This window comes from Lathyrus oleraceus, chromosome 6 (assembly GCF_024323335.1).
Source record: "Lathyrus oleraceus cultivar Zhongwan6 chromosome 6, CAAS_Psat_ZW6_1.0, whole genome shotgun sequence".
In the NCBI taxonomy this organism is placed as follows: domain Eukaryota; kingdom Viridiplantae; phylum Streptophyta; class Magnoliopsida; order Fabales; family Fabaceae; genus Lathyrus; species Lathyrus oleraceus.
Window position 1 is genome coordinate 25,013,552 of NC_066584.1, and position 121,481 is coordinate 25,135,032.

At 38.0% G+C, this 121,481-nt stretch overlaps 5 protein-coding genes and 1 non-coding gene across 6 annotated transcripts; 5 read left to right on the forward strand and 1 right to left on the reverse strand.

Moving 5' to 3' along the window:
* Positions 1–65,354: 65,354 nt before the first annotated feature.
* LOC127096939 (protein ENHANCED DISEASE RESISTANCE 2-like) lies at positions 65,355–66,681 on the forward strand. Its single transcript, XM_051035465.1, has one exon. It carries the CDS (start codon positions 65,468–65,470, stop codon positions 66,407–66,409), a length of 942 nt encoding a protein of 313 aa, XP_050891422.1. The 5' UTR covers positions 65,355–65,467; the 3' UTR covers positions 66,410–66,681.
* Positions 66,682–68,482: 1,801 nt separating this feature from the next.
* LOC127097061 (uncharacterized) lies at positions 68,483–71,251 on the forward strand. The gene is made up of 5 exons (XM_051035573.1): positions 68,483–68,696; positions 68,771–68,866; positions 69,086–69,208; positions 70,346–70,385; positions 70,948–71,251. The coding sequence occupies exons 1-5, from the start codon at positions 68,574–68,576 to the stop codon at positions 71,019–71,021; spliced, it is 456 nt and encodes a 151-aa protein (XP_050891530.1). The 5' UTR covers positions 68,483–68,573; the 3' UTR covers positions 71,022–71,251.
* Positions 71,252–77,108: 5,857 nt separating this feature from the next.
* Positions 77,109–78,242, forward strand: LOC127093781 (receptor-like protein 55). Its single transcript, XM_051032683.1, has 2 exons — positions 77,109–77,449; positions 78,209–78,242. Exons 1-2 carry the CDS (start codon positions 77,109–77,111, stop codon positions 78,240–78,242), a joined length of 375 nt encoding a protein of 124 aa, XP_050888640.1.
* An 8,483-nt stretch (positions 78,243–86,725) lies between these two features.
* LOC127093782 (receptor-like protein 55) lies at positions 86,726–87,859 on the forward strand. Its single transcript, XM_051032684.1, has 2 exons — positions 86,726–87,066; positions 87,826–87,859. The coding sequence occupies exons 1-2, from the start codon at positions 86,726–86,728 to the stop codon at positions 87,857–87,859; spliced, it is 375 nt and encodes a 124-aa protein (XP_050888641.1).
* A 12,448-nt stretch (positions 87,860–100,307) lies between these two features.
* Positions 100,308–106,671, forward strand: LOC127092901 (probable monogalactosyldiacylglycerol synthase, chloroplastic). The gene is made up of 8 exons (XM_051031791.1): positions 100,308–101,070; positions 102,118–102,290; positions 103,221–103,382; positions 103,473–103,614; positions 105,489–105,707; positions 105,849–105,911; positions 106,000–106,074; positions 106,236–106,671. The coding sequence occupies exons 1-8, from the start codon at positions 100,540–100,542 to the stop codon at positions 106,470–106,472; spliced, it is 1,602 nt and encodes a 533-aa protein (XP_050887748.1). The 5' UTR covers positions 100,308–100,539; the 3' UTR covers positions 106,473–106,671.
* A 6,322-nt stretch (positions 106,672–112,993) lies between these two features.
* Positions 112,994–113,066, reverse strand: TRNAR-ACG (transfer RNA arginine (anticodon ACG)). The gene has a single exon. It is a non-coding gene; the product is annotated as a tRNA-Arg (tRNA).
* Positions 113,067–121,481: the final 8,415 nt, after the last annotated feature.

Below are 121,481 nucleotides of genomic sequence, written 5' to 3' on the forward strand. Positions count from 1 at the left end.
GAGAATTCCTAAAAGTTATGAATGTCCATGCTTTTGAAGACGTTTTAGCATTGATAATCTATGGTTTGGTGCTATTCCCTAATCCGGACCAATTCATAGATGTGAATGCTATTAAGATATTCCTCACTCATAACCCTGTGCCTACTGTAACACCCCAATTAAAATAAGCTAATTATTTAATTTAAATTAATATTTTATTTATTAATTTAATTGAATAATTAGAAGTTTGGATTAATAATATTATTATTTTGGAATAATAATTATTGGGATTATTATTATTGGATTATTATTTTTATTATTGGAATAAAGTGGAAATCAGTAAAAAGGTCCCATTTAGTAAAAAGGTTATTGTTTTCACGTGAAAAGGAAAAAGAGACAGAACGTGGAAAAGGGCAAAAAGAGAACCAGAGAACAAGGGATTGAAGGGAGGAAAAGCTTGAAGCTGCAGAATTTGCCGGATTAACTCAGGTAAGGGGGGTTTATCGTTGATTAACGGGTATTGTATGATAATATGTCATGGGTAGTGATAGACCTTTAATTTACCTTTGAATTGGATGATTATGATGAATTTGTGGAAATAATTGATGAACGAAATTGGGTGATAACCGAAAGAAATTCGTAGGAAATTGCATGTGATAATGTCAGGAGTTGTGAAATCGAATAGGGAATGATTCGGGTTAGATGATATGAGTGATTTCTGTGTAAATTTGGACTGTGGAAGGTGAGATCGAATAGAACTCGTAGCAGGAAAAACCATAGCAGATCTGGAAATCTGGTTTCTGGTCATACGCGTATGGCACTAGGCAATACGCGTATGGGATGGCTGGTACGCGTATGGCGCTAGGCAATACGCGTATGGATGAGGAAGATGAAATTTTGAACGTAAAATGGTCTCTGGTGGTACGCGTATGGGGAAGTGATACGCGTAGCATACGCGTATGGAATTGGGCAATACGCGTATGGCTTGGTCAGGATTTAGGCAATACGCGTATGGCATGGGCAATACGCGTATGGGCAGGATTGTGATTTCCTGTGCTGTTGTTGTGCAGTTTTTGACTGGTTAGGCTGAGTAGTGAGACTTAGCTGAGGTATGATGTAATAGGGATCATTTCCCGTTGTTTTGAGTAGTATAGGTATTAGTAGAGTGTGCTAATACTGTGTTTGATTTTATGGCATGTTGTGATATGCTTTTGTGATAAATGTATTGACAATATGTTGAGGATAGGTGTTGATATGCAGGATGCTGTGAATGTATCAGTTATGTATGCATTTGTGAATAGACTGTTTTGTGGCTTAGAGTGTGAGCATATGTCTATTTTGAGTTGTTGTTGTTGTTGTATTGCTAGGTAATTAGCATGCATGATTAGCCTGTGGGGCTGTAGCTAATTCCCATGGTGAGGAATTAGTGAGTGAATTCTTGTGGAATTGTTGCTGATGTTGGCATACTAGATGAGTAGTGTGCATAGTCTAGCCTTTGGGGCTGTAGCTAATTCCCATGGTGAGGAATTAGTGAGTGAGTCATTAGATCTCAATGAGTGGGACTAGTGAGCTCAGTAGCCGTATCCAGAGGGATCGGTGAGCTTGGACTATATGTTCAAGAAGAGTCGGTACCGCATTTCATGGAGTCTCATTACATAATGAATGCATGGCATAGCCTGTGGGGCTGTAGCTAATTCCCATTGTGAGGAATTAGTGAGTAAATCGTTGTGTTGTGTTGTTGGTGTTGAGCATGTTTTGAGATTTTACCTATGCTATTTGTTATTGTTGAGTATGAGGTTGCGTTGATACTGCTGTTATGGAGTGGGTAGTCCGGTTAGGGTGATTTGATGCGTTATTTACTTAACATTACATGTTGTTGTATAATGCTTGTTATATTGATTGAGGAACTCACCCTTACAACTATTTTTCAGGTAACGAGCAGTGAGTTGAGTAGAAGATAATGTTGGAGTCTAGTGTAGTCTCCTAGTGGGTCATGCTCTGGTAGATGTAACATCGGGATGGGATGTTTGAATATTTTATTGATTGGTTGTGAATCATTTTGCATGTAATATGTTACATGTTTGGAATAATTGAATTGATTTCTATCCGCTGCGTATTATGCAGATACTTTATATTTTGAATTGGATAAATGAGCATGACAGGACACTTTGATGATTAGTGTGTGATGTTTGTGTGACACCCTTCGGGGCATAATTACTCTGATTAATATGTTATTATTTTTTTATTTAAATAATTTGGGGTATTTTAGAAGGGTGTTACATTAGTGGTATCAGAGCATAGTCGGTCGTGTCGAGTCGTAGTTATTCTGTTTCCCCTGTACGGGATAGGTGTTGTGTAACCCTATCAGTACTTACTATTTTAGCTTGTTGGGTTTTCAGAATAGAGATGGCTGGAAGAGGTAGAGATGATGCTGCGATTGCTGAGGCTCTGGGTATGCTAGCTGGAGTACTTGGAGGAAATCCGAATGTGGTGGGAATGGGAGCTGCTCGTCAGTTGAGTGAGTTCCAAAAGAACAATCCTCCAATGTTCAAGGGAGCATACGATCCAGATGGTGCTCAGAAGTGGTTGAAGGAGATTGAGAGAATCTTCAGAGTAACTGAGTGTGCTGATAATCAGAAGGTCAGGTTCGGTACGCATATGCTGTCAGAAGAAGCTGACGATTGGTGGGTTGCTACCCGCACTGAGTTGGAAACTGCTGGAGATGCTGAGATTTCTTGGGCTGTGTTCAGAGAGAGATTTCTGAGGAAGTACTTTCCCGAGGATGTCAGAGGAAAGAAAGAAATTGAGTTCTTGGAATTGAAGCAGGGTAACAGGTCCGTTACGGAGTATGCTGCCAAGTTCACAGAGCTGTCGAAGTATTACACTCCCTATGCTGAGGCTGCTGGGGAATTTTCCAAGTGTGTGAAGTTTGAGAACGGGTTGCGTCCCGAGATCAAGCAAGCGATTGGATATCAGAGGATTAGAGTGTTTTCTGATCTGGTTGACTGTTGCAGGATTTTTGAACAGGATTCCAAGGCCAGAGCTGAGAGCTATCAGCAGAGGGTTGATAGGAAAGGCAAGAATCAGATTGATCGTGGAAAACCGTATACAGCTGGCAAAGGTTTTCAGAGGCAGAGTGGGATGAAAAGGCCTAGTGGGGGAGACTCTAGTGCTCCTGTTAAGTGTTACCGATGTGGTCGGGCTGGACATCGTGTTCATGAGTGTACCAGTGCTGAGATGAAGTGTTTCAAGTGTGGAAAAGGTGGTCATTTGGCTGCAGAGTGCCGGTTGAAGACTGTGACTTGTTTCAACTGTGGAGAGTTGGGTCATATCAGTCCACAGTGTCCAAAGCCAAAGAAAGAGAATCAGTCAGGAGGCAAGGTTTTTGCTTTATCGGGTTCTGAGACTTCTGCAGATGATCGTTTGATCCGAGGTACGTGTTATATTAATGGCTTTCCTCTTGTAGCTATTATTGACACAGGTGCGACTCATTCTTTTATATCTTTGGATTGTGCTGTGAAACTTAAGTTAGAGATATCTGAGATGCGTGGTAGTATGGTGATTGATACTCCTGCGAAGGGTTCAGTGACTACTACTTCTGTTTGTTTAAGTTGCCCTTTGAGTATTTTTGGTAGAGCCTTTGGGATAGATCTTGTGTGTCTTCCATTAGTGCAGATTGACGTTATTCTGGGTATGAACTGGTTGGTGTTCAACCGAGTTTCTATCAACTGTTTTGATAAGACTGTGATATTTCCTGAGATTGAAGAAGGAAAGAGTTTGTTTCTATCAGCCAGGCAGGTGAATGAGGAAGTGGCAGATGGGGCAGAGTTGTTTATGCTGTTAGCGACTTTGGAAGCTAAAGATAAACTGGTGATTGGCGATCTAGCTGTAGTGTGTGATTTTCCTGAGGTGTTTCCGGAAGAAGTGAATGAATTGCCACCAGAACGTGAAGTTGAGTTCTCGATTGATTTGGTACCTGGTACTAGACCAATATCGATGGCTCCGTACCGTATGTCTGCTGTTGAGTTAGCTGAATTGAAGAGTCAATTGGAAGATCTGTTGGATAAGAAATTTATTCGTCCGAGTGTGTCACCGTGGGGTGCACCAGTGTTGTTGGTTAAGAAGAAAGAAGGTACTATGAGGTTGTGTGTGGACTACAGGCAATTGAATAAAGTGACGATCAAGAATCGGTATCCTTTACCGAGGATTGATGATTTGATGGATCAATTGGTTGGTGCTAGTGTGTTCAGCAAGATAGACTTGAGATCTGGGTATCATCAGATACGTGTGAAAACTGAAGATATTCAGAAGACTGCTTTCAGAACGAGGTATGGACATTATGAGTATTCTGTAATGCCTTTTGGTGTGACTAATGCGCCGGGAGTATTCATGGAGTACATGAATAGAATTTTCCATCCGTATCTAGATCAGTTCGTTGTGGTATTTATTGATGACATTTTGGTGTATTCGAAATCTGAAGAAGAGCATGCTGAGCATTTGAGAGTGGTTTTAGGAGTGCTGCGAGAAAAGCAGTTATTTGCTAAACTCTCAAAGTGTGAATTTTGGTTAGAAGAGGTTAGTTTTCTTGGTCATGTGATTTCAAGAGGTGGTGTTGCTGTTGATCCTTCTAAGATAGAAGCGGTATCTAAGTGGGAAGCTCCGAAGTCAGTTTCTGAGATAAGAAGTTTTCTTGGACTTGCAGGTTACTATAGGAAGTTTATTGAGGGATTCTCTAAGTTGGCATTACCGTTGACAATGTTGACCAGAAAGGGGCAAGCGTTTGTTTGGGACTCAAAATGTGAAGAAGGTTTCCAAGAGTTAAAGAGAAGGTTGACTACTGCTCCTATTCTGATATTACCGAGTTCGTCGGAACCATTTGAGGTTTACTGTGATGCTTCATTGTTGGGTTTAGGTGGTGTGTTGATGCAGAATAAGCAGGTTATAGCTTATGCTTCGAGACAACTGAGGGTTCATGAGAGGAACTATCCGACACATGATTTAGAGTTGGCAGCTGTGGTATTTGTTCTGAAGTTATGGAGGCATTATTTGTACGGGTCAAGATTTGAAGTTTTCAGTGACCATAAGAGTTTAAAGTATTTGTTCGATCAGAAAGAGCTGAATATGAGACAGAGGAGATGGTTAGAATTTCTGAAGGATTATGATTTTGGTTTGAATTACCATCCGGGTAAAGCAAACGTTGTGGCTGACGCATTGAGTCGGAAATCATTGCATATGTCTATGCTAATGGCTAAAGAGTTGGATTTAATTGAGCAGTTTAGAGATTTGAGTTTGGTGTGTGAGAGTACTCACAATAGTGTTAAATTGGGAATGTTGAAATTAACAAGTGGTATTCTGAACGAGATCAGAGAGGGTCAGAAATCCGATATGCTTTTGGTTGATAAGTTGACGTTAGTGAATCAAGGTCAAGGTGGTGAATTCAGAGTTGATGAGAATGGTGTTTTGAGATTTGGCGATCGGGTGTGTATTCTGAATGTTATTGAGCTTAAGAAGAGTATTCTTGAGGAGGGACATCGTAGTGGCTTAAGTATTCATCCTGGAGCTACGAAGATGTATCATGATTTGAAAAGGTTATTTTGGTGGCCGGGAATGAAAAGAGAAATTGCGAGTTTTGTTTATTCCTGTTTGACTTGTCAGAAGTCAAAGATTGAGCATCAGAAGCCGTCTGGGCTAATGTAACCGTTGGCTATTCCAGAGTGGAAGTGGGATAGTATCAGTATGGATTTTGTTGCTGGTTTGCCGAGGACAAATAAGAATTTTGAGGCTATTTGGGTGATTGTTGATAGATTGACGAAGTCGGCTCATTTCATTCCGATCAGAATGGATTATCCGTTAGAGAGGTTGGCTGAGTTGTATATTGAGAAGATTGTAAGTTTGCATGGTATTCCGTCGAGTATTGTTTCGGACAGAGATCCTAGATTTACATCAAAGTTTTGGGATGGGTTGCAGAGAGCTTTGGGAACTAAGCTGAGATTGAGTTCTGCATATCACCCGCAGACTGATGGTCAGACTGAGAGGACGATTCAGTCATTAGAAGATCTTTTGAGAGCTTGTGTTTTGGAAAAAGGAGGTGCTTGGGATTGTTATTTGCCTTTGATTGAATTTACCTACAACAATAGTTTTCATTCGAGCATTGGTATGGCACCGTTTGAAGCTTTGTATGGTAGGAGATGTCGGACACCTTTGTGTTGGTATGAGTCCGGTGAGAGTGCTGTGGTTGGACCGGAGATTGTTCAACAAACTACGGAAAAGATTAAGATGATTCAGGAGAAGATGAGAATTGCTCAGAGTCGTCAGAAGAGTTATCATGATAAGAGGAGGAAGTCACTTGAATTCCAAGAGGGAGATCACGTGTTTCTTCGTGTTACTCCGATAACTGGTGTTGGTCGAGCTTTGAAGTCGAAGAAGTTGACACCTCGATTTATTGGTCCTTATCAGATTTTGGAGAGGATAGGAGAGGTAGCCTATCGTATCGCCTTACCACCGTCGCTTGCGAATTTGCATGATGTTTTTCATGTGTCTCAGTTGAGGAGATACATTCATGATCCGTCGCATGTAGTCCAAATAGATGATGTACAGGTGAGAGATAACCTGACTGTTGAAACATCACCTATGAGGATCGAGGATCGAGAGTTGAAGCAGTTGCGGGGTAAAGAGATTGCCTTGGTGAAGGTAGCTTGGGGAGGACCAGCAGGTGGCAATGTGACTTGGGAACTTGAGAGTCAGATGAAGGAGTCTTATCCGGAGTTGTTCGCTTGAGGTATGTTTTCGAGGACGAAAACTCTTTTAGTGGGGGAGAGTTGTAACACCCCAATTAAAATAAGCTAATTATTTAATTTAAATTAATATTTTATTTATTAATTTAATTGAATAATTAGAAGTTTGGATTAATAATATTATTATTTTGGAATAATAATTATTGGGATTATTATTATTGGATTATTATTTTTATTATTGGAATAAAGTGGAAATCAGTAAAAAGGTCCCATTTAGTAAAAAGGTTATTGTTTTCACGTGAAAAGGAAAAAGAGACAGAACGTGGAAAAGGGCAAAAAGAGAACCAGAGAACAAGGGATTGAAGGGAGGAAAAGCTTGAAGCTGCAGAATTTGCCGGATTAACTCAGGTAAGGGGGGTTTATCGTTGATTAACGGGTATTGTATGATAATATGTCATGGGTAGTGATAGACCTTTAATTTACCTTTGAATTGGATGATTATGATGAATTTGTGGAAATAATTGATGAACGAAATTGGGTGATAACCGAAAGAAATTCGTAGGAAATTGCATGTGATAATGTCAGGAGTTGTGAAATCGAATAGGGAATGATTCGGGTTAGATGATATGAGTGATTTCTGTGTAAATTTGGACTGTGGAAGGTGAGATCGAATAGAACTCGTAGCAGGAAAAACCATAGCAGATCTGGAAATCTGGTTTCTGGTCATACGCGTATGGCACTAGGCAATACGCGTATGGGATGGCTGGTACGCGTATGGCGCTAGGCAATACGCGTATGGATGAGGAAGATGAAATTTTGAACGTAAAATGGTCTCTGGTGGTACGCGTATGGGGAAGTGATACGCGTAGCATACGCGTATGGAATTGGGCAATACGCGTATGGCTTGGTCAGGATTTAGGCAATACGCGTATGGCATGGGCAATACGCGTATGGGCAGGATTGTGATTTCCTGTGCTGTTGTTGTGCAGTTTTTGACTGGTTAGGCTGAGTAGTGAGACTTAGCTGAGGTATGATGTAATAGGGATCATTTCCCGTTGTTTTGAGTAGTATAGGTATTAGTAGAGTGTGCTAATACTGTGTTTGATTTTATGGCATGTTGTGATATGCTTTTGTGATAAATGTATTGACAATATGTTGAGGATAGGTGTTGATATGCAGGATGCTGTGAATGTATCAGTTATGTATGCATTTGTGAATAGACTGTTTTGTGGCTTAGAGTGTGAGCATATGTCTATTTTGAGTTGTTGTTGTTGTTGTATTGCTAGGTAATTAGCATGCATGATTAGCCTGTGGGGCTGTAGCTAATTCCCATGGTGAGGAATTAGTGAGTGAATTCTTGTGGAATTGTTGCTGATGTTGGCATACTAGATGAGTAGTGTGCATAGTCTAGCCTTTGGGGCTGTAGCTAATTCCCATGGTGAGGAATTAGTGAGTGAGTCATTAGATCTCAATGAGTGGGACTAGTGAGCTCAGTAGCCGTATCCAGAGGGATCGGTGAGCTTGGACTATATGTTCAAGAAGAGTCGGTACCGCATTTCATGGAGTCTCATTACATAATGAATGCATGGCATAGCCTGTGGGGCTGTAGCTAATTCCCATTGTGAGGAATTAGTGAGTAAATCGTTGTGTTGTGTTGTTGGTGTTGAGCATGTTTTGAGATTTTACCTATGCTATTTGTTATTGTTGAGTATGAGGTTGCGTTGATACTGCTGTTATGGAGTGGGTAGTCCGGTTAGGGTGATTTGATGCGTTATTTACTTAACATTACATGTTGTTGTATAATGCTTGTTATATTGATTGAGGAACTCACCCTTACAACTATTTTTCAGGTAACGAGCAGTGAGTTGAGTAGAAGATAATGTTGGAGTCTAGTGTAGTCTCCTAGTGGGTCATGCTCTGGTAGATGTAACATCGGGATGGGATGTTTGAATATTTTATTGATTGGTTGTGAATCATTTTGCATGTAATATGTTACATGTTTGGAATAATTGAATTGATTTCTATCCGCTGCGTATTATGCAGATACTTTATATTTTGAATTGGATAAATGAGCATGACAGGACACTTTGATGATTAGTGTGTGATGTTTGTGTGACACCCTTCGGGGCATAATTACTCTGATTAATATGTTATTATTTTTTTTATTTAAATAATTTGGGGTATTTTAGAAGGGTGTTACACCTACCTTGCTTGGAGATGTCTTGCATTCCCTTCACACTCGTACTATGAAGAAGCAAGGGACTCTCATGTGCTACGTACCTTTGTTGTCTAGGTGGTTTATTTCGCACCTCCCTCAATCAGTCTTGAAGAATGATCAAAATCTGAAATGGTCCCAAAGGATAATGGCACTCTCCCATTTAGACATCCGTTGGTGTTCTAACCTCAGAGAAAATGTTATCATCATCGACCGTTGTGGAGAATTCCCTAATGTACCCCTCATGGGGATAAGAGGAGGTATTACTTATAATCCTGCCTTAGCCCTACGTCAGTTTGGGTATGCTCGAAGAGACGGTCCACATGAAATGATCATCGAAGGCATTGTGTTCGACTATGACAACGATTCTCAAGGTCTCCGTCAAAGGTTTGTACGAGCTTGGGGCATGGTGAAAAGAAGCAATTTAGGCAAGAAAAATTCTATTCCTATGGAGCCTTATCTCAGATGGGTACGCGCCAGAGCTCGTGAACTTGTCATGCCATATCTTGCAGTCGGACCATGGATTGTTGAATCAGAGGTCGAAGGAGGTACTTCCCAGATCATTTCTTACCCAGATATGCCTACTGATGCTGAGGAATTGAAAAGATCCTGGACCCAGTTGAGAGAGGAGAGAGATACTTTCGAAGCTCAGTTCAATGCAGAAAGGAAGAAAGTATTAGAGCTCACCAGTCAGCTTAATGAGGAACGAAGACTCAATGCATATCTTCGCCCGAAAAGAAGTCGTCCCTGGGAGACTTGAGCTTTCATTGTATTTTTACTATTATTCCTTTTGTAATGAACATTGATCAAAGAAAAAAAGTAGCAATAAACATTTCTCTCTTGTTGGTGATTTATGCAAAGTTAAATTCCAAAAGTCCTTGAAAACATTTCATGCATTGCATCACATAACATAACATTGCATAACAGGTGTTCTAAAGGATCATATTCTCACGGTCTGCCTCTTAAACAGAAAAATGGATCTCGAACAAACTGTCAAAGATCTCCAGACTCAGAATGCTCAGTTCAAGGAGATGATGCTAAGCTTATCCAAGGGGCAGGAGGAACTGAAGGCTCTTTTGGTTGAAAAGAAGAAAGACAAGAAAGCTGTGAGTTTCATTAACCCGGGAAGAAGGCGTAAAGGACAGGCTACGGGAATCAAATTTGGAATCTCGAATGGCCCAGAAGAGGGGGCGGAAAATGATTCAGAGGAGGAGAATGCTGATTTCTCTAACCCGGAGGATGAGGATGAAGAGTATGAAAATGAACAGTACTCTCCAAGAGATGATAAGTATAAACTGCTGGAAGAACGCATGCTAGCCATGGAGGGTCAGAAGACACCTGGTCTGGATTTCGAAAGTTTGGGTCTGGTCTCCGATGTGACCATTCCTCGCAAATTCAAAATCCCCACTTTCACTAAGTACGACGGTGCATCCTGTCCTCAGATGCATTTAAGGGCTTATGTGAGAAAGATTCAGCCGCATACCACTGATAAGAAACTGTGGATCCATTTCTTTCAAGAAAGTCTGTCTGGCACCCAGTTGGAATGGTATTATCAGCTCGAGAGCTCTGACATCCGCACCTGGACTGATTTAGCAACAGCTTTCTATAAGCAGTACCAGTACAATTCTGAATTAGCGCCTACTCGGCTACAGTTGCAGAATATGGCTATGGGATCTAAAGAAAGCTTCAAAGAGTATGCTCAGAAATGGAGAGATTTGGCAGGCAGGGTCAAACCCCCTATGACTGACCGAGAATTAGTAGACCTGTTCATGGGTACCCTGACTGGCCCATTCTACAGCCATCTACTGGGAAGCTCTTCATCTGGTTTCACTGAACTTATACTGACAGGTGAACGGGTAGAGAGCGGCATTCGAAGTGGAAAGTTACAGGCAGCTACTTCTACGGGCAGTAAAAAGTCCTACCATGGGAAGAATGAATCGAATGCTGTGTATGGTCAGAAGAATCATAATAAGAAAAATGGTGACCACGCCGTTGGAGCAGTGACAATCGCAGCCCCGCCAGCTCAAAACTTCCAGCAAAGACAAGACAGACCAAGAAGGCAGTTTACCAAGCTCAATATGACTTTAGCACAAGCACTGCAAAGCATGCTGAAGGTAAATTTAATCACTCTCAGAGGTCCTCCTGCAAATGTCAACACTGCGTCGCCTCGTTATAATCCCAATGCCAGGTGTGCATATCACTCCGATAGCCCCGGGCATGATACAAACGATTGTTGGCTGTTAAAGAATAAGATTCAGGACATGATCGATGCTGGGGAAATTGAGTTCGAGCCTCCGGAGACTCCTAATGTCATCACTGCTCCTATGCCTAATCATGACAAGGCTGTTAATGCTCTCGATGACAATCCTCTCATCACTACTGTAGCGGACTTAACATCTCCTCTCCCGATCATAAAGAGGAATTTATTGCAAGCTGGTTTATTTCCGGGTTGTACTGAAGATTGCAATCTCTGCATACTCCGGCCCGAAGACTGTTTGAAATTGAAGAATGGTATCCAACGACTGATGGACGATCGTACAATCCTCTTTGAAAGGGTTTCTAAGGCGGAAAACCCTATTGAAGAAGTATCTGTGATTGCAAGGTCCAAAGGTCCAGTAAAGATTACTGCTCCCAGAGTACCTGTGAAGATCATTGCTGAGCCCAGAGTAGCCCCCCTGATCATTACTACACCTGGCCCAGTACCATATTCCTCGAGCAAAGCCATTCCGTGGAATTATGGAGGTGATGTTTACATCCATGGTGTAAAGCAAGTTGGCAATTCTGCTGATCCTAATGACATTGTTGGGACTAGTAAAGTTACTCGAAGCGGAAGGATCTTCTCTCCAGAAATCTCACCTCCGGTCCCCGAAAACCGAGGAAAGGAACCAGTCAACCCTTCTCAGTCAGAGATACCGATCAAAGCTACTATTGAAGATGTCGCCCAACGAGAAATGGAAGAAATGCTGAAAATCATCCGCAAGAGTGATTTCGATGTGGTAGAACAGTTGGGGCATACTCCTTCCAAAATCTCGATGTTGTCCTTGTTGTTATCCTCTGAATCTCATGCCCATGCCTTGATAAAATTCCTGAAGACTGCCCATGTACCTCAGGAGACCTCCGTCGATCAGTTCGAAAACTATGTTGCTAACCTGACTGTTGACGACGGCCTAGGCTTTTCCAATGCTGACCTGACACCAGCAGGAAAAGATCACAATAAGGCCCTGCATATTTCTATTGAGTGTAAGGGAATCACTTTGGCTCATGTGTTGATTGATAATGGCTCTTCCTTGAATGTGCTACCGAAAGTCGTGCTCGATAAACTTGACTGTAAAGGCATTGAATTGAAGCCTAGTGACATTGTGGTGCGTGCTTACGATGGTGCAAAGAGTGTTGTCCACGGTGAAGTTGTTCTCCCTATCAAGATAGGACCTCAAGTCTTCAACACTACCTTTCATGTAATGAACATTCGCCCCGCCTATTCCTGCTTGCTGGGACGCCCCTGGATTCATGGGGCAGGTGCTGTAGCTTCGTCTCTCCATCAAAAGCTGAGATATCCAGTAGAGGGAAAGATTGTCACTGTGTGTGGGGAAGAAGAATACATTGTCAGTAGTGTGCATACCTTCAGATATGCCGAGATGGATGGTGAATTCTTCGAGACTCCGTCTCAGTCATTTGAAGTGGTTTCTCCGCCCGATCCTGTCCTTAAGCCAACTCCCTGTGTGCCCAAGGTTACTCGTGCTCCTCCTGCTATGATTTCTCTGAAAGATGCTCAAGCTGTGGTCGAAGATGGTGGCTGTACTGGCTGGGGTCAACTGATCAACATACCCTACAAGTTTGATAAATCTGGTCTGGGATTTAGCTCTGAAAAGATGGTCAAAGATCAAATCAATGCTGTAGAAGATGCTGACAGTGATTGCGACCTGGATAGCTGGATCTACCCAACAATTGGCGACGGACTCGATAATTGGAAGGCTGAAGACACTATCCCGATCTCCTTTAGTCAGGAGTAATTGTTATTGTCCATTTAGTATTGCAAATCTTTATTTTTTCAATTGAACTTCTTAAAGCATTGTGTCTATACCCGGGGCACAATAGCTAATTTGTTAAGGGTTTTGTCATTTCATAAGCATATTCATATTCAATAAATCAATGGACGTTTTGCATTCAAATATTGCGCTCTTTATCTTTCCTGCCATCTTTCGAACAAGCTATGCATTCTTACACACACTCACGTAACAAATTGCAGATCCGTATCCACTCTGGATCCTGTTGATAATAATTCCGCTACTGTTCATTATGACTTTGAAAATCCAATCTACCAAGCCGAAGATGGAAGTGAGGAAGATTGTGAAGTCCCTGGAGAGCTTGCCAGACTATTACTGCAAGAGGAAAAGACTATACAGCCACATGAAGAGTCCCTCGAAATTGTAAATCTGGGTACTGAGGTAGACAGAAAAGAAGTCAAAATAGGAGCAGGATTGGAAAGCAGTGTGAAAGTAAGGTTGATCCAGATGTTGCACGACTATGTAGAGGTTTTTGCTTGGTCTTATGAAGACATGCCCGGGTTGGATACTGATATAGTGGTGCATCGGCTGCCTACGAAGGAAGACTGCCGTCCTGTCAAGCAAAAGGTTCGCCGCATGCGTCCCGAAATGTCTGAGAAAATCAAAGCCGAGGTTATGAAACAATTCAATGCCGGTTTCCTAGCCGTTACTTCTTATCCTCAATGGGTTGCTAATGTGGTGCCTGTGCCAAAAAAGGATGGTAAGGTGCGAATGTGCGTAGATTACCGAGACCTGAATAAAGCAAGTCCCAAAGACGACTTTCCACTCCCGCACATTGATGTTCTGGTAGATAACACCGCTCAACACAAAGTATTCTCATTCATGGATGGATTCTCGGGTTATAATCAGATTAAGATGGCACCTGAGGACATGGAGAAAACTACGTTTGTGACGCAATGGGGCACTTTCTGTTACAGAGTAATGCCGTTCGGTCTAAAGAACGCCGGGGCAACATACCAGCGTGCTATGGTGGTTTTGTTCCATGACATGATTCATCATGAGATAGAAGTATATGTGGATGACATGATAGCTAGATCCCATACTGAAGAAGAGCACCTCGATCATTTATACAAACTGTTCGAGAGGTTGAAGAAATACAAGTTGAGGTTGAACCCGAACAAATGCACTTTTGGAGTAAGATCCGGTAAGCTCTTGGGCTTTATTGTCAGTGGTAAAGGAATTGAGGTTGACCCGGCTAAAGTGAGAGCTATTCAAGAAATGCCAGTTCCTCATACGGAGAAAGAAGTCAGAGGTTTCTTGGGACGTCTGAACTACATTGCCCGATTTATCTCCCACTTGACCGCTACCTGCAAACCCATCTTCAAATTACTGAGGAAAAATCAAGAGATGATATGGAATGACGAATGCCAAGAAGCTTTTGACAAAATCAAGAACTATCTCCAGGAACCTCCGATTCTGATACCACCAGTTGAAGGAAGACCTCTAATCATGTATTTGACCGTGTTAGAAAATTCAATGGGGTGCGTATTGGGGCAACATGACGAGTCTGGTCGAAAAGAGCACGCCATATACTACCTGAGCAAAAAGTTTACCGACTGTGAAACAAGATACTCACTGCTCGAGAGAACTTTCTGTGCTTTGGCCTGGGCTGCTCGCCGACTAAGACAGTATATGTTGAATCATACCACTTTGTTGATTTCTAAGATGGATCCCATCAAATACATATTCGAGAAACCTGCCCTCTCCGGAAGAATAGCGAGATGGCAAATGATCTTAACAGAGTACGATATCCAGTATACTACCCAGAAAGCAATCAAAGGAAGCGTGCTAGCTGATCATCTGGCTCATCAAGCGGTGGACGATTACCAATCTATGAATTTCGAGTTTCCAGATGAGGATGTCATGCTTGTTACTGATAATGGAAAACCTAAACCAGATGAAGGACCCGAATGGGGATCCCGATGGACTATGGTCTTTGATGGATCTTCTAATGCATTGGGCCATGGTGTTGGGGTTGTACTCATTTCTCCCGAGGGTTACCATACGCCTTTCACGGCTAGACTATGTTTTCATTGTACCAATAATATGGCTGAGTATGAAGCATGTATTTTTGGACTCAAAGCTGCTATAGATTGGCGAATCAAGTTTTTGAGCGTATACGGAGATTCGGCCTTGGTAATCAGTCAGATCAAAGGAGAATGGGATACTAAACATCCAAATCTCATCCCTTATCGAGAGCAGGTGATAACATTAATCCCATACTTTGAAGAGATCACATTCGAACATATCCCGCGAGAAGAGAACCAGTTGGCAGACGCATTAGCTACCATGTCATCTATGTTCAGGGTCAGATGGGGCAATGAAGCTCCCAGGATTACCATTGGACGGTTAGATGAACCAGCATACTGTTATGAACTTAACACTGAGAAGGTACCGGAGAAACCTTGGTTCCACGACGTAAGAAGATATTTGGAAGCTCAGGAATACCCTGAAGGGGCATCCATCAATGACAGGAAATTCCTGAGGAAGTTCTCCGCTAAATTCTTTCTGAGTAACAGAGTATTATACAAACGTAATCATGATTCGACTCTGCTTCGCTGTGTGGATAAAAAGGAAGCAGAAAGGATTATGGAAGACATGCATGACGGTATTTTTGGGACTCATTCTAATGGACATACAATGGCCAAGAAGATTCTGAGATCAGGGTATTATTGGTCTACCATGGAAGCGGATTGCCACCATCACTCCAGAACCTGTCACAAGTGTCAGATCTATGCGGACAAAGTACATGTGCCTCCTGCTCCATTGAACGTGTTGACAGCTCCTTGGCCCTTTGCAATGTGGGGCATTGATATGATTGGGGAGATTAAACCTACTGCTTCTAATGGACATCGCTTCATCCTTGTCGCTATTGATTACTTCACAAAGTGGGTAGAGGCAGCCTCATTCGCTTCTGTCACCAAGAATGTGGTGGCACGGTTCATCAAGAATAGTCTTATTTGTCGATATGGCATCCCTGAAAGGATTATCACCGACAATGGTACTAATTTGAACAACAAGATGATTACTGAACTCTGCACGCAGTTCAACGTAAAGCACCACAACTCCTCTCCGTACCGGCCAAAGATGAATGGCGCCGTAGAGGCTGCTAATAAGAACATCAAGAAGATCATACAAAAGATGACAGTAACGTACAAAGACTGGCATGAGATGTTACCGTTTGCTCTTCACGGTTATCGCACTTCAGTACGCACTTCGACAGGGGCAACTCCTTTCTCTTTAGTCTATGGAACGGAAGCCGTTTTACCAGTGGAAGTCCAGATTCCCTCTCTAAGAATCATGAAAGAGGCGGGCTTAGATGAAGATGAATGGATTCAGACACGACTCGATCAGATAAATTTGATTGATGAAAAGAGACTTGCGGCTGTTTGTCATGGACAGATATATCAGAAGCGCATGACCCAGGCATTTAACAAAAAGGTCAAGAGACAGGTGTATCAAATTGGCGACTTAGTGATCAAGCGTATCATTCTACCCCAAGGTGATCCCAGAGGCAAATGGACTCCCACATACGAAGGGCCATTTGTAGTTAAGAAGGTATTCTCTGGTGGAGCCATGATACTTGCTACAATGGATGGCGAAGACTTCCCGCATCCTGTGAACGCGGACATAGTTAAAAAATACTACGCATAAAAGAGACCCGCTAGGGCGACGTACCTAGGCAAAAGTAAGGGCATCCCGGCGAACCAAAAAGGTTCGGGCAAAAGTTAGGGACATATATAAAAAAAACGTACACCCGGCAAGTCGAAAACCTGAAAAGGCGGCTTGGGCAAAAAAGGGTATCCCGGTGGACTGAAAACCTGAAAAGGCGGTCCAGGCAAAAGTTAGGGATTAAAGCATATGACTATGTCCCGTTCTCGCTCCGCTTCATCCAAGTTCAAGGGACTGAACAAGCCAATCACTTCTATCCGACAGCAGGGGATGAGATGCTTGAAGACATAATGACAGTAGTGGAATTAAAATCAATAGGACTTCTTCTGCATAGCTTTCTCTTTTTCTTGACAATTTCCTCTTACTAGGATTTCTGTCTCCTTGTACTCAAATTGCCTATTTATAGGCCTTCTTTCAAAATCAATGCAATTTCATTTCCAAAAAGGTGCTTTTGTCTTACTTTCTCTGTTTTGTTTGCGTAAACGTCCATTGATTTAACTTGAATTGACTTATGCACTTGAGTATGACCAATGTTTACAAAGATGCATGCCTAAAATAGCAATAGCAATTACTACACGACTTCAGGATTGAGGAGAAGGTCTAACCACGCTTTCCAAGGAGGCTGTTACTAATTCGATTCCCCGGCAACGCCAATTATTCCCCAGAAGAGGTCGGCACCGCCCTACCGAAAGGTCATCCCTTCTATCCCCAGCCAGGCCCCGTTGGACAGAACTCAAATCCCCAGCTAAGGAAGGGCCATCAATACCAATGTCTCCGACCAGCAGACTGAGATCTATCTCCCCAGTAGTGTCCCCTGGAAGAATGTTTCAGACGCCTAATGCATTCATTACATCATTTCACATCACATACCTATATACAATTTTCATTCTGCATCATATACATTACATCATTTCATAGGCATTACATCATACAATGCTCTCATTTATTCCAGACGCATAATTCACTCATTACATCATTTCACAGCACCCGCATACATACAACATTTGCATCTCATGCATCATGACATAGCATGAAGCTAACCTTATTTTTCAGGTCAATTATCCTCTTGATACGGTCAAAACAAAGGTCCATTCAGACGGACAGCTTTGTCAATTACAATCAGAGGTCAACTACATCTCTCAGATAAACTCCATGTCAACATTCATTCTGACAACACTTCGATATCCTCCTAGCGATGGCATCTTTAAGCCCATCCCAGACATTTATTGCAAGTACAACGTATACAGATACAGCCTAACATACGGTTCATTCTGATTCAGCTCAACATATGACTCCTTCAACTCAGATACGATCTAGCGTACGATCCATTCTGACCTTCTTCAACTCAGATACGATCTAACGGACGATCCATTCTGACCCTCAACAACTCAGATACGATCTAGCGTACGATCCATTCTGACCTTCTTCAACTCAAGTACAGTCTAATGTACGACCAAGTTAGACCTTCAAGTCAGATTCTGCTCAGTGACAGTCTAATGTACGACCAAGTTAGACCGTCAAGTCCTCGGATTCTGCCCAGATACAATCTAGTGTACGACCAAGCTAGACCAGACGCTGCTCAAATACGGTTTAATGTACGACCAAGTTAAACCTTCATCTCCTCAGGTGCTACCTTCGGACAGGTACATTCCTGAATGGTAGTCTAGTATACGGCTACTCCCTTTCTCAGGTGCTACCTTCGGACAGGTACATTCCTGAATGGTAGTCTAGTATACGACTACTCCCTTTCTCAGGTGCTACCTTCGGACAGGTACATTCCTGAATGGTAGTCTAGTATACGGCTACTCCCTTTCTCAGGTGCTACCTTCGGACAGGTACATTCCTGAATGGTAGTCTAGTATACGACTACTCCCTTTCTCAGGTGCTACCTTCGGACAGGTACATTCCTGAATGGTAGTCTAGTATACGGCTACTCCCTTTCTCAGGTGCTACCTTCGGACAGGTACATTCCTGAATGGTAGTCGAGTATACGGCTACTCCCTTTCTCAGGTGCTACCTTCGGACAGGTACATTCCTGAATGGTAGTCTAGTATACGACTACTCCCTTTCTCAGGTGCTACCTTCGGACAGGTACATTCTTGAATAGTAGTCTAGTATACGACTACTCCCTTTCTCAGGTGCTACCTTCGGACAGGTACATTCCTGAATGGTAGTCTGGTATATGGCTACTCCCTTTCTCAGGTGCTACCTTCGGACAGGTACATTCCTGAATGGTAGTCTAGTATACGACTACTCCCTTTTCAGCAGCTTCAGCCTAACGTACGGCTCATTCTGCAACTCAGATACGATCTAGCGTACGATCCATTCTGATCTTTCATCCCCAGCAAAGTCATCCGCCTAATGAACAACTCACTCTGGTATTCAGACACGGTCTAACGTATGATCCATTCTGATCCCTTATCCCCAGCAGTATAGCATACTCTGACTCCCCAACGAAGTCAACAGCATAATGGATGGTTCACTATACGGTCTGATGTATGACCCGGTGTGACACCCATGTCTCTAGATATCGTCTAACGTACGACACAATCTGGAAATCTCCTCAGCAAGTTTCTTGGGTGGCATCTTTAAGCCCATCTCCGTCAAGACAAATGAACAAGTGCAAATTTTTGGGGCATTCTAGTGTTCAATAATCTTTCACCTCCAGACCACGAACGGCACCTACCATTCTACTCTCTCGGTTCAAGAATATTGAACAGGGGCAGCTGTCATACCCCAAAATTTGCCCGTTGGTATTACAAAGCATTCCTCAAGACCCTCCGACTTATTCTGCAAGGCACCGACATCAAGTGAACAAAAGCCCAGCTCACAACAGGCTCAATCCAAAAGGGGCCCAAAATAGCTTGCTCGCTAGGCGAGCAATCCCTTCGCCTAGCGAATGCTTCGTCATGACACTCGCCCAGCGACGCATCAGATCCAGAAAAAAGGCCCAGAATGGCTTGCTCGCTAGGCGAGCAATTCCCTCGCCTAGCGAAGCTGGCAGAAATCTGAAATTTTGGACCTCATTTTAAGCCCATTAGGTCACCACCACTACTACTATAAGTACCAGCTCTTCAGCAACGAAAACTACACACGAAAACGGAGAAACAACACGGAAAAGCAGAGGAAGACGGACGGAAACCCTAGCACGGGAACTTTGACGGCCACGTATCCGCACCGGAGTTACCGCTGCCCAACTCAACCCGACGCCAACAGGGATCCGTCAATTCAGCATTATCACTAGATTGCAAACAGGTTTGTGTATCATTACCGTTTTATGTTTCCATTCCATAAGCTCTAAATGCATAACACCGCATGATATATTGAATTTTTGGATATGAGATCATACTTTGCATGCAAGCTCAAATGTGCCTGAACATCATGAATATTGGACCATGTTATTTCGGTAATTGAATGTGATAAGATACGTAACATGCTGGAGTCATACTGTTCTGAAATTCCAAACCCGTGGTCGCTCGCTAGCTCATCGCTAGGCGAGCCTGCAGCGAGCCTTCGCTGAGCCTTCGCTAGGCGAGGCAGCAGCGAACGGGACAGTGGCTGCTTTGTCCCTTTGCTGTTCCATTTTATGTGTATTTCATCATTGTTGCATCATTTGGCCTGAACTCTAACTGTTATGTGCATTTTATGGCATTTTATGGTATTAATCAAATCACATTTTATCCTTATGCTCTAACCCGTGCGTTGAATGATGTAAAAGCTTCCATATCCTCAATGAAGTGGCCGGCTAGGGACCCTTACGTGTGAGAGACTTTCGTGGAGATGGATTCCAAATTACTTCACTTTAATGTGAAGACTCATATTGATTACTAATTAATTTTAATGTGTCGATTTTTAATGTATTGATTGATTTTAATGTGTTGATTTTGATGCATCGATTTAATGTGGTATCACCATAATTACCTAATGAACTTAAAATATGGACTTTAAATAAATGATATTGGACCTCTCTTTATTACCCCACGATTACAATATTACGGTCATGTCCCGCGAACATGGGGATACCTTTAGCAAAGACCCTTTGATTAAATCATCATAAAATAAATCATAGTCCCTCGGATGTTGCCTTCGGAAATACGATTTTGTCCCTCGATGACCCTTCGGTGTAGCCTACGGTTAAATGATGATAGTCCCTTCGAATGCTAAGGTATCCTCACAACTGTTGCCTTCAATGACCAGCCGATGACCCTACGATGACCCTTCTACATCCCCAGGATAAAACTACTTACTTCTCAATAGTAAGGACAGTTTTACCCTCATAAGGATGGGAAATGCCCAGAAAGACCTCGGACAGGTATAACCTTAATTGCTCATTCATAACAGAAAAATGCTTTTCACCCCCACACCTTTCAAACATCTTTTGGAAAATCACCACTTAGCATACATCCGTACTAGGATCATTGCCGAGTTATATTTTTCTAAACTATTTTCTAAATTAAACGAGATAACCACTTTGTATACATTCATGCAAGAATCATTACAAAGTTAAATTCTCATTTTCAAAACATTTTTCACACAGTTCTCAACCACCCTTTTCAAACTAGAAAACATAAATGATTGAGCAATTAAGAGCCCATGGATAACCATGGATACAAAGGGTGCTAATACCTTCCCTTTGTATAAAGTACCTCCCGAACCTAAGAATTTAAAATTAAGGTCTTTCCTGTTCTTTTCCACCTTTCCTTAAGGGATAAAAGAAAAGTCGGTGGCGACTCTTGCTAACCGCGACATTGCGATTACAAATCCAATAAAGTCCAGTTCACCGTATGACAGAACTGGCGACTCTGCTGGGGAATTACAAAGAGAGGTCCATCTTAAAAAAAAATATATCATTTATGTTTTCCTTCTTTTAAGGGGGGCTTTGAGTGAAAGATCCTACACCCGGATCTAGTGTACCTTAGGTAAGTAGCAATAGATCATCGCGACTATCCGGCGTATACTGGAATGGTTAAAATGATAGCTACGGTTAATGCGACACTTTGGTTGTCCTGATGTTCCTCATGTTACTTGAGGAAAAATTTGGCTTCCGCGTGGTGTCATCAAAGCATTAACCAGACCTTTAGAACCCTAATTGACTCATCCTAGCCATTAGAAAGTAGTGAGATAACTGACTTCGGTTCCGACTGAGATTGGTTGATACTCGATACTACACTCTTTGAGATTGGACTTTAGGAAAGCTTCGGTCAACCACTTGGTGTTGCACTGAAGTGGACCTAAAGAAAGGTCAATGATCTGAGATCCTTCTAGAACCCGGTTACTATTCTAGGACAGGTTGAACCAACCAAACTTCAGTGGGGAGGGTACTTACCTATGGAACTCATGCAAGCCTTAAAACCTAGGAATAATTGTTGTGTGACATGCTTGTGCTTGCATAACATCATAACATCATAACATCATAACATCATCATACTAACCATTTCAAGGACTTAGGAATTTAGCTTTGCTCTGTTGAACAGGTTATGGCTTCCAGGAAGACTATCCGGATCAATCTTGTAGCAATCTCTCCTCAACTCAAAGATTTGGTGTCAGAACTCCCCGATCATGCTCAGTTCAACAAGAAACATGGTCATCTCCTCAATTTGGTTACCACTGGTTTCAAAGAAGATATGATGAGAGTCCTATTCCAGTTCTTCGATCCTAAGCATCATTGCTTCACTTTCCCAGATTATCAGTTGGTACCCACATTAGAAGAATTCTCCCAGCTGCTTGGGATACCTATCCTTGATCAAATACCTTTCAGTGGTTTAGAAAAGATGCCAAAGGCCGAAGAGGTTGCCGCAGCTTTACACATGACAAAGTCCGACATTGAAACTAATTGGGTAACAAGAAGTGGAATTAAAGGTTTACTTGCCAAATTTCTGATAAGTAAGGCCCGAGAATTCCTAAAAGTTATGAATGTCCATGCTTTTGAAGACGTTTTAGCATTGATAATCTATGGTTTGGTGCTATTCCCTAATCCGGACCAATTCATAGATGTGAATGCTATTAAGATATTCCTCACTCATAACCCTGTGCCTACCTTGCTTGGAGATGTCTTGCATTCCCTTCACACTCGTACTATGAAGAAGCAAGGGACTCTCATGTGCTGCGTACCTTTGTTGTCTAGGTGGTTTATTTCGCACCTCCCTCAATCAGTCTTGAAGAATGATCAAAATCTGAAATGGTCCCAAAGGATAATGGCACTCTCCCATTTAGACATCCGTTGGTGTTCTAACCTCAGAGAAAATGTTATCATCATCGACCGTTGTGGAGAATTCCCTAATGTACCCCTCATGGGGATAAGAGGAGGTATTACTTATAATCCTGCCTTAGCCCTACGTCAGTTTGGGTATGCTCGAAGAGACGGTCCACATGAAATGATCGAAGAGGAGGTATTACTTATAATCCTGCCTTCTCCCAATAGGTATACGTTCTATTCTTCCAGAAAAAGTAAGAAGCTCTTGTAACACCTCAAAATTTGCCCTCCTCTCTTGGGACTAGCTTAATATATTACATATCATTTTTAGGACATTAGGCATGGCATATTGCATATCATGTGGTTACATTGTGCAAGCCATCCTCCCAAGTCTTGTTCAGAAGATGAGGAAGTCAAAGTGCAAGCTAGGGTTTTATTGACTGATCATTGGCCATCTGAGGATTGGGCTATGAATTAGGGTTTTATGATTCTCAAAGGATATTGGTCTTCATCTTGATTACAATGATACATCATCATCATCATGGTTTGATTTCATCAAGTGTTGGAGCACATTCCTTGAGATTAGGGTTTTGACCACTGGTCAACCCTAATCAGTGGCATTGGGCCAATCAGGGCATAATCAGGAGATGGGGTTTATGATGGATATGGGGATCATTATATGGTTGTATTGAGCTAATTGAGGCTAGGGTTTCACCTTTGAGCCATTTCATCAGAAGATTGGAGCTCAGATGGATCAATGCATTGCCAAATTCATCTATCAGCTGAAAAGTCAACTGTGGTCAACTGTACATGATTTGATGGATTTGGAGGTGGAAATGAGTTGGATACACTTCATTTATGTTGGAACAAGTGTTATTTGACATTGCAAAGCTTAAGAATGGAGGAAATCAAGTCAGAACAAAAACTGCCAAAAATAGAAAGTGACTTGTAATTGAAGTTTCCAAAAATGGAAAGTTTTTGACCTCAAAGCCACGTGTCCAAGGAAGCTTCAAATGGAAATTTGTTCAACAGGAAAGTTGTATATCTTGTTCTCACCTTTCCAAAAAGTCCAAGAACTTGAAATTCCCATGTATGGTTGGAAAATTATGGCTCAGTGAATTTCAAAAATGACCCATAATCAGGAGGGCATAACTTCCACATGGATTGTCCAAATTGGAAGTTCTTTATATGCACAAACTCCATTTGACATGTACTTTCATGGTGCATAATTGGATTTCTTCAAAAATGGTCAATGCAAAAAGTCAAATTTCAACTGTACAGTTAAAAGTCCGGGGGCAAAATTGTCCAACTTGTGAAATAATTGGAATTTTTGAGTGGGGATTTTTGCAACACTTCATAAATGGCATTTGAAACTTGTTGGAATATTCATAACATGGCTAGGCTTTATGGTTTGGAAATTGGCTTTTGAAATGGACTTGAAAATGAACACATAAGCCATCACATAGTGAAAATGAGAAATATGCATCCAATCAACATAAGCCAAGTTGCAACAGCTCACACATGTCATTTTGAGAGTGTGTGAGCTGTCCATGAGCTGGCAATGAGCTGGCATATGAAGTTACATTTTTGCCCTTGGTGTGAAAATGACAATTATGCAAAACACATTCCAATTGATTAATTAGTGTGATTAAGCATGGATTAAGCTGGCATATATATTCCTAATCACAACTAAATCATAACAGAAATCACAATTCCCCAAAATCAATCTCAAATTCTTCAAATTCTCTCAAATTCTTCAAGAACACATAAAAGCCAAATTCACCAAATCTCTCTCAATTCTTGATCAAATTCGAAGATTCTTTTTGTGTTGATCTCCATTCATCATCATCTTCAACTGTTTTTGGTATTCAACATCAAATGCACACCAAAGCTCGACTGTTCAAGTTTGCTCCATCAATGGTGAATCGAAGTTTCGTGCACTAGGAGCAAAATCGACCGAACCTGAGCCTTGCATTCAACTTCTTGGAGCCTATGCTGCATCTGTTTTGGATCCAAACGACTTGAAAGCTCCAATTTCGACACTGCCTTCGAATTAAGGTCAGAATTCGAGTTTCATGATTTTTCAATTGGTCATATGCGTTGTGTAGCTTGTTTATCATAGATCATCGTGACGCTTTTGGTTTGTGAAATAGCGAACTGTAGCTCGAGTAATCTCGATTCAAAGTTATGTTGCCAAACCTTAATTCCTTCGATCCGTGAGATTTAGAGACAATTAGGTGAAATCATGATGATATTTGGACTCTACGTGATGAGACCGTTCCAACGAGTATTAGTTTGTAGATTTTGGTTGAGGTTTGAGCGTGACCGAGTTTGGACATGGAGGTTGAACGCGTGAGGAAGAGAGAGATTTTCTGGAAAAAGCTATGTTTGATCCATATTTTCGTTTGAAAGTTTGAACTGGAGGTTTACCGCGCCACTGTTTCACTAATTACAAGAATGCCATTAACGAACTTAATTAATTATAATATATTCAAATAATTATTTAAAAAAATTCCACAAACCTTAAAAAATTCATAAAAAAATGTTTTAATGATCAGAAAAATGTGAGGATTTTTTCTATGGTTTCCAAATTCCCTGTAGAATTTTATGGACATATTTTTAGAAGTTGTGCTTGGGGAAAGATAGGTTTGACTTAGGGTTATTTGGCATGTGTGCAATTTTGATACCTTTGGCCATTTTGATTATGAAATCCTCATGCTTATAAAGAAATGTTTGAAAATTTTTGTGGTAATTGTAGACTGGTTGATGGTTATTTACATGTACATTTTATGAATTTTGGATACCTGGTGTTTGAGTTAGGAATTTTTGAATCTAGGTGTGACAATTTGTGTCACACCTAGTTAGGTCAACTTGCTGGATTTATTTTCATGACCTAGGCTTGGTAGAATGGGATGAAATTTTGCATGATGGATCATTGACATGTTAAGATGCTATGTGAATTTTGTTGGATTTTTATGTTGCATTTTCAAATTGATTGGTATTTTTCATCTCTGTTGGTCAAATGTGCAAGCTTGTGTGACATAGGTTGGGAATATCCTTGTGAAATGCTCATATGGTATTGGATGATCATGAAATTTAGTATGAAGGTGGTAGACACATTGTAGGACATCCCTGTTTTGGTCCCATTCATTTCTTTATTGTTTTCATGGACTTATGAATTTTTGAAGTGAATGCATGTGTTGATATTGTGATTTGGCTCATATAATTGTGTCTGTTTTTGTTGATTTTCATTGACATGGTTCCCTTTGCCCAATTGAGCTAAAATTTGACATGCCATACCTTGAATATGCCCTGTTTAGGTGTAAATTATTTGAGGATTTTTGGAATTGTTTTGATATGGAATTGAATGCAATAGTTCTGTTTGGATGTTTGGTGTTCCATTTGACCTAGTTTGATTTGTTTTGTGCATAAAATGGATATGGTGAATGATATAAACATGGGATTAATTGTGTTGGCTTTTGTTTGACATTAATTTGACTTTGGTTAGAGATCCCTTGCTGTTTAGACATTTTTGTCACCTTTGGACCCTAGGCTTGGCCTAGTGGTCTAGTTTCTAACATTTGATTGATTTTTCAGGATGAAAAGGTGCAATGTGTATGGAGATTGAATCAAGTTAATTCAAATGAGTTTGGTTGATGTTTGTACACTAACATGACTTGGTTTTGTAGGTTATGAATGTAACACCCTTCTACCCAAACGACATATTTAAATAGATTATCAGAGTACAACATGTAGAAGAGTTTACATTTCTTACAACATAACACTTATCGCATCACAACATAAAACATATTATTTATTAAAATTAAAACTTCGCAGCGGACAACAACATAATTATTATCATTCATCATATAACAATTCATAATAATATTTCGACATTATTTCAACAAAGCATCTCAACTATTAGTCATCATAAACAACGTAAGTAATAACCAATTATCTATCGAATCCCATAATCCCGGTGTCACATGACCAGAGCATTTGACTCGACTCTGTAGAATAACTCTACACTTATTCTTCAAACCTCAACAATAGCTACTCCTCTTTATCTGCACATTGCTCATCATGGATGAACATAAACACATGCAGAAGGGGTGAGAATTACATTATTAAATAATAATATAACGACAGAAATATAAACATAAATATATTTCACATATACCAACACAGCTCATCATAATCATCATAATCAACATACTCATGAACATCAACAAAACAACATATCAAATGCAATGCACACACCCATGCATGACTCAACACGACTCGGTATACCCATTTTGTGACCAACTACAGGATCACCACTCCCAGATTCATCACCATAGAATCCGAGTTCCCCACAAGGAACCAAGCCTCTTAACAAGCCCGGAGTCAACAACATCATTGGAACTCAGTCCGTTCATCACTAGGCATCGGCCTTTCAGGAATGCATGCACACCAAACATGCATCATAATCAACATAACAACAACAGCACCATATAGTCATGTTATCATCATCATTAATACATTTTATCGCAAGAGCATATCACATCATGCCACATAATCAAACACAGTATTAGCACACTCTACTAATATCTATACTATTCAAAACAACGGGAAATGAACCCTCGTATATCTTGCATCAGCTAGGTTACCTCGCTCAGCCTAAACAATTAACAACTGCACAACAACAGTCCAGGAAAACCACAAGTCTGCCCATACGCGTATTGCCTATGCCTATACGCGTATTGCCCGCACCTGCCCAAATCCATACGCGTATTGCCCATACCCATACGCGTATGCTACGCGTATCACATTCCCATACGCGTACCAACAGAGACTAAAACACGTTCAAAACATCATCTTCCTCATCCATACGCGTATTGCCTAGCGCCATACGCGTACCAGCCATTTCATACGCGTATTGACTAGTGCCATACGCGTATGACCAGGAACCAGATTCCCAGATCTGCAATGGCTTCCTCTGCTACGAGATCTATCCAAATTCCTCCTTCCACAGTCCCAATTTCACACAAATCACTCATATCATCTAACACGAATCATCCCCTATTCGATTTCACAAATCCTAACATCATTACATATACTTTCTATGAATTCCTTCGATTAAAATCCCAATTTTGTTCATCCAATATGTCACCATTTTCAGCATATTATCGTTTAATAAGGTTCAGACCCCTTACCTCTTTGGATTGAAGGAAGTTCTGAGCAGACTTTTGCCTTTTCCTCTTCCTTCTCTTTCTCTTCAGCGTTTCTCCCCTTTCTCTGACTCTGAGGCAACAACACGTGAAAAAAAACTCTGAGTTCTCCCTTTGGCCTCTTTTATCCAATTCCAATTTTACCCTTCCACTTTTCATATTCCATTTATTTTATTTATTTAATTATTATTAAAATAAATAACATCTCTAATAATGATAATAATTCCCAATATTATTTAATAATTCACTTTATCTTCAAATAATCATATTAAAATAATATTTAAATTATTCTAACGATAATCGGGGTGTTACAACTCTCCCCCACTTTAGAAGTTTTCGTCCTCGAAAACATACCTCAAGCAAATAGAGCCGGATACGACTCCTTCATCTGATCTTCACGCTCCCAAGTCAAGCTCTCCCCAGCTGGACCTCCCCAAACAACTTTCACTAGAGCAATCTTCTTACCTCTCAGGGTCTTCTCTTCTCGGTCATCTATCCGAATTGGCAACACCTCAACGGTCAAATTATCCCTCACCTGGATATCATCCAACTGAACAACATGCAAAGGATCCGTAATATATTTTCTCAACTGAGATACATGAAACACATCATGCAGATTAGAAAGCGACGGCGGTAAAGCTATCCGATACGCCACTTCCCCAACTCTCTTCAAAATCTGATACGGACCCACAAACCTCGGAGTAAGCTTTTTAGACTTTAAAGCTCTACCCACACCTGTCGTCGGAGTAACTCTCAAGAACACATGATCTCCCTCTTGGAACTCAAGTGCCTTTCTCCTCTTATCATGATAACTCTTCTGACGACTCTGAGAAATCTTCATTTTCTCCTGAATCATCTTAACCCTTTCAGTCGTCTGCTGCACAATCTCAGGTCCGAGTACAACACTCTCACCTGATTCATACCAACACAATGGAGTTCTACACCTCCTACCATACAATGCTTCATATGGAGCCATACCGATACTAGCATGAAAACTATTATTATAAGTAAACTCCACCAACGGCAAATAACTATCCCAAGAACCACTCTGCTCCAACACACAAGCCCTCAACAAATCCTCCAAGGATTGGATAGTTCTTTCAGTCTGACCATCAGTCTGAGGATGATAAGCTGAACTCAACCTCAACTTAGTCCCCAACGCTTTCTGCAAACTTTCCCAAAATCTAGAAGTAAATCTGGGATCTCTATCAGACACAATACTGGATGGAATACCATGCAGCCTCACTATCTCCTCAATATACAGCTCTGCCAACTTCTCTAAAGAGTGATTAATCTTCATCGGCAAGAAATGCGCCGACTTAGTCAATCGATCCACAATCACCCAAATAGAATCACTACCTTTCATCGTCCTCGGCAATCCCGTCACAAAATCCATGGAAATGCTATCCCACTTCCATTCAGGAATCTTCAAAGGTTGCATCATACCTGCCGGTTTCTGATGTTCAATCTTTGACTTCTGACAAGTCAAACAGGCATACACAAACTTAGCAACATCTCTTTTCATACCAGCCCACCAAAACAACTTCTTCAAATCTTGATACATTTTAGTTGCACCTGGATGGATACTCAATCCACTCCTATGGCCCTCTTCAAGAATACTCTTTTTCAATTCAGACACCTCAGGAACACAAACTCTACCTTTAAATCGCAGGATGCCATTCTCATCAATCTCAAAATTACCACCATTACCCTGGTTAACCATAGTAATATGATCAACTAGAGCGACATCAACTTGCTGACCATTCCGAATATCTTCCAGAATTCCACTAGTCAACTTCAGCATACCCAACTTTACACTATCAGCGGAAACTTCACAACCCAAACTCATATCACGGAACTGTTCAATTAACTCAAGTTCCCGAACCATCATCATAGACATATGTAGAGACTTCCTACTCAACGCATCTGCAACTACATTAGCCTTACCGGGATGATAACTCAATTCGAAGTCAAAATCCTTCAGTAATTCTAACCACCTTCTCTGCCTCATATTTAACTCTTTCTGATCAAACAGATACTTCAGACTCTTGTGATCACTGAACACTTCGAATCTGGAACCATACAGATAATGCCTCCACATTTTCAACACAAATACAACAGCTGCAAGTTCTAGATCATGCGTAGGATAATTCCTCTCATGAACTTTCAACTGTCTAGAAGCATAAGCTACAACTTTACCATTCTGCATCAAAACACCACCAAGACCCATCAAAGAGGCATCACAATAAACAACGAAGGACTCACCAGGATTAGGCAAGATCAACACTGGAGCACTGGTCAACCGCCTCTTCAACTCAACAAAACTCGCTTCACAAGCTGCATCCCACACATACACTTGACCCTTCTTAGTCAACTGCGTCAACGGCAATGCCAACTTAGAGAAGCCCTCAATAAATCTGCGATAATAACCAGCTAACCCCAGAAAACTGCGTATCTCAGTAGCAGACTTCGGAGTCTCCCACTGTAATACAGCATCAACTTTGGCAGGATCAACAGAAATCCCACCACTCGAAATCACATGGCCAAGGAAACTCACTTCCTTTAACCAGAACTCACATTTAGATAACTTTGCATATAATTTCTTTTCTCTTAACACCTGCAAAACAATTCTCAGATGTCCTGCATGCTCTTCTTCCGTCTTAGAATATATCAATATATCATCTATGAACACCACAACAAAATTATCAAGGTACGGATGAAATATACGATTCATATATTCCATAAACACACCTGGAGCATTAGACACACCGAACGACATCACAGTGTATTCATAATGACCATACCTCGTACGGAAAGCAGTCTTCGCAATATCATCTGACTTCACTCGGATCTGATGATAACCCGACCGCAAATCAATCTTACTGAAAACATGAGCTCCAACCAACTGGTCCATCAAATCATCAATCCTCGGCAATGGATACCGATTCTTGATAGTCACCTTATTCAACTGCCGATAATCGACACACAACCTCATCGTACCTTCTTTCTTCTTCACTAACAATACTGGTGCACCCCAAGGAGAAACACTTGGACGCACAAACTTCTTCTCAAGCAATTCCTCCAGTTGCTTCTTCAATTCAACTAATTCCGCTGCCGACATTCTATAAGGAGACATCGACACTGGACTCGTACCTGGTACTAAGTCAATGGCAAATTCGACTTCACGTTCTGGAGGTAAATCACTTACATCCTCCGGAAACACATCCTGAAATTCACAGACAACAGGCAAATCTACACTCACCACTTTCTTATCCGCTTGCAGAGACGCAAATAAAGCGAATATCTGAGCTTCATCTTTCACAAAATCCCCCACCTGCCTAGGAGATAGAAATCTTGCCTCGTCATTCTCACCAACTTCAGAAAACCGCACCGTCTTCCTATAGCAGTTGATAAACACGCCATAGAATTCTAGCCAATTCATTCCCAGAATAATATCAATTTGGTGCAAGGGTAAGCACACCAAATCAACCACGAACTCTCTCTCAAAGATCGTCAAATGACAACCTCGACAGACAACCGAAGTTTTCACAGAACCATTAGCAGGAGTATCTATCACCATACTTCCGCCTAGGGACGACATAATCACACCAATCCTGGTCGCACACTCATACGAAATAAACGAATGAGTAGCACCAGTGTCAACAATAGCAAGCAATTCAACATTATTAATCAAGCAAGTACCTTTAATCAGATTATCTTCTTTAGGAGCTTCAGTCCCACTCAGAGCAAACACCCTACCAGTAGTATGAGCTGCAGTAGCCGCCTTCTTCGGTTTCGAGCACTGCGAACTGATATGGCCTTTCTCGCCACAATTAAAACATGTCGGACCAGCATCCTTACATTCCGTAACTCTATGACCAGCCTGACCGCATCGGAAACATCTCAGCACTTTCTTGGTACAGCTATCAGCACGGTGGCCTGGCTCGCCACACTTGAAACATTTACCAGCTATGGGAGATCCTCCCCCACTTGGCTTCTTCTCATCTACCACTTTCTGCTTACCTTTACCATTCGGAGATGCATAAGGACTACCACGATCCTTATTCTTCTTCTCACTAAGACTCTTGTAATGAGCAGTTCTAGCCTTGCTATCTTCATCAAATATCCTGCACTTATTAACCAGTGTAGGAAACCTACGAATCTCCTGGTAACCAATGCCTTGTTTGATCTCGGGACGCAACCCGTTCTCAAACTTGACACACTTGGATTCCTCAGCATCAGCACCATTATAATGAGGACAATACTGCACCAGCTCTTCAAACTTCGAAGCGTAATCAGCAACAGACATGTTACCCTGCTTCAGTTCTAGAAATTCCATCTCCTTCTTACATCGCACATCAGCAGGAAAATATTTCTCCAGAAAGACCGTCTTGAACCTTTCCCAAGTCATCTCAGCACCTGGTACTTCAATTCTCTGACGAGTGTTATCCCACCAGTTTTCAGCCTCTTCAGATAACATATGCGTACCAAACTGCACCTTCTGTGCTTCAGTACACGTCATCACCCGGAAAATCTTCTCAATTTCCTTCAGCCAAATCTGAGCACCATCTGGATCATAGCGCCCTTTGAATGTAGGAGGGTTATTCTTCAGAAACCTTCCCAAATTCCTAAACTCGTCGACCGGCGGATTCTGCTGCGCCTGCATAGCATGCGCCATAGCAGCCAAAGCCTCAGCAATCGCACGGTCATTTTCTCCAGCCATACTCTGCACAACACAACCACAACCGTTAAATATCGACAGTGTCATTTACACTAATCGACCAACAGGGAAAACCTCACATTATGACTCGACTGGACTGACTATGCTCTGATACCACTAATGTAACACCCTTCTACCCAAACGACATATTTAAATAGATTATCAGAGTACAACATGTAGAAGAGTTTACATTTCTTACAACATAACACTTATCGCATCACAACATAAAACATATTATTTATTAAAATTAAAACTTCGCAGCGGACAACAACATAATTATTATCATTCATCATATAACAATTCATAATAATATTTCGACATTATTTCAACAAAGCATCTCAACTATTAGTCATCATAAACAACGTAAGTAATAACCAATTATCTATCGAATCCCATAATCCCGGTGTCACATGACCAGAGCATTTGACTCGACTCTGTAGAATAACTCTACACTTATTCTTCAAACCTCAACAATAGCTACTCCTCTTTATCTGCACATTGCTCATCATGGATGAACATAAACACATGCAGAAGGGGTGAGAATTACATTATTAAATAATAATATAACGACAGAAATATAAACATAAATATATTTCACATATACCAACACAGCTCATCATAATCATCATAATCAACATACTCATGAACATCAACAAAACAACATATCAAATGCAATGCACACACCCATGCATGACTCAACACGACTCGGTATACCCATTTTGTGACCAACTACAGGATCACCACTCCCAGATTCATCACCATAGAATCCGAGTTCCCCACAAGGAACCAAGCCTCTTAACAAGCCCGGAGTCAACAACATCATTGGAACTCAGTCCGTTCATCACTAGGCATCGGCCTTTCAGGAATGCATGCACACCAAACATGCATCATAATCAACATAACAACAACAGCACCATATAGTCATGTTATCATCATCATTAATACATTTTATCGCAAGAGCATATCACATCATGCCACATAATCAAACACAGTATTAGCACACTCTACTAATATCTATACTATTCAAAACAACGGGAAATGAACCCTCGTATATCTTGCATCAGCTAGGTTACCTCGCTCAGCCTAAACAATTAACAACTGCACAACAACAGTCCAGGAAAACCACATGTCTGCCCATACGCGTATTGCCTATGCCTATACGCGTATTGCCCGCGCCTGCCCAAATCCATACGCGTATTGCCCATACCCATACGCGTATGCTACGCGTATCACATTCCCACACGCGTACCAACAGAGACTAAAACACGTTCAAAACATCATCTTCCTCATCCATACGCGTATTGCCTAGCGCCATACGCGTACCAGCCATTTCATACGCGTATTGCCTAGTGCCATACGCGTATGACCAGGAACCAGATTCCCAGATCTGCAATGGCTTCCTCTGCTACGAGATCTATCCAAATTCGTCCTTCCACAGTCCCAATTTCACACAAATCACTCATATCATCTAACACGAATCATCCCCTATTCGATTTCACAAATCCTAACATCATTACATATACTTTCTATGAATTCCTTCGATTAAAATCCCAATTTTGTTCATCCAATATGTCACCATTTTCAGCATATTATCGTTTAATAAGGTTCAGACCCCTTACCTCTTTGGATTGAAGGAAGTTCTGAGCAGACTTTTGCCTTTTCCTCTTCCTTCTCTTTCTCTTCAGCGTTTCTCCCCTTTCTCTAACTCTCACTAATGTAACACCCTTCTACCCAAACGACATATTTAAATAGATTATCAGAGTACAACATGTAGAAGAGTTTACATTTCTTACAACATAACACTTATCGCATCACAACATAAAACATATTATTTATTAAAATTAAAACTTCGCAGCGGACAACAACATAATTATTATCATTCATCATATAACAATTCATAATAATATTTCGACATTATTTCAACAAAGCATCTCAACTATTAGTCATCATAAACAACGTAAGTAATAACCAATTATCTATCGAATCCCATAATCCCGGTGTCACATGACCAGAGCATTTGACTCGACTCTGTAGAATAACTCTACACTTATTCTTCAAACCTCAACAATAGCTACTCCTCTTTATCTGCACATTGCTCATCATGGATGAACATAAACACATGCAGAAGGGGTGAGAATTACATTATTAAATAATAATATAACGACAGAAATATAAACATAAATATATTTCACATATACCAACACAGCTCATCATAATCATCATAATCAACATACTCATGAACATCAACAAAACAACATATCAAATGCAATGCACACACCCATGCATGACTCAACACGACTCGGTATACCCATTTTGTGACCAACTACAGGATCACCACTCCCAGATTCATCACCATAGAATCCGAGTTCCCCACAAGGAACCAAGCCTCTTAACAAGCCCGGAGTCAACAACATCATTGGAACTCAGTCCGTTCATCACTAGGCATCGGCCTTTCAGGAATGCATGCACACCAAACATGCATCATAATCAACATAACAACAACAGCACCATATAGTCATGTTATCATCATCATTAATACATTTTATCGCAAGAGCATATCACATCATGCCACATAATCAAACACAGTATTAACACACTCTACTAATATCTATACTATTCAAAACAACGGGAAATGAACCCTCGTATATCTTGCATCAGCTAGGTTACCTCGCTCAGCCTAAACAATTAACAACTGCACAACAACAGTCCAGGAAAACCACAAGTCTGCCCATACGCGTATTGCCTATGCCTATACGCGTATTGCCCGCGCCTGCCCAAATCCATACGTGTATTGCCCATACCCATACGCGTATGCTACGCGTATCACATTCTCATACGCGTACCAACAGAGACTAAAACACGTTCAAAACATCATCTTCCTCATCCATACGCGTATTGCCTAGCGCCATACGCGTACCAGCCATTTCATACGCGTATTGCCTAGTGCCATACGCGTATGACCAGGAACCAGATTCCCAGATCTGCAATGGCTTCCTCTGCTACGAGATCTATCCAAATTCGTCCTTCCACAGTCCCAATTTCACACAAATCACTCATATCATCTAACACGAATCATCCCCTATTCGATTTCACAAATCCTAACATCATTACATATACTTTCTATGAATTCCTTCGATTAAAATCCCAATTTTGTTCATCCAATATGTCACCATTTTCAGCATATTATCGTTTAATAAGGTTCAGACCCCTTACCTCTTTGGATTGAAGGAAGTTCTGAGCAGACTTTTGCCTTTTCCTCTTCCTTCTCTTTCTCTTCAGCGTTTCTCCCCTTTCTCTGACTCTGAGGCAACAACACGTGAAAAAAAACTCTGAGTTCTCCCTTTGGCCTCTTTTATCCAATTCCAATTTTACCCTTCCACTTTTCATATTCCATTTATTTTATTTATTTAATTATTATTAAAATAAATAACATCTCTAATAATGATAATAATTCCCAATATTATTTAATAATTCACTTTATCTTCAAATAATCATATTAAAATAATATTTAAATTATTCTAACGATAATCGGGGTGTTACAATGAAGCTTGAGCTTGAGCTTTGAGCTTGCTTTGTTGTGCATTAGTTTGTATAGTCTAACTGATTAACATTTGCTGTTTATGTTTGTCTGTCTGAGTACTGATGATACTTGATTGTTTTCAGGTACATTTAGTTGCTTATAGTTCATATTGAACTTGCTTGCTGCTGCTTGGTTGTGAAAACCACTTGAGGTAGGACTTCTATTCTTCATGTAGTCTAGAGACCCGGTCTGTTATTTGACCGGGCAAACTGTCTGAAGTCCTCCTTAAGAGGCGATGTTTGTGGTTGTTTACATTTGTGCCCAAGCAGGTGAAAGACCTCTATGAGGCAATTGGTGGATCAAAGGGATATGCAATCTATCCCCCACTATTCTGTGAGTCGTCCCTCTGCTCACACGGCTGTGTGTTGATGCATTGGGGCACAAACTCAAGATCCTGTGCGGTTGCACAATCGAGTCAGAGTCTTTGAGCGTAGAAGGGTCCCTCCATTCTGGACCCACGCTCCTTTGTCTAAAAGCTCTCCCTGGTTAGGGATAAGAGCTGTGAGGTCTCATCCTCACTTCACCTTTTCATCTGCTTCACCTTAGCCTCGTAATGGCAAGGTTAAGAGCGAATACTACACATGTACAGATGACTTGCTTCGGCAGTCAAACCCATTGTGTGAGCCTCACTTGATTGGTTATAGTGTGTGCTATGTGAATATTTGTTTGAAATGCTTGGGTTGTTCTGTTTGTATGCTTGTGTGCTTGCTTTCTTCCTGGATAGGATTAGATTGCAGTTGTGCAAGTAGGTAGAAACCTCAACGTAGGGTAATGATGCATGACAACACTAGGCTCGAGTCCAGCTCCCTGGTAGTGTGTCTTCCCTCGGTTTTTGGCTAGATTTTCTTTCCCTTGAGGGGGAACTACATCGCCCTGATCCTTGTTCCAGACGAGGTATGTAGGCAGGTGGTCGTGCGAGACCGCTCCGGGCAACCTTTTTCTTTTTTGTGTGTGTTTACTTGCTATCTGATTGTGTTTGATTGCGTTTGTTGTGTGCTTGGAAGCCGGTGTAAGTCCTTCGAGTGGCATCCGGGTTCCAGTGTGCGTGTGTTTGGTTCGGATGTTGACGTAAGTCCAGTGATTGGCTGTCGGGCTCCACGTTTGCCCTTTTGTGTGTGTTTTGGTTCGGATGCTGACGTAATTCCATCGAGTGGTTGTCGGGCTCCACGTTTGCCATCTGTTTGTTTGTTTGCTTGTTTGGCGTGCGTAAGCCGAACTACAGTGGCTCTGATTCTCGTTCCAGACGAGATATGTAGGCATAGGATGCGATGTCCTATCGAGCTCCCTTCTCTTAACCCCACCTGCGTTCCCTGTGTGTGTGTGATGTTTTAGCAACCTTTTCTTTTTTAGAACGTGGATCCCGTCGAGTACGACGGACGTGAGGGGTGCTAATACCTTCCCCTTGCGTAACTGACTCCCTTACCCTTTCTCTTTGGTCGCGAGACCATTTCCTTTCCAGGTTTCTCTGAGCGTTTCCTTTCCCTATCTTGGGATAAATAACGCGCAGTGGCGGCTCTGTGTTGTGTTTTTATTTCAGCTCGCCGGTTGTTTTTCGCGGATGCGACAGCTCTATAACTAAGTTGTGTTCTTTCTTCAAGTCAATTTGCAGTAAGGTGATCAATCCTGCGATCTTACCAATGTTGCAAAAAGAAATCGTTATTACTTTGTGTGAGCTTGAAATGTTTTTTCCTCCATCATTTTTTGACATAATGGTACATCTAGTTGTTCATCTTGTGAAAGAGACACAATTGTGTGGACCAGCTTATATGAGATGGATGTACCCTGTTGAACGTTATATGAAAATATTAAAAGGGTACGTGAAGAACCGAAGTCGACCAGAAGGTTGTATGGTTGAAAGATACATTGTTGAAGAAGCGATTGAGTTTTGTACTGAATATTTGTCTAATGTTCAGTCAATCGGACTCCCCAAGTCTCAGCTTGTCGAAAAGAAAGAAGGAAAAAATCTAATTGGAAATAAAATCGTGGCAGTATCAAGGGTCGAACGGGATCAAGTGCATTTGTATGTTCTGCACAATGAGAATGAGGTTGAGCCGTATGTTGAAATTCACAAGGATGTTCTCCGAGGTTTAAATCCCAATAGAAATGAAAATTGGATAGTACGAGAGCACAATCGATGTTTTATACCTTGGTTTAAGGATCATATTTATTCAAAGTATTATTCAGATCCCGCTTCAATAATAGAAAGGTTGAGATGCTTAGCATATGGTCCAAGTTTCCATGTTTTTTCTTATAGCGCATACGCGATTAATGGATACACATTTTATACCAAAGAACAAGATGATAAAAGTACTATGCAGAATAGTGGTGTCACCGTGGTAGCTGAAGCAATGCACATATCAAGTGTGAAGGACTTAAACCCCAAATTTGCAAATCTGTCGTATTTTGGTGTTATCGAGCGCATTTGGGTGTTTGATTATGAGAAGTTTCAGATTCCTATATTTGGTTGCAAGTGGGTTGAAAATAATAACGGCATTCGAATGGATAAGTCAGGATTTTTGCAAGTGGATCTTAATAGGGTGGGATACAAAGATGAGTCTTTTATTCTAGCCTCTCAAGCTAGACAAGTGTTCTATGTCAATGATCCGAAAAGTACGAAATGGTCTATAGTTCTTTTTTCCAACAAAGTAATTGATGAAAACACTGGAGATCAAGGTGATATTGATGTTGAGATTGAATCGTTTACCAGAAATGATCAAGATGAGAATAATATATCAAATGATTCATATATTAGAAATGATCATAATGAGGGTATTTGGATCAATCCAACCGTCCGTGTTGTTAAGAGACATGTAGAACATATTCCAACCAAGAAAAGAAAGAGAACTTAGTGAAAAAGGTACAGGTCAAATGATTTTAATTGTTTTCTTTATTACAGGTAAAATGACTTTTATGATTTTAATTGTTTTTACATTTGTCATCTGATTTTAATTGTTTTCTTTTTTACAGGTAAAATGGCTATTATGAAGTCAATCATTCGTGCAAGGGGCAAGGGATGCTCGAAAGTATCAATTGATATTTGTTTAGATGGAGATGCTCTATTATCGTCAAGCCTCGTTCGCGTAGATGATGATGCTGGATATTTGAAAGTATCCCTCTACGACAATGGAACATGTCCATCTAAACATATATCAATTCTATCTTCAAAAGATAAGGGTTCAATGTTGGCAAGTTACATTGGTTTCCTTGTTCGACAACATATTCCGATTACATGTGATAATTGGAGAAGTCCGGACTTGAAGGTTGGCAAAGAAAAAATATGGTCGGAGATACAGGTACTTACCATATATTGTTATATGTTTTTTGTTGCATCAACTTTGCAGCCCTGTATTGTAGGCAGAATTTAGGACTTCTCAAAGTTGATTTCTTGATACTTTGTCGTTCATAAAATACACCACTAAATTCTCTGCGTTTAATTTTTAATTTTTTTTCATCAGGCTTGTGTCTCAATAGAGGATGGGTATCTACCTAAAGTTACTTTTGTAGTGGTCCAAAAGAGACATCACACCCGTCTCTTTCCTGTCAACCCCAAAGAGACCGATAGAAGTGGAAAAATTATGCCAGGTTTTTTCAATATATTTCTCAACGCAGCTGGTATATATTATCATTTGAATTTATCACTTTTTGCTGATTTTGTTGTTCTAAATTGTCAAAGGAACCGTGGTAGACACCGGCATTTGTCACCCTAGGGAATTTGATTTTTACCTTAACAGCCATGCAGGAATTCAGGTAATATTAGCTATGTCATTTAACTTTATGCCATTGTTTACTATTTGTTGCTCAATCGCCTTTTGACAGTTCTGTGTTATTTGCATTTGGACGTGTTCTTTTTGCAGGGGACTACTTATGCTGCCATCTGTTGTTTTGGTTGAGCCTTATTTTGTATGGATGTGCGATAGAACTACTAGACAGCTTTTGGATATACAAAACATGTTTGCCACCATGGGTGGATGGGCGTTTTTGTTTAGTATTGGTTAGAACTACTAGACAGCTTTTGGATACAGTGGTCACTGGGTGTTGGTTGCTATGTTTTATTCTCTTAATTGTAGTACTTTGAGAATATGTTGTTGTATATTGTTGATCAAAGAATCATATATTAATGTTGTATATATGGAGGATTAATGTTGTATATAAATGGATTCATGTTGTATATATCAATGGATTAATGGTGTATAACATTGGATTAAAGGATGAAATCAATATGAATTTTACACTTTTGCAGCATGCGAACAGGTTACCAATTAAATATATATCCACTGTTTTTCAAACAAATTTTTTTAAAATAACTAACACTTTAGAGAGCGCTTTGTCCAGAAAGCGCCCTCTAAACACTTTACATTGACAACTTTAGAGGGCGCTTTTTCCTGAAAGCGCCCTCTAAACACTTTACATTGACAACTTTAGAGGGCGCTTTTTCCTGAAAGCGCCCTCTAAACACTTTACAATGACAACTTTAGAACTTTAAAGGACGCTTTTTCCTGAAAGCGCCCTCTAAACACTTTACAATGACAACTTTAGAGGGCGCTTTTTCCTGAAAGCGCCCTCTAAACACTTTACACTGACAACTTTAGAGGGCGCTTTTACCAGAAAGCGCCCTCTAAGGTGTCCCTGTATGGACCACTCCAGAGGGCGCTTTTTTCTTAAAGCGCGCTATAATGTGGCCACTTTAGACAGCGCTTTCTCCAGGAGAACAAAGCGCTGTCTTTACCTATGCCAGCGCCAGATTAGAGGGCGCTTAGAAGCGCTGTTGTCATACCCCAAAATTTGCCCGTTGGCATTACCAAACATTTTCCAAGACCCTCTGACTTGTTCTGCAAGGCACTGGTATCAAATGGACAAAAGCCCACTCACAACAGGCCCAATCCACAGGCGGCCCAAAACAGCTGGCTCGCTAGGCGAGCAGCTCCTTCGCCTAGCGAACATTTCATCATGCCCCTCGCCCAGCGAAGCATTGGATCCAGGAAAAAGCCCAGACCTAGTTTGCTCGCTAGGCGAGCAATTCCTTCGCCTAGCGAAGCTTGCGAGAATTTGAGGTTTTGGACCTCATTTTAAGCCCATTAGGTCACCACTACCTCTACTATAAATACCTGCTCCTCTGCCACGAAAAAGAACACACAGAGACGGACTCACTCACCCGGAGACACTCACACAGAGATCCAGAGGAAACCCTAGCACCGAAACCCTGCTGATCCAAAGAATTCAGAAGGCGGAAACCCTTAAGGCCGCTTACCCGCTCCGAAGCTACCGCCGCCCAATTCAATCCGGCTCGCCAATTCAAGGTTGCCACCCGATTTGCAAACAGGTTTGCCTCACTATTATCGCTTTAGTTTCTTAATTGGCATATGATATCATTTTAGGGTCTTAATCTACATATGATTATCATTTTGTGTCCTTATTTTGCATGTGGTATTACTTTAGTATCTTAATTTGCATGTGATATCGTTTTGTACTCTCACTTGGCATATGGTACCACTTCATGTTCTTAATTTGTGGATTATATTTGAATTCATAAACATTTTGAAGTCTTGCATGAGAATTTAAATGTGTTTGCCTATTGTGAAGCTGAACCATATAATTGTATGTTGGATGCCATAAGCCATGCTGCAGGTTGAGGTCATAATGTTCTCAAATTTCAAACCCGTGGCCGCTCGCTAGCTCATCGCTAGGCGAGCCCGCAGCGAGCCTTCGCTGAGCCTTCGCTAGGCGAAGCAGAGGCGACCGGGCCAGGGGCTGCTTTGCTTTTTGCTGCCTATTTCATGTTTACCTGATGATGATTTTGCATTATTTGGCCTAAATTCCTGGCTGTTATATTTATCTTATGGTGCAATTTCCAATTGTATTTTATGCTTTAATCCGTGTGTTCATGGTGTAAAGGCTAGCATACTTCCGAAGAAATAGCCGGCTAGGTACTCCGCTTTACGCATGGGAAGCCTTCATGGAGAGGGATTCTAAATTATTTCACTTTAATGTGAAGATCCATATTGATTTCCTAATTAATTTTAATGTAGTGATCCTTAATGTGTTGATTTTAATGTATCGATTTAATGTGGTATCACCATAATTACCTAACGAACTTAAAACATGGACTTTAAATAAATGATATCGGACCTCTCTTTATTACCCCACGATTACAATATTACGGTCATGTCCCGCGAATATGGGGATATCCTTAGCAAAGACCCTTCGGTAAAATCATCATAGTCCCTCGGACGTTGCCTTCGAAAATACGATTTTGTCCCTCGATGACCCTTCGGTGTAGCCTACGGTTAAATGATGATAGTCCCTTCGAATGCTAAGGTATCCTCACAACTGTTGCCTTCAATGACCAGCCGATGACCCTACGATGACCCTTCTACATCCCCAGGATAAAACTACTTACTCCTCAATAGTAAGGACAGTTTTACCCTCATAAGGGTAGGAAATGACGGTAAAGACCTCGGACAAGTATAACCTTAATTGCTCATTCATAACAAAAAAATGCTTTTCACACCTCACACCTTTCAAACATCTTTTTTGGAAAATCACCACTTAGCATACATCCGCACTAGGATCATTGCCGAGTTATATTTTTCTAAACTATTTTCAAAAAAAACCAAACGAGATAACCACTTTGTATACATTCATGCAAGAATCATTACAAAGTTAAATTCTCATTTTCAAAACATTTTTCACACAGTCCTCAACCACCCTTTTCAAACTAGAAAACATAAATGATTGAGCAATTAAGAGCCCATGGATAACCATGGATACAAAGGGTGCTAACCCCTTCCCTTTGTATAAAGTACCTCCCGAACCTAAGAATTTAAAATTAAGGTCTTTCCTGTTCTTTTCCACCTTTCCTTAAGGGATAAAAGAAAAGTCGGTGGCGACTCTTGCTAACCGCGACATTGCGATTACAAATCCAAATAAAGTCCAGTTCACCGTATGACAGAACTGGCGACTCTGCTGGGGACTAAAAAGAGAGGTCCATCTTAAAAAAAAAAAAAAAAAAATATCATTTATGTTTTCCTTCTTTTAAAGGGGGGCTTTGAGTGAAAGATCCTACACCCGGATCTAGTGTACCTTAGGTAAGTAGCAATAGATCATCGCGACTATCCGGCGTATACTGGAATGGTTAAAATGATAGCTACGGTTAATGCGACACTTTGGTTGTCCTGATGGTCCTCATGTTACTTGAGAAAAAATTTGGCTTCCGCGTGGTGTCATCAAAGCATTAACCAGACCTTTAGAACCCTAATTGACTCATCCTAGCCATTAGAAAGTAGTGAGATAACTGACTCCGGTTCCGACTGAGGTTGGTTGATACTCGATACTACACTCTTTGAGATTGGACTTTAGGAAAGCTTCGGTCAACCACTTGGTGTTGCACTGAAGTGGGCCTAAAGAAAGGTCGATGATCTGAGATCCTTCTAGAACCCGGTTACTATTCTAGGACAGGTTGAACCAACCAAACTTCAGTGGGGAGGGTACTTACCTATGGAACTCATGCAAGCCTTAAAACCTAGGGATGATTGTTGTGTGACTTGTTTATGCTTGTTACTCATTTAACATCATAACATCATAACATCATAACATTGTACTAACCATTTCAAGGACTTAGGAATTTAGCTTTGCTCTGTTAAACAGGTTATGGCCTCCAGGAAGACTATCCGGATCAATCTTGTAGCAATCTCTCCTCAACTCAAGGATTTGGTGTCAGAACTCCCCGATCATGCTCAGTTCAACAAGAAACATGGTCATCTTCTCAACTTAGTTACCACTGGTTTCAAGGAAGATATGATGAGAGTCCTATTCCAGTTTTTCGATCCTAAACATCATTGCTTCACTTTCCCAGATTATCAGTTGGTACCCACATTAGAAGAATTCTCCCAGCTGCTTGGGATACCTATCCTTGATCAAATACCTTTCAGTGGTTTAGAAAAGGTTCCAAAGTCTGAAGAAGTTGCCGCAGCTTTACACATGACGAAGTTCGACATTGAAGCTAATTGGGTAACAAGGAGTGGAGTTAAGGGTTTACTTGCCAAATTCCTGACAAATAAGGCCCGAGAATTCTTAAAAGTTATGAATGTCCGTGCTTTCGAAGACATCCTGGCATTGCTAATCTATGGCTTGGTGTTATTCCCTAATCCAGACCAATTCATAGACATGAATGCTATTAAGATATTTCTCACTCATAACCCTGTGCCTACCTTGCTTGGAGATGTCTTGCATTCCCTTCACACTCGTACTATGAAGAGGCAAGGGACTCTCATGTGCTGCGTGCCGTTGTTGTCTAGGTGGTTTATTTCGCACCTTCCTCAATCAATCTTGAAGAATGATCAAAATCTGAAATGGTCCCAAAGGATAATGGCACTCTCCCATTTAGACATCCGTTGGTGTTCTAACCTCAGAGAAAATGTTATCATCATCGACCGTTGTGGAGAATTCCCTAATGTACCACTCCTGGGGATAAGGGGAGGTATTACTTATAATCCTGCCTTAGCCCTACGTCAGTTCGGGCATGCTCGAAGAGACGGTCCACATGAAATGATTATCCAAGGTATAGTGTTTGACTATGACAATGACTCTCAAGGGCTCCGCCAAAGGTTTGTACGAGCTTGGGGCATGGTGAAAAGAAGCAATTTAGGCAAGAAAAATTCTATTCCTATGGAGCCTTATCTCAGATGGGTACGCGCCAGAGCTCGCGAACTTGTCATGCCATATCTTGCAGTCGGACCATTGATTGTTGAATCAGAGGTCGAAGGAGGTACTTCCCTGATCATTCCTTACCCAGATATGCCTACTGATGTTGAGGAATTGAAAAGATCCTGGACCCAGTTGAGAGAGGAGAGGGATACTTTTGAAGCTCAGTTCAATGCAGAAAGGAAGAAAGTACTAGAGCTCACCAGTCAGCTTAACGAGGAACGAAGACTCAATGCATATCTTCGCCCAAAAAGAAGTCGCCCCTGGGAGACTTGAGCTTTCATTGTATTTTACTATTATTCCTTTTGTAATGAACATTGGAAAAAAAGTTTAGCAATAAACGTTTCTCCCTTGTTGGTGATTTACGCAAAGTTAAATTCCAAAAGTCCTTGAAAACATTTCATACATTGCATCGCATAACATAACAGTGCATAACAGGTATTCCAAAGAACCATGTTCTCACGGTCTGCCTCTTAAACAGAAAAATGGATCTCGAACAAACTGTCAAAGATCTCCAGACTCAGAATGCTCAGTTCAAGGAGATGATGCTAAGCTTATCCAAGGGGCAGGAGGAACTGAAGGCTCTTTTGGCCGAAAAGAAGAAGGACAAGAAAGCTGTGAGCTTCATTAACCCGGGCAGAAGGCGTAAAGGACAGGCTACGGGAATCAAATTTGGAATCCCGAATGGTACAGAAGAGGGGGCGGAAAATGATTCAGAGGAGGAGAATGCTGATTTCTCTAACCCTGAGGATGACGATGAAGAGTATGGAAATGAACAGTACTCTCCAAGGGAAGATAAGTATAAATTGCTGGAGGAACGCATGCTAGCCATGGAGGGTCAGAAGACACCTGGTCTGGATTTCGAAAGTCTGGGTCTGGTCTCCGATGTGACCATTCCCCGCAAATTCAAAATCCCCACTTTCACTAAGTATGATGGTGCGTCTTGTCCTCAGATGCATCTAAGGGCTTATGTGAGAAAGATTCAGCCGCATACCACTGATAAGAAACTGTGGATCCATTTCTTCCAAGAAAGTCTGTCTGGCACCCAGTTGGAATGGTATTATCAGCTCGAGAGCTCTGACATCCGCACCTGGACTGATTTAGCAACAGCTTTCTATAAGCAGTACCAGTACAATTCTGAATTAGCGCCTACTCGGCTACAGTTGCAGAATATGGCTATGGGATCTAAAGAAAGCTTCAAAGAGTATGCTCAGAAATGGAGAGATTTGGCTGGCAGAGTCAAACCCCCTATGACTGACCGAGAATTAGTAGACCTGTTCATGGGTACCCTGACTGGCCCATTCTACAGCCACCTACTGGGGAGTTCTTCATCAGGTTTCACTGAACTTATACTGACAGGTGAACGGGTGGAGAGCGGCATTCGAAGTGGAAAGTTACAGGCGGCTACTTCTACAAGCAGCAAAAAGTCCTACCATGGGAAGAATGAATTGAATGTTGTGTATGGTCAAAAGAATCATAGTAAGAAAAATGGTGACCATGCCGTTGGAGCAGTGACAATCGCAGCCCCGCCAGCTCAAAACTTCCAGCAAAGACAAGACAGACCAAGAAGGCAGTTCACCAGGATCAATATGACCTTGGCACAGGCACTGCAGGGAATGCTGAAGGCAAATTTGATCACCCTCAGAGATCCTCCTACAAATCCCAACACTTCCTCTTCTCGTTATAATCCCAATGCCAGGTGTGCATATCACTCCGATAGCCCCGGGCACGATACAAACGATTGCTGGCCATTGAAGAATAAGATTCAGGATATGATCGAAGCTGGAGAAATTGAGTTTGAGCCTCCGGAGACTCCTAATGTCATCACTGCTCCTATGCCTAACCATGACAAGGCTGTTAATGCTCTCGATGACAATCCTCTCATCACTACTGTAGCGGACTTAACATCTCCTCTCCCGATCATAAAGAGGAATTTATTGCAAGTTGGTTTATTTCCAGGTTGTATTGAAGATTGCAATCTCTGCATGCTCCGGCCCGAAGACTGTTTGAAATTGAAGAATGGTATCCAACGACTGATGGACGATCGTACAATCCTCTTTGAAAGGGTTTCTAAGGCGGAAAACCCTATTGAAGAAGTATCTGTGATTGCAAGGTCCAAAGGTCCAGTAAAGATTACTGCTCCCAGAGTACCTGTGAAGATCATTGCTGAGCCCAAGGTAGCCCCCCTGATCATTACTACACCTGGCCCAGTACCATATTCCTCGAGCAAAGCCATTCCGTGGAATTATGGAGGTGATGTTTACATCCATGGTGTAAAGCAAGTTGGCAATTCTGCTAATCCTAATGATATTGTTGGGACTAGTAAAGTTACTCGAAGCGGAAGGATCTTCTCTCCAGAGATCTCACCTCCGGTTCCCGAAAACCGGGGAAAGGAACCAGTCAACCCTTCTCAGTCAGAGACACCGATCGAAGCTACTACTGAAGACGTTGCCAAACGAGAAATGGAAGAAGTGCTGAAAATCATCCGCAAGAGTGATTTTGATGTGGTAGAACAGTTGGGGCATACCCCGTCTAAAATCTCGATGTTGTCCTTGTTGTTATCTTCTGAATCTCATGCCAATGCCTTGATAAAATTCCTGAAGACTGCCCATGTACCTCAGGAGACCTCCGTCGATCAGTTCGAAAACTATGTTGCTAATCTGACTGTCGACGGTGGCCTAGGTTTTTCCAATACTGACCTGACACCAGCGGGAAAGAATCATAATAAGGCCCTGCATATTTCCATCGAGTGTAAGGGAATCACTTTGGCTCATGTGTTGATAGATAATGGCTCTTCATTGAATGTGTTGCCGACAGATGTGCTGGATAAGCTGGATTGTAAAAGCATTGAACTGAAACCTAGTGATATTGTGGTACGTGCTTACGATGGTGCGAAGAGTGTTGTCCATGGCGAAGTAGTCCTCCCTATCAAGATAGGACCTCAAGTCTTCAAGACTACCTTCCATGTAATGAACATTCGTCCTGCCTATTCCTGCTTACTGGGACGCCCTTGGATTCATGGGGCAGGTGCTGTAGCTTCGTCTCTCCATCAAAAGTTGAGATATCCGATAGAGGGTAAGATTGTCACCGTGTGTGGAGAAGAAGAGTACATTGTCAGTAGTGTGCATACCTTCAGATACGTCGAGATGGATGGTGAATTCATTGAGACTCCTTGTCAGTCATTTGAAGTAGTTCCTCCGACCGTTCCTGTCCTTAAGCCAACTACCTGTATACCCAAGGTTATTCGTGCTCCCCCTGCTATGATTTCTCTGAAGGACGCTCAAGCCATGGTTGAGGATGGTGGTCGTACTGGCTGGGGTCAATTGATCGAAGTACCATACAAGTCTGACAAATTTGGCCTGGGGTTCAGCCCTGACAAGAGTCAAATTAATGCTGTAGGAGATGCTGACAGTGATTGTGACCTGGATAGCTGGATCTACCCAACAATTGGCGACGGACTCAATAATTGGAAGGCTGAAGACACTATCCCGATCTCCTTTAGTCAGGAGTAATTGTTATTGTCCATTTAGTATTGCAAATCTTTAATTTTTCAATTGAACTTCTTAAAGCATTGTGTCTACGCCCGGGGCACAATAGCTAATTTGTTAAGGGTTTTGTCATTTCATAAGCATATTCATATTCAATAAATCAGTGGACTTTTTCGCATTCAAATATTGCGCTCTTTATTTTTCCTGTCGTCTTTCGAACAAGCTATGCTTTCTTACACACACTCACGTAACAAATTGCAGATCCGTATCCACTCTGGATCCTATTGATAATAATTCCGCTACTGTTCATTATGAATTTGAAAATCCGATCTACCAAGCCGAAGATGGAAGTGAGGAAGATTGTGAAGTCCCTGGAGAGCTTGCCAGACTATTACTGCAAGAGGAAAAGACTATACAGCCACATGAAGAGTCCCTCGAAATTGTAAATCTGGGTACTGAGGTAGACAGAAAAGAAGTCAAAATAGGAGCAGGATTGGAAAGCAGTGTCAAGGAAAGATTGATTCGGATGTTACATGACTATGTAGAGGTTTTCGCTTGGTCTTATGAAGACATGCCCGGGTTGGATACTGATATAGTGGTGCATCGACTGCCAACGAGGGAAGAATGTCGTCCTGTTAAGCAAAAGGTTCGTCGCATGCGTCCTGAAATGTCCGAGAAAATCAAAGCCGAGGTTATGAAACAGTTCAATGCCGGTTTCCTAGCCGTTACTTCTTATCCTCAATGGGTTGCTAATGTGGTGCCAGTGCCCAAGAAGGATGGTAAGGTACGAATGTGCGTAGATTACAGAGATTTGAATAAAGCAAGTCCCAAGGATGACTTTCCACTCCCGCACATTGATGTTCTAGTAGATAACACCGCTCAACACAAGGTGTTCTCATTCATGGATGGATTCTCAGGTTACAACCAGATTAAGATGGCGCCTGAGGACATGGAGAAAACTACGTTTGTGACACACTGGGGCACGTTCTGTTATAAAGTAATGCCATTTGGTTTAAAGAATGCAGGGGCAACGTACCAGCGTGCTATGGTGGTTTTGTTCCATGATATGATCCATCATGAGATAGAAGTATATGTGGATGACATGATAGCTAGATCTCATACTGAAGAAGAGCATCTCGATCATTTATACAAACTGTTCGAGAGGTTGAAGAAGTACAAGTTGAGATTGAATCCGAACAAATGCACCTTTGGAGTAAGATCCGGTAAACTCTTGGGCTTTATTGTCAGTGGTAAAGGAATTGAGGTTGACCCGGCTAAAGTGAGAGCTATTCAAGAAATGCCAGTTCCTCATACGGAGAAAGAAGTCAGAGGTTTCTTGGGACGTTTGAACTACATTGCTCGATTTATCTCCCACTTGACCGCTACCTGCAAACCCATCTTCAAATTGCTGAGGAAGAATCAAGAGATGATATGGAATGACGAATGCCAAGAAGCTTTTGACAAAATCAAGAACTACCTCCAGGAACCTCCGATTCTGATACCACCAGTTGAAGGAAGACCTCTAATCATGTATTTGACCGTGTTAGAAAATTCAATGGGGTGCGTATTGGGGCAACATGACGAGTCTGGTCGAAAAGAGCATGCCATATACTACCTGAGCAAAAAGTTTACCGACTGTGAAACAAGATACTCACTGCTCGAGAGAACTTGCTGTGCTTTGGCCTGGGCTGCTCGCCGACTAAGACAGTATATGTTGAATCATACCACTTTGTTGATTTCTAGGATGGATCCCATCAAATACATGTTCGAGAAGCCTGCCCTCTCCGGAAGAATAGCGAGATGGCAGATGATCTTAACAGAGTATGATATCCAGTACACTACTCAGAAAGCAATCAAAGGAAGCGTGCTGGCTGATCATTTGGCTCATCAAGCGGTGGATGATTACCAATCTATGAATTTTGAGTTCCCAGATGAGGATGTCATGTTTGTTACTGATAATGAAAAACCTAAACCAGATGAAGGACCCGAGTGGGGATCCCGATGGACTATGGTCTTTGATGGATCTTCTAATGCATTGGGCCATGGTGTTGGGGTTGTACTCATTTCTCCCGGAGGTTACCATACACCTCTCACTGCTAGATTATGTTTTCATTGTACCAACAATATGGCTGAGTATGAAGCGTGTATTTTTGGACTCAAAGCTGCTATAGATTGGCGAATCAAGTTTTTGAGTGTGTACGGAGATTCGGCCTTGGTAATCAGTCAGATCAAAGGGGAATGGGATACTAAACATCCAAATCTCATCCCTTATCGAGAGCAGGTGATGACATTAATCCCATACTTTGAAGAAATAGCATTTGAACATATTCCACGAGAGGAGAATCAGTTGGCAGACGCATTAGCTACCATGTCATCTATGTTCAGAGTCAGATGGGACGGTGAAGCTCCCATGATTACCATTGGACGATTAGATGAACCAGCATACTGTTATGGACTTAACACTGAGGAGGTACAGGAGAAACCTTGGTTCCACGACGTAAGAAGATATTTAGAAGCTCAGGAATACCCTGAAGGGGCATCCATTAAGGACAGGAAATTCCTGAGGAAGTTCTCCGCTAAATTCTTTCTGAGTAATGGAGTATTATACAAACGTAATCATGATTCGACTCTGCTTCGCTGTGTGGATAAAAAGGAAGCAGAAAGGATTATGGAAGACATGCATGACGGTATTTTTGGGACTCATTCTAATGGACATACAATGGCCAAGAAGATTCTGAGATCAGGGTATTATTGGTCTACCATGGAAGCGGATTGCCACCATCACTCCAGAACCTGTCACAAGTGTCAGATCTATGCGGACAAAGTACATGTGCCCCCTGCTCCATTGAACGTGTTGACAGCTCCTTGGCCCTTTGCAATGTGGGGCATCGATATGATCGGAGAGATCAAACCTACGGCTTCTAATGGACATCGCTTCATTCTCGTCGCTATTGATTACTTCACAAAGTGGGTAGAGGCAGCCTCATTCGCTTCTGTCACCAAGAATGTGGTGGCACGGTTCATCAAGAATAGTCTTATTTGTCGATATGGCATCCCTGAAAGAATTATCACTGATAATGGTACTAATTTGAACAACAAGATGATTACTGAACTCTGCACGCAGTTCAAAATTAAGCACCATAACTCCTCTCCGTACCGGCCAAAGATGAATGGCGCCGTAGAGGCTGCTAATAAGAACATCAAGAAGATCATACAAAAGATGACAGTAACGTACAAAGACTGGCATGAGATGTTACCGTTTGCTCTTCACGGTTATCGCACTTCAGTACGCACTTCGACAGGGGCAACTCCTTTCTCTTTAGTCTATGGAACGGAAGCCGTTTTACCAGTGGAAGTCCAGATTCCCTCTCTAAGAGTCATGAAAGAGGCGGGCTTAGATGAAGATGAATGGATTCAGACACGACTCGATCAGATAAATTTGATTGATGAAAAGAGACTTGCGGTCATGGGCAGATATATCAGAAACGCATGACCCAGGCGTTTAACAAAAGAGTCAAGAGACAGGTGTATCAAATTGGTGACTTGGTGATCAAGCGTATCATTCTACCCCAAGGTGATCCCAGAGGCAAATGGACTCCCACATACGAAGGGCCATTTGTAGTTAAGAAGGTATTCTCTGGTGGAGCCATGATACTTGCTACAATGGATGGCGAAGACTTCCCGCATCCCGTGAACGCGGACATAGTTAAAAAATACTACGCATAAAAGAGACCCGCTAGGTCGACGTACCTAGGCAAAAGCAAGGGCATCCCGGCGAACCAAAAGGGTTCGGGCAAAAATTAGGGATAAACATATAAAAATGTACACCCGGCAAGTCGAAAACCTGAAAAGGCGGCTTGGGCAAAAAAGGGTATCCCGGTGGACTGAAAACCTGAAAAGGCGGTCCAGGCAAAAATTAGGGATTAAAGCGTATGACTATATCCCGTTCTCAGTCAACTTTCATCCAAGTTCAAGGGACTGACCAAGCCAATCACTTCTATCCGCCAGCAGGAGATGAGATGCTCGAAGACAAGATGACAGTAGTGGAATTAAAATCAATAGGACTTTCTCTGCATAGCTTTCTCTTTGTGTTCTTGACAATTTCCTCTTACTAGGATTTTTGTCTTCTTGTACACAGATTGCCTGTTCATAGGCCCTCTTTCAAAAATCAATGCAATTTTATTTCACTTTTACTCTTCTGTTTTGTTTGCATAAATGTCCATTGATTTGATTTGAATTAATATATGCATTTGAATATGATCAATGTTTATCAAAATACATGCATGGAATGGCAATAGCAATTACTACCCGAATTCAGGATCAAGGAGAAGGTCTAACCATGCTTCCAATGAATCCGCTACCAATCTTATTCTCCCCAGCAAGCTTGTTTTTCCTCAGGAGAAATTGACATTATTCCTCGAGCAAAGCCAGCTATTTCCCAGAAGAAGTCGATATCATCAGACAGATTGATCCTCTCTTCCATCCCCAGCCAGGCTCTGTTGAATATTTCCACCATCAGACCAAATCAACAACCCCCTGCCGAGAAAGGGTCATCATTACAAGTATCTCTAATCAGTAGATGGGGATTTATTTTCCCCAGTAGGGTCTCCAAGCAGAACTTCTCATACGCATAACTCATTCCTTACATCATTTCACATCATACGCATGCATACAACATTCGCATTTATTTCTTGGCATAACACGAAACATCTCATGCATCATGACATAGCATGAAGCTAACTTTATTTTTCAGGTTAATCATCCTCCTGACACAGTCAAAACAAAGGTCCATTCAGACGGACATCTTTATCAATTACACTCAAGATTTAACTATATCCCTCAGATTCTACCTAGTGTACGGTACATTTCTGAAGTGTAGTCTAGTGTACGACTACCCCCTTGTTATCATCAGATTCAGCCTAATGGACGGCTCAGTCTGCTCAGATACGGTCTAATGTACGACCTAATCTGACCTTCGTCTCCTCAGATTCTACCTAGTGTACGGTACATTTCTGAAGTGTAGTCTAGTGTACGACTACCCCCTTTTTATCATCAGATTCAGCCTAATGGACGGCTCAGTCTGCTCAGATACGGTCTAATGTACGACCCAATTTGACCTTCGTCTCCTCAGATTCTACCTAGTGTACGGTACATTTCTGAAGTGTAGTCTAGTGTACGACTACCCCCTTTTTATCATCAGATTCAGCCTAATGGACGGCTCAGTCTGCTCAGATACGGTCTAATGTACGACCCAATTAGACCTTCGTCTCCTCAGATGCTACCTAGTGTACGGTACATTTCTGAAGTGTAGTCTAGTGTACGACTACCCCCTTTTATCATCAGATTCAGCCTAATGGACGGCTCAGTCTGCTCAGATACGGTCTAATGTACGACCCAATTTGACCTTCGTCTCCTCAGATGCTACCTAGTGTACGGTACATTTCTGAAGTGTAGTCTAGTGTATGACTACCCCCTTTTATCATCAGATTCAGCCTAATGGACGGCTCATCCTGCAACTCCAATACAGTCTATCATAAGACCCATTTGGATCTTCAACTCAGATACGATCTAGCGTACGATCCATTCTGATTTTTCATCCTCGGCAAAGTCATCTGCCTAATGAACAGCTCACTCTGGTATTCAGACACGATCTAACGTATGATCCATTCTGATCCCTTATCCCCAGCAGTATAGCATACTCTGACTCCCCAACGAAGTCAACAGCATAATGGAGGGTTCACTATACGGTCTGATGTATGACCCGGTGTGACACCCATGTCTCTAGATATCGTCTAACGTACGACACAATCTGGAAATCTCCTCAGCAAGTTTCTTGGATGGCATCTTTAAGCCCATCTCCGTCAAGACAAATGAACAAGTGCAAATTTTTGGGGCATGCTAAGTGTTCAATAATCTTTCACCTCCAGACCACGAACGGCACATGCCATTCTACTCTCTCGGTTCGAGAATATTGAACAGGGGCAGCTGTCATACCCCAAAATTTGCCCGTTGGCATTACCAAACATTTTCCAAGACCCTCTGACTTGTTCTGCAAGGCACTGGTATCAAATGGACAAAAGCCCACTCACAACAGGCCCAATCCACAGGCGGCCCAAAACAGCTGGCTCGCTAGGCGAGCAGCTCCTTCGCCTAGCGAACATTTCATCATGCCCCTCGCCCAGCGAAGCATTGGATCCAGGAAAAAGCCCAGACCTAGTTTGCTCGCTAGGCGAGCAATTCCTTCGCCTAGCGAAGCTTGCGAGAATTTGAGGTTTTGGACCTCATTTTAAGCCCATTAGGTCACCACTACCTCTACTATAAATACCTGCTCCTCTGCCACGAAAAAGAACACACAGAGACGGACGAAGACGGACGGAAACACGCATCCAGAGGGAGAAACACAGAAACCCTGCTGATCCAAAGAGTTCAGAAGGCGGAAACCCTGAAGGCCGCTTACCCGCTCCGAAGCTACCGTCGCCCAACTCAATTCGGCTCGCCAATTCAAGGTTGCAACTCGATTTGCAAACAGGTTTGCCTCACTATTATCGCTTTAGTTTCTTAATTGGCATATGATATCACTTTAGGGTCTTAATCTACATATGATTATCACTTTGTGTCCTTATTTTGCATGTGGTACCACTTTAGTATTTTAATTTGCATGTGATATCGTTTTGTACTCTCACTTGGCATATGGTACCACTTCATGTTCTTAATTTGTGGATTATAATTGAATTCATCAACATTTTGAAGTCTTGCATGAGAATTTAAATGTGTTCGCCTATTGTGAAACTGAACCATATAATTATATGTTGGATGCCATAAGCCATGCTGCAGGTTGAAGTCATAATGTTCTCAAATTTCAAACCCGTGGCCGCTCGCTAGCTCATCGCTAGGCGAGCCCGCAGCGAGCTTTCGCTGAGCCTTCGCTAGGCGAAGCAGAGGCGACCGGGCCAGGGGCTGCTTTGCCTTTTTGCTGCCCATTTCATGTTTACCTAATAATGATTCTGAGTTCTTTGGCTTAAATTTCTGGCTGTGATGTTTATTTTATGATGCAATTTCCAATTGTACTTTACCTCGATGCTTTAATCCGTGTGTTCATGGTGTAAAGGCTAGCATACTTCCGAAGAAATAGCCGGCTAGGTACTCCGCTTTATGCATGGGAAGCCTTCATGGAGAGGGATTCTAAATTATTTCACTTTAATGTGAAGATTCATATTGATTGCCTAATTAATTTTACTATATTAATTTTTAATGTAATGTTGATTTTAATGTATCGAGTTAATGCGGTATCACCATAATTACTTAATGAACTTAAAACATGGACTTTAAATAAATGATATCGGACCTCTCTTTATTACCCCACAATTATGTAATACGGTCATGTCCCGCGAATATGGGGATATCCTTAGCAAAGACCCTTCGGTAAAATCATCATAGTCCCTCGGACGTTGCCTTCGAAAATACCATTTTGTCCCTCGATGACCCTTCGGTGTAGCCTACGGTTAAATGATGATAGTCCCTTCGAATGCTAAGGTATCCTCACAACTGTTGCCTTCAATGACCAGCCGATGACCCTACGATGACCCTTCTACATCCCAAGGATAAACTACTTACTTCTCAATAGTAAGGACAGTTTTACCCTCACAAGGATAGGAAATGACGGTAAAGACCTCGGACAGGTATAACCTTAATTGCTCATTCATAACAAAAAAATGCTTTTCACACCCCACATCTTTCAAACATCTTTTGGAAAATCACCACTTAGCATACATCCGTACTAGGATCATTGCCAAGTTATATTTTTCTAAACTACTTTCAAAAAAAACTAAACGAGATAACCACTTTGTATACATTCATGCAAGAATCATTACAAAGTTAAATTCTCCTTTTCAAAACATTTCCTACACATTTCTCAACCACCTTTTTTCAAACAAAGAAAACATAAATGATTGAGCAATTAAGAGCCCATGGATAACCATGGATACAAAGGGTGCTAATACCTTCCCTTTGTATAAAGTACCTCCCGAACCTAAGAATTTAAAATTAAGGTCTTTCCTGTTCTTTTCCACCTTTCCTTAAGGGATAAAAGAAAAGTCGGTGGCGACTCTTGCTAACCGCGACATTGCGATTACAAATCCAAATAAAGTCTAGTTCACCGTATGACAGCTGTTATAGGCCAAAATAAGCGCCCTCTTTTCCCTTATTTGGCGTAGTGCTATATTGGTAAGGTGCGATGGGATAATTGTAATATCCAACTGCTAAAACGATGGGTCAAACTTAATTATAGTAATATTAAATATGTTTAGAAGCAAGAGTTGGGAATGATCCATATGATGGATTGAATAAGGAGTTATTCACCCAACTAAAAATTTCTAGAGTTGTATGAGATACAATTGGAAGGAGTTCCTACCTAAATAACCTAGTTTTGTGTAATCCGCCTACGCAGACTTAGAACGAAGTGAAATATGGATCTCGACCCACTAGAAAATCTTCCAACGGGATTTTCCGAATCAAATGATGAGGGTCATTTGTTTTAAGTAAAATAGTGGGAGCATATTTAATTAAAGGCCTAATTAAATATGCCAATGATACTTATATTTTCATTAATCCTTATGTAGATTACCATGACAACAAACACCTCTAACAACATCTTGCAATCAATCCTTGAGAAGGAAAAATTGTCTGGGATAAATTTTCTGGATTGGTACCGAAACATGAGGATTGTCCTCAAACATGATAAAAGGAAAGGCAAGGAAGTTGTCAAACCCAAACCCACTATTGCTGCTTTGAAGCCTAGTGGAGGCATAGCAAAAGAAGGCATCTTCTTCCATTGCGGTAAGACCGGACACTGGAAGAGGAACTACCCAAAGTACCTGGAAGATAGGAAGAATGGAGTAGAGACTTCAACTTCAGGTATTTTTGTTATTGAAATTAATTTATCTACTTCTGCATCATGGGTATTTGATACTGGATGCAGTTCTCACATTTGTACAAATGTGCATGGACTAAAAGGGAGTAGAGATTTGGCAAAAGGTGAAGTCGACCTATGAGTTGGCAATGGAGCAAAGGTTGCTGCTTTAGCCGTAGGAACTTATGTATTGACTTTACCTAGTGGTTTAATAATTCAGTTAGAGAACTGTTATTATGTACCTGCAATTAGCAGGAATATTATTTCCGTTTCTTGTTTGGACAAGTTTGGTTTTTCATTCATAATAAAGAACAATTGTTGTTCAATTTATTTGAATGATATATTCTATGCTACTGCACAAATGAACAATGGACTATATGTCCTTGGTCTTGAAATGCCTATTTATAACATTAATACTAAAAGGATGAAACCTAATGAGTTAAATCCAACTTACCTTTGGCATTGTCGATTAGGCCACATAAATGAGAAACGCATTTCCAAACTCCATAAAGATGGACTCTTGGACTCTTTTGATTATGAATCATATGAGACATGCAGATCTTGTTTAATTGGAAAGATGACAAAGTCTCCATTCACAGGAAAAGGTGAAAGAGCTAATGATCTTTTGGCCCTCATACATATTGATGTATGTGGTCCAGTGAACATACCAGCCAGAGGAGGTTTTCAGTACTTCATCACATTTACTGATGATTTCAGTAGATATGGTTATGTGTATTTAATGAAACACAAATCAGAATCCTTTGAAAAGTTCAAGGAATTCAAGAATGAAGTACAAAACCAACTAGGTAAGAATATTAAAACTCTTCGATCAGATCGAGGTGGTGAGTACTTAAGCCTAGCGTTTGATGACCATCTGAAAGAGTGTGGAATCCTATCCCAACTTACTCCTCCTGGAACACCCCAATGGAATGGTGTATCTGAGAGAAGAAATCGAACCCTGTTAGACATGGTCCGATCCATGATGAGTCACGCCGATCTTCCAAACTCCTTTTGGGGACATGCACTGTTGACAGCAGCTTACACACTTAACTGTGTTCCATCCAAAAAGGTTGAAAAGACACCATATGAGATATGGAGTGGTAAGAAACCACATATGTCTTACATGAAGATTTGGGGTTGCGAAGTTTATGTGAAACGACAAATTTCAACTAAGCTTGAGCCCAAATCTGACAAATGCTTATTTGTGGGGTATCCTAAAGAAACAAGAGGGTATTACTTCTACAATCCTTCTGAGGGCAAAGTGTTTGTCGCTCGAACTGGAGTTTTTCTGGAAAAGGATTTTATTTCCAAAGGAATCAGTGGGAGGAAAGTAGAGCTTGAAGAAATTCAAGAATCACAAAGCATCGATACACCTATGGAGGAATTAGAGCAGGAAACACAAGTGGTTGTGGAAGAGGAACCTGCTCAAGTAGAACAAGACCAGCGTAGGTCAAGCAGGATACGTCACCTACCTGAGAGATATGGATATCTCATAACAGATTAAGGTGATGTATTACTCATGGATCAAGATGAGCCTGTGACCTACCAAGAGGCCATAACTGGTCCCGAGCCTGAGGAGTGGCTAGAAGCCATGAAATATGAAATGGATTCCATGTACACAAACCAAGTTTGGACCTTGGTAGAGCCTCCTGTAGGAGTTAACCATATAGGATGTAAGTGGGTCTTCAAAAAGAAGATTGACATGGATGGTAAGGTACATACCTATAAGGCAAGACTAGTTGCAAAAGGATATAAACAAATTCATGGGGTTGACTATGATGAAACCTTTTCACCAGTTGCGTTGCTTAAATCTGTTCGGATTTTACTTGCTATCGCTGCATATCATGATTATGAGATATGGCAGATGGATGTCAAAACTGCTTTCCTTAATGGGAATCTTCTTGAGGATGTGTACATGACACAACATGAAGGATTTGACATACCGGAACAAGCCCAAAAGATATGTAAGCTACAAAGATCAATCTATGGATTGAAGCAAGCTTCTAGAAGCTGGAATCTTCGTTTTGATGAAACTGTAAAACAATATGGATTCATCAAGAACGAAGATGAGCCTTGTGTCTACAAGAAGGTTAGTGGGAGCATGATCGTTTTCCTGGTATTATATGTAGATGACATATTACTCATTGGAAACGATGTCCCTACCCTACAACAAGTAAAGTCTTGGTTGAGGAAATACTTTTCTATGAAGGACCTAGGTGAAGCAGCCTATATATTAGGAATCAGAATCTATAGAGATAGATCACAAAAACTGCTTGGCCTAAGTCAGAGTACATACATAGACAAAGTGCTGAGACGCTTTAATATGCATGATTCCAAGAAAGGATTCATCCCTATGCAACATGGCCTGTGTCTATCAAAAACACAATCCCCTTCAACTAAGGAAGAAAGGGATCGCATGAATAAGATTCCATATGCATATGCAATAGGATCTATCATGTATGCCATGTTATGTACTCGACCAGATGTCTCGTATGCTTTTAGTGCAACGAGTAGGTACCAATCTGATCCTGGTGATCCCATTGGGTAGCTGTCAAGAATATCCTTAAGTACTTGAGAAGGACTAAGGGCTCATTCTTGATATATGGAGGTCAGGAAGAGTTGGCTGTAATTGGATACACCGACGCTAGCTTCCAGACAGATAAGGATGACTTTAGATCGCAATCTGGTTATGTGTTTTGCTTAAACGGTGGCGCTGTGAGCTGGAAAAGTTCAAAGCAAGATGCAGTTGCTGATTCTACAACCGAGGCCGAGTATATTGCTGCCTCAAGTGCAGCAAAGGAAGCTGTTTGGATCAAAAAGTTCATTAGTGAACTTGGCATAGTCCATAGCATTGTGGATCCCATTGATCTCTATTGTGATAACAATGGTGCTATCGCACAAGCTAAGAAGCCTAGATCTCACCAACGATCCAAACACATACTCAGGCGTTATCACCTCATTCGAGAGATAATAGATAGAGGAGATGTGAAAATATGTAGAGTACCTACACTTGACAATATTGCTGACCCACTGACAAAGCCTCTTGCGCGACAGAAGCATGATGGCCATACTAGATCTATGGGCATTAGGGGTATGTCTTATTGGCTCTAGCGCTAGTGGGAGATTGTTGGTGTAAGCCCTAGATGCCAATACTTTTGGTACTTGTATCGAATTATTTATTAATAATAAAAGGCTTTTTCTTTATTATGTTTGTTTAATAAAGTCCCTGGAATAGATAGTCAGTTTGATGTATCAAGTATGACTTAATCATGAGATCACATTAAACATAAGGACACTATTCTTAAAGTATCTGTAGTCGAGCTTTATTGTGAAGTGGGATAACATTAAAGCATTAAGACTATTATGTTTGTAGACTGATGATCACATCTCATGGATCATGGATAAAGAGTTATCAAGTCTTAAACATAGGTATGAATATTAAGAGTAATATTTATACTGGATTGACCCGCTATGAGAATACTACATAGAATGTTATGCAAAGTGTCATAAGTTATTCTCATGGCGATAATGGTGTATACCACTCTTCGACCTGAAACCACTATGGACCCTAGATGTAGAGTCGAGTGCTTTATTGCTGATCCAACATTGTCCGTAACTGGATAACCATAAAGACAGTTGATGGGTACTCCACAAAGCATGCTGAGGGACATGAGTGTCCTAGATGGAATTTGCCCATCCTGCGTAACAGGATAAATGTCTATGGGCCCACTATTGAACTGGACAAGGATGACACGGTCTATGCCTTGTGTTAAATATAGACATAAGGGCAAAGGGGTAATTATACACATAATTATTATCACAGAAGGATTTGTCAGATCACATGACATTTTCGTGACTTGGGTAGCAGTGATGTGTTGCTAGATACCGCTCACTGTTTATTATGTTAAATGCGTGATTTAATATAATTGTCAACGTCGCAAAAACCTACAGGGTCACACACAAAGGACGGATTGATGAGAGATAGAGTAACTAAGGAACATCGTAAGGTACGGTGTACTTAAGTAGAATACGAAATATGGTAAGGTACCACACGCTTAAGTGATTTTGGCATATTATGAGATATGGGCCAAAATACACTTAAGTGGGCTTTTTAGCTTGAAGCCCACACAAGTGGTTCTATAAATAGAACCCTTGGGTAAAAGCATTGTAACTCTAATTGGAATTTCGTTTCTCTCTCTCTCTCACTCAAAGCCTTCATTCATAGCAGCTAGCACTGAGATTGAAGGAATCCGTTCGTGTGGACTGAGTAGAGGCGTTGTCATCGTTCAACGTTCGTGATCGCCACAAGAGGTAACAATTCTATCACTGATCATGGCCATTTGTAAGGATCACTAAATGGAGAAAATTTTAAATTCCGCTGCGCCTTGGATGGCAATTCTCTTTCACATTACTTATACACCCTACTAACCATAGACAATATGAATCAACCACCAACAAACAATAGTAGACACAGACATGCTCCTACTCACCTAGAGGACTATGTGTGCAATTCATCAAACAGTTTGGCTGCATCATCAGCTTCAGGTATTTCATAACCTATTACTTCTTTCCATTCATTTGAGTCTTTATCTTATGATCATAAGTCATTCAGCATGTCTGTCACCCAAGATTATGAACCTAAAACTTATGAGGAAGCATGTGCAAAGATGAGAATTAGAAGCTAGCTATCAATTCTGAACTAGAAGCTCTTACTGCAAATAGTACTTGGGTATTGGTGGATATGTCATCCAATGTTAAACCTATAGGAGCATATGGGTTTACAAAATCAAGCACAAAGCAGATGGATCAATAGAAAGATACAAATCCAGATTAGTTGCAAAGGGATATACCCAAGTCGAGGGCTTAATTTTTTTTTACACTTTTTCACGAGTGGAAAAACTATCTACTATCAGAATTCTACTTGAAATAGCATTCATCAACCATTGGAACTTACATTAACTTCTATATAAAGGAGACCTGGAAGAATGAACAAGCTGCTAATTTACGTTACTACACACAACGCTTTTGCTGAATTGAATATTATTCTTGTGTATAGAGAAAAGAAAACACACATAGAGCTTTTGTTCATTTTTGTATGATAAATTCATTGTACTGAAATTTGTGTAATATGCTTTCTTAGAAGTAATCTTGTAAACATATTTCTTGTAATCTCATTGATTGGGTTTGTATTCCTTGAGTGACTAGGGTATAGTCACTCAAGAAGACATTGACAATTAGTTTTTGTGTTTCTGTAATCAGTTTGGTTATAGTGGATTAAGTCCTTGTTTATAAGGCGAAATCACCTTGCCGAGTGGACTGGAGGTAACTTAGTTAACATCGGACCAGAATAAAAATAATTGTTTCATTATTTTTATTATTTGTATTACTGTTAGTTGTGTTAAGTTAAAAAAATCATTTTTAGAAACCAAATTCAAACCGCTAATTTCTTATTTTTCTTGCCATCTTCATTAAGGAGTCAATGATCGTTGGGGTTTCTCAAGCGATCGGGTAGGTCAGGCTCTTGGGAAATCAATGACAGGTTGCCATTGCTTTATAATCATGATTTGATAATTGGATTAAGTCTTTGGATAAGGCAAATCGCCTTATGGATGGATTGGAGGTAACCTAGTTAATGGTGAACCGGGATAAAATGCTTGTGTCTTTTATCATTGTTCTTATTACTTTGTTTTGTTATTCTTGATGTTGTTCTTATTATTTTTATTGTTGTTGTCATTCTTCTTCTTCTTCTTGTTTTTGTTGTTCTTATTGTTCTCGTTATTCTTGTTGTTGTTCTTATTGTTGTTGTTGTTGTTGTTATTGTTCTTGATGTTCTTTTTATTGATGTTGTTCTTCTTGTGGTTCTTGTTATTCTTGTTATTGTTATTATTATTGTTGTTGTTCTTATTGTTCTTGTTATTATTCTTGTTGTTCTTTTTGTTATTGTTCTTGTGTTAAAAATATTTATTATTATATATTGTGATGAAAGTTATCAATGTAGTCGGGCAAAACTTGTGAAAAAAATAAAAAATGATGATAAACCTCTCACCACGGGTATTTTAAACAACTATGGTTATAGGTAGCACGCTTTCCAGTTTTCTACCATGGGCATTGAACCATGGTTGTAAACAGCCCACATACAATCACTCCTACCTAACAATGATTGTTCAACCGTTATAATAGGTCATTCGTAATCTCAATTATAGGTGTTTTTCGTAGTAGTTATAGAATATCCTCATATCAATAACCAAGCTAAGTTAGCAAACAAAGACTTATTATGGGGTCTAAGACAGAGACAAGACAATGCCAAAGGTAATTTGGCATAAGAACTTCCATGCGTTCTCTAGGCATATAGGACCACCCTTCATTATTCCATTATAGAAATTCGTTTTCAGCTTACTTACAGTTTTGAAGTGGTAATGTTTGTCAAAATAGGAGAATCAAGTTGGAGAACTTTGCACCAATTATCGAAGAAAGATAACGAAGAAAGGTGTGAGGAAGAGCTAGATCTCCTGAAAGAATGTCAAGATTGTGTTGTAATGAGTGAGGTTAAGTTATCTTGTTTTGAATTTTTTTAGATAATATGAACAATAAGTTATAGGAAAATGAACCTAAGCTAAAGGGTTATTTATGAAACCTAGTGATTCCTTACCACTCTACTATTTACTATATATAGAGAGGTTATCTCGCGTCTATTTATAATGTTAGTCAAGAACTCTTAAAAATCTTTTTTATACAAGATACTAAGGCCCTAACCGAACCAGAAATACACTATAAGTTAGGCCACACGTCTTTAGGCTTTGGATCACCAATATAGTGGCCAAGGTGAGCCATCCCTTTTAATGTAGGAGATGTGACTAACTTATGCGACCATAAATACTTATGTTATTCACCGAGAGACTCGGGTTAGACTTACTTTAAACGTGGGTCGACACGTTCTCTTAAGAGATAGTGCATCATAGAGGGTGTGAAGAGATCTTGATCACATGTTCGTCATGTGATCTTGCCCCCGTCCTATTCAAACATTCTTTGTGTCATTTACGACTTGGAGACTTGATAGGTCGAGTTCTTTGGCCTTCAATGGGCTCGTTTTATGGTAGTTAGGCCTAGCCCAAGATATTATAGTCTAATGCACATGCACAAAAAATCGAATGTTTTAGAAACTTTAATCTCAAACTTTTATTTAACTTCTAATTCGCTTAAAGCAAAATCTAAACCAAAATCCTTTAAATATGTTGATTTTAAAATTTTTAAATATAGGTTTTTTAGATTTAAATTTGATTTCACAAACAACAACTATTGAATTTAAATTGCATAAAAGTGGAATAAATCTTGTATTTTTGTCCAAAAATTGATTTCACAAGCAAGAAAAAAAATTCTAATGATAATAGAATCATCACATACAACATAAGTCGATTTTTGTAGATAAGAGAATTGATTTTTTGTGAGAAAATCAATTTATGTTTGTAAAAGAAAATTTTAACAATTATATAATTATGTTTAAGCATTCAAACACCTTAATATTAGCACAATTGACTTAAAAATAATAAAAATGTTGGTGTTACACATAACCTCTCAACTATAAGGTTTAGAAGATTGGAATGCTTAAATGATTTAAAAATTATAAAAATGTTGGTGTTACACACAACCTCTCAACTATAAGGTCTAGGAGATTGGAACGCTTAAATGCATGATCGTTATTGATTTCACAGTCTAAAATAAATTTACATTTTTCAATAATTAATTTAAAAAATATTTATTTTAATTTCTTTTTTTACTCACTTACACGTATGTTTATGATTAGTTAACAATGTAAATTTTAAATTAAACTAAAGAAAATTTGCTTTATGTATAGTCGAGCATTAGCTGGCTTTGCCTTGTCAGTATAAAAGACGGGCTCGACTATGGTTTCTCGAAACAGTGTAGTACATTTTCAAATCATTCTTTTTCAGTTTCTGCACCCCCTTTCTTTTACTCTTACTTACACACACCCTCCCCACCAGATAGATGGAATTCAGTTCTGCACAATGTGCACCCTCCCGCAGACAAAGAATGCACCCCACGACGACCACTCGCCGCAGCTCCGGCGACAACGCCGCCGAAATCAAACACGACTGGATCTCCGAAGCAGTAAACGGTGGTTCTCTTGGCCACGTGGACCTTAACACCGGAACCAACGGCTGGACCTCCCCTCCAGGCAACCTCTTCGCCCTCCGCTCCAACAATTACTTCACAAAACGACAAAAATCTCCCGCCGGCGAATATCTCCTTTCCCCCGCCGGCATGGACTGGCTCAAATCCACCACTAAACTCGATAATATACTCGCACGCGCCGATAACCGTATAACAAACGCGCTAAGAAAATCACAAGCTCAAAACCACTCGCTTAAGAGTTTCATCTTCGCCGTAAACCTTCAGATTCCCGGCGGCAAGGAACATCACAGTGCAGTGTTCTACTTTGCCACAAACGAACCGATCCAAACCGGTTCACTCCTTTACAGATTCATAAACGGCGACGACTCGTTCAGAAACCAACGGTTCAAGCTAGTGAACCGGATCGTGAAAGGACCGTGGATCGTGAAGAAAGCGGTTGGTAACCATAGCGCGTGTTTGTTAGGGAAAGCATTAACTTGCAATTACCATAGAGGATCGAATTACTTAGAAATTGACGTTGATATTGGAAGCAGTGCAATCGCAAACGCGATTCTTCACCTCGCGTTGGGTTATGTAACTTCTGTTACCATTGACATGGGTTTTGTTGTTGAAGCGCAGACGGAGGATGAGTTGCCGGAGCGTTTGATCGGTGCTGTTAGGGTTTGTCAGATGGAAATGTCGTCAGCTACCGTTGTTGTAGATTCATCACACGCGCCAATGTCAGTGCCGCGTGGGATTGGGTTGGCCAAGGTTAATCACCATAAGTCTGAAGACGAGGAAGAATCTAATTTTTAGTTATTATGATTGTTTATTTACTTGCACATAAACTATTTTCTTAAGTTTAAATTCTTCTGCAAATAATTATTATTCTTGGATTATTGCTCAATTTAAAACTGGTGTAAGATCTTAATTTGCACATTTACCATTAAATTAGAAATTCAGTGCGATTAAGTTAGAGTTAATTTAGAGGAAATTTTATGTGACGGGGAAGGGAAGAGAAAGATAACTAACTGTAAAGTGAAGTTTGGGATTGAGATGGTATGTGGAATGTTTAGTTTGTTTTTTCTTTTTGGTCTTATAACCGAACAAAACTATGCAAAGAGATGTGCCTATTTGGCCGTTATCTTTTAGGGCCATAGCAAAGTCGATGAAATCACGAAGATAACAGAAGTCACTGTCTCATTACTCATTTTTTTTCCTATGTGTTTTTAAAAAGAAGTCCATGCAGTGCTAGATTCCAAACTGGCTAAGCTGGGATTTTTAGTTAAAAATAAAATAAAGCTGCCAGATATATTGATATAATTCTTTTGGTGTATAACATAGCTAAGACTTCTTCTGTCGCAAAAAGAAGCATATTGCTACCGCTAGTTGAAGATAAAGCTAAACATCAATGATGATCGGTTGATATTTTTTTATGTTGGAATCTTGTTTTCTTAATAATGGCTGAATGACAACCAGGTTCAGGTTGTTTCACCACAAAATAAATAAAGTTGATGGGATCATGTTATAAATAAGCATAAACAATACTCCCACTCATCACTATTATAATTAACGCACTTTGAATTGGATAATTTTGGTTGAGGTTCAAAAGAGACTAATCCAAGTCACACCAAACTCAAAGATGTTATGAAAGGGTGTAGGGTGAATAAAAGCACCTCTAGAATGCAGATAATCCTATCCAATCTGACCTAACACAAGGTAATTTGTGGACGTGTCAAGCCATTTATTACTTGTCTCAAGGGTCGGGTATATAAACTATAACCTAATAGTTAGAATTTTAAATCATTTACTTTTTAGAGATTTAACATCCTAAAATTCTCTTAGTCTTTCATATGTAAGTAGAGTTCACATCATTAAATTTATTGTTGCACAAGTGACTTTAAATACAAGAGAAGAGAGAAGGTAAATTGTAATATTCCACATTCGAAACAATTTATTAAAACTTTTATTTTGAAAACTTGTATGTTAGTATAAACAAACAGACAGATAATAGCAAACAAAGGAAAAGAATAGAGAAATTCAATGAAAAAAATAAAATATTGAAAGTAAATGGGATAAGAAATATAAAGATTGTACTAGAGAAGTATATTGATTCGATTTAACTATTTAGCCAACTTCACTCCCCAAAGTTTTTCTTTGAGATTCCTAAACTCAGCTTTTAACTTTTACGGAATCAGAATCAGTTCAATTAACATTCAACTCAACTTGAACTTTTACATGATCAATCCACAAATCTTATAATAATAATCCAATTTTTTTCACTAAAAACTTTCGTTCATATTCTTCTTAGGTATAACTTGCAACCTTCAAATATTTTACAAAAATATTAAACAAGAGAATCACACTCTTGAATAAAATAAATTTTAATATAACATCAGTACGAGACAAACCTCTTAATAAATATTTCATTCTTTTACCACTAAGACAACTTTAATGAAAAAAAATTAGAATAAAAAATAATATATAAAGAATAATAGAGAGATTTTAAAAAAAAAACATATGTAGTTTAAAATGAGAAAAGCCTTTTTTTATATAAAAAAAATATGATTTAAAATGGAAACAGTCAATGTGTCTTATTTATAATTTAATGAATTAATCTTATGTATTAATCAATAATCGAGTCAATATAAGAAAGTTTGAGTTTCAACATTACGATTAAAAACTGATTTAATCAATTAAGAAACGTTATGTCTACCAAATTCTTAAATGTGTAGGAGGGATAAAAATCATAGAGGAAAAAGTTGAAAAAAAATAATAAAATCTTAAAATAAATTTCTTTAATGGTTAAAAATTTTAAATAAATAAATCTGCCTCCAAAAAGAAAACTTTATTTTGGAAAACTTGATTTTTTTTTCTTGGCTCCTATAATTAAAGTATACTAACAATTTGAAATTGCACATTCACGCGCTATTCACACACTGCGCTTAGAGCACTTTGAAGTTTGAAGCGATCCAAGAAAATGGAGAATGAGTACAATGAATCAACCGAAGGACTTGTGAAACTATTCAGAAACGCAAATCAAGAACTTGATATACTTCACAAGCGTCTCCAAAAAGAGTTTCAACACCTTTACCCTGACAACGTAAGTATCAACCCTAATCACATCTTCATCCATTTTTTCGTTTCTGCTTATAATTGAATTAGGGTTTTCTGTAGGCAAATCCTATGAAGCTTGCGTCTAGGATAAAAAAGGTACAGGAAGACGTTTCATCTTTGAAGGAAGAATGCCCCAAGCTTCTTGCTGCTAAGCAGGTGATTGTTTCAATTGGATTTGAGTTGGATTTTGATTTAAAATATTTCATCAAATGTTTGATGTATGGCGTATGTTTATGTTTAATTGCTTTCGTTTTCTCAAATTATTACACGTGTCAGTGTCCGTATCATGTTTTTATGAATTTTAGCGGGGTAATGTAGACCTAAGCATGTGAGATGGGAGGTTTTGAAGTAGTGTTTGGTTGTTGATTTGTGCAGGATTTGATTGATAAAGCTCAGAGAGGTCTGGTTGAGAGTAGAAATTTATTGAAGTGTATGCAATCATCTGTTGGCATCCCCTTTACCGGTGAAGATGAGGATGCATTCGCTAACTTCAAACAGGTTATTGCATGTGTGTGTGTGTTTGTTTTTTATTTTTCAGAGGTTTGTGCTTCAATGTCTTGAAACAGATTGAATGATAATTTCCTATAACTGAAGTGTGTTCTTTCACGGTGTGTTTTTTGTGGCATTGCAGTGCTTTTGCTCATAGATGTAGGCATAATAATTGATGTTGATTATGTCAAAATATTATTTTAATACTTTAAACAAATAAAACTCCTCTTCGTAATTTATGTATTAGTTATTTGTATGTTCGGAGAAAGATTCTGAGTGAGCTCTATAAGACCTTTATAAGATGTGTCTAATTTATAAGTTATTTGGGGAGCTTATGCGAATAAGTTGAAAATTCATATGTTGCAAAAAGGTGAGGTGAGACATGTCTTATGGTTAGCTCAATAGCTGTTGTTTGGCCTTTGTAGTTATTGCAAAATATTTTATCTCTCAAGGAGGTGTTGCTGACTGCGCTGCAGTCATAAATCAGGTTAAAATGTTGTTATGGAGATGGTTCATATTGCTTTGCCTACATAGGAAAGAGACCTGTTGAGAATCCAACATTTGATGATATATAAACTTATAATATATTTATAACTAGGAGACACTCCTCACTTTAGAAGCCGGTTTGTAGGTTTGAGTTAAACCAAACTTAAATTTTAAGATAATGGTAGAGCCTATCTAAGAATAGATCCGTTGGACAACCCACTATCCAACTAGTCGGGTTACACTTAAAATCTTCAATTCTGAGCATTAGGGGGGGGGGGGGGGGGGGTGTTGTGAATTCCTCATTGGTGACATATGACCTAAAGATATGTTTATAAGTAGGGAAGTATCCCTCACCTTACAAGCCTCCGATTTTGTAGGGTTGAGTTAAATTCAACCCAAATTTTAGGAGATCCTATTGGCTTTTCTTTGGCAGAAAGTGGGAAGAGAGAGGTAGAATACATAGGATGCATTATAATATTATCAACTAAGGGAATGGCTCAAAGTGGAAAATAATATATTTTGTTTTTCATAATCTCATAATTCTGTTATACCAAACATGTATGCAAAGGGATTTTCATCCCAAATTTTGAATCTCTCACTTTTTACATAGTCAACTAAGTAATTGTAATGACTTCGACACAATTTTAACTGATTGTGCAGGTGATTGATGAATGGACAGATCAAACAAGATCAAAAACAGGTGAGCAGTTTAAAGGACTTTTTGCTCTGCCAATTTTCCATTCACATGTAGTACATTTGACAACCTTATTTAATTGATACTAGCATGTAAATCATCATTCCTGGATTAGCAAAATATTTCTGTCATGTTTAGTACAAAGTGTTGTCAAATAGGGCTATTGCTCTGGAGCATAATAGAATTTGAACAAATCGCTTTTTCCATAATACATTATTTGACACAAATTGTTGTCAAATATCTGCTATAGCAGTACAATTTAAACAAGCAACTATTTTCTGCTATCCGGGATTAACAACACTGGTACACTATAGATTAAAGCTAGCTACTAGGCAATGATGCTAACCATGCTGTCTTAGTCATTTCCCACCATGGTGTCTGTCTCTCATCATTTCTCCTTCTATAGCTGCTGGATTTGCATCGAAAAGAAGGGCTTTCTTAGAATGAGGATTAAGGAGCAACTTGCAACCATTCTAATTTATCGAAATATGATCTTAAATAATTACCCTATATAGCATTTCTAGATTTCAGAAAACAACTAACTGTCTCTGAATGTGTTTTGATGCAGGAAATGAACCTCATGATTCAGATTCTGGTGATCTCAACAGACTACTCTTCTCCGCCATAGTTCACAGTGATTGAACTGCTATACCAGACAACCAAAAAATCATGTATGTTGTCATTTAAATTCAGTTCCTCGGTCAACATATAGACACTGTATACTTTTAATTTAATACAACAACAAGTAAGCCTTATCCTATTAGGTGGGGTCGGCTGGATAGATCAAGTTTTGTCATAATGTCCTGTCAAGAACCATGTTTCTATCCAAATCATTATTTTCGAGATCTCTTTTAATAACTTCTCTTATAATCTTTCTAACTCTTCCTCTTTCTCGAATTATTTGCCTTCTCTTCATCCGGTCTACTCTCTTCACTATAGAATCTACCGATCTTTTCTCTACATGTCCAAACCACTTAAATCTATTTTCCACCATCTTCTAATTCTAATGTAATACATTTTAATGTAATACAAATAGAACTTTTCTGCCTATTTGTTATTCTTATAAGATGCAGTGAGTGTCTGGATAGAGCTGGAAAGGAAACAAACACGCAATACTATTGAAGCTACACATTGTAACTTTCAAGGTGAAAAACAATTGAGCGTGGTTTCTAAGGTTTCAAACATGCTAGTAGCTGTTTTGGGTTCTCTAACTTCTGCTTCTTTGGTGAAATGACTAGCAGAAAACAAAATTGATTTTACTTTAAATGTAAGGAAATGAAATTGTGTAAACAGATAAACAACATGGTAGAAACAAAAATAGCAACAACCAGTGTGGTGAGCAAGATGGAACATTCACAATCTGTGTAAGAACTAGACATTTGCACTGTAACAAAATATGCTTTTTGAAATTTTTTAACTCTGCTACATGTTACATTTTATGAAATAATGACACAAGTACAAGTAAAATATACGTTAGTGTTCTATTTTCAAAATTAGTTTTGATCAACGAACTTTTGCTAACTGATTATTATTTTAATATGTATAAGGGAGAAACTTACCTCACCACTTAAATAACTTTGAGGTCGAAATCGGAAGAGGACAAAATATAAATTTTAGGGAATCGCTAATCTCACTCTAAGAAGTAGAAAAATATCAAAGAAAATTCAAAAATTCTCATTTAATTCTGGAGATGTATCTCCAGACGCATTCCGATTCTCACTTAAACACGTCTCAGTTGAGGTTCATCCCATATTTTTTTCCCATAAATTTGATTCGGAGATGTATTTTTGAACTCATTCTATTAATTTATTCCTAATTTAACAACTCAGTGGCTTTTTTGGAAGTTCATTTCTAAATTTGTGAATCGGAATTTTGAAAACCTGCCACTTTTGCATGTCAGTCAATTTTGGAATTGCTTTTTTGAAACAATCAAATATCAATTTTAATAAAACAGAACCATCCATGGTTAAACACCATAACTATTTTTTCTCAAAACCCTTACAAAAAATTCTTCTATTCTCAATCAAGATTTGTACTCCAAAACTTTATTCTTGTATTTCATCACATCAAAAAGAGCAAATGAAGTTGAAATTCAAGGTAAAGATAATTTATTTCATTCCCCATTATTTATATTAAACTTGTTTTGTAGCTGAAAAAGTAACGTTGCATCCGGTGAATTTTCAAATTCTATATGAGCTCTTATGCAAGCGAATTTTCGAAATCGTTATGTTTTCATTTCAATCTGTTTTTGAATATTTTATGTTATTCTTTGCATTAGATATGGTGCACCTTGATGTTTCACCCAAATCTATTGTGCGTACGAATGCTAAACGTAGTGATGTGAATGAGGTAGATATTGACAACCAATTTACAAATGGACAAGAGTTTGAATTTTATGATCATATGCTTCAACGGATTCACACTGAGGCATCCAAATTGGGTTTTGGTGTTGTAATTGGAAGGTCCGATAATGGTTCATATAGAAGAGTTGCATTTGTGACAATGAGATGCGAAAGAAGTGAGAATTATAGAACTCATATCTGAAAATCCAAATGAGATGACATCGATTCGAGAAAATGTGAGTGTCACTTTAAATTGTGTGGTTATCTTTTGTCAAATAACAAATGGAGATTTAATGTGATGTGTAGTGTGCATAACCAGACATGTGCGACAAGTTAGTCGGGCATCAAATTGCATGTCGCCTTATGCCGAAAGAGAAGAAAATTGTTTCGAACATAACATTGAATATGGTGTATCCTAAAAACATACTTGCAACTTTTATATGTAAAAGACTCGGAGATATCTCAAATATAAAGCAAGTTTACAATACTTGTGTACTTAACAACAAGGCGTTAAGGGGGATATGAAGTTACATGTCTCTAATATATTAAGGGGAATAATTCCAATAGGATTTTGTTGTTTTTCTCTTAAGCTTTCGTTTCGTTATTATTGTTTATTGAGTCTCCTCTTCAATTGTACATATTTGGATTAAGTTTTGAATCCACGCATTTTAGCATGCATAATTTAAGTGTTTGAATTTGAGTATGATCGTTATATTCTAAGTTAACTGTTGAGTTAATGGAACATGAAACATATTTGATGTTGGTTCGAGTTATGTGGTAAGTGGAATCTCAAATTATTTTGAAAAATTTGAAAAATGAAGATTTCATGTGTGTGACTGAAATCACTCACAAACCATGATTCAAATCAAATCAAACAGAGGAAAACATGAATAATTTTTGTATTTGTGACTCAAATCACAACTTTCATTTGATTCGAATCATGCAACAATGTGACTCGAATCACAAGTTACAAATGATTTAAATCATACAAGTTCCCGTTAGCCTCTGTCCAGTTTGATTTGAATTACCACCTACCCATGACTCGAATCAAACAATTTCTCACATTTTCCTATTTGACTCTGTCCGAATTGATTCGAATAACAATTTATACATGACTCAAATCATGACCTTTCATGACTCAATTCACTATTATACCTTGACTCGAATCCCACAAAAAATGGCACACTTCTTTTATATTGATCTTGTTTCATTCTACTTGCTTACTTAACTCAAATCATCAAATGCACTTGACTTTTCATGTCCGATAACTCCACAATAAAATGGTTTTGCTAAGCGTAAAAGTCGAGTTTTAGAAGAATTGGCTCAGACCATGATAAGTGAAATAAGTTTGCCTAAGTACTTTTGGGCGGATGCTGTTAATACTGCATGTCATGTCTTAAACAGGATGGTCATTCGACCAATCCTATAGAAGACACCATATAAGTTACCCTTAAAATAATATTATATGATTATATGTTGTTAGGACGTGGTAGTAATAGTAGAGTGTGGTGAGAAGGTAGAATAAATTAAAAAATAATTATAATAATTGAAATTTTAATTATTATTAGAAATAAAATAAGAAAAATGGTGAAATAGGAGATTTGGGCAATTTATGTGGATTGAGGAAAATATGTGACAAAGGAAGAGAACCTAGTAATAAGTTGGGCAAAATTATAATTTTGAGAAATATTAAGAACCATATAAATTCTAAAAGTTGGGGGAAAACTAGGTTTTTAGAGAACTTTAACGGTACGTAAAAATAGTAAGGCTTTTGGGAATGAGCGATAGGGTTGAGAAGTGAATCCATAAGAGTTATTAGATTCTTCATTGTTGCTGGAAATCTAAGGTAAGGGGTGAGAAAAGGCTATCAATATGTGCGTAATTGTATGATGGGGTAGAGAAGAGAAGTATTTACTCTCTTTAAGTTTCCTAGGTTTTCTTTTGATGAATTGTTATATGATGAAAATCTGGAAATTTATTGATGAATTATGTGTTCTATAGGATTTTATGTCTAAATCACATGATTATGTGTTTGTATTTTTTGCCATTGATGAATGCTCGAGTGTTGAGTTGTATCCATGAATAATGATGAAATTGTTTGTTGAATTACTGATGAAGTTTCTATAGATTGTGATGAAATAGATGTTGTATATGTTGATGATTATGATAATATGATTCACTGTTAAAAACCATATTTTTTGTCTGTTAAAATTGTATGAATTGATTGAAGTGATGAATAGAAGTTAGGAGTTGAAGAAAATACTATAGGTACGTGAACAATTAGGTTTCTTGGAAAAATTGGCTTAGACTAATCGATTGACCCTAGGGGAACAATGATTGGTTCACTATAATAACACAAACGTGTTTGGCAGAAAGTATAGACCAGTCGATTGGCGTCCTTAAGTAATCAATTTGTTCCCTCGAAAATTTGAAAAAATAAAGGAACAAACGATTGGTCATAATGTGTAATCGATTGGTTCAGTCAACATTCGGAAAAAAATTAAGTCAGTAGGTTTGGGACAATTGATTGGTCACCTGGGTCAATTTATTGGTCCCTGTTTTGGTTGTTTGATCCAATTGTCAATTTTGGCCATAACTTTCAGTCCATAAGTCTAAATGAGACATCGTTTGAACCATTGGAAAGTTAATGCGCAGAGTTACCTACCTCATGGCAGTGCTTGGTGAATTGTTTGAGTTATAGTCATGTGTCTACTATAGGGATGTTTTTGATGACTTGTATGATCGATTAGTGAAACGTTGTATTTATCTAATGATGTGTTGATGTTATGATGAAATAATATGATTGAAGCTTTATGAATATGCATTTATCTAGTTGTTGCTATTGGTTGTTGTTTGTTGAATGTTGTGACATTGACTACTTGTTGCGTAACATGAATGATGTTGTGCATAATGGTGATATATGCATGATGATTCTTTTGGTGATTCTTTTAGTGATAATGCATGTTGTTGAGAGTCATGCATCATGGTGTACGGACTTTGGTCCAGTTTTGATGCGCTCCGGTCTTATGGTGGGGGGTTCTAGAGCGAGTAGCTAGTTTCATATGAGAATCAGTGAAGCGTTATTGTCATACCCCAATTTTGACCCTGAATCGCTGATTCAACACATTAATCATAGCTATTACATGTCTACATATCATACCATGCATTCCATACCGCATAGTGCCTAAAATATCAGTCGGAATAATTTTTTTTGGAAATTACAGACAAACCGATTGAATTAATCAACGGATGTGCGTCAAATCAGTGAATGAAAAATTTTAAAATCAAGCTTCTAGACATCAATTTTGTTAATCTACGTTTCACGTATTTTAATCCAGTATGCTCGATTTATTTTTCAGCTAATTTTTTTGGCCACCTTTTTGATCAGCTCAAGCCTATTTAATCGGTCAAAATTCATTTCAAAATTAAAAGAAATGCTGTATTTTTTCCAATAAATTTATTTCACACTTATTATTTTGGTGCATTCATTTTAATTTTTTGAGCATTCTTTGCGTCCAAATTTTTATTTATTTTAAAACCCATTTTTTATCCTTTTGTTAAAAGATTCAGAAAAGTTAAATAGGATTGTTCATGTCTTTTTATTTTATTATGGTTATTTTTAAAGGTATGATTTTTTCTTTATTTCCTTTGATTAATTTAATTTGTTTTTAAATTAGAGCATCTAGAAGGGGTATTTTTATTATTTAAATTAGTTGTGTTTCTTTGCTTTCATATTGACCATTAGATTCAATTGATCAATGGTTCATGCTTGCAATCCATGTAATTTTTATTTCAACCAATCAAAAAATATAAGAATAAGTTAAAAATAAAAAATAAAAATCTCTCCTTCCAAAAAAGGGACTCTCAACGTCTCTCTTGAGGATCTCATTAAGAGATCCCTCTCTCTGAAAGCAAAAGGACAAAAGAATAAAAAATAAATAAATATGAGAAACAACAGTTCCTCTTCTTCACAAAAACCCTAGCCGTCACGCCCTTCACCTTCATTTTCCTCAGCTTCTTCAACCTTAAACCCACTACGCGACCTCCATCATCGCTTCCAAACATCACCTTCACAAAACCCCTAAACCGTAACCCTTACTCCGCCGTCAACCATCTTCGACCCTTAAATCACCCTCCATCCGCCGTCAAAATCGCGACCCACCTTCAACCTCAAAAACCCAACCGTAACCCTTTTCCGCCGTTACACCACCACTCCTTCCATCCAAAAGCTGCGCCGAAACAACCAAGTTTGAAACTATCCACCTAACTCAACGATTTCCCTCATGCGAGTGGAACCGAAGCTCATCGCTTACCGCTTACAAACCACCTCATATACCGTCTTCAGTTACCATGCTTGGTAGTCTTCAAAGTTTGAATCTTTCCTCTAATGAACTCCGATTCATTTTCTGCTCTTCCTGGTTCGATTCATCTGGATCTTAGTTCAAACCAACTCAACGGGTCTATCTCGAAATTCATTTCTGAAATGCAGAGTATCAAGTACTTGAATCTAGCTAACAATACCCTCCACGGCGTTGTTCCTTTTAACCTCACTTTCGTTAAGGGGTTTGGAAGTATTCAAACTTGGCTGAATCGCTCCGCCGGTTTTTGCTCTCGAAACGGACATCCCGAAACCATCTCTGCACAACCGTTAGTTGCTTCTGGCTCAGAGGAGAGTTTGGAGAAGAAGCTCAAGAATGGTCCTAAACGGTGCTCCAACTGCAATAAGCGGTTTGGTTTGACACGATTTATTTGTCTATGTGTTAACTTGTGTTATTTTTTTTTCCTGTGCTTTACATCGCTACTCAGACAAACATGGCTGTCCATTTGACTACCACACTGCTGGACGGGATGCAATAGCCAAAGCAAACCTGGTTGCCATAGCTACTTCGCCATCGGTATCGAGCAGTGAAATCCCAACAACAGCAATAACAGTTTCATCTTCGCCAAGCAGAATAAACAGCAAACTCAAGCCGCACCCTCTATAAAATAACAATCGGTAGTATTGCAGTTTTGTTTGTATACTGTTGTAGTATTTCGGTTTTTTTATTTGTGTTTCGGTTGGATATACTGCTGTGTTGTGAATATTGGAAGTGTTGTTGTTAGACCTTTTTTTGGCATATTCGCTTACAGCTGTATGAACTTAGGAGTTGTGTTTGATTCTGTTATCTCACAGTTATGATTTTTGTTCATATCATATTACACTTCTGAGTTCACGTATTAAGGAAAAGTCATATTGGGTGTTGGTTTAAATGTCAATGTAGAGCTATTATGTCGACGTTTTGTTTAATTGTGACAAACTTCTAAAACTCTGTTAATAGCATTCGTAAGACAGGTTTTGAAATTCTGCTCAGCATGATGAGTGAATAGAAAGTGAAGAGGAAATGGGATTCGAGTTTTCTTGCATCCTAGGGTGAGTGAAGATCTACTTATATAACCTCTCTTCTCAATTCTGTTATGAGATGTTCTCAATTCTGTTATGAGATGCAGGTTAAATTACCTTGAAATGTTGGAATTTAGTTAGAAATGAAGGTGAATTTCAGTGGGAAGAAGTTATCCTGTTCTGTTAGCATTAATTGAGTTAAGTTGGTTGCTGTTAGAAAAGTCGGTTGGGCCTTAGTGTTTCTAAGGTTTGTTGTCATCTTAAAATGTGGTTTGCTTCAGTTCTTTTTGTGCTATCACTTTTAATCACTGTCGTATCATTTCACTTTTAAAAGCTATCTATTCATTAAGTAAAAAATTATATATAAATGGTTACCTATTTTCATTTCTAAGTAAATAACATAATTATTATAAATGACATCCATTTTCTTGATTTTAGATCTTTATTATTTAATTGATTTATATCTTGATAAATGATTTCTTTTTAGTTGATCATTATTTTTATTAATAAATTATTTTTCTAATTATTGAGTGGATTATTTAAATTATTTTTTAATCAATCTAATATGGTTAATTATTTATTCAGATGATTCATGTTTGAATTTTCATATGTAAATAATCATACTCAAATTTTATTCGATTTCAAAATCAATTTCAATTTTCTCAAATTCAAAATACATTCCAAAAATAAATGAGAATCATTTCAAGATCATTTCACAAATCAACATAATATTTAAACCTCAAATCATTTTCTTAATAAAACGTGAAGAAAAAGGTTACCTGGATGGAATGTCCAGTCGTAATCCCGAATATTAGGCTCAAGCTGTAAGAGCTTGCAAGCCATAAATATTCGTCTTCTCTTTAACACTCCAATATTCAAAATCATTTTCTTAATAAAGTTGGAAGAAAAAGGTTACCTGGATGGAATGTTCAGTCGTAATCCCGAATATTAGGCTCAAGCTGTAAGAGCTTGCAAGCCATAAATATTCGTCTTCTCTCCAAAACACCTGTAAATATCTCAAACCATCTTCTTAATAAAGTTGGAAGAAAAAGATTACCTGGAGGGAATATCCAGTCGTAATCCCGAATATTAGGCTCAAGCTGTAAGAGCTTGCAAGCCATAAATATTTGTCTTCCCTCCAAAACATTCGTAAATATCCAAATCATTTTCTTAACAAATATTGGAAAGAAACAGACTGCCTGGGTGGAATGTCCAGACGTAGTCCCGAGTATTAGACCCAAGCTGTAAGAGCTTGTAGGTCATAAGTACTCGTCTTTCAAACTTCAAAATACCTAATTCCTACCTTAATACTTTTTCAATAAAGATGGAAATGGAACATGGTGTATACCATGCACTCCTGAGGCTAGGATTCGAGATGTATATCTCGCTCATCCAAGTTCTCGCCATCACTCAAAATACATCCAACCAATCAAATTCTTTTCTCGCCGCCGTGCGACTAATCAAAAACCTTTTTCATAAATGAAAGATATATTGTCTTAACTGATACAAAACAATGTTTCGGCCACGATTGTTGAGTAGAGATAAATGACGCTTTTCCGAATGTAGATCTATAAATCCGTTCGATGTGTGGTACGCGTCCACTCCTCATCTGTTTTGGGTAAAACGATGTTTTTGTCGATTAATACAATATAGCTTTCGCTAAAATCGACCAACAAACAAACATTTTTCTACCCAGAACTACGTAAGCCTTGATTTCTCTTTTGAGATACGTAGGAGCAGGATTTTTAAATCTTGTCAGGCCCACTAATAAAAAACTTAGGTTTAGTCCTTCGTTAAAAATCCAAAAATATTTTCCTCTCTTTTATTCTTTCTTTCCCACCTAATAAATCGAAAAGCCTAATATTTCAACTAACACTAACGCACACAACTGACCTAATGGTTCCCGTTGAGTACAACGGACGTGAGGGGTGCTAATACCTTCCCCTTGCGTAATCGACTCCCGAACCCTGATATTGGTTGCGATGACCATATCTTATCCTTTCTTTTGTCTTGGGTTTTATCGATATTTCCCCTTTCCTTTTTAGGAATAAATAAAGTTCGGTGGCGACTCTGTTCAGTCCATCATTGCGAGCGTGCGATCGCGCTTCGCTTTGAAGTCGTATCCCCATATTTTTCGAGGTGCGACAGATGGCGACTCTGCTGGGGAGAACAGTCAATCCCTAAGCGAGTCAAGCCTAGTTAGGACGTTTGTGTGCCTTTGTTTGTTTAATTATGTGGCTTTTCCTTATTTATTGCTTTTATTTATCTTTATTATTATATTGATATATCTGTTGTATATTGGTTCTATTGTGATTGTTGGTACTTGGGTATTTGATTGCGAACCATGTGGGAAAGACTCTACACCCGAGTCTAGAGTGAAAAAAAAACATAAGATAGGACGAGGTTGAGTAGTGCGGGTCCGCGAGATGTATTTCTCGTTGGGTCGGTACGAGAACCTTACTTAGAATAGATTCTTGAGAGGATGTTGTCGCTCGGCAAGTAAGTTGCCGTAAGCTTCGATATTTTCTTTGGGATCCATGACTCTGAGAACCATTTGTAGAACCTTAGTTCTTTGCCCAACTAGGAAAGATGGTTGCGTAGTGTGGGTCTGCGAGATGTATTTCTCGTTGGATCGATGCGAGAACCTCACTTAGAGTAGATTCTTTAGATGGAGTTGATGCCCGGCAAGTAAGTTGCCGCAGGTAGCAAACAGTCTAATGGATCCATGACTCTAGGAACTTTTTCAAAGAACCTAGATCATACCCGGTGAGAACCTATTCTTGGAAAACAATCAGATTCATCAGTACCTCAGACTTTTGAACCCGTGTATGAAAAGAAAAAACAAATGTGCATGGCTTGCATTGCATTCATTCGCATTCCATTGCATTTGCATCGCATCATAATGCATGTCATTCTCTAGACAAAATACCAAAAAAAAACTCATCCATCTTTTGTCCGTGAAGCAAAGTGATTCTCAACACGCGTTAGAACAAAGAACCATGTCTCAGGAGATGATGGAAGAGCTAAGAAATGGCCAAGAAGCACTGAAGGGGGAACTTAATCTTTTGAAGAGCCAAATGAGATGGGTCTTGGAAACCCTGCAAGTCTTGTTGAGAAAAGAGGGTCACCCAATATACATTGCTGCAACAAAGAGAGCTACTACCCCGCATCCATCTAGCGTTACCTAAAGTCCAGGGAAATTCCATGTGGAAGCTCCTCATCTACCGGCATATGGCCCTCCCTTAAGACGTCATCATCAACATCCTCTGGCTATTCCTCCTCAAAATCACCGAAGCCAGGTTCAGAACAAAAATCAGAATCAGAACAAGAGGAACAAGGATCACAATGACTCGATTCCGGTGCCGTATAGCAAGCTCTACCCGCAACTGATCCAAAATGTTGTGGTGACCCCTCGAGCTCTCACACCTGTGTCACCAGACCTGCCATGGTACAATCCAAATGCAACATGTGAATTCCATAAAGGGGCAGTGGGACATGACCTAGATTCTTGCTTAGCGCTGAAAGCCTTGGTACGAGAGCTGATTAACAAAAAGAGCTTAATCTTTGAAGAAGATCACCCGAAGGTCAAGTACGAATACCATACTGGAACAATGGGGCACTCCATCGAGGAATGCAAGAGTTTTAAGTTCAAGCTGCAAAGATTGATTGACATAAGGTCACCAACACTCAAGGAGGAAGGCTCAGGTGCATATACCTTGATCTCTGGGCCAGGTAATGAGAAAGGGAAAGGACCCTTGAAACCCCTCAAGGTTTTGTACCACAAGGAAGATGTCAGGGATGTGGCCAATGAGCTATCATTGTTTCCTGGTAAGAGCATTGAGATACCGTCTTGGATTTCCAATGTCACGACCCATACCAATGAAAGAAAAGGAGAAGTGAGTAGTGGATTCAAGAAGGTTGCGTTCAACGATGAGATTGAAGGAAAAGAATTTGAAGATCATCATGCCAATGTCAAAAAGCTTGTTGATCCCAACCTTCAAGTTTGAAGAAGTCAATTCCCTAAAGTTGGCAATCATTGGGCTGTCTCAGCATTTCTTTGTAGTTTCCTTGCATGTTGATTGTTAATTGCTTTTAAGCATTGTTGTTTTATTTGAATTGGTAAGATTAATGAAAGGTTTATGCATCTTTTGAATTAATCCATTCGTATTCACTCGTTTTTCATTTATGTTAAGAAACAAAAAAAAAATACTCCTCTCATTCACTTTTGTTTATCAAACTGTTGTGTTAACAAAGATTGGAGGGAGGATGATGAAAATAAAACACCTGAAATTGTTGTGGTATGCTTTTGAGTAAAACTTTGTCGATGATGTAAGGCATTGTTTCAAATCCCCAAACACTGGAGTGATAAGGAGTTAATCCCTAGACAACCACTTTGAGCCTAGAAGTTGGTGTTTATTTCGGATCTAAAACCCTTAATCTTAACCTGGGGCAGGGTAGTTATGTTCAGATAGTTTGATCATGCATTTGATCTTTCAAAAAAAATCATCCATATGTACACCCTCCAATTAGGTTCAACCACATGTTATCCTTCCCGCACATGTTGAAGTGTCGAAGAAGCTAAGAAAAGCTAAAATTAGTGTTGGTTGATCCTTATCCACCAATAATGTGGCAGTCAATACCTTTAAAAAATAAAAAAGGGGCTCGCTAAGTCAAAAACCACAAAAATGACTTAGGCAAAAGTCAGGGCATCCCGATGGATCGAAAGCTTCAAAGAAGCGGTCCAAGAAAAATCAGGGATAAAATAAATCAATCAAAAGAGGTCATTAAATCCTCAATAAAAACAAAATATGGTGACTGCCATTTCAAGAAAATTCGTCTTGAATCCTCATCACACCTTCGAACCCTCTTGGAAGTCGAATGCGTGTATTGAATTAACTGAACGTAGGAACTGGAGATCATCAAGAAGAAGGGGTGGGCAAAAATAAATTTTGAGCCTTATATCCTTTTGTTTCAAAAAACCGTGAACCAGACCACGTTACAACCCTTAAAAGACCTAATTGAGGCAGGGTTTATTTTGAAAGCATATTATAACAAGGTTGTGTTAACTTGACTCCAAACGATTTTTGTTAATCATTTGATAGAACCAATTTGTATACTGTGAATGACTTGATCACCATTGTGTTCTTATCAACAACTCGTTCACTGTATCTTACCCGTTCATATCAATAAATTTTGATTTCAAATTTTTGCATAAGCATTGAATTAAAATTACCATTTTTGAATGAACAATCTTATTTGCGAGTCAACACTTAGCATCAAAGAAATTCCAAATACAGTTGAGAAAACTTGATGAAGTGAAAGAAGTCTAGTCAGGGGCAAATCACTTTAAGCATCAGTTAATTCGAGCTAATCACCCTAAGGGTCATCTAGCCAAGAGTAATCTGCTTCAAGAATCAGACCGGGGCAAGCCACCTCGGAGCTCAGTAAGTCCAATCACTCCATGGTTCAGTTAGCCAAGAGTAATTTGCTTCAAGACTTAGACTGGGGCAAGCCACCTCAGAGCTCAATGAGTCCAACTATCCAAAAGACAGTCAACCAAGAGTCTGTCATTCCAACATTTGGTTAGTCAAGTTCGGACCATTGCAAGTTTCAAGCACTTAGGGCAAGCCCTCTCGAGGTAGTCTCATGGAAAGTTGTCTCCAAACCCACTTTCAAGGTGAACATTTCCAAAGACCCAACAAACTGGGGCAAGATGAGCCACAGAGGGGCAGAACCTCTTTCTTCGTGCTTTCAAATTGCTCAAACAAATTCTGCCATACGTCGACAACTATTGAGTTTAAGACGAGTGCCCGAAAACTATGCTAGCACGATTCGTTGATCCTTAAAAAGGATCTCATTGGCTAAGTTGTGGCTATCAAGCTGGATAGAATTCTCCTTTGACAACATCTATCACAAATATTTGGTTGAGTTCTCGGTGTTGAGGAATCATGAGCTTCCATAAAAAGCCTTTACAAACTCCCAGTCTGCCCAGTGTCAGCATTCTCATAATCATGATCATTCAAATCATGCATAACCGAAAGGTATTTCGTGCTCATTGTGCATTAACCCAGGTCTTGTTGTCGACCTCATGTCCTTGGACCTCTAATTCCAGTTTGTCTTTGGTATCCTTAAACCAACATCTGGTTTTCGCAGTCATTTTCAAGTCCAATTGTTGTTGGCAAAATCCGTTAAAAGCTGGTTGTAGTCCATTGCTTACGGTCAAAGTCCAATTGTTGTTATTCCGGTGTCAGGTCATACTTGAACCTGCTCTGAAGATTCTTTGTTCAATCCTATTCAGGTCATGTATGAACCTGTTGTTGAACCTTTTTATTCCGGGGTCCGGTCATACTTGAACCTGCTATGAAGATTCTTTGTTCAATCCTATTCAGGTCATGTATGAACCTGTTGTTGAACCTTTTTATTCCGGGGTCCGGTCATACTTGAACCTGCTCTGAAGATTCTTTGTTCAATCCCATTCAGGTCATGTATGAACCTGTTGTTGAACCCTTTTATTCCGGGGTCAGGTCATACTTGAACCTGCTCTGAAGATTCTTTGTTCAATCCTATTCAGGTCATGTATGAACCTGTTGTTGAACCTTATTCCGGTGTCAGGTCATACTTGAACCTGCTCTGAAGATTCTTTGTTCAATACCATTCAGGTCATGTTTGAACTTGTTGTTGAACCCTTATTCCGGTGTCAGGTCATACTTGAACCTGCTCTGAAGATTTTTCTCTGTTTGTTCAATACCATTCAGGTCATGTATGAACCTGTTGTTAAACCCTTATTCCGGTGTCAGGTCATACATGAACCTGTTCTGAAGAGTTTTTCTCCATGATTATTCCCCAGCGTTGTCAGGTCATGTGTGAACTGGTTGTAGCATCTTTTCCTTGATTCGGGTTAGTAAGTCATATGTGAACTTACTACCGAAACCTCTGTATCCCAAGTATCGATTATCAAATCTCATTTGGATTACTCCCCAGTGTGTGTCTGATTCTCCAGCAGGATTGTCTCCCCAGCAAGTTGTTTCTTACCATTTGTCTGTCTCCCTGTGGATCATCAGCTTTCCCCACAGTTTGGTCTGTCTAAGTAGCATCTCCTGTCAAGAGTCCACCATATCCCTAGCAGATAAAAATTATAAAAAAAAAAAAAAAAATCATCCATGCATATCATATCATATCATATCATATCATATCACCTCATGTCATAGGGATTCAGGATCAAAATCCGGGTCTTCTTAGTATTTAACTATCTCCCACTATGATCATATGAAGAGTGTCCTGCTTCATATTCTCTAGTTGAAGATACTTAAATAGGGGCAACTGTCATACCCCAATTTTGACCCTGAATCGCTGATTCAACACATTAATCATAGCTATTACATGTCTACATATCATACCATGCATTCCATACCGCATAGTGCCTAAAATATCAGTCGGAATAATTTTTTTTGGAAATTACAGACAAACCGATTGAATTAATCAACGGATGTGCGTCAAATCAGTGAATGAAAAATTTTAAAATCAAGCTTCTAGACATCAATTTTGTTAATCTACGTTTCACGTATTTTAATCCAGTATGCTCGATTTATTTTTCAGCTAATTTTTTTGGCCACCTTTTTGATCAGCTCAAGCCTATTTAATCGGTCAAAATTCATTTCAAAATTAAAAGAAATGCTGTATTTTTTCCAATAAATTTATTTCACACTTATTATTTTGGTGCATTCATTTTAATTTTTTGAGCATTCTTTGCGTCCAAATTTTTATTTATTTTAAAACCCATTTTTTATCCTTTTGTTAAAAGATTCAGAAAAGTTAAATAGGATTGTTCATGTCTTTTTATTTTATTATGGTTATTTTTAAAGGTATGATTTTTTCTTTATTTCCTTTGATTAATTTAATTTGTTTTTAAATTAGAGCATCTAGAAGGGGTATTTTTATTATTTAAATTAGTTGTGTTTCTTTGCTTTCATATTGACCATTAGATTCAATTGATCAATGGTTCATGCTTGCAATCCATGTAATTTTTATTTCAACCAATCAAAAAATATAGGAATAAGTTAAAAATAAAAAATAAAAATCTCTCCTTCCAAAAGAGGGACTCTCAACGTCTCTCTTGAGGATCTCATTAAGAGATCCCTCTCTCTGAAAGCAAAAGGACAAAAGAATAAAAAATAAATAAATATGAGAAACAACAGTTCCTCTTCTTCACAAAAACCCTAGCCGTCACGCCCTTCACCTTCATTTTCCTCAGCTTCTTCAACCTTAAACCCACTACGCGACCTCCATCATCGCTTCCAAACATCACCTTCACAAAACCCCTAAATCGTAACCCTTACTCCGCCGTCAACCATCTTCGACCCTTAAATCACCCTCCATCCGCCGTCAAAATCGCGACCCACCTTCAACCTCAAAAACCCAACCGTAACCCTTTTCCGCCGTTACACCACCACTCCTTCCATCCAAAAGCTGCGCCGAAACAACCAAGTTTGAAACTATCCACCTAACTCAACGATTTCCCTCATGCGAGTGGAACCGAAGCTCATCGCTTACCGCTTACAAACCACCTCATATACCGTCTTCAGTTACCATGCTTGGTAGTCTTCAAAGTTTGAATCTTTCCTCTAATGAACTCCGATTCATTTTCTGCTCTTCCTGGTTCGATTCATCTGGATCTTAGTTCAAACCAACTCAACGGGTCTATCTCGAAATTCATTTCTGAAATGCAGAGTATCAAGTACTTGAATCTAGCTAACAATACCCTCCACGGCGTTGTTCCTTTTAACCTCACTTTCGTTAAGGGGTTTGGAAGTATTCAAACTTGGCTGAATCGCTCCGCCGGTTTTTGCTCTCGAAACGGACATCCCGAAACCATCTCTGCACAACCGTTAGTTGCTTCTGGCTCAGAGGAGAGTTTGGAGAAGAAGCTCAAGAATGGTCCTAAACGGTGCTCCAACTGCAATAAGCGGTTTGGTTTGACACGATTTATTTGTCTATGTGTTAACTTGTGTTATTTTTTTTTCCTGTGCTTTACATCGCTACTCAGACAAACATGGCTGTCCATTTGACTACCACACTGCTGGACGGGATGCAATAGCCAAAGCAAACCTGGTTGCCATAGCTACTTCGCCATCGGTATCGAGCAGTGAAATCCCAACAACAGCAATAACAGTTTCATCTTCGCCAAGCAGAATAAACAGCAAACTCAAGCCGCACCCTCTATAAAATAACAATCGGTAGTATTGCAGTTTTGTTTGTATACTGTTGTAGTATTTCGGTTTTTTTATTTGTGTTTCGGTTGGATATACTGCTGTGTTGTGAATATTGGAAGTGTTGTTGTTAGACCTTTTTTTGGCATATTCGCTTACAGCTGTATGAACTTAGGAGTTGTGTTTGATTCTGTTATCTCACAGTTATGATTTTTGTTCATATCATATTACACTTCTGAGTTCACGTATTAAGGAAAAGTCATATTGGGTGTTGGTTTAAATGTCAATGTAGAGCTATTATGTCGACGTTTTGTTTAATTGTGACAAACTTCTAAAACTCTGTTAATAGCATTCGTAAGACATGTTTTGAAATTCTGCTCAGCATGATGAGTGAATAGAAAGTGAAGAGGAAATGGGATTCGAGTTTTCTTGCATCCTAGGGTGAGTGAAGATCTACTTATATAACCTCTCTTCTCAATTCTGTTATGAGATGTTCTCAATTCTGTTATGAGATGCAGGTTAAATTACCTTGAAATGTTGGAATTTAGTTAGAAATGAAGGTGAATTTCAGTGGGAAGAAGTTATCCTGTTCTGTTAGCATTAATTGAGTTAAGTTGGTTGCTGTTAGAAAAGTCGGTTGGGCCTTAGTGTTTCTAAGGTTTGTTGTCATCTTAAAATGTGGTTTGCTTCAGTTCTTTTTGTGCTATCACTTTTAATCACTGTCGTATCATTTCACTTTTAAAAGCTATCTATTCATTAAGTAAAAAATTATATATAAATGGTTACCTATTTTCATTTCTAAGTAAATAACATAATTATTATAAATGACATCCATTTTTCTTGATTTTAGATCTTTATTATTTAATTGATTTATATCTTGATAAATGATTTCTTTTTAGTTGATCATTATTTTTAATTAATAAATTATTTTTCTAATTATTGAGTGGATTATTTAAATTATTTTTTAATCAATCTAATATGGTTAATTATTTATTCAGATGATTCATGTTTGAATTTTCATATGTAAATAATCATACTCAAATTTTATTCGATTTCAAAATCAATTTCAATTTTTCTCAAATTCAAAATACATTCCAAAAATAAATGAGAATCATTTCAAGATCATTTCACAAATCAACATAATATTTAAACCTCAAATCATTTTCTTAATAAAACGTGAAGAAAAAGGTTACCTGGATGGAATGTCCAGTCGTAATCCCGAATATTAGGCTCAAGCTGTAAGAGCTTGCAAGCCATAAATATTCGTCTTCTCTTTAACACTCCAATATTCAAAATCATTTTCTTAATAAAGTTGGAAGAAAAAGGTTACCTGGATGGAATGTTCAGTCGTAATCCCGAATATTAGGCTCAAGCTGTAAGAGCTTGCAAGCCATAAATATTCGTCTTCTCTCCAAAACACCTGTAAATATCTCAAACCATCTTCTTAATAAAGTTGGAAGAAAAAGATTACCTGGAGGGAATATCCAGTCGTAATCCCGAATATTAGGCTCAAGCTGTAAGAGCTTGCAAGCCATAAATATTTGTCTTCCCTCCAAAACATTCGTAAATATCCAAATCATTTTCTTAACAAATATTGGAAAGAAACAGACTGCCTGGGTGGAATGTCCAGACGTAGTCCCGAGTATTAGACCCAAGCTGTAAGAGCTTGTAGGTCATAAGTACTCGTCTTTCAAACTTCAAAATACCTAATTCCTACCTTAATACTTTTTCAATAAAGATGGAAATGGAACATGGTGTATACCATGCACTCCTGAGGCTAGGATTCGAGATGTATATCTCGCTCATCCAAGTTCTCGCCATCACTCAAAATACATCCAACCAATCAAATTCTTTTCTCGCCGCCGTGCGACTAATCAAAAACCTTTTTCATAAATGAAAGATATATTGTCTTAACTGATACAAAACAATGTTTCGGCCACGATTGTTGAGTAGAGATAAATGACGCTTTTCCGAATGTAGATCTATAAATCCGTTCGATGTGTGGTACGCGTCCACTCCTCATCTGTTTTGGGTAAAACGATGTTTTTGTCGATTAATACAATATAGCTTTCGCTAAAATCGACCAACAAACAAACATTTTTCTACCCAAAACTACGTAAGCCTTGATTTCTCTTTTGAGATACGTAGGAGCAGGATTTTTAAATCTTGTCAGGCCCACTAATAAAAAACTTAGGTTTAGTCCTTCGTTAAAAATCCAAAAATATTTTCCTCTCTTTTATTCTTTCTTTCCCACCTAATAAATCGAAAAGCCTAATATTTCAACTAACACTAACGCACACAACTGACCTAATGGTTCCCGTTGAGTACAACGGACGTGAGGGGTGCTAATACCTTCCCCTTGCGTAATCGACTCCCGAACCCTGATATTGGTTGCGATGACCATATCTTATCCTTTCTTTTGTCTTGGGTTTTATCGATATTTCCCCTTTCCTTTTTAGGAATAAATAAAGTTCGGTGGCGACTCTGTTCAGTCCATCATTGCGAGCGTGCGATCGCGCTTCGCTTTGAAGTCGTATCCCCATATTTTTCGAGGTGCGACAGTTATCTATGGTGATGGTAATGATTTTGGAGTGCCCTGGTCTTTTGGTGGGAATTGATGAATGAGATGAACTTGAGTGTTCATGAATGGTACCACATGCATAATGAGTATGTTGTGGAGTACATTGCATACATATTTGTACATGTAGTTGATTGTTCATGATGTTATTGTCTGACTGCGAATATGTGTCCGTTGTTATGAATGGGTGCGAGACTATGATGTTGTTGATTGTGTAATGATGTTGTATGTTATTGTCTCCAATGACCATACAACTCAGGATCCGACTTGTCTCATGTGTAGTAACCTGGTACTCGTTACTTTCTGTAAATACCCAACATACCAACTTCCAATGCCCAACCCCAGTGACATATATATATATATATATATATATATATATATATATATATATATATATATATATATATATATATATATATATATATATATATATATATAAAAGGATCGATATAAAGATGAAAAAAGCTTAGAGTAAAATGGAGAGGTTGAAGATAAATGATTTGCAAATACAAATGAAGGATCCTAGATATCTACAGACTCATGATTTTTTGTGGGATATGATTATAGGAAAATATGGACTTAATTGATTTGATTATATGTGTTGGATTTTTTTTTAAGTATTATTATAGTTTAGTGTATCATTATTTGTATATATTCAAACAAGATGTTATTCATGTAGGTGCACAGAGATGAAAATGAAGATGAAGCTGGAAGAAGAGAGAGAAAGAGAAGAGAGAGAAAACAGTTATAACAAACTTTGAAGGAGAAAGAAACTCTATTTTTTCATTATGAAAAACTAGTTACATGTTTGTTTAAATACACAAATCAAAATGACACGTAGGCATAACAAACTAATGCTAAAATCAAAATCCAAGCACCGCTTGTGGAACAACAACCTCCTAAGCTTTTGCTTCTGAATCAGAACACCACTTTTGAATATGAATTATATCCAACATCACCCCTTAATTCATATTCATATAACTAAACTCTACAACACCACTTTCATCCATCAGATGGATAAATTTTTCAGTCTTCACAACTTGAGTTTGAACATCTGCAAGTTGCTTCTGGGTGCTACAGTGTACAACTTCTAGCTCTACATCTAAACCTAATTCCTCAGAAAATGAAACTTTGTGTCAATATGCTTTCTGATTTCATGCAACATTAGATTCTGGGCAAGGCTTATTGATAATTTATCGTCAATCATCAGCTTCACATGCTTGTTCACTTTGATATTCAAATCCTGCAACAAATTCATAAACCAAATAGCTTGACACGTAGACAAATCACCTGCAATATACTCAGTTTCACATTTTAATAAAGCAACAATAAGTTGATTCTTGGAACACCAAGAAATAAGACCTCCTAGATAATTAAAGAAATATCCAGAAGTACTTCTTATGTCAACTTTGTCTCTACACCAATCAAAATCTGAATAATACATAAGTTATATTCAAACTTAACACCAGAAGGGAATAACACTCCATACCTCAGAGTCCCCTTAATATACCTCAGAATCATGACAGCAGCTTGGTAATGTGACCACTTTGGTTTGTTCATAAACCTACTCATTATTCCAACTACATAACATATGTCAGGTCTAGTGTTGCAGAGATATCTCAATGAGCCAACCAACTATTTAAAAATTGTAGCATTTACATCATCACCCTCAACATTAGAATCCAACTTGTGATTCACTTCAGCAGGTGTGATTGCAGATTTGTAATTTACCAGCTCAAATCTCTTCAGAAGCTCAAGTTCATACTTCAGCTAATGAAAAATGATACTCTTATCACAGTATAAAATCTTCATCCCTAGAAAATACACCATATTTCCCAGATCAGTCATCTCAAACTCACTCACCAACGCCTTCTTGAACTTAGTTATCTCTTCCGAACATCTTCCTATTAGCAATATGTCATCAACATAAAGACACACCAGAAATATATTGCCTTCAGAAGTATGTTGGACATAAACGTCATACTCCACCTCACATTTTATGAATTCTTACAGCTTGAAAAATGAATCAATCTTCATATTCCAAGCTCTAGGAGTTTTACTCACCTCTACCATCGGTTCTGAGAATTTTCAGCTTTTGACCACTCTGTTTTTTAGCCTTCACCTTGAACTTCTGAAACATAGTAAACACCTCATTCTTAAACTTGATGAGTGCTACCCCTGTCACTCATATGAAATCATTCATAAAAGACACAAAATAATTATTTCCTCCAAGTGAAGGTACTCCAAATGATCCACAAACATTAAAATGTACTACTCCCAAAGCATGCTTTTCTCTTGGGGCTACTTCTATTATAAATGGAAATATATATTGCTTACATTTCATGCATATCTCACATGACTTCTTATACTTCACAATCTTCGTAATTCCATATACCAACTTTATAGAATTCAAATGCCCTAAGCTTCTGAAATAAAGATGCTCCAATCTCTTGTGCCATAAATCATTCTCACCTTCAGCGCCTTCTACACTGAGGCATTTAGTTTCAGATGTCTCCATATTCACCTTGAATGTTTTGTTGCTTCTCTGCTCAGATTGCATAATCAGCTTCTGATCAAAATTATGAAACTTCTAGAGATTGTTCTTTATAGTAATTGAGAAACCTTTCTCAATGAGCTGACCTACACTCATCAGATTTTCTTCATGCCAGAAACATACCAAACATCCTTATTCATAACAGTTTTTCCATTCTTCACCTTGACTTTGACATTTCCCATACTTTCAGCATTAAGGTATTTATCATCAGCAGCTATGATCTTTGTCCTCCTTCTAGAGTCAAAATCTATCAACCATTATTTGTTTCCAATTAGGTGATTTGATCAGCCAATATCCATATACCACCAGGCTACTAAATATCCATCTTCATACTCAAACCATCGATAGAACATGTTCATCATCAGAATCTCCTTTGGCTAAGTTTTCTTCTTCTGATTTCCTTTTCTTGTTTGACCAACAATCAACAACAAAGTGGTCAAACTTCTTACAACAGTAGCATTGGGCATTTTTCTTGTCAAACTTCATCTTTCCCTTCTAAAGTTTCTTCTCATCGGAATTGGGGGCTTATGACTTTTGAAAACCACCACCATGTCTCTTCTTGGCTTCTGACTAAGACTGCTTATGACTCTTCTTCCCAGAAGACGCCTTCGGAGCCTACTCTACCTCTCATTTAGAGGTTCTCTCATTTAGACACAACTTTTGTGCCTCTACACTACTTTGCAACTCTTCAATTATCATGGTGCTCAGGTCTTTAGAATGTTCAATTGCTATAACAATGTAGTCAAATTGAGGAGTAAGAGATCTCAATACCTTCTCAATGATGACTTGTTTTGACAAAGTTTCTCTGCAAGATTTCATCTCATTGGCAATCAGAATCACAGAGATGTAGTTTGGTACTTGCTTATTATTCTTCATGTTGAGATTCTCATACTGATTACATAGAGACTGAAGCTTCACCTTTTGACTGACGCATCACCTCCATAGCATCGTGTCAGTGTATCCCACGCAACCTTCACCGTCGTTGAATCAACGATTTTCTCAAACACATCCACATCTACACACTGATGGATGTAGAACAACACTTTATGATCTTTATTCCTTGTATCTCTTTGTGTGTTTTTATGTTCCTATGTCGCATCCACTACAACCAGAACGTAACCATCGATAACAAGTCAACAACATCTTGAGCAACGAACAACACACGCATTTGAATCATCCACCGATTCCAATTCTTTCCATCAAACACCATAAGCTTAGTATCCAAACTGTTTCCGCCGTTCATCTTTGTTTTTGTGCACTGAAACTCAAACAGATCTCAAATCTCACCAAAACACTCATGTTTCTCGATCCTGAGAAATCAAGAAATGCAATTCTGTTACGATTCTGATTGTGAATTCAACGCGAATTCAAGAAAAAACAAAATCAATCATACACGCCTCATTGTACACTTGTATTTCCTTGGGAATCAAACCGTAACTCTATATATCAATTTTTCGTGCACACAAATGAAGATGGAAGAAGAGAGAAAGATAAGAGAGAGAAAACAATTATAATAAACTTTGAAGGAGAAATAATCTTTATTTTTTCGTTATGAAAAACTAGTTTCAGGTTTGTTTAAATACACAAATCAAAATGTCATATAGGCGTAACAAACTAATGCTAAAATCAGAAGTTAAGCACCGCTTCTGGAACAACAACCTCAGAAGTTTTTTCTTATGAGTCAGAACACCACTTTTGAATTTGAATTATATATAACAATTCAAACTAGTCGTTACTCAAAATAGTTATTACAGATAGCCTTATAAATACTACTAACGTGCAAAATAAAGTTCACAATTCTTTCCAACTTCTTCCAATTACCCTAATTTTTTATTATCTTTTATTAAATATCAAATTTATTTTTACATGGATTCTTCTAATCCTTTTCATATTACAAAAGTATTCATAAATTATATGAATGATGACATAGATGAAAAACTCGTGAAACTTTTCTTTTGAAAGTCAATGACAAAAAGAAGTTTCAAGTTATAATAGGAATAAGCTTCAAAGAAGGAAGATATATAGAAATCTTGAAGAGGGACGCGAGCGATTATTCAATGATTCTTTTTAAAGAAGTTCTAGGTTTCATAGATGATCAGTTTCAACAAATTAAACATGTGTTCCTTTGAATTGTTGAAGATATTGGTCAACATGTTGAGTATTTTTGATTGAGCATTTATGCATCTGGTAGATCAAGTCTTTCATCGTTACAAAAATGAATTAGTATGCTAAGCTAATCCAATGCGGCCCACGATGTTCTACAAAAGAACTCTCAATATTGATTATACAATCAATCATATAAAGTACAATAATAGTTAATATCTATCCGATGACATATATTCTGAATGAACAACATTTGTGAAAAATATATCAGTGCCACAAAGAGAAAAAAGTTGTTTTCAACATCAAGAATGCGCAAGAAAGGATATTGGAGATGAGTTTGAAGCTCTCTAATCTCAATTTTGCGACATACACAATCCGACTCAATCTTGACACTTGGTTGCTTTCAAACGTATAATGGATACATATATGATATTGCACAACATATGGTGGAAATTTTGATTATTCATATAATCATCATGCCAATGACCATATAACAATATCATATGATTCTATTATTGATTTTCATGAGTTTTCAGATAGAAGATTTGAAATTTGTGATAAATAAATTTATTGACAACATCAACAAGACTTGATGGGATATACATAAAAATATTTTGGTAGGAAGAAAAATCACAATTTAAGGTTATTTTAAATTTATATTTTTCACTTATTTAGTTTTAATAATTTATTTTATTGTTTATGACTTTTTATTATAATGTACTTGTGTCATGTGTTCTTTTATTTTTATCTTTTAAATTTACTTTGATTTATTTTAAATATATGTTATTTTTTAAAAAACTATTTTAATATTTTTAAATTATTTTATTTCAACTACATATTAGCTTAATATCTTTTTTGTCCCGTATGTTAACTTCAGATTAATTTTGGTTCTTTAACTTTAAAAAAGTTTATATTTGTCTCTTAATTCTTTAAGGTTTATCATGTTAATCATTTTTCTCTAACAACTCATAAAACAATCACTAAATTTGTGGCTAACTATTCGAAACAAACTAACATGATAAGTTTTGAAAAATTAAATGATTAATATTAAAAAAATTTAAATTATAAGATTAAAATGAACCTCGAGATTAATATACGAGACAAAATTTTTTATATATATTAATTTAAAATATAAATGTCCAGTTGGAATTCACTTTTAATATTTTTTATATAAATATTTTAAAAAACAAACAACTTATTAAAACAATTAAAAAGTATAAAATAATATAATTTTTTTAGTATACGTCATTTATAAAATCAAAATAAGTTTGTTGAAGATGGAAGCTCTTATTTTGATTATCTCCATTTCTCCATTACTATATATTTGCTGGCATAATAATACACATTTCTAATATATATATATATATATATATATATATACCATCAGAAGGTTTAATATTAAAGATCAAAACACTGAATCATACGTTGAACAAAAAGGTGGGTGATCTCAACCCTTATATCATCTCACACCGTTTAGAACATCAGACGGTCATCCGCATAATACCCCGTCAATTCTGTGAGCAGTTATAGCCTCCTTACTATATAAAGAGGAAATTGCATCATGTCAAGGGTAATTCAAATTCAAATCTCATTCCCTTCATATAATCTCTCATGCAAACTTTGGCGTTAAAGTGCTGACGTTGTAGGTCAGTCCATCCTCCACTGTATCGGAAGCTCGAATCCACTATTGCAATCCACATCCATCGTTCATTGATAAACTCTGGTTCACCATGGAACAATGGTGTCATTTGTGGGAATTGACATCTTGTTCGGACATTTTTCACATTCAATTATTCATCCCTCAATTAAATGAATAAAAGCTACTCCGGCCTAGATATTCAAATCTCTTAAGATCCAATTTGATTGAAGATTAATATCGTTTCTTAGATCTCCCTCTAGATCCATCAGTGATGATAAGTTCCAAAACTACTCACTCAAGTGCACACGGTGAAGCAACCACAACCACAATCGTTCAACCTACCAGGGGTCCATTGTCTCTCCCTCAAAGCGGTGGAGATCAAGTCCTCGTGGATTTTCCATCCGCACAATCACCTCAAGATCATGTCCAACCTAGGACATCACAATGGGCCTTTCTACCTCTCTAGTTCTTAGTATCCACTTTGCAGTTTCAGCCAGGTAAACTACCACTCAGGCCTCTAGAGCCACCAACAATACCTACACCAAAAACACTATTTGCTTTCCAGCTATTGCAAGCTAACCTCGACGTACAAGGTGCTAACGAATTTATGAATAATCTTTATATAATACAACAACATAACTCTCATACCTTATCATAAATATTACTTTGGATTGAAGAAATCCTACACCACACTAATCCAAGGAACAACAATGTACACAAAGTGTTTTCACGTAGAAATCAAGCCGTCGTCCAAGAGCCGATAAATATTCCAATGAAAACTCACCAATAGGGAGTTTAAAAGTATCCAAGCTACCAAAGACATTAAAGACACCAACTCCATCCCTAGATTTGTAAAGGGGAGGATGAACTCACTCCTTCTGAAATCCGCCTCCCTCGAAAGAAGAAAGAATATGAAGAAAATGTTTTAAGTAGAAAGAGAAAGAAAAAAACCCATATTTGGTCGGCCACCAAGGAGAGATATTGGTCGAAAGAAATAATAAAGTGAACATGGACCCCTCTCTAAATTTGATGCCTATACTCCGCTCATGGGAGAAAGTATAAAAAGAATGTGCAAATATAGAGTTAAAGGAAGTTAGGATAAAAAACCTATGTCGTTTTCATAAAAGTCACGACTATAACACATATGATTACATATAGATAAATGAAGCAATTGAAGGGTTTATTAAGAAAGGACTGTTGGTCGAGTACATCAAGGACAACAAGAGGGTTCATGAAGATTACCCAAAGAAAAAGCAATCCTTAAACAAAATGGTTGAAACAATTATTTAGGCAAGGACGCCAGTAGTAAGGAAAATCCTTACTGCCCTTAGAGGTTATTACATTGATGGACTTCCACTGAAATATGTTTTCCTCCCTTAGAGGTAATTACATTATCTCCCTACCACCATTAAAGGTAATTACATTGCTGAAATTTCACTAGAAGATCCTTTTAGCCCTTATAGGTGATTACCTTGTCGAACTTCTACTAGAAGATTTTTGTCTCTCTTAGAGGTGATTACCTTATTGGACTTCCACCAGAAGACCTTTTCCGCCCTTAGAGGTGATTACACTACTAAACTTTCAGTTCCTTGCCGCCCTTAGAGACGATTACACTATTGGATTTCCACTAGAAGATCCTTGTCTCCCTTAAAGATGATTACATATATGGAGTTCCAATAGAAGATCCTTGGCACCCTTAGAGGTGATTACATTGTCAGAGTTCCATTCGAATATCCTTGCATCCCTTGGAGGTGATCACACTGCAAGACTTCCACTTGAAGAGAACGATTCCAGGTGGTGAATTTACGGTCATCCAACTCGTCGACAATCCTGCCTAGTCATTGAAAACACAAGTCGGTCTCCCAACCAGAGTAAGGGAAACATTGGTTGAATTTCTAAGAGCTAGTTCATATCCCATTTGCCACCCTGTTTCTGATATGTCCGATCATAGCCTACCACCAGTTGAACGTCAATCTTGATGTCTGATACATATCCCAACAGAGAAGAAGACAGTACCGATGAAGGCCTAAGATACTACTAGGATATTTCGAGGTCTTTTGGATGCCAATGTTATCGCTGGAGCAAGATATACTGAATGACTTTCCAATGTTGTGCTAGTCAAGAAAGCCTATAGGAAATGGAGAATGTGCATGGGTTACACATATCTTAACCGAGCATGTCCAAAGATTCATATCCATTATCGAAAATATATAAATTGGTGAGCAATTTGGTTGAGTGCAAACTTTTATCGACCAAAAAACTTTGAGCTAAACCTTGTAAAGTAAAGTCATCTCAAAGAACAACATACTTAGGATCTAACGCAAATACCTAATTAGGTAAGAATGACATCCATATGTTGAATTCACATGTTTATATATGCAAGTTGTGGTGTTCACACACGCTCCCAAAATATTGAGAAATGAGGTTTTTATAACTACTTCCAACACAAAGAACCGTACGGTGTATTATGATAAATAATAGAAGAAAACAGTACTGGCGATCTTGATCCCCTAAGAGATACTCAAGTGGCCTAGCTCTTAAAAGCCATCATTGCTAAGCAAGTGAGAGGACACATGTTACGAGTTCCTCAGCGAAAAGGCACCTAATGCGTGAAATGCATTTAAGGCATCCCAATAAAAATGATGTCACATCACGATCTTTCATTTAGCCTAAACAATGATCTGTTAAGAAATGAGCACGATGAAGCCCCCCGTCTTACTAAGTAGCGACATGGGTTTGAGGGAAATTGTTATGGATCACCCATAAGGCATAATAATGAAAACCCAAAAGTGAACGACACAATCATATGGTGGAGATGAATGATCTCAACCCTTAGATCATCTCACACCGTTCATATCAATCATACAATTTTTTGCATAATACACAGTCAATTCCGCAAGCACTTATAACCACCCTACTATATTAAAAGGAAACTTGCCATTTTACAGTCATTTTTATTTGTAATTCAAATTCAAATCTCGTTCCTTTCATCTCACTCTTATACCGACTTAAACGTTGAAGTGTTAATTTTGCAGATTACCCCTTCCTCCACTTTATTAAAAACTCAGATCTACTGTTGTGATCCACATCCATAATTCATTTATTAGTTCAGATTTCACCATGAAATAATATTAAATATTAAAATAATTTTATATAATAAAATTATAATATTAAAATTTTCCATTTCTTGAAAAGAAACATATTCATATTTAGTGTAACGACAATATATAATTTTTATGATTCTAATTACATCTAGTTGTAGAAGGCAATGGAAATCAATTTATGTTATATTTGAAGAATTACTGCTAGAATTATATTGGACGGTAGTACAAACCCGTGGAGTGGAATGGACTAGTGCTGCTGCAAATCAAGAAGCCACGGCACAACTTGGGAATATCCTTATATGCTTTACAATTTTCTCTTTCGTAAAGTGAGATTATAGGCTGTGGTGTGAACTTGCATAATAATTGGGTGTACTGTTTCAACTTCCAATTCCAACATGAAAATTAAGTTCTTTTTTGGCCGGCAATTTCAACAATTATGAAATTATGTTTATTTCTCGGTGCTATAACATGCACTCAAAATACACAACATGCAAATCACATGGAGGTGCCTATTACCAGATTAAATTATCTTTTTCTTTCTAAGTGTATTAATAGAATTTAGAACGCGCTTAGTTGGACATTGGACGGAACATGGAAAAACATAACCAACAATAACATATTCATATTAATCAAATCCTTATAGTAAACAAATAATTTATGTTGCATAATTATAAGGTCGACTTCTTAAATCCAGTCTAAGAAATTACTAATTGACTTTATATCATAGTGAGGATTTTAATTTTATTTTTTAGTTTTCCTTCAATAAATAAAACAAATATATCACCAAAAAAAAACCTCGTACTTAGCCTTGTTCAAGAATTTACTACTAGTATTCAAACTTGAAAACTTAAATCAACTGAAAAGCCTTGAAGTCGTTCATTCCAATTTTCATTATTTTCACGCGCATGACGTGGCAAGAATTCATTCGTAGAGTCAATCTGAACCGGGTCGGTAGAGGGACCCACCCCTTGGCCGGTAATGAAGTCAAGTTATTCATGACTCAAAAAAACCCAATTCACTTAAAACCCAACCCAACAAACACAACAACACTTCAATTTCCTTCTACTCTATTCTCCTCGTCGCTTCAACTTCTGTAACAAACAAAAACACAACAACCTCTTTTTCTCCGATGAACTCACTTCACTTCCACAACCCAAAACCTTAATCTCTCCTACTTCATTATACTACTAGTTAGTTACAAACAAATTATTTATCTATATTTCATTTACATTTAATAAAAATTGAGTTATCATTATGTATAACTCAACCACGCGTGTTACCAAAGAGCCCTTAGGTTCACAAATTGGGCGTTTCACATTCGATACGTCGTCGTTTCTCAACTTAAGCTCCGAAGCTTGTTCTCCATCACTCATCTCAAATTTCTTGTACTTCAACAACGTAGCGCGTGGAGCAAAACGCACCGTTTCGTTGAGCTCAAAGCTTGGTGGTGGTGGATATAGGTTCCGGGACATTCTTTACGATTTTAACAGAGCTGTTAGGTTTCATTGTGAGAGAATTCCGCTCGGGTTTGCTTCGTTGCAAGTAGGTGACGGTAACGGTGACGGGAATAATGGTGGTTACGGTAACGGTGAGGGTGATGGGAATGGTGTTGGAAGAATTGGGAATGGGACTGTTGTGGAAGATGATGGATTGGAATTGAAGGGCTCTGGTTGTGGGAAACCTAAAAAGGTTTTGATTTTGATGAGTGATACTGGTGGTGGTCATCGAGCTTCTGCTGAAGCTATTAAAGCTGCTTTTTATCAAGAATATGGCGATGATTACCAGGTTCTTTTTGTTTATTGAGTTAATTAGTTTTTTTTGGTGTAATTAGAAGAAAAACTGTGGGACTTTTAGTTAGAAGCAAGGAAATTTTTAGGTAAACTACTTAAGGTGATGTTAAATGAAGAGTTTATGATATAAGCTTTTATGCATTGAGCAATATGGTTAAATTGTTTCTATATAAGGTCTAAGTTGTTTTTGTTAGCTATCTTGGAGAGTTTAGTTGAATAAGCTAGAAAGTAAAAATAGCTTATGGCGTGTTAAGTGATAAGATAGTTCAAACTGAACTGTTAATAAACTCTTTCAAATGTACTTCTAGTATTTAGTAAGCTGCTTCTAAGTACACACTTAGAGAAGAGAAGTACTTGCACTATGTAAACTGCTTTTACTGCGAAGATGGTTAACTCTGCATACGATAATAGAATATGATAATAAGCTATCTTAAGTAAATTATCCCATGTGTAGGCAAATTAGTTTTGATTATTATTTGATATTTTAGAGTATGTTTGGATTGATGGAATGTGACGGAATGGAGCGGAATGGAATGATAAATAGTGAGATTCCATTGTTTGGATTTGTTAATAATGGATGGAATGGAATGGAATGGAACATGATGGAATTCATTCCATCCCATCTCCCATTTTTTGTTCTATCCGATTTGGGATGTATGCAATGGAATGAGATATTTTTATTGAAATAGCCAAACAATGGAGTGAGATCTATATTTCATTCCGCTCCCACTCCATCCCATTCCGTTATGCCTCATTCCTCTCCTCTCCGCTATGTTCCATCAATCCAAACATAGTCTTGGCTAGGTATTTCATTTGTAAAACTTCTATCCAGAAGGGACTAACTTGGTACTAGTTTTGTAGATTTGATGATTAATTTATGCATGGGAATAAATTCAGGATTAATTTGAAAGAAAATGGTAATTTTAGGACTGTGGTGTTCGAATGTTACTGTGTAGGAAATAAGCTTGCGTGTGTGTGAGTGAACATATGTGTATTTTTTTTTGTTGGGTTTTGTTTACAGTTTGGAATTCATGATATGCAGGTGTTTGTTACCGATTTGTGGTCTGAGCACACACCTTGGCCGTTCAACCAACTGCCCAAGAGCTATAGCTTTTTGGTGAAACATGGTCCATTGTGGAAGATGACCTACTATGGAACTGCCCCACGTCTAGTTCATCAGTCCAATTTTGCCGCAACTTCAACATTCATAGCTCGGTGAGATTTTGGTTTCTCCTTTTCACATACCAGTTAGTTAGTACTGTTTTTTCCTTATCAAATAACTTCAATGAGAAAATAAAAATAAATGAGTTAATATATGCTGTGGCCAATAACTATTACGATTATACATGATAGTCAGGGCATTAACTGGCCTGTCTAGTATTCACTCGGTTATTTAAGTTTTTTAGTTACCTTTGTATCGTTCAAACAATATAAAATGTTAGTATATTAGAATAGTTTCATTGTCTTTATGAACTGGATTTCTAGTGGTGGAGATAAGTTATTATCATTTATCCGATACATCAATATCATACATGCATTTTTTGTTCAATACATGGTTCTTCAATACAATAAAAATGACAGCATGGCAGTTTGGCAATATTTCAGCACGGTTCTGATTTGATATCTGACCACTACCAATATAAAGAGCACGGCATTCTCAAACAATTCCCCTTCTGATCGACAACATTGGGTGGAAGTCATTCCTTATTTTTCAAGCTGGGTTTGTAGGGATAAGTTAGGCCAAACTCATTCTAAGATTGTATTAGATCCTATCCAAAATCTATTGGCTCGCAATCTATGGGGTCTCCCGCTTATGGGCCACACTCCATGTCCTGAGCGTGAGGGGAGTGTGTTAAGAATCCTGCATTGGAGGAGAAAAGTACTTAAAATAAGTTTACAAGTAGGAAACATCTCTCATCTTAAAAGCCAGTTTTGTTGGGTAGAGTTAGACTGAAACCAAATTCTAAGACAATGTAGTACATTATGTTAATAGTAATTAATATTTGACCGAAGTTATTGTAATTTGCTGGTGTTGATACAGATTTTGTTAGTTCTAGAAACTAATTTTATTTACTCTAGATCTTCTCTGATAAAGTTTAATAATATCACATGTCAGTGTTTAAGGGTATCCTATTTTTTTTACAGTGAGGTTGCTAAAGGGTTAATGAAGTATCAGCCTGACATAATAATCAGTGTGCATCCACTTATGCAACACGTTCCACTTCGCATTTTGAGATCAAGGGGTCTTTTAGATAAGATTGTTTTTACAACAGTTATTACAGATTTGAGTACATGCCATCCAACATGGTTAGTTTAGTTCTGTTTTTTTTTTGTATTTTCTATACCAAAATATTACCAATAATATAATTTTGACATTTTATTTCTTGTGTTTTTTAGGTTTCACAAGCTTGTAACTAGATGTTATTGTCCAACTACAGATGTTGCAAAAAGGGCAATGAAAGCCGGACTCCAGCAAACCCAAATAAAGATTTATGGCCTACCTGTTAGACCTTCCTTTGTTAAGCCTGTTCGGCCGAAGGTATGTCATGTTCTTAAATTCATATAGCTATGGGTTGATTGTCGACTACTAGTTAACCTACAATTCTGAAATTGGCATGAAATATGCAGTGGTAGTATACTTATCATTCCAAATGACCTTTTCTGGATTGTTAGGATAATAGGAGTTATTAATTCTCTCAGTTAGTTGCTTGTTCAGTGATTCAAGTTGTTAGCTTTATTCGAATTACTGCTTGCAAATTATAGCCATTTATGCCACCATTGCGCAATAGGCTAAGGGTAGACATGCATTGTCGATTACAATCTTGGCCATGGTTTTACTGAAAATTCTTGTATAGACCATCTCCACCAATATCATGTCTCAATCTTTGATTTTATTATTATTTTCGGGGTCTTTTATATTTCAGAAATGACTACAAATTGTTGTCTCTCTCAAATACACTCTTCTCTTTCCTGTTCCCTTCACATGCTTCCAGTAATCTAGCAAGTTTTTTTTTTCCTCCCTTGCATATATCTTATTCTGTCAGTTGCTTGCAACATACACTACCCTTGGTTATCATCAAACTAACAGCATTCACCAAACCAATGCAGCTCACTTCTATGCGAGGAATCTGTGTAGCGCTATCCTTGTTGATATCAATCCCTGCTACCATGTTAGTCATTATTCTTGATGGGTTTGGTGCTGCTGTTCCAGAAATCATCTTCTTTTCTCATGTTTTGGTGGTTGTTTTTGACGGGCTAGTTGGGGTTGGTGTTCTAGATAGCAAATTGACCTTTAGGCCCTTCTTTTCTATCATGCCCCTTGAAAACAAAATTGAACTCCACATAACAATACTTTCGAGTCTTAGAAAACAGGTCCCCAATCAATAACTGAACCCTGACTTTATTAAACAACACTTATACTCTTTGTTCGTTTTTCACTTCAAAACAAAAACCAAGTTTGATTGGGTTTTACACAGGAATGATCAGGGACCAATGTCATAGATGGAAGAAGAGAGAGATAGAGCGAGTAAGAGGCAGGCAGTGGAGTGAGAGAGAAAGTGGGGGGTGGAGTCTGTTTGCAATTTTTATTTTTTTAACTAACCAACAACAGCCAAGCGTTATCCCACTAAGTGGGGTTGGCTACATGGATCAACTTCCGCCATAATGTTCTATCCATGACCATGTTTTTATCCAAATTGTTAAACATCAAAATCTTTCTTAATAATTTCTCTTATAGTTTTCCTAGGTCTTCCTCTACCTCTAGCTATTTAATCTAAACCATTCAATAAAATAATTCTATATCTACTGTTAATATGACCTGGTTGTTGTTTTAGTCTTAATCTCAGCTAGTCAGATAGGGCTTGGTTGTTATTGTTGTTAGTGTTAAAGCATTGGTGGTTCATGGTGGACAATTGTAGAATTCACCATATTTTGCACTTAGTTACTTTTTACTTCCCATGTTAGCCTTGGGAAAAGTGAATTATAATTTTTCTCAGTAATCAAATATTGAATGGTTCAATGCAACAATCAATTGCTTTGTTGTTTATTATGGGTTCCGATTCTTTAACTAGGGACTGTAGTGAAATAATGTAGTTTTAGGTTAGTATACATGATAGCTGAAATGAAACAGTAGTTTCACTATTTTTCCTTCTAATCCAACCTTCATGATCAATTAACTGTATGTGTTTGATTTGTATCTGCTTCACTAATTGACTGCTAATTATCACACTCAACCCTCCTCTTTTCTCCCAACATGGGACCGTCTATGTACATAATTATTTCATGTTTTTGCATTTGATTTTCTCTAACATATGTTCATGTGTTTAGCTTCTGTAATTCTTTTGCACAGGAAGAACATTTGATTTTCTTTTACATATGTTCACTTTATTTAGCTTCTGTAATTCTTTTGGACAGGAAGAACTGAGGAGAGATTTAGGAATGGATGAGGATCTTCCTGCTGTATTATTGATAGGAGGAGGTGAAGGTATGGGTCCTATTGAGGCTACTGCTCGGGCACTTGGAGATTTATTAAACGAGGATGGGATTCCCACAGGTCAGATCCTTGTGATCTGCGGTCGCAATAAAAAGCTTGCAAACAAACTCAGTTCTATTAAGTGGAAGATTCCTGTAAAGGTATATTGATACACTATAACTGTTTTATAGCAGTGGTTGTGATTTTACTTAAACTAGTGTATGCATGTTCTATACTTCTATTACATGATGGACTTTCCATACGGGAGCCCCTAAATGATTTTGTTTATACTCATGTTTTAGGTCAAGGGGTTTGTTACCAAAATGGAGGAATGCATGGGAGCTTGTGATTGCATTATTACAAAGGTTTGTTTTCACTGTTGCGGCTGTTTATTTCTCACTTTGTTATGGCATTGGCACCTACCTATTGATGGATTTTTTTACGGTTTTGTAGGCAGGCCCAGGGACAATTGCAGAGGCTATGATTCGAGGCCTCCCTATTATTTTAAATGATTACATTGCCGGGCAGGTAATGTGGTTCTTATAATTGCAACTGCATCCTTGTCATTAATTTTTATTTTGAAAAAAGTTATCTTGCTCAATTGTGGCTAATCAATGAAACTAAATTTAGAGTTGTCAATTATGAATTGAATACGGTGGTGAACTTAACATCATTTCTTTTGATTTCAGGAGGCTGGCAATGTTCCCTATGTAGTTGAAAATGGATGTGGAAAGTACTCTAAATCACCTAAGGCGATAGCGAAGATCGTTGCGGACTGGTTTGGTCCAAAATCCGACGAATTAAAAGAGATGTCACAAAATGCATTGAAGCTAGCAAGGCCAGATTCTGTGTTCAAGATTGTCCATGACATGCACGAGCTAGTAAAGCAAAGAAGCTTATTAAAAGAGTATTCTTGTACAGCTTAACCTACACAGCGGCTATTTTTTTGAATGAGTATTTTGTGAAAAATGCAAAAGGCAACAAAGGTGTATTTCTAGCAAAAATGCCTTATGTTTCTCCACCATTTTCATATTAATGTTAAGTTGCCCATTTGAAATAAATAATAGTTCAATAGTAATAGTAATAATGATAATAATAATAGTCTTGGCTGTTTTCTTTGCATTATTTGTTCCCTTCAAATTTTTATAGTTCATGTTCAGAGAAAGCGTTCGGTATGTGAAAACTGAACACTATAGTTGATGCACTAAAAGTAAATAATCAGTAACAAATATATTGGCTAGTTTTGAATATTAAATTATAATTAATTTATTATAAGTTTCTTTACTTTCATCGTAAGGGTATTCCAAAGAGCTATTTAGTTACACAAAGGATAACAACACATTGCCACATTACATGTGTATAAATTTACAAATGATACTCTTTGGTGCCAGGTGAGTTCTGTATGTGAATATTCGATGGGAAAATCTCATTGCATATAGGAAACATCTCTAATTTCAACAAAAGAAAATTGTGTTTGAACAACCTTATGTTGTATGTTGGATGATGTAAACAATGTCCTTAAGATTTTAGATATTATAACTACATTTAAGAATCTTAAGTACATAACTACATTGCACAACATAAGCTTGCTAAGGTGCAAACTCTTTAGAATTAGAGATACTTAATATATGGGAAAAATTTGCTCAATTTTAGTTCATATTGCTTGGGATAAATGACTAGAATTTTCACCTAAGAGTTCACGTAATACACCTAAGAAATTGCTTGATTTTACTTCGTACTAGTAAATCGCGTAATTAGGATTATTAATTTGAAGTATATATGGATAGATTATGACCAAACTCTGGATTATTTTTCGGTATGATATTAAAATAATTTTAAGTAATTAATATTCACACAATTAGTGATACAAATTGTTACTGGGGTAAAACGGGTTTAGCCAAAACGGGTTTAGCCACGTTGAACAAGTCCATTTTGCCTATATTTTTCACGGAGTGAGGGTAGGTTTTAGGCTGACACCCTATATTATGTATGTCCCGCCTATTTTTTACGGACGCGAGCATTAAAGGGACGAACACACACGCCACATGCACACACACCCACACGCACACACATGTTTCCTAAGGGAACCAACCTAAGATGTCTACGTCCCAATGGTAAAAAAGTCTGAGCGAAGTCATTGATTGAAGAAGATCAGGCAAAGTGTGATGGAAGTCAGGGTGCCTCTGATACTAGTCACACTTGACAAAAATCATGATATCCTTCATCAGGGTAGGTCAATAATATTCCACTCTAAGCAAATTATGGGCGGATTTTTTCCCGCTGATATGGCTGCCACAAGCTCCTTTGTGGACTTCGGCGAGCACCAGGGTGCTTCGTGCTCTCCCAGATACCGTAGCATTGGAGATGCTCTCCGTATTTTATAAAGTTTTCCTGCGAGAAGGAGGTACTTGGCCATTTGTTTTCGGACTTTCCTTGCTTCCCCTTCCTCTAGTGGAAGTTCGTATTTCTGCAGGTATCGCACTACGGGCGACATTTGTGAGTGCACTATCCTTTTTAGAAATGTTTTGAATGATGTCAAAACTAGGACACTTAGTATTTATATATATTGGACCTTATCCTCTATGTCTAGATGTGCATTTAAAATCAGGTTGGATATGTTTTTACAACTCAAAATTACGTTTTTATGTGAAAAACAAGGTTATAGGTCAACACATCCAAGTTATAGGTCGACACATACTGAAGGTTTTACAAAATCAAAGTTGATGTCTTCTATTTGTCGACACACAAGCTCCATAGGTTGACTCATAACATGTTTAGGTCGACACATCCCGTCTTGAGGTTGACACATGCTGAGCTTTGGCAAAGTCAAATTCTCTGCTTGCTTGAGGCCGGCACAATAGAAGCTAAAATGCATACATGGATTGACACACTAATAATATGGGTCGACACATACTATTTTGAAAATTCCAACTTGTAATTTTTATAAAATCTATTTTTTTTTTACTTTTTCACACACACGCGCACACACATATATATAAATATATATGCTCATGCATCCTTTTTAAAATATTAAAATCAAGAATATATAAAGAATTTTCTCATTATCTTCAATATTTTTTTATGTATACAGACAACAACTACACATAATCATTTTTGTTGGGTGTCATCTAGATACAAGCTTGATAAGGTTCAATTTAGAATTTGTGTAATTAAATTGGGTTGAAATTTCTTTGGGGATTTCACTGATTAAATCAGTTGGAGTGTTCCCTCAAAGATCAAGGGTGATTTAAGGGTTTTTGGCGCAAGATTTTGCAATTTGGATTTAGCCGAGTGAAAGCTTTGAAGAAAGGAGTTTCTTTTAAAGGAGTAATGGAACCGGATGATCAATTGAAAATCTTGGGACACTTGATCTTGCTTAAGATCAAGGGAAGAGAAGAAGATATAATCAATATCAAATTTGAGATTTGGGGGTTTGAATTTTTATTTATCTCTTATATATAACATTTGTAAAATTTAATTGAATATCTCAATTTCATTTGGAATTAGAGGAAGACTTACTTCAAACTGTTTTGTAAGATAATTGCAATCTATAAAATTGCAATTGGATTTCACAATAACAACACAAATGAAAAATTAGTTTGGTGTTCATTTCACACCAAATATTTGATAAATTATCTTTGTCAATTTTTGTTTCTTATTTCATTACAAATTGATTATCAAAGTGTACAATTGTTCAAACATTATTTCGTAAAACATATTGATTTGTTTTCTAATCATTGTTATACACTTATTTCATTTTCTTATGGTTTAATACGCATATCTAACTCTTCTGATAATGGTTTGAGATAGACGGGTGTTGATCCGAAATGCTTTTGCCTGCCATATAAAATAGTTTGAAAAAGGACATATAAAATAGTTTGAAAATAGTCTAATCAAAATTTTATTTGCGATCTAGATCGTTGCCCGCGTCTAACAAGTGGTATCACGAGTAGGGGTGGCAAAATGGATGGATTGGATGGATATGGATTGGATCGTTAATGGATGGATCAAAACAATCCATTATCCATTAACAATCCACTAATTTTTTTTTAAAAATATCCAATCCAATCCATCCATTAAGAATAAAAATCCATCCAATCCATCCATTATCATATTTTTAGTGGATGGATATCCATCCATCCATTTCTTTTTCCTTCAAAAATTTTCTTTTTTTGAAAAAAATCACTTATTTTTTTAATAAAACAATATCAACTTTTTTCGAGAAAAATCATTTTTTTAAAAAAAAAATATATATTTTTGTATTTTCTAAAAAAATAATTTAAAAATTGTTTTTTTTTTGAAAAAAAATATTTTTTTTATATTTTTAAAAAAATAAATTTTTCGAAAATAAAATCAAAATTTGGTATTTTTCAAAATTATTTTTAAATTTTTGAAAAAAAAACGATTTTTTGTATTTTCAAAAAAAAATATTTTTTATTTTTAAAAAAAAAAAATTAATATTTGAAAAAAATTATTTTTTTAAAATTAGATAAAAAAATCCATTGGATCATTAAAATGTGTTGGATGGATTGGATCAATCCATGCTTATAAATGGATGGATTGGATCAATCCATTAACTTAATTTTTTATGTAGTGGATGGATTGGATGGATTTTTTGATGGATGGATTGGATGGATTTTCTCTAAATGGATCCAATTGCCACCCCTAATCACGAGCACAAGTTTATCTTGTGCTTCGAAATCACTTATTAGATTATGACTCCCAAACCTAAAAGAGCGTATAATAGAGCTTCAAAACCGCTTATTAGATTATGACTCCATGTATCAATTTGCACATGACAAAATGGTTTAAAAGATATATAATTAATGGCAGAACAATTTTTGGTCTGTTTTGCAATAATGCGTTGCTCACATGAAATTTTGCTATAGTTTTTACAAATTAATTTATTATTAATAATAATTATAAAGAACATGCATACAAGTGCTCTAAGAATGAGTGGACGACCTTGATGATAGAGATATAAATGTATCTCAGTTTAAAATTTGTTTTGATATAAAGTTAGAATTGTTTTGACAAACATATTTATAAAATCTGATGTCCTTCACCTTGTGCGTCCCTTTTATAACGACGTATCATTGTCACTACATAAAGTATCAGAAATATGAGTTTTACTAAAAGAAGATTCTCCTATATTACGGATCATATCTTATAGTCGATCATTCATATCTACATCAGCTTTATGTCTTTGTGACGTCGCATTTTGTTTTTTTCTATACTTCATAATGCCGCATTCATATTATATAATTTTGGTAAATTCTATTACAATAAATAAATAAATATATATATAAAAATGAGTAGATTATATTGACAAACTCGTTGGGAGATTCGTAAGCTTTTACAATTTTACGAGTCTAAGAAGAAAAATGAGTAGAATTGTGCATATAATCATTTTTCTGATTTTTTTAATAAAAAAACCCAAAAAGGGCCCAAATTTCACAAACAATTATTTATTTAAAAAATCCTTGTTTTATTGCTTGTGTGAGAATTATAAACGTCTCTCTCATAGTCTTTTCTTTCAGAAATGTTTCTAGTACCCTTCAATTATGGCGTGTACACGTTTGTTATCAAAACGTAAATCAATCCTTTTTTGGGTAAATGTTCTCTTGTATATTTCTCTTAGATGCTTCCCTTGTATTTCTCTTAGATGCCGTTTCGTTTCAATTTATAATTTATGGAAGGACAAATTTTTGTCTATTTTGCAATAAAGCTCACGTCAAAATTTTGTATAGTTCTTGGTAACTAATTTTTCATTAATCTATATATCTAGAAAAATAAGATACATTGAAATTTTCCTTATTATCCATTCCCATTTTTTTTGCCACCTTCCCATTTTAGGCTCTATATATCTAGAAAAATAAGATACATTGAAATTTTCCTTATTATCCATTCCCATTTATTTGTCACCTCCCCATTTTAGGGACAAACATTGTATTTTCACATAATTTCAACCTTATATATTATTATTATTATTATATTCTACTATCTTTTTTGAAAGTTTGTTTACCACTTATCCATCTAATGTAAGCAAATTAAGAAAGTAGATAAAACATATATGAATCAAATCTCTTGTCAAATTTTCAAATATCTCTCTCTCTCTCTCAATTTTTATTATATAATATTTTTTCTATTATCTCTTTTTTCAAAATCATTATTTTTTTTTCTTACCATATTTTTCCTTTTCTTTTTGTTTTTTCAGGTTATAAATCTACTCATACAAAAACGGAAATAAGTAGTAACTTTGAGAAATATAAAAAATGTCTTCATTTTTAAAATTATTATCTTTCTTATCATTTTTTTCTTCTTAATATCTTTTTCCATTTATTTTGTTTTTCCGGTTTGTAGGTTTACCGTTACAAAGACAAAAACGGATAGTAACTTTCAAAAATATAAGTGCAAACATAAGTAAATATTTTAGGAGACAAAATTTTAATTTTATATATACCTTTGTGTATGTGTAAAATTATTTTGCCTAAGAGTCATACATCTATATTTAAGTTGTATATGATTTAAGAATAACTATCATTAAAGATTTGTTTACCTTTATCCTTTTGTTTTCAAAATCATTATCTTTCTTATTTTATTTTTCTTATCATATTTTTCCTTTTCTTTTTGTTTTTTCAAGTTATAAATCTACTTAGGGGTGGCAAACGGGTATGTCCGTCCCATTTAGGCCCGCCCCGCAAAAACCTGCTTTTTGCGGGGCGGGCGGGACGGTCATAGTTGAGGATGTGGGCCTAAAACTTAGATCCACCCCGCAAAAAATGAGACGGACACTGCACTCTTTAAGCCTAAAAATGCAAAAATTTATGTAAATACATGTGTCCACAAAAGCCCGCGAAAAAAACGGGGCGGACACATTTGAGGGTAAAGGCCTAAATCCTTGGCCCGTCCCGCACAAAAGTGCGGGCAAAACGGACATGTCCAGCGGGCCGAGCCCGTTTTGCCACCCCTAAATCTACTCATACAAAAACGGAAATAAGTAGTAACTTTGAGAAATGTAAGAAGTATCTTCATTTTCAAAATTATTATCTTTCTTATCATTTTTTTCTTCTTAATATCTTTTTTCCATTTATTTTGTTTTTCCGGTTTGTAGGTTTACCGTTACAAAGACAAAAACGGGTAGTAACTTTCAAAAATATAAGTGCAAACATAAGTAAATATTTTACTTATGTGTATGTGTAAAATTATTTTGCCTAAGAGTCATACATCTATATTTAAGTTGTATATGATTTAAGAATAACTATCATTAAAGATTTGTTTATATTTTACTTATGTGGAGACAAAATTTTAACTTTATATATACATTTGTGTATGTGTAAAATTATTTATTTACCTTTATCCTTTTGTTTTGGAAATATTTGATAAGCTCTATTAGTTCAATTATTTTTGTAAAATGTAATCTTATTATAAAATTTATTTGAAAATTCGACTCTGCTGGGGATCGAACCCAGAGTCTCTGGTTCCGTAGACCAGCGCCTTATCCATTGGGCCACAGAGTCTTCATGTTTGTTGGACATTTTACTTATCATTATTTAAGAACAAAAGTTAACGACCGGGAGACAATTAATTTTCTAAAATCTATTTCTTTTGTACATTTTATAAACATATTTTGATGAAAAATCGCTTGTTATAAACTAACCTTGCTAGGGGGTATAGAGTTAAATTAAGGATGTGGAAAAGCCATTAGGACGTTCGGCCGATGGATGCATGGCCCAAGATATTTGTTTTTGTGTTGGTTATCAGAACTGGGGGTGTATGAAAAAAAAGGTGTGTGTAACACAAGGCAAATGGGCCTGGGTTTTTGTGGCCCATGAGAGGAACACTCGGAAGGGGAAAGAGGAAAGATTTCCCTCATTCTCACGTTTACTCTCACTTGTTTCAGTTTCCCTCCCCTCTATCTCTCACAACTTCACCTGAGATCGTCTCCGTCGCGCCGAAAATCGCCTCATGCGGCGGCGGAGCCCAGAACACGACACCAAAATGTTCATCTCATAACCTTCTCTCCATCGCCAATCTTTAATCTCTCTGAATCTCACTCTCTCTTCATTTTGCCTCAAACACATAAAATCCTAAAAAGCCTTCAAACAAAAGTTAAATAACACACATCCATGAATCAAGGCACGAATTTAGAGGTTTTACTCAAACTAGTCTACTTTACAACATGGTAATAAAAGCTTGCAAGAAAGATGAAGAATAGAGGTTGGGGCTTACCAATAGGGCAACAATTGGCCCTGGTCAAAGTAGGAGTTGAGGAAGATCCTGATAGAAGCCCAGAAGAATGCGCAAATTCAAGTAAGACTTGTCTAATTCCCAACTCCAATCTTCTTCTTCTATTCTTCTTCTTTTTCTTTTCCTCTTGAATCTATGTTGAATATTGTAATGTGTTGTTGATGTAAAATTAGGTTAACCTTGAGAGCATAGAGATAGAGGAATGGAGTGGCCAAGCTCTATTGCAGAGCTTCAGAGGTTGAAGCTTTGTTAATAGAGGAGAGAGAGCTACGAGTGAGGGTTTGGGAGTGGAGGATGAAACTGGCAGAGTAATGATGGGGTGAATGATAGACGATGATGAAGTGACAAAGGTAGTGATTATATAGGTGAATGAAGATGGAGAAGAGAGGGAAATTCAATTATGAAATTGATGATTGGAGGCCACTAGATTGTAATATGTGGCTAGGGTTAAACAATGGTGGAGAGTGATTCAAAAGTTGGTTAGATTGTGTGTTAATTGAATGAGAAATTTGGAAGGATTTGTGCTAATTTTGACCTAAATTTAATGTAAAATAGTGATGATAATGTGGGTTAGTTTGAGGGAATTTGAGTGTTAAGGGTTTGTAACTGACTTGGTTAGTTAGTTGATGGTTAAGTTCAGGTTAAGGCGTGGTAAATAGGTTGTTAGAGTTTGTTAACTGACTTGAGGTGTAAGTTAGTTTGTTGGGAGTTAACAATTAACTCTAGGTTTAGGTTGAAATTGGTTAATAGTTTGTTGGGAATTAGTTATGAGAGTTGTGAATGTAGCTGTAACACCCTACTTCCCAATTCAAATAAATAAATAAAATATAAATAATTAAATCAAGTAGAATGTCACATCCACATAATTTGAAGTTTAAAAGTTTACTTCAACTCATATAAATCACATTGTTATAGTGGAATTAAAAACAATTTTTATTCGGCATCTAAAGCCTCACCCAAACATCCAAACAATAGTAGTCTAAAACAATAATCCTCATTATTTTAAAGATATGTAACATGAAAATACATAGGTAAAACAACCCCATAGACAAAACAACATCGATGTTACGTATCATAGTAATTCCACTAGAAGACTCGACCGATAACAACATATCATGCACCGTCAACTACTCAGATACCTGATTTTCTGTACTCCAAAAGATTATAAACACAACAAACAAAAATGGGGTGATAAATACATTAATATAATTAATCGGTGCTTAACATGCTAAGGATAGTATTCATGCATAATGCACCGAATCATTCATAATCCACATTCTCATCACAATTAAACACCACACGGTATAATGAAAATGCAATGATACTCCATAACTCGAACCAATGCATGTGGTACCAATTGCTTATCAATGGTTCATCATACGAACCTGATTCCCCCTTCGGAATCCCAAACCCTTCGAAGTTCCGGATAAGTTTAACGTTCCCCTTCAAACTTAAACTTATCTCCACCAACTCAACAATTTATAAATGCATGACATGGCAAAAAAAAATGCAACTGACACACTTGTCATTATTCATGTTGTGATCCACAGTTGATCACACAACTACAACCATGCACTACTGAAGCTAGCAGAAATATACTTGAACGCATCGCACACTCAAAGGTACAACAAAGTCGCCATCAAACTTTATTTATTCCCGAAGGAAAGGGAAAACATCGATAAAACCCGAGGAAAGAGAAATCTGGTAATGAAGTCGGTTATGCAAGGGGAAGGTATCAGCACCTCTAACATCCGTTGCCATCAACTAATGGTGTTATATCTAAGGATTACTCATAAAAGGATAACAATCTTTTTAATCGTTCTTTACTCTGATGGGTGTTATATCTAAGAATTACTCGCAAAAGGATAAGGGAAAAGGAAAAGAATATATAGAGTGCTTGGTGAGGATTAGGGCCCTTATGCCTACGTATCCTTGTATTGTAATAAAGAATTCAGAGCACCGTAGTTCATAGAACTAATGGTGGAAGGTGAAAGAATTGTGATAACAAATATGGTCTGAACCAAAGGATTATGTTGTTTGACTCCAAAAAGGGATGAAATCTGAACCCAAGAGTAAAACTGACATTAATCAATGTGTGGGTAGTCGTAACATTCACCACTATATGGTACAGTCGAAAATAAAGAGAATTAAGTGTTTAGTTCTAAAGCAAACATCTCTCGGTTCACAAGCAAATACTGGATGAAGCTCAAAGAAATAGTATATTTGGCTCAAAGATAACAATATATCACATGGAGTGAATGAAGGTAGTAAATATTGAATGCAAGTAGTGATTAATGGTCCATGGAGGTGAATGGAGTGATAGGGAAAGAATCCATAGTCAAAGAAATGAAGGATTTGGTAAAAGTGACCCAAAGGTATGGTTTGAAACCAAAGGTAAGGGCATATTGTAATCCATAAGAAAAATGGTATTTGCAACCTAAGAGGAAAGATGGTACAAACTAAGATGTGGGGGGCCATAGGCTTATACCAATGTATTGTCATGACCAAAAACAAAGGAATTAGGTGTTTGGCATCAAGGCAAATATCTTTTGGCACAAAGGTGGACAATTGTCCTAAAAGGGTATATATGGAATTTCAAAGAAAATTATATCTGGTTTTAAATAAATACATTATATCACTGGGATGAATGATCATGATTGAAGGTATATGGCGAATCATGAAAGATATGGATGGTGCCCTAAGGTAGAAGAAGGAATAATTAGGATTGTGCTCGTCGAGGATTCGCATCCTCGTGCTTACGTATTCTTACCGTGCAATGAGAAAATCAGAGCTCCGTAGTTCGTGGAACCATGAAAACAAAGTAAAGGAGATTGAAGTGATGAAAATTATGATTTTCACCAAAAGAATGGTATCATGGGAAACCATAAAGGCAAATGAAATGTGAACCAAAGAGTAAAGGAGGTACAGACTAAGATGTGGGGGCCATAAGCATCATACCACTTTATTGTCATGATAAAAAACAAGGGTATTAGGTGTTTTGCATCAAGGCAAATATCTCTTGGTTCACAAGATGGACACATGTCCTAAAAGGGTAGGTATGAGACCCAAAAGAGATTGATACTTGGTACAAGGAACAATATATCACTATAGGGGCAAACAATTTGAAACCAAAGAATGGTATATTGAATCCATGAAGGAAGTAAACTCTGAATCAAAGAGTAAAAAAGGTACATACTAAGATGTGGGGGGCCATAGGAATCACACCACTGTATTATCCTAACCAAAAACAAAGGGATTAGGTGTTCGACATCAAGGCAAACATCTTTTGGTTCATAAGGTGGACAAGTGTTTTAAAAGGATATGCATGAAATCCAAAGGGAGAAAGTATTTGGTTTCAAAAAGATGATATTGATTGATGAAGAATAATATATAAGGTAGGGTCAATAAATAAGGTAGAGAATGAAAAATTAATAAATAGGGTAGTGAATAACTAGGATGCTCATGGAGAATATGAATCCTCGTGCCTACATATTCTCACTATGCAATAAGAAAGTCAGAGCTCTGTAGTTCATAGAACCATAAAAACAAAGAAAGAAAAAATGATGTTTGTCTACGCAACTAGGACTGACAAGACAAATAAGAAATAAATGGTATGACTGGGGTGATGAAAAGTATAACTTGGCACCAAAAGAAAATGGTGTTATAGGAATTCATAAGGGAAATAAACTTTGAACCAAAGAGTAAAGGTAGCATTAACAGATATGTGGTATGGCCGAAGCATTAACCACTGTATGGTATAGATGAAAACAAGGAAAATTAGGTGTTTGGCTTTAAGTAAGAAATCTCTTAATTCACAAGGTGGGCACTGGTTATTTGCCCTAAAAGGGTATATATGGAATCCAAAGGGATTATGGTATTTGATTCCAAGAAGGATAATGCAATACTGTTAAGAAAATGGGAAGTGATATTGCAGGTATTAGACAAAGAGGCATGAGAGACAATGAGAGTACCCTAAGGCAGAAGAATCTCTTGGAGTTGATTGTATATATGCAATTTGTTTTGTGAGTTTAAGCATTAGTACTTAAAGGAAACAGAGTGTCTAACCACTGGCTAAGTACGACCGACAATCAGAGTACTTGTGAGTTGAGATGACAGCTTCATCCTAACCACTTTTTCCCTCTTAGAATAATGATTTGGACTAACTTTTATTTATTAAGTGTTTTAAACGAAAGTCAAGGATTGGGCCCTAGAGCTATGTACGACCGACAACCCAAGTACTCGAGTGTTGTGCACAAATATGTACACCTCACTTTTCATCCAAGTTTTATTATGAAAATAGTTTGATAAATGAGAATGGATCAAGGATAGAATGAGATATGAGTAGAGTGGATTGAGATAAGGATAAAGATAGGATATGGAATGGAATTGAGGATCGGATACTTGACATTGGATTAAGCACTCGTGTTGCAATTGATTTAATTTAATATGGAAAACACTTGACATTGGATCAAATGTTCTTATATTCTTTTGAAAATATATATTTATCGTTTGATTTTATATTTTTAATTAGCATGAAATGAAAGCGATAAAAGAACGATAAATCTAGACTATTACACTTTCATGGCAGAGGGGGACATATAACCCATCATGGGGGGGGGGGGGGGGGGGGTGATAAACCATACAATACAAAGATAGAAATATGATCATATAAGTTACAAACCAAGTACCATTACTAAAACATACAAGTGACATGGTATCCTGACACAATACAAGGCGATTGAAATGGATTAGAGGTATTGGATAACTTTGATCCAACTTGAATCTTAATGGCACGTGTGGACACAAACATGAATCAAATGGAATTAGTATGCATTAACAAATGGATTAGAATGGAAATTAAACGCTTAAACAAATGAAATGTATCATTAAATGACAAAATGATGATGAAATGGTAAGATGATCATGGTAAGCAAAACATACACTAAATTAAATTGAAATGACATTTTCAGTTTAAATTAATATTAGCCACAATCTAAAAATGAACAATTAAAATGGGATTTAATCACAGAAAAAATGCATGAACATTGTATATGGAATTAAAATGCAAGCAATACAATTTTAGCCCTAACTAAACATACATGTTAATTGAATAAAAATGACAGAGAATTATGGATCAAAAACATCAAGAACTAGAATGGAAATCAACTATTTTAAGGGATTTTTTCATGGTTATTAAACAAATGGATCAATGTCTAAACATGTAAAAAATCTAAATATATAAAATTCTACAATTAAATAATTAAATGGATTATTTTATTATTTTCTAAACATGATAACCAATCAAAAATCAAATCTACAATTAAAACAAGATTTACAAATTATGGAAGTAACAAGAAAAATTGCAAGAAAATAGTAAAATACAATAAAATAAATAACTATGGGTCAGGGGTGTAGAAACTGGAATAAGGGTGAAACCAGTAAGAGGGCGCATAGGCCCTGAAGGTGAGGAAGCCCAACTTAAAAAATTCATTTAGGCTGGGGGTGCAGAAGCAAAACATGAGTGATGGAAATGAATTCGGTTCAGGGTCCATGCCTGCTAAGCCCATGAGGATCCAAAGTAAAGAGAGAACATTGAACACATGCTTGAATTATGAGTCATCATACATCCAAAGCCAATGGCACATGGTAATTGGAATTTGAAATTGAATTTAAAATGGATTAAAAACACGCGTGTCCTAGAACTAAGTTGAGGCCAACCATCCCCTTTCTACCACCGTGGACCACCGCACCGAAAATCACTTCCGGCGGCGGTGGCCACTAGAAATGGAAAATTCAACCACCATTAGCTTCGTTTCATTCTCCTGATCACGATTCTACCATTAATTTCTCCTAATTTATGACCTAACTCTAAAACCGAGCCAACTTAATCAAGAACACCCGAAAATCAATCATAAATTAAACTCTGCACACGAGGATTCAAAACCCTCGGGATTGGGGCTTTGAATCTCCTTTCCGTCCTCTACATGTCAGCAACTAGAATTTGAAGAAAAGGGATAAATCAAAACTCATTGTGCCGAAATTTTCGAAGATGGTGAATGCAACTGGACTCTTATTCCTAGGTACACAATGATTCTTTCTTCTTTATCTTGCTCCTCTTGATTCCTCTTTTACTTCTTCTTTTATTCTTGCTGAGTGTGATGTTGAATCCGAAATTCGAATGATGGAATTTAGTGGTTGTATGGACGATGATAGGTGTGAGGGATTGAAAGGTTCAAGCTAAGGATGAAGGTTATGTTCAGTTGAGGTTGAATAATGAAAATGAAAGTTGAGAATTTTAAGAGAGTGAGGGTGAATCTGAGTAGGTTGTGAGGTTGATGATTGAGAGTGGAGGAGTGAAGTTCTGAGTTTGGGAAATGATTTTGTTTTTAGGATGAATGTGATTGGATCCTTTTCTTTCGAAAAATGAATAGAGCTGCAATGATTAGAGCTGAGGAGTATTTATTTGTAGTTGGATGCATTGGGGTTAGGAATGTAAGTTAGAGTTTGTTAGGGGTTTGCTGTTGAATTTTGTGCCATTATGTTAGGTAGTTACGCCAATCCCTAGGTAGGTTAGTTAATCAGTTAGATGGCGCATTAGGTTGTTAATGCCAGTTGTGATCAGTTTATGATTAGTGGATTGGTTTTTTATTAATTTTCGGTTAGGTCCAATTCCAATTTTTTTGTGATGTGTTAAGTTTATGTTTGTGTTGGCTTTGGTTAATGTTATGATGCTTGTGAACTGTGAATGAGTGGCTTGGTTGAATTGCATTGATGTTGTGGTTAGCCCTTGACATGTTATGCTTATGCCCACTGATGTGCAATGCTACTGCAATTTGAAAATGGCCTTGATGTGTTTGAACTCTGAATGTTGAGGCAACATGTTAGGACATCTTGTTCAACATCTGTCAAGTACTTGTTTTTCCAAAATGCAGCCAATCACCAAAAGACAAACCTCACAATCTCCCCCTTTGGCAAATTTTGGCTAAAACAATCTTTGCAACGATCAACGATCAAATAAATACAAGGGATATAAATAAGGATGTATATCAACAAGAAAACATACAACATCCTTTCACACACAGTCATCAGAGGCAGACATAGCGAATAAACATGCCTCATACTGTAACTCAAAACATAAGTGCATCGAAAAAAATCCTTCTATCTTAGACAGGATGTCATGACATTGTTCCTGACATCATGAACATCAGAACCAAATTAGGCGCTCCCCATGAGTATCAGAACTACGGGATGAGTTTCCCCAAGGGTGACTCCCCTACAAACTTGCATATCCTCCCCCTTAAGGAGCAATGGGGACAGGCAACGACAAAACCCATTCAAACACATCAGTCAAACACAGACAAACATACTACTCCCCTTTTTTAGCCATAAAGTTGGCAAAAATCCACATTAACCATACCATCAATGCCAGTCACACAAGATTAAGAGGGTTTAAAAACCAAAAAGCACTTAAAGGGTGCACAAAATAGAACCCAGGGCACAACCCACAAAAGCAACAAAAATAGAAACAACACACAAAAGATGTCATTAATCTTCATCATTGCTAGTATTTTCCTCATTACTAGCATCAGTCATGTCTTTATTATCCTCTTCCTCATGTGTTCCATCATCTTTCACACCACCTTCTTCTTCAGATAGATCCTTAATCAACATTTCAAGTTTTCTCT

Coding starts and splice junctions, on each gene's coding strand:
- LOC127096939 (XM_051035465.1), top strand. CDS start 65,468: ATGGAATTCAGTTCTGCACAATGTGCACCCTCCCGCAGACAAAGAATG.
- LOC127097061 (XM_051035573.1), top strand. CDS start 68,574: ATGGAGAATGAGTACAATGAATCAACCGAAGGACTTGTGAAACTATTC. Junction 69,209..70,345: donor CATTCGCTAACTTCAAACAG/GTTATTGCATGT, acceptor CTGATTGTGCAG/GTGATTGATGAATGGACAGA. Junction 70,386..70,947: donor TCAAACAAGATCAAAAACAG/GTGAGCAGTTTA, acceptor GTTTTGATGCAG/GAAATGAACCTCATGATTCA.
- LOC127093781 (XM_051032683.1), top strand. CDS start 77,109: ATGAACTCCGATTCATTTTCTGCTCTTCCTGGTTCGATTCATCTGGAT. Junction 77,450..78,208: donor TGCTCCAACTGCAATAAGCG/GTTTGGTTTGAC, acceptor TATGAGATGCAG/GTTAAATTACCTTGAAATGT.
- LOC127093782 (XM_051032684.1), top strand. CDS start 86,726: ATGAACTCCGATTCATTTTCTGCTCTTCCTGGTTCGATTCATCTGGAT. Junction 87,067..87,825: donor TGCTCCAACTGCAATAAGCG/GTTTGGTTTGAC, acceptor TATGAGATGCAG/GTTAAATTACCTTGAAATGT.
- LOC127092901 (XM_051031791.1), top strand. CDS start 100,540: ATGTATAACTCAACCACGCGTGTTACCAAAGAGCCCTTAGGTTCACAA. Junction 105,708..105,848: donor AGTGGAAGATTCCTGTAAAG/GTATATTGATAC, acceptor CTCATGTTTTAG/GTCAAGGGGTTTGTTACCAA. Junction 106,075..106,235: donor ATGATTACATTGCCGGGCAG/GTAATGTGGTTC, acceptor TTTTGATTTCAG/GAGGCTGGCAATGTTCCCTA.